General features: G+C 37.4%; 1 protein-coding gene across 3 annotated transcripts; it reads right to left on the bottom strand.

Annotated features, from left to right (window-relative positions):
* Positions 1–26,105: 26,105 nt before the first annotated feature.
* LOC111143215 (amylo-alpha-1, 6-glucosidase, 4-alpha-glucanotransferase) lies at positions 26,106–105,272 on the bottom strand. 3 transcript variants are annotated; one of them, XM_022496784.1, is made up of 34 exons: positions 105,228–105,272; positions 104,520–104,666; positions 90,079–90,289; positions 89,353–89,519; positions 88,280–88,483; positions 80,742–80,923; positions 80,464–80,575; positions 76,958–77,084; positions 76,504–76,606; positions 76,314–76,411; positions 75,529–75,668; positions 73,813–74,000; positions 72,060–72,183; positions 71,309–71,472; positions 70,639–70,740; positions 70,367–70,522; positions 70,120–70,270; positions 67,382–67,506; positions 67,180–67,292; positions 66,934–67,068; positions 64,452–64,582; positions 61,290–61,426; positions 60,188–60,321; positions 58,943–59,118; positions 55,185–55,287; positions 51,541–51,766; positions 50,231–50,342; positions 42,961–43,096; positions 41,443–41,555; positions 40,371–40,582; positions 39,127–39,224; positions 36,792–36,879; positions 36,544–36,677; positions 26,106–28,599 (listed from the first exon to the last, which is right to left on the bottom strand). In XM_022496784.1, the coding sequence occupies exons 2-34, from the start codon at positions 104,599–104,601 to the stop codon at positions 28,482–28,484; spliced, it is 4,602 nt and encodes a 1,533-aa protein (XP_022352492.1). In that variant the 5' UTR covers positions 104,602–104,666; positions 105,228–105,272; the 3' UTR covers positions 26,106–28,481. The 3 variants fall into 3 exon arrangements, with proteins under 3 accessions (XP_022352492.1, XP_022352491.1, XP_022352493.1); XM_022496783.1 differs by lacking the exon at positions 105,228–105,272 and adding an exon at positions 105,025–105,126; XM_022496785.1 differs by lacking the exon at positions 105,228–105,272 and adding an exon at positions 104,743–104,946.
* Between the last annotated feature and the right edge of the window lie 38,907 nt (positions 105,273–144,179).

The raw sequence follows: 144,179 nt of genomic DNA, 5'->3' as shown, positions 1-144,179 counted from the left end.
CCCTTTTACGTGGCATAGTTACCTGCCGAAACCACCAGAATCCTTTGTGGAGGAATGGGACAGAGTATGTACTTATACTTGTGCTATTAAAGCTGGTCAGGGGGCGCCTGGGTGGATCAGTGGGTTAAAGCCTCTACCTTCGGCTCAGGTCATGGTCTCAGGGTCCTTCTGGGATCGAGCCCTGCATCAGGCTCCCTGCTCAGCAGGGGCCTGCTTCCCCCTCTCTCTCTGCCTGCCTCTATGCTTACTAGTGATCTCTTTCTCTCTCTGTCAAATAAATAAATAAATAAAATCTTTTAAAAAGAAAAAGCTGGTGAGGAGCCTCTTAAGTCTGGAAATGGGTGAGGGGTTGCAAATCTAGTGAAGTTGGACCTCTACTCAGCAGTCGTTGAGTGCATTGATGATATAGAATTAATATGCAGTTGGATTATGCTGTTCACCAAATTTTGCTGCTCTCTACCTTCAGGGCATGTGATAAGTTGCACTTCCCGGCTCTCTTGTGGTTGTGTGAGACTACATGATTAGTCTGGTCAATCAGTTATAAATATATTATGTGTGTCATTCAGGGCCATAGCACTGAATTGTCGATTTGTGACCTTCCAAAACCTTGCTCTCAGCTTCTGAGTCTGGCAATGCTCACTTCATCAGTCTGTGTCCTAGAATGACAAGATGAAAAGTGAAAGCCCCAGCAACCTGCAGTAGACCCAGAGCATGAACCAGAAATAAATCTTTGTTATTATACTAAGATATTATGTTATATTATATTATATTATATTATAATTTCAACAAAATGTAACATATATTGATTGATACAAATATTGATGCCCTGAGATATGAAGTGTGGCGTGTGTTAACAAAACCAAACTTTTGCAGCATTGACTTAGAGTGAAATAAGCTTATTTTAGAAGATGGAGGAATGACAATCTTTGCTATGCACAGGAATATTTGATAAAACTGTCACCTACAATAACTTGATAGGTAAATAATGGACCTCGTACGTTTATAGCTCTAGAAGGGACTAGAAAACAAATGTCAGTAACACGTGTTGGTTAATGTTGGCTGTGTTTGACAAGATACTTCATAAAAGAGAAGTACTCAAAAAAATAATTGATTAATTTATAAGCAGAAATGGAAAGGAATAAAGAGAACATAAACATTTGGGAACTTGCTGTGTTGGGAGTTGTAAATGTCTTTTATCCCCAACTGGTAAACTATAAAATTGAGTAGGCTTTTAAACACACACAAAAAAAGCCATCAGAACTAGGCCTATAGGCAAGGATAAAAAATAGCATATCTCTGTCATGCCCATCTTTCAAATTTCTGAATGGATTGCAATGCCACTCAGTAAATCCTTTCTTTTCTTTCTTTCTTTCTTTCTTTCTTTCTTTCTTTCTTTCTTTCTTTCTTTCTTTCTTCCTTCCTTCCTTCCTTCCTTCCTTCCTTCCTTCCTTCCTTCCTTCCTTTCTTTCTTTCTTTTTAAATTATTTGACAGAAAGAGACACAGCAAGAGAGGGAACACAAGCAGGGGAGTGGGAGAGGCAGAAGCCCACGGAGCAGGGAGCCCGATGCGGAGCTCAATCCCAAGACCTGGGATCACCACCTGAGCCGAAGGCAGACGCTTGACAACTGAGCCACCCAGGCGCCCCTCAGTAAATCCTTTCAATGGGTGAAATGGCTCAGGAAGAAGGGAATAAAGGTGTTGCTTTCCCACTAAACTTGATGGACACAAAGAACCTAGAATTAAATAGATAAACAAATGGAGATGTGTCAAGAAAAGAACTGTGGTATGACTATTAACAAAAGAAAATCATGGGAATCAAATAGAAAAGAAGTCTGTTGTGTTGATGAAATAATTGTGCCGCCAAAGCAATCAAGAGCATGGACAAGACTTAAAATACCTTTTTGGGTGGGGGGTGGTGGCGGCTGCCTGTGGCTCAGTCAGTTAAGTATCGACTCTTGATACGGATTCAGGTCATGATCTCAGGGTCATGAGGTGGATCCCCGCTTCAGCTCCCTACTTGGCGAGGAATCTACTTGAGATTCTCTCTTTCTCCCTCTGCCCCTCCTCCTGCTCTCTAAAATTAATAAATAAATCTTTAAGGAAAAAAAAAAAAAACACCTCTTTGCCTCCAGTCTTCTATAACCAAGAAATGAGTTCAAAACACTGCTCAGCCTCCAAAGAGTGCGTACTCTCAAGACTACTTCAGATACGACCAAGGAAGATAATAGAAAAGGAAGGACCCTCCCCTATGTCAAAGGACATAGAAAACAATGAATTAGGCAGCCTCTTTCTGCAGAATTAGCATCAATTCAAGAAATAATCCCTACACCCATGGTGGCAGGACTTGATAACATTCTTATCATGAAACAGTGTCAGCTCTGTATTTCCATTGGTTCTCCTCCCCCATGTCTTTTTTTTCTAATGACTCTATCCCACCCCACCCTACCCCAACTCGTAAGGTACTTTCTGCACTCTGTGAATCTGCCTATTCTAAATACTTCAAAAAATGTTATAAAATATTTGTCCTTTTTTATTTGGCTTATTACACTTAGCATGATACTTTCAAAGGTCATTCATGTTGTCGCATGCATAAGAACTTCACTCTTTTTATTTTATTTATCCATTCATCCATTAAAAGATGTTTGGGTTATTTCTGCCTTTCAGCTATTGTAAATAACACTGCTGTGAACATTCATGTACAAGTATCTGTTTGAGTCTCTATTCTCAGTTCTTTTGAGTAGATACCTAGCAGTGAAATTGCAGGATCATATGGTAATACCATGTTTAATTACCCAAGGAACTGCCATATTGTTACAAAATAGCTGCACCATTTTACATTCCTACCAGAAATGTAGAAGAGTTGCAATTTCTGCACATCCTCATCTCACTTCTTTTCTGTTATTGATTTATAGCCATTCTACTAGGTGGGAAGTGGTATCTCATTATGCTTTGGATTTGCATTTCCCTAATGACTAATGATTTTGAGTATCCTTTCCGGTGCTCGTGGGACATTCATATACCTTCTTTGAAGAAATGTCCTTCACCCACTATTTTTATTTATTTATTTATTTGAGATAGAGATAGAATAAGAGAGAGAGTGAGATCATAAGTGGGGGCAGGAGGCAAGCAGAGGGGAGAGGGAGAAACAGTCTTCCCCCTGAGCAGGAAGCCCAATGAGGGGCTTGATCCCAGGACCTCAGGTACCCAGGATCATGACCTAAGCTGAAGGCAGACGCTTAACTAAGCTTAACTAAGCCACCTAGGTGCCCCAAAGCTAAGCAGCTTTCCATAAGACTTGTAAAATTTACATTGCCCATTAACACAAAAGATATTTACTTTTAAGTTAGGTAAATTCTGATTCAAATATGAATACTGCCTGTGGAAAACAAAACTTGTGAAAGTATATCTCAATAGGTCACACCAACATATCAAAGTTTCTTGAACTATTACAAAAGGTATAGGGTCCAACTCTGGTTAGATGGCATAAGCATATTCTATACTATTTCTTGTTTCAGTAAAACCTTGGAGAATATATGTAAAGCAACCAACTGAGGACTCTGAAAAATAAATAATAGCAGACAAATATGGAAAGAAATCAGTACTCAAAGACCAACAAATGGTGAATCCCATATTTTTTTTCCTTCTATCATTCCTTAGTTTAGTCTCAAGGCATCCCAAATTCTGGAACATTGCAATGGGCATGGCCAAGAGAAAATCTCTCTCTAATCAGAGGAAGGAGACGAGGTACCCCCGAAGAATGCAGAGAATGGGGGAAATATCCTGTTTTTCTTTCCCTCCGTGGCTTTGCAGGGCTCCAGTTCCAAAGCTGCTCTCTCCATGGGCGGTTGGTTGCATCAACAACTGAGCCTCCTGATGTGCCTTGAAGGGAGATCCAGTTGTGGGAGACGTCTGACAGCATAGGAAGACTGAAAGCCAGGCATTCTTGCCAGGAGGATCAGGAAAAGGAACCCTGGGAGCCAAAGAGTGTTGTAGAGATTTTGGACAGGAGAAAAGTAAGAAGGGAATTTTATGGATTTGTGTTTGAAGTTCTAGGATCACCTTGAGGGACTCATGTGTGAAACTAACCTGACATAGAAAACCAAAGGTTTTGAACACTACTCTATGGTGTAGACCACCACCCACGCCCCTTTAGCCCCTGAGAAAACACACACAGACCAGACCCAAATACTGCCAGGGTCCAAAAACTGAGATTATTTTGGAACCATGACCCACAGAAGGCAGGCCAAGACTTTTGGCCTGAACCTAACTAGGACAACTAGCTGCTAAAACAAGACAAAGAAAACTCTAACATTCCCCAGTGCATTTTGACAGGACTGAGTCTCATAACATAGCAATTAAAACATCCAGGAGACAGGGGCGTCCGGCTGGATCAGTCGGTAGAACACGTGACTCTTAATGTTGGTTTGTTAAGTTTAAGCCTCATGTTGGGTGTAGCAATTACTTAAAAACAAAATCTTAAAAAAATAAAATAAAACCACAATGAGATACTAGTATGTACCTATCAGAATGGGTAAACGAACCAACAGAAAAAATTGGCATTAGTGAGTGCTGACATGGACACAAACCAGCAAACTACCATACATTGTTGGTGGGAACACGATATCATAGAGCTACTCTGGAAAACGGTTTTGCAGTTTCTTCTAAAGTTAAACATACACTTATAGAACCCAGCAATCCTGCTCCTAGGTATTTATTTACAAAGAGAATTGAAAGATTATGTTCACACAAAATCTTGTGCGTGTATGTTTACAGTAATATGAGTCATAATTGCTCAAAACTAGAACTGACCTAAATGTTTTGGAAAGGGTACATCTCTATGATGGAATAATCTATAACCCTATTATATGACATCCAGGAAAAGGCAAAATTATAGGGACCAAGTAGTAGGAAATAGTGGTTGTCAAAGGTTAGAGGTGGGGAGAATTTTTTTTTTTTAGTAGTTATTTCTTTGGTTTTATTTAAATTCAAGATAATTAACATATAGTGTATTATGAATTTCAGGGTAGAATTTAGTGAGGCATCAGTTGCATATAAAACCCAGTGCTCATCACAACAAATGCCCTCCATTTATTTTTAATTTTATTTAAATTCAATTACTTAACATACAGCATGTTAGGAGTTTTGGAGGTAGAGTTCAGAGATTCATCAGTTGCATACTACACCCAGTGCTCATTCCATCACGTGCCCTCCTTAGTGCCCATCACCCCGTTACCCCTTCTCTCCACCCACCTCCCCTCCAGCAACCCTCATTTTGTTCTCTATAGTTAAGAGTCTCTTATGGTTTGCCTCCCTTTCTGTTTTTTTCCTATTTTATTTTTTCCTTCCCTTCACCATTCATCTGTTTTGTTTCTTAAATTTCAATTATGAGTGAAATCATGGTATATGTCTTTCTCCAACTGACTAATTTCATTTAGCATAATACACTCTAGTATATATATATATATACAACTATGTATACAACTCCATCCACGTCTTTGTAAATGGCAAGATCTCACTCTTTTTGATGGCTGAGTAATATTCCATCATATATGTATGTATGTGTGTGTGTGTGTGTGTGTCTATTTTCATATATGCCACATCTTCATTATCTATTCATCCATTGATAGATATCTGGGCTCTTTCCATAGTTTGACTATTGTGGACATCGCTGCTATGAACATTGGGGTGCATGTGCCCCTTCAATTGACTATTTTTAGTATCCTTTGGATAAATACCTAGTAGTGTAATTGCTGAGTCCTAGGGTAGTTTTATTTTTAACTTCTTGAGGAAACTCCATACTGTTTTCCAGAGTGGCTGCACCAATTTTCATTTGGGTGGGGAGAAATTCTGACTACAAAGGAGTGGCATAAGGGAATTTTGAGGGGAACAGAAGCTATTCTGTGTCCTAATTGCAATAGTAGTTACACAGATATATTCATGTGCTAAAAGGAACAGGACTGAATATCTTTTTTAAGAAAAGAGTTTTAGTGTTCCCTTATTTCCCGCAATAGTCACTTCAAACCATCACAGGTCTCCTCTACCTCCCCGCTCTTCTGTCAACCCTTCCCCTCACACATCTGAAAGAGAAAACTGACATTATTAGAGAACTTTCTCTTTCTTGGCACCTTTGTCAGCCTTTAGCACTCCCCCGTGGTAAGCAGAATTCTAAGAGGGGACCCATGGTCTCCACCCCTAGAGTCATGCCCATAACAACAACATCGAACGTTATTTAAGCCTGCAAAATAGTGATGCTTAAGAAATTTCCCAACCTTCTGTCTTCCAAAATTCCTTTACCCTTTTATGTTCTAAGAAATAGTTTGCCATAGAGAACCACTTTTTCCGACTTAAATAAGATTTGCTGTCCAACTTGTTCATGGTTCTCCTAAGACTTCCAGATGTCTCTGTTGTTTATCTATAATAAGCCCCTTTTCTATGAACCTGATGATGTGGGCAGACTCAGAACATCTAATTTCCATTCTCTGTCTCATGGTTGATTAGCTGAGATTAGAAGTATTTGTCTGCCTGAAACTAGCTGTCCACAGAGCAAAACATTTCGTTCAGTTGAGCAAGTGAGACCTCCCTCCACCTGTAAAACATTTCCAACTATAAAGCATGCCGTATGCTACTTGGTTAATCTAATTGTTTAATCAGTTCAGGCTGCTATGACAAAATAGTATAGCCCAGGTGGCTTATAAACAGGAGAAATTTATTACTCACAGTTTTGGAGGCTGGGAAGTAAAAGGTCAAAGAGCTGGCAGATTAGTTGTCTTTTGAAAGCCTGCTTTTTGATTCATAGATTGCACCTTCCAGCCCTATTATGGTTTGGGAGTACTGTGAAGTCTTTTTTGTAAAAGCCATGTGTATTCCATCTTCAGGACCTAAGCACCTTCCAAAGGCCCCAGCTCAACTGGGTATTAGGACTTCAGCATATGAATTGGGGGTGGGGAGGACCAAAATAGTCAGGCCAGGACAGCTCTCCTAGAAGCTTGAAGCCAAAACCACCTGATCTTTACTTAATAGAACTGTGATTGATCTTTACTTAATAGAACTGATCTGATCTTTACTTAATAAAACTGAAAGATTGTGTTCACATAAGATCCAGTGTGTGAATATTCGGTTCTTCCTAATATAGTCCCTCATTTTATTTTAATTAATTAATTAATCAATTTTATTTTCCTTGAATAAAATCAATATCCTCATCTGTCCAGGGTTTGATTTCAATGTGTGGTGCAATGAATCAGATAGGATTGCATCTCACCTTCAGTCCGTCTTTGTTCCCCCCAGGCGAGGAGGACTCCTCAAGCCTTTGTGGTCACTCCACTCTTCACGGGCAGTCCAGGGAACCCGATGGCAAGTTCCAGCTTTTGGTCCTGTGTCACAGACCCCTGTCCATCAATGTGGCACAGTGAAGATTTTATGGGCTTGATTCCAGGTGCTGGCTACTTTTGGGTTTATGGTCTCACCTTTTGATGAGCTCCAGAAGTGATTTAAATGATTTATGGAAATCTCACCACTGTGGGTGAAAAATAGCAGAGAATCTGGTTTATTACTCTTTTCTGTATCTATTTTGTCTATTTTAAACTCAAATCAATTAAGGATTTGTGCAATGGGCACAGAACCCCTCTTTTATATGAGCCAGTGAGTTTTGTATTTCTGCTTGGTTGAAATACAAAATTGGATGCAATTTTTTAAAAAAGGATTTTATTTAAGAGTGTCTAGGTGGCTTAGTCGTTAAGTGTCTGCCATCGGCTCAGGTCATGATCCCAGTGTCCTGGGATAGAGCCCCGCATCAGGCTCCCTGCTCCGAGGGAGACCTCCTTCTCCTCCTCCCACTCTCCCTCCTTGTGTTCCTACTTTCACTATTTCAATCTCTGTCAAATAAATAAATAAAATCTTTCTTTTTAAAGATTTTATTTATTTATTTGACAGAGAGAGAAAAAGCATGCCCATGAAGGGGGGAGGGGCAGAGGGAATCTCAAGACCACTCTGTGCCCATCATGGACCTGGACATGGGGCCCAATGTGGGAGCCTGATGGCGGTCAGTCCCAGGCCCCTAAGATCATGACTTGAGCCAAAATCAAGAGTCGGACGCTCAACCAACTGAGCCACTCAGGTGCCCCTGGATGCAATTTTTAAACTGAAGCTATAACCTCTCTATTTGCGTCTATATGTGTATTGATGTGTCTGTGAGTGTGTAGTATTTCCTTTCCTTCATGGTATTACCAGATTAGATTATAAAATCTCTTAGAAGAGTGCTTTTGAGATTGATTTAGAGGTAAGTAAGCCTTATATAATTTCTAGAATTCCCAGAAATGAAGGAAATTGATCCTTTAATAATTTCAATGTATGTATATACTAACTCAAATGGTTTAAAAATTCAAGTTCATATGATTTAGGTAAATTTTTGGCAAATGAGACTAGTTTAGTCCTATTGCTTTAATAAAAACACCTATATTTTTGAGTTATTAGCATTAATTATAAGACAAGCATATGCTTTTTTCTAATTGGGTATGCTTTTCCTGGACTTGTGCAAGTTTATTGATCAAATAAGCTAACATTACATCCGCTAGATGTTTAAGATTTTTAAAAATGCAAATTGCATTTAACCAAATTGAATCATCATTCTGACAAACTTCATCTCAACAGTATTGAGGTTTGTAGTATGTTTGTAGTATGAGGTTTGTAGTGTGTAGTATGTATATGAGGTTTGAAAATGATTTCCAAGATCTTTAGGTAACTTAAACTCTTGGACTGATGCTCAGTTGAGATAATGGATACTCATTAGATGACTAGATCATTTCTAAATAGGATAAGATACTGAAACATTCATTGCAAAGCAAAATTTTTAGCTTATGTAATCTTCATGTACTTTTTGCCTCTAATTTTTGTATGATACAGAGAGGTCATATATTTGGATCTGTTAATGAATGTGTGATTTTTGCAGCTTTGGGATGTGTATGGCTATGAAAATTTGTAAGATGGATATTCATAAGCTCTGTTGGCCTGCTAAAAATGCTAATGTATTGCAGTCAAAATTATCTAATGTCTTCATATTCTAAGTAAAATAGAAGTGACTGTAGGTTTTTTTTGTTTATATATTTTTATTTATTTTTTTTTGATCTGTGATTTTAATTATCTTAAGCCTTATCACATAATTTACAAATTTGTGCTGATGATATATCTCCTCTATTTTAACCCTTCTAACAAGTTGGCAAAAGGACCATTACCAATCATACATATATGGTATTTCCACAGATATTTTTATTTTTTAAAGATTTTCTTTATTTATGGCAAAGAGAGAGAGAGAGGGAACACAAGCATGAGGGAGCTGGAGAGAGAGAAGGAGGCTCCCCTCTGAGCAGGAAGCCCTAATATGGGGCTGATATGGGGCTCCATCCCAGGTCCCTGGGATCCCAGATGCTTAAGGACTGAGCTACCCAGGTGCCCAGGGACTGTGGTTTAAAGTCATAGTCAGGGGCACCTGGGTGGCTCAGTGGGTTAAAGCCTCTGCCTTCGGCTCAGGTCATGATCCCAGGGTCCTGGGATGGAGCCCCACATCAGGCTCTCTGCTCAGCGGGGAGCCTGCTTCCCCCCCTCTCTCTGCCTGTCTCTCTGCCTACTTGTGATCTCTGCGTGTCAAATAAATAAACAAAATCTTAAAAAAAAAATAAAGTCATAGTCAGTGTATGTGAATGAGTTTCTACTCAGCAATAGGGAGAGAGAGGAAAAAACTGTATGCAGGGCTTGCAGGATGAGTTTTGTTAAGCAAAATGAGAGTAGTTTTGTCCCAAGGTAATATGACTGTACCATTATGAGAAGGAAGGAAGTATAGGAAAAAATCTGGATAAAGTTTTATTTACAAGATTACCAGGGGCTGCTGGGTGGCTCAGTAGATTGGGTGTCTCATTTCAGCTCAGGTCATGATTTTGAGCTCCTTATCAAACCCCACGTAGAGTGCCCTGTACCCGCTCCCTGATTTCAGGCAGTCTGCTTGTCCCTCTGCCGCTCCCCGTGCTTGGGCTTTCTCTCTCTCTCTCAAACAAATAAATAAAATATTAAAAAAAAAAGATTATCTAAGTTTTAGAAATAAATACACTGATGTAAAACTAGAAACTGGTTTTCTCTCTGTTCAAATGATAGTCTTCTTGTATTATTTGCCTGATTTATTTAGTAAGAGATTGTCAGGGATTTTTCTTTTTCCTTTTTTTAGATTTATTTATTTATTTATTTGAGAGAGAGAGAGAGAGAGAGAGAGAGAAAGAGAGAACACAGGGGGAGAGGAAAAAGCAGGGAGCCCCACATGGCGCTTGATTCCAGGACTCTGGGATCATGACCTAAGCTGAAGGCAGTTGCCTAACGACTGTGTCACCCAGGCACCCCGAGATTTTTCTTTACCTTCTGAATACTTTGTCTATATAACAAAGATTCTATATCTTATTAGAATTTTTTCTTGTGCTGTATGTTGATTTTATCATGTTCTTGGTTATTTAAGAGAACAAAGTCTTCCTACTTTTGAAAGTGCTGAGGTTTTTTTTATAATCATTACTATGTCCTATGTATATCTTTTAAATCTTTTATTGCCATTTTGGTTGGATAGGTAGTCAAGCATTTCCCAGTAACCTATGATCAATCCTATTTTTTTTTAAAGATTTTATTTATTTATTTAACAGACAGAGATCACAAGTAGGCAGAGATAAAGTGAGAGGAAGGGAAGCAGGCTCCCTGCTGAGCAGAGAGCCCGATGAGGGTCTCCATGCGGGGCTCCATGCGGGGCTCCATGTGGGGCTCCATGCGGGGCTCCATGCGGGGCTCCATACGGGGCTCCACATGGGCTCGATCCCAGGACCTTGGGACCTTGACCTGAGCCGAAGGCAGAGGCTTTAATCCACTGAGCCACCCAGGTGCCCCTGATTGATCCTATTTAAACAAATGTTAAAACCTCCTGATAACTTTTGATATTCTGCCTTCCAAAATCAAATCCTAAATGATATGATTTGCACCTAAAATGCACTTCCTGGGGCGCTGGGTGGCTTAGTTGTTAAGCATCTGTCTTCAGCTCAGGTCATAATCCCAGGGTCCTGGGATCAAGCCCCGCATGGGGCTCCCTGCTCAGCGGGAAGCCTGCTTCCCCTTCTCTCTCTCCCCCTCCCCCTGCTCACGTTCCCTCTCTCGCTGTCTCCCTCTGTCAAATAAACAAAAAATTAACAACACCAACAACAAAACGCATTTCCCAAAGGACCTCTGAAAAAAATCACAAAGAATTTGTTCTTTTGTCTTATAAAAATAGAGGTTCTAGAAATACTTAGACTTACTTGATATGTTACTATTGATGAGTTGCATGGGAAGAGTTCTCAAATCAGAAGAAATGCTTAACCTTCCCTAGGCTATGATGGTAAATCCCTAGGCTATAGGTAAAATGTTATTAATATAAATATTTTAGAAATTGTATGTTTGGAGCTCCAGTCAGTAAAGCATGCAACTCTTGATATAGGGGTTGTAAGTTTGAGTCCCATGTTAGGTGTAGAGATTAATTAAAAATAAAATCTTTAAAAAATTGCTATTTGGAAGTTCCTAGAGATTTGCCAGTATCTCCATTGTCCATGGTATATGAATTATATATATATCCTGTTTATCAGAGCCCATGGCTGCTTTGCTTGATATTTAGCAACTAATGTACAATGAATACAATAATAATTTCAGTCATTTTTTGGAACATTAAATTGGTCATAACTTTATTTCTTTAATATGGCTCTAGCATCTTCTAGTCCAAAAGTTTTAATCTGGGAATTCGTATCATTTAGCTATGGAGTTTTATGAATATACAAATGTTCAGGATTTACTCCATTCTTTTTTTTTTTTTTTAAGGACTTACTACATTCCTACTGAATTTCTTTACTTGACAAATTTGATATATCCTTGGTATGATCTAACTATATACTTGGTATATCAATGGTATATTATGTCTCAGGATTATTACATGTTAAATCTGAAGAAAGTTTTTTCTCTATAAATATTTTCATTCATTTTCATAAAGTAAATGTAATATTCACTCCTTTTTTTTAAAGGTTATTTATTTATTTTTTTAAGTAATCTCTATATCCAACATGGGGCTTGAACTCACAACCCTGAGATCAAGAGTCCCATGCTCTTCCAGCTGAGCAGCCAGGTGCCCCACACTCTCCTTGAAAACAAAATTAATCATGATGTTTATAGACATTTTGTCTAAACCTTTTTTGGATTGACTTTATTTTGTTTTGCATGTCATAGAAACAGCCTTCTTTGCCAGTTTCGTTATTCTTATAATGAACATATCCAATCTTTTCCTTCTGAAAACCATCAGTAATAAGTTAACTGTAGCTATTTTTAATCTTCTGTCATCTATCTGTGATGTGGGAAACAAAAGCAGAAGAAAAATTATTAAATTTCCTTACTATCTACAGCCCACTGACAAGCCCTTGAAACAGGCAGAGTGACTTTCCTCTTGGTACTCAACTGCCTTGATGCTGATACTTTGTTAAGGGCAAAAGGCAACCTTAGCTGGACCCCCGGGACCCTGTAAGTCTACTTTAATATATACAAATTCTTTTGGAAACTTCCTTTATCTCTACCCCCCAAGGTACATGTTGGGGGCACCTGGAGGCTCCCGTCATGATCCAGCCCTGCCTTAAGTTCCCTGCTCAGCAGGGAGCCTGCTTTTCCCTCTCCCAGACCCCTGCTTTTGGGTTCTCTTCCTCTCTCCCTCTCTGTCAAATAAATAAATAAATAAAGTCTTTTAAAGAAAGATACATTTGATAATCCTCCTCCAAGTTATGACCCACTGATACACATCTGAAGGGTCTCATGGCTGAGGGTTTACTGAATAATAACAAATGACTTTTCCAATAATAGCTAACCCCCTCAGGATCCTGAAAACATTGTTTCCAAAATACCTGGGAGGCTTATGCTATCCTTAACCATCTCCCAACTGGAACGTATATAATGGGCCACTCATGACCCCAGTGCAGCTCTTTCTGCCCACAGGTCCTGTCCCTGTGCTTTAATAAGACCACCTTTTTGCCCTAAAGTTGTCTCAAGAATTCGCTCTTGGCATCAGCTTCGAACCCTAATGTCTTTCCTACATCAATCTACAGATAGTTTTTTGTTTTACCCTGATGCTTCCCAGGCCACAGGCCAGAGTGCATCACCAAAGATGGACAGTCTCAGAGCTCTGTGCCCAGATACTCTGGGGACAGACTTCTGATGGGGTTGCTTAAACTTGAGTCCATACCAGTGGGTTGAGCTAGGATTTCCAGAACTCCAGCTCAGAAGCAGGTGAGTTCCTGAGACTGTTAACCCAAGATGGAGTGGTATAAGAATAATTATATGGGACTGAATAAACTAATGAAGGGTAATCGTGGGTTTTGTTTAGAATATTGTTGATATTAACATTATATTTTCTGGGTATAAGGAACCCTTTTCTCTGTCCTCTTAAGCTATCTAAACTCAAAATAATTTAGTACACCCAGCTCTTGTAAACAGAAGCATTTATCTTTTTCTCCCTGCCTGACCCCTCCAAAATTTGAAAATTTATTGTGTATTCTTGTTTTCATGACAATATAGTACTTGCACAATTTCAGTAAGAGTTTGTCCTCTTCATTGATCAGACTTAATTGAAAACATTGGTTATGCAACCAAGGCCTTGTCTGGAATGTCCTATTTGAAAATAACGCACATTTAGTCAGATATAACCACTTTTAAGGAACTATGGGTAATTTCATGACACTAACCCTTACAAAACGTGCTTAGGAAAACTAGACTGGTATCTGGCTTACAGGGTGAGTAATGAAGGTCACTTCCTTGCAGGCTTAGGAGCCTTAGGATATTTTAGGGAATCTGAGACATTACCTGAATTGGTGGCCTGGCTCAAGAGGCTTTTATTTATTTTTTTTTAAAGATTTTTAAAAATTTTATTAATTTGTTTTTGAGAGAGAGGGAGAGAGAGGAAGAGAGAGCACAGGAGTGGGGGAGGGGCAGAGGGCACTGAGCAGGGAGCCTGATGTGGGACTCCATCCCGGGACCCCGGGGTTAACGACCTGAACTGAAGGCAGATGTTTAACCGACTGAGCCACCCAGGCGCCCCTCTTTGTGATTTTCTTTGATTAGAAGGAGAAAGATTGTAGAGAGAAATTTTGCGTTAGTGGAAAACTATAGCACACTCTCCCAACTGTAATCCCAAGTGAGCTGTAGTTGGAGTTACCAGACTCTAGCCCTGTTCATTGTCTTGGCACTACTGGCACACTTTCTAAACTGCATGTGATTGACAGATTTGCAGACTGTCTTCTCTGGTGGAGAGTTAAATGAATCCTCCCCACTCGTGGAAGAACCCTTTTGGGTACCCACCTGCAATTTGGACTGGATAGATCCTGTTGGCTTGCACAGAGATCATGAACCCTCCCCAACGGCTCAGTTCTTCCAGATTCCTTCACTATCTGGCTACGACTCTCTAAACGAAGTTTCCAAAATTTTCTGCCTCCTGCCTGACTCCGTGTACTCAAGAACTAAAACCTGACTGCCCGTAGCCCATTTTTGTGCTGCAAAGGCCTTTCCCTTCAGGATCCCAAGAAGCCCTATGGGTGGGCTGAAGCCCAAGTGGCTTCATTTAAACCTTGAAGGGCTCAAGGACTTATACGCGTAACAGACCAAGCAGGGTTGGATTTTTCCCTGGACGAGCCATTATCTGGGCCAATAAGGAAGCTTGGCAAGATACTGAGTTACACCCGCCCTTACGTAAGAGGTAAGCAAAACCGTGGACAACATGATCAAGATTATGAACACCTTCGCTTAGGGAACTCAGTAAGTGGTGCTCCACCAGCTTCATGGAACCCACTGAACTGGTCTACCCTTGGGTCCGGCTCCTGAGGCTATTTCCTTTGGTACAGATTTTCACCTTGTTTCCCTTTTTCATTCCAGGCATTCCTCTTTAAAAGATATCTGATGTCCAGGACTTTAAAACAACTGATCCTTTCCATGACCTCTACACCGATGGCTCAACTGATTTTACAGAAACATTACCAAATAGAGATTTTTAAAAGATTATTTCTTGGATCCTACTTGGCCTCACTTAGGAATTTCTTCACACTTCTGAGTTGTTGAGCAAAAACTGATATTCATTCATCTTGAACAAGAGACTGAGTAGGTTGAACTTCACCGGAGACTTGTGCCCTTGGAGAACAGCAAGCGTTAAGACCATCCCTCCTCCCCCAACACCGATCTTTTGTGTTCCAGGAAAGGGCTCACGGCAAAGAAATACCCTTTTCCATGTGACTTGGATAAGACTCAGAGTCCACACTTTCTCATGATCCCTATAAGACTTGAGTGTAACTCTACTATTTATCTGTGACAAGGCCGAATTCCTACCTTTCCCTTTTTTTCCCACAAACTTGCTGAGAAAGCCAAACTAGGTCTTCCTATGTCTTGTTCTTTGTCTCATGATTGATTGGCTGAGATTTGAATTGTTTACCCCTGCAAACAGCTATGCTGGTGAATTTCAGGTGTTACTCGGACTGGGCTGAAATGCTCAGAGAGCTGGTAAAGCATTTCTCTGTCTGTGAGGGCGTTTCTAGAAAAGATTAGTGTTTGAATTGGTGAACTGAGCAAAACGAGTGCGCTGGGTTGGTGGGAGTCACCTAATTCTTTGAGGGCACAATAGAACAAAAAGGAGAAAGGAGGGAATTAGCTCTCTGCTTGAGTTGAGAGATCCATCTCCTTCAGTCCTCTGACCTCACAGCTCCTCATTCTCACAGGCTTTTAGACTCAGGTCAGCTTTTACATCATCTCCATGGTTCTGAGGTCTTTGGACTCAGACTGAATTAGATCGCCAGCTTCCCTGGTTCTTCAGAGTGCAGATGGCAGACTGTGGGTCTTCTAGGCCTCTATAACTGTGTGAGCCAATTCCTTTTTTTTTTTTTTAAGATTTTATTTATTTATTTGACAGACAGAGATCACAAGTAGGCAGAGAGGCAGGCAGAGAGAGAGAGGAAGGGAAGCAGGCGCCCTGCTGAGCAGAGAGCCTGATGCCGGGCTTGATCCCAGGACCCTGGGATCATGACCTGAGCCGAAGGCAGAGGCTTTAACCCACTGAGCCACCCAGGCACCCCTAATTAACCTCCTCTTATCCTCTTCTTTCTTTCTCTCTCTCTCTCTCTCTCTCTCTTTTTCTCTCTCTATGTGCTATTGGTTCTGTTTTTCTGGAGAGCCTCCACTGATATACTGGCTACTCATAGGGAAATAAAATATCCTGTTCGGCTACCTGACTGAGACTTTCCCTGCTTGCAAAACCAGTTTAACCATAAATCGCTCCACCTACAACTTGTTTACTCTTCTTTAGGAAACTCTAAGGCAGGGGCGCCTGGATGGCTCAGGTGGTTAAGTATCCTTGTCGTAGAACTGCCTGAGGGTCCCTTGTGGCATGGAACTGCAGAAGGCCTCTAGTTGGCGGAGTAGCTCCAGCTGGTACCCAGCGGGAGAGTGGGGACTTCAGGCCTTCAGCTGCTAGGAACTGAATTGTGCCAACAAAGTGATAGTCTTGGAAAAGTTCCTCAAGCCCCAGGTGAGAACTGCAATCTCACCGACACCCTGATACCACCCTGGAGGCCAACCAGAGATCCCAACCACATCATGTCGGACTTCTGACCTACAGAATTGTGAGTGAAGAAATGTGTGTTGTTTTAAGTTGCTACATTTGTGGTAATTTATTACATAGCAATGGAAAACAAATACAACCTTTTAAAAACCATTCTTTGTCTTCATTGATCTACACCTCTTTTCCTTTCTCTGTGGTTATTACCTCTATGCTACGGTCCCTCCCCTTTCTGCACCCTCAGAAACGTCTTAATCTACTGATTGCTCATGTTGTTACTCTTCTATGGTTCATTCCTCTCAACGTTTAAATATGCTCAAATCTCTCCTGTAAAAGCAAAAAAACCCCTTCATTTGACCTCATCCTATAACAATTTCTTTTTTTTTTTTTTAAGACTTTATTTTATTTATTTGAGAGACTGAGAGAGCACAAGCCGATGGGGGTGGGGGGAGGCTTACCAACCCGATCTCATAGTGGGGCTTTTAACCAAACATACTACCAAAATTGTTCTCAGCCAGATCACCAGTGACCTCAATTTTGTTAAATTCCGTAAATGCTGATCACACCTGATCTCACTCTCTTTTTTTTCCCCTTGTGTGAGGGGCAGAGTTAGGTCTCAAGCAGGGGCCCAGAAACTGTCCGCTGAGTCACTTCCAGACCATGGCCTTGCCTGAGGTCCTTCAGCCCGCCAGGCAGTTGGAAAACCACCCCATGGAACTCGAGCTGCCAAGCTGGGCTGACACAGCCTGAATCAGGCCGGTTCTGGATTTGCATGTCCACTGGCCTTTCTCCTCTACAACTCTCTTCTGACGAGATCCCCGCCTTTCTGAGCCCCTCAGGCAGCTCAGTGTGGGCGTACGGGGGGAACAGAGGTGGGATGGACACAAGAAATTATCAGTCTAAACCTGACAATTAGCCAATATGAGCCACTCCTCATCTGCTGCTATTTGAATTAACCTGAAATCAAATTAGAAATCCACTCTCCTTAGTTACCCTGGCCACATTACAAGGGCTCAACGGCCACATGTAGCTAGTGGCTCTCATATTGGACAGCACGGTCTAGGGCAGATCCATCCCTGCTGAGAGTTCTACAGCACAGCGCTGGGCTAGAATTCCTGATCAAAATTCAATGGGCAGGGGCTGGAGTCTGAGAAGGGCACCATTTGGGCTCTGCCCCACTGCCTGCAGAAACAAGCCATTTTTTTTTTTTTTTAAAGTAGTCTCCATGCCCAGCATGGAGCCCCATGTGGGGCTTGAACTCATGACACTGAGCTCAAGATCAGCTGAAATCAAGAGTTGGACGCTCAAACCCAGGGGCCTCCAGACACAAGTCATCTTAAAGGAGGTTTCCACAGGTGAGGCCCTGGGGCCAGACTAGCTCTACGTACATTCCACTGGGTGAGGCACAGAGCTTGAGAGGTCAGGCTGAATCTCCATCTGTTCTAGCTCTTCACCATCCTGCTTATGCGTGGGCTGGGACAAGCCACAGACACCCCTTCTCCTCCTCTGCTGAATGTTCCTTTATCCATGCTCTCCTGGTTTCCACAACACCACTCTCTTATCTTTCCCCTTATTTCTCTGGTGATTCATTTGCTCCTTCTCATCGCCTCTAGGGGGAGCTCTCTTTCACCCACCTGCTCCACGTCTTAGGATAGCTCAGATGTTTAGGGGTTTTGCACTCCCTTGGGACTGCAAGCTTCGCAGACAGCTACATACCTCACACACACATTTGTGCCTGCACCCTGCCGCTGCACACACACACACACACACACACACACACACACACACACGCACACACACACACACACACACACACCCACCCTTGCAGCCTTGTCTCTCCCTAGGACTCAGACTTACAGTCCCATGGAGAAAAATGGAAATAGAGCCCATTGACGATCGCTGAAATGTTCTCAAAATGCTGCTCCCCTCTAATGGCAGAGGTTTTTCTCAATTCTTACTGAGTCAAGTTCATTAAACTAGTTCCTCAACTTTTAGGAAGAGTCTGTTCCTAGGGCCCTCCTAAGACCACGAAGGCAGAGAGCTGTTGGGCCTCTCCTACCATCACATTAGGTAAGTCCTGATACTTCCGAACCTCCTCTCTAGTGGAGACCAGGGAAGAGCTTCTCAGATGATCCCAAAGAAGGACCAGTCCCTTTCCCCCCAGATCATTTTGGACTGATGCTCTTGGTAAAATAAAATAAAAAGGAACTGCCAGAAAATGTGATGGAAATCCATCTGATTAGGGGCACCTGGGTGGCTCAGTTGGTTGAGTGTCAGACTCTTGATTTCAGGTCAGGTCTCCATCTCAGGGTCATGAGATTGAGCCCTGTGTTGGACTCCACACTCAGTGCAGAGATGGCTTGTCCCTTTCCCTCCTTGAATACACTCTTTGCCTCTCTCTCAAATAAATAAATAAATAAATAAATAAATAAATAAATAAAATCTTTTAAAAAAATCAATCTGATCAGGCAGTTTCAGACTGCTATGAAATCTTCTAAGTGTCTGTACTCAATTTTTGTATTTCTTTACTTGTAGACCTGTAATATACAGTTTGTTTCCCTACAATATAGTTTATGGAGCATTTTGAGTAGTCCTGGTCTCTGGAGAGAAGGAAGGCCAAGGGACAAATGTTGTCTGCCATTTTTTTAAAATTTATTTTTTTATTGTGTTATATTAGGCACCATACAATACATCATTAGTTTTTGATGTAGTGTTCAATGATTCATTATTTGCATATAACTCCCAGTGCTCATTACAACACATGCCCTCCTTAGTACCCATCACTAGGCTACCCCATCCCCTGCTCCAAAACTTTCAGATTGTTTCCTGGAGTCCAGTCTCTCATGGTTTATCTCTCCCTCTGAATTCCCCCTCTTCAGTTTTCCCTTCCTTTCCCTAATGTCCTGCATGCTATTCCTTATGTTCCAGATATGAGTGAAACCATACGGAAATTGTCTTTCTCTGTCTGACTTACTTCACTCAGCATAATCCCCTCCAGTTCTATACATGTCAATGCAAATGGTGGGTATTCATCCTTTCTGATGGCTGAGTAATATTCCATTGTATGTATGAACCACATTTTCTTCTTCTTTTTTTTTTAAGATTTTATTTATTTATTTGACAGACAGAGATCACAAGTAGGCAGAGAGGCAGGCAGAGAGAGAGGAGGAAGCAGGCTCCCTGCTGAGCAGAGAGCCCAATGCGGGGCTCGATCCCAGGACCCTGGGATCATGACCTGAGCCAAAGGCAGAGGCTTTAACCCACTAAGCCACCCAGGCACCCCGAACCACATCTTCTTTATCCATTCATCTGTTGAAAGACATCTTGGCTCCATCTTGGCTACTGTGGACATAGCTGCTATGAACACTGGGGTACATGTGCCCCTTCTTTTCATTATATCTGTATTTTTGTGGTAAATACCCAGTGTTGTCTGCCATCTTGAACTATATCCTGGTTACTGTTTTCCAGGATTTATTTTTTCTTCCAGCTTCTGGTGAGCTGGGAAGATGACTACCATCTTTCCTTCGTTTGAACTCTCGGCTCTCTGTGTGTGCCAAGCTTTCTACTTTCCAAATTATTTTTTGATCATAAGCGTTGCTCAAGGTCTCCACCCTTTAGTTGATTGCTCCTTGGTAATGTTAACATCTCCACTAGAGAGTATGAGAGGTATTTTGCAGGGAGTTAAATTGAATTGTCAGCATTTTTTTTTTAATAGCAGCGCTTGCTAGAAGTTAGGGTTAAACACAAGTTTGAACATAACTTGTGAATCTCATTTCACTTTAGAGATAATATTACTGTATACTTGATCTGAAGGATCATCCTTCAAAGCAAGACTCAGTTGAGGGAGGACAGAAATAGTCACCTAAGCAGGTAACAGATGCAGGGCTGGTGGACACTGGATCCCTACATCACCCTTTTCATTGACTCACCAAAGGTTCTCTTTCCTTTCCCAATTTTCTCCAAGTCTTTATTGTATACATCAGCTTAGCCTCTAGAGCTTCTCTTTTTGCCACGCTCTGGATTTTAAATCATAATGACATGAGATCCCCAATTCAGAAGAAATGACGAGGAGGGAAATGTCTGGAGAAGCCAAGCCATATTCACAATTGTTTTCTTTTACATATGAATCTCTGGGTCATGAGTGTGAAAGTAATGCTAGACCTGAAGCTTCTTCACTTTTACTATTCAAAAACACCAACTTTGACTAGAAACTAGAACACTCAAGAGGGATTTGTGATCATTTTGAGGAGAAAACAAATCAACAAGACCCCTTCAAATACATCCAGGATCTTTTTCTTCTCTTCCAATACCAAACAAATGGATGGTATCCAAATTCTCCCTGTACAACTTGTTTGAAGAGGTTTAAAATGCCAGTTTTAAGAATGCTTCCAGGAAAGAAAGGACCAGGGTTATGGATCTCTCTCCTTAATAATAAATTGTCATATTTTACGTATGGTCACGTCTCATATTAAAAAAAAAATTCTGTAGACACTTGTGCCCTGAAAGTCTCTGAGTTTAGTAGGAGAGGCTTTAATCAAAATTGGCTGAAAATGAAACAGGACATGATTGAATTACCTTGTCAACTAAAGGGAAAAGATTAGACTTGTAAGAGTCATCAAGATGCTGAGACATTTTAGAGTCTAGAGAAAACAGAACTTGCCTTTTAACCTCTCCAGCTTCCAACACTTTGCAATGAGGAAATGTCTCCCACGACTGTACTCGATTTCCTATAATTATAGGAAATAATTTGAAGGCAGTGGGAATCTCATCTTCCTGACCCAAACTGGCTACATAGAAATACCTCACCTCTTAATACTATAGTAGACATTGTTATCCGAAGAGGCTTTCCGCAAAGGTGTTCCTTGTTTCTCCCATACTATTACTAAAGTGAAATTAAAATCTCTTTACTGGTTGAAAAAGAAAAAAACTTCAATTTTCTCATGAATTAAAATGTCAACCTATCTATTGTTAAAATAGATAGTATTTAATTTTGGATTTGGGGCCTAGATTTCATTTTTTTCCCCAGCCTTATTCTGATATAATTTTTTAAAATTTTATTTATTCATTTGACAGAGAAACAGTGAGATGGGGAACACAAGCAGGGAGAGTGGGAGAGGGAGAAGCAGGCTCCCCACCGAGCAGGGAGCCCAATGTGGGCCTGGACCCCAGGAGCCTGGGATCATGACCTGAGCCAAAGGCAGACATTTAACAACTGAGCCCCCTCAGCAGCCCCTATTCTGATATAATTGACATATAACATTGTATAAGCTTAGGGTAGACATGTGATGCTTTGCTATACATATATATTGAGGAATGATTACCACAATAAGGGATTTCTTTTCTACAAAGATGCACTAATGAAAGTACTGATAAAGAGAGGACACAATTGCAGAAATTACTATGACATCATGAACGTAAACGTGAAGATTTTGTAATTTCAGAGCTTTCATAATTGGCCCTCTTACCGTGCTAAAAGAGTCATCTCATTTCCTTTAAAATCAGTTAACTCCTTTCCAGGGGTCCTGTCACCAATCACAATGGGGAAGTCTGATCGGGAGTGTTTGGAAAGGCTTATGTAAAGAGGGATAAGGCAGAGCAGAAATTACTATGCTCACTATTGATCCAAAAAATTCCCATCTTATCATTTATATTAAACTTACTATAAAGTTAGATTTATTATGTACTTTAAGGAAAGCATATATATACACCCCGATTTCGGCAAGCGAAGGTCCGAGTTAGGGTAATAGATGTGGTTTCTCCCGCCAGAAAGAACCGCTCAGACTTCGCAGCGCTGTCCAGGTGAGTCTGGCGGTGAACTGAGCACACACTGCCCTCTGGTGGCGAGAACTTGCCCAGCCTCCAGGGCAGCCTTCAGCAGTCCGCCGCAGTGATAGGCGCACTCCTGCATCGTGTACACTATTCCTGGCTCTTTTTTTTTTTTTTTTTTTTAAATTTTATTCATTTATTTGACTCCGGGAGAGAGAGATCACAAGTAGGCAGAGAGGCAGGCAGAAAGAGAGGAGGAAGCAGGCTCCCTGCTGAGCAAAGAGCCCGATATGGGGCTTGATCCCAGGACCCTGGGATCATGACCTGAGCCAAAGGCAGAGGCTTTAACTCACTGAGCCACCCAGGTGCCCCCTATTCCTGGCTCTTATGTGAGCTTGCAGAATGGACTTCGGAAGCCCTTTTTTTTTACAGTGAAATGTAAATTTAAGAATCTGGCAAAAAAAAATAAAAAAAAATAAAAAAATAAAAAAGGGAAAGCACCAGGGTATCTCAGTTAGTTGGTGTCTGCTTCAGCTCAGGTCATGATCTCTGCTCAGTGGGGAGCCTGTTTCTCCTCTGCCTGCTTTTCCCTCTGCCTGTGCTCTCTGACCAATAAATAAAATCTTAAAACAACAACAACAACAAAGTAAGTGAGTAGATTATTATATACGTCTGCTCACATCTAGGAGACAATGAGCTCACATTAAAAAAAATTATACCCGGGAAGTGGTAAGAATATTCTTTGTCCATTAGTAGCTCCCTTGGTTCCTGAAGACCATGGAACCAGTATCAGCCTTGGTTCACACACTTCTGCACAGTCTCACTTAGACCACTGTTCTTTGGGTTCTGTCACACGCCATCAAACTTAACCCTGATATACTATGGGTAAACTTCATGAATGTTTACTGCCCTGCAGCGTAGGTATTTATTATTATTCTTGTTTTTTACAGTTGAAGAAAGAGGCTCAAAGGGGCAAGGAATCAGCTTGGGAAAGAGTCAAGTGTCATCATACCAAGACTGGAGAGAGAATGGCCAGATTACAGGGGATCCCAAATGTCCTCTGAGTGGTGATGGGATAGAATCAGTGTTCAAGAGAGGTTTTTCTCATAGTTCTATGGGGGATGAAGTTGTGACCAACTAAGAAATCATTTTGTTAGTCTAATGACAAGACAAGAGTGTAAAGAGAAAGATGGGGAATAGGTGAGAACCTAGCCAGGTAAAAGTGAGACTTTGTGATCTTTCAAATGTGATGTGGTAGTCAAGATAAATAATTTTTTTAAAAAGATTTTATTTATTTATTTGACAGACAGAGATCACAAATAGGCAGAGAGGCAGGCAGAGAGGGCGGGGGGAAGCAGGCCCCCCACCGAGCAGAGAGCCCGATGCGGGGCTCCATCCCAGGTCCCTGGGATCATGACCTGAGCCGAAGGCAGAGGCTTTAACCCACTGAGCCACCCAGGCGCCCCAAGATAAATCATTCTTTTGAATGTTATGATTATGTCTAAGAAGACTTAGTGCTTAGTTTTGCACTTTCAAAAATCTGTCAGTTAACAATAAATGTTAACAGTAAACATTTGCAGAATGGAGTGCCATATGTTAGTGAAGCACTAACTGTAACTTGTTTCCTTTGGAATTCTCTATGCCTGGGGGTGAATCTTCTGTTTTTTTTTTTTGTTTTGTTTTGTTTTTGAATCTTAACTTCTTACTAAAGTTCTCATGTAGCAACTTTGACAGCTGGCCGTCTCTTAACATTCTTTTTTTTTTTTTTTTTTTTTAAGATTTTATTTATTCATGAGAGAGAGAGCACAAGCAGGAGGAGGGGAGAGGGAGAGGAAGAAGCAGGCTCCCTGAAGAGCAGGGAGCTCAGCACAGGGGCCCTGTTCCAGGACCCTGGGAGGATCCTGACCTGAGGTGAAGGCAGACACTTAACCAACCAACCCAGGTGCTCCTCTCTTAACCATTCTTATCCTTGTTGTCTCTGACTTTTTTCTGCCTCACCTTGATAAGACACATATATATGCGAACGTATTCAAGTTGTGTAACCTAACCCATGCTTGGCACTTGAAGTCTGAATATTTAGCCAAGAAATCGGTTAGCTACCTTATTAAGGCAGGTGGCTGCAGACACAGCATTTTGACCGGGTGATACAGGATTATGCTTAGACCCAAGCAGAACAAGATCTAATGTTCTCTGTAATCAGACGGCAACTACTAATAGCCATGCTTGACTTATGGATGGATGATGATAAGAAATTTGAGGACAAGGACAGAAAATTGCAATTTTGAGGGTCTTTGAGAGACGATTTCTAGTAAGAAGACGGTGTTGATTCTTGGTTCTGTAATTTATGTGTTGTGTGACTTAGGGCAAGACACTTCAGCAACGTGCTTGTTTATAAAATGGGTATAAAACATTTAGTGTAAAATTGACTGTTACATTGTAGGGGCTCATAAATGTTTAAGTCTGAATTTTTTATTCCAACTAATTGGCTATTAAATTGGACCAAAATGGATTACATACATAATAGCAACCAAAAACATAAGAGTTAGGAAGAATTTCAGCAAGCTAAAAACTGTTTTGAATAAATTGAGACAGCCTATGTTCCTAGATGAGATTAAATATGGTTAATGTCAATTCTTACACATTAACTTACAGTGTGAGTAAAAGTTTAGTAAAAACAGTTAAGGGAATACTTTTTGGATATGTAAAAGTACTTAAGAAGAACAAAGGGAGGATATATAAAACAGGATTCCAAAGAAGGAGAGTAGGAGATTGGTAAGAAATAGCTCTAAAAATACTAAAACAAAATATTATAATAGTTAAATGAGTAACTTCAATAGTATAGCACAGGAATTAGATAATTAAAAAATGTAATCACTATAAGTCATATTCAATTCATGAGTTTGGAATGTAATAGTTTGGAAAAAACCTAAGTAATGTCTCACCTCATTGTTGGATACTGTTATAAAAAACAATTATTAAATCAGAAAAAATTTTATTAAATTATTGAATGGGGTTGATTAAATTTTGAAGAGATAGAAGAGTACAAAGATAAACATGAAGGGATTTGATTGAAGAAAAATTAAAAGCTTTTGTAAGTTAAAAAAAAAGCCTCTGACCAAAATAACAAGGCAAATATTAGGGGAAAAACGGTAGCCAAAAGGATATAGTATCAGTATTAATAATTCAAGGCCTGTAGAAATGGAAAAAACAAACAACTTGCTTGACTTTATTATTTTGGCACATTGAGGATCTATATAAATAAGTTTGTCAAGTTTAACAAATAAAAACTCATAAAAACTGATAAAAGTTTAGATTTTTAGGTATTCTTATCTGAAGATAGAGATAATTATCTGCAGTAAAAATGAACCAACAGTAATTAAAGGCAAAGATAAAATGGATTAACTTTGGTCATTTGAGTTGATAAAAGGCAAATGAAAAATTTATGGAGGAGTACAAGGTTTCAAGAAATACAAGCGGAATGTATACTTGCTAACAGACCTAATAATATAGCAAAAGTTTATTTTGTTTCTAATTTCAATATTGCTATTAAATAAATTACCAAACAGCCTAAAATTCTTCCTTTTCTTTTTGCCCTCCCACATCCTGCAAAAAAAAAAAAATAAGTACCCCAAATAAGCAAGCCCTAAATAAATGGTAGTGGTCAACAGATTAATTAATTGTTAAATAATGGAATGAAATAAAATATGGTCCTTTAGAAAAGATTTTTATTTTCTTGGCACACAGACATAAAAATGACATTTTTAAACTAGATATAGCAGTTGAAGATATATTGGAAATGAATTACAATTCACTAGGTTATAATGTCCACAGATATGATGACAGGTCTCATGTTTCCTCAACTATCTTTGAAACTTATTAAATTATCACAGCATATTGGTTATACTGGTAAACTTACTTCTCATGTTAAAGAGTAAGGTTGATCTGGATTAGTGAAAAACCAAGGCACAGAACCATCACCAAAATGTAATATAATGGTACCTCATCCAACATCACTCAGGAATGAAGCATTTTATTTAGGTGTTTTTCAAATGACATTTATCCCTCTAAAGTCTAAAACTGTTATTTTAACTACTTTTGATGAAATAATATCTAACATGCTTTCTTAAACTTTAAAACAGACCATGCAGATAATCACAATGTTCTTTCCCTAATAGTCCTTATTGGAGTATCAACCACTTAATTTTCTAGTACAACATGATACCCTTAAAAATTACTGAGGTGGGTAATTGCCCTTCAACCCAATATGGCTATGTTTTAGAAATTGTCAACTTTTTATCTATCTGTCTATCTGTTTATCTATCTATCCATCCATCCATCCCATTTAACTATCAGCTATTATTTAATTTCATTAAATACATTGGTTTTCAGTTATTTTTCTTACCACATTTAATATAAGAGGTTAAGGTAGAGCAACATAACTGCAAAAAATCTTTGATGACTAATGGTTCACTCCCTCAAGGTAGGTCATTCCTTGTAACTGCAAAGGTTAGAAAATTTATACATTGAGCAATGAAGAAGGAAGGGACATTTGGATACCGATGCGTTTATAGATAGTGACCAGACGACTAAATTTGTAGGATTTAATCTGCTTTAGGTTGGGAAACCAAAAAAGTAAGCTGTTAAAACTATCTCTAAAGTAGGGTCAGCTTTGAAGAAGGGTGTGCAGGACACATTAAGTTGTAAGAGCTTTTGAATGTGGGAATCTGACATCTTAAAGTATTCATATATTTTTGCTACCTAGAAGTTTAAGTTACTTGCTTTTCTTATTTTTATTTCTTAGTCATACTGAAGATGGTTGGGTATGTGACCTTTAACCAAGAAAAGTGTTACAGTACCATTATTTTATTAACTATAAATATACAACTGAATAATATTAAATAGTAATGAAATAATTTTTGCAACTATTTTCTTTCAACTAAAAGTACAGTGGTCTTATTTAAGTGTTTTCTTGAGACAAGAACAGTAAGATGATAAAAATTCCATCTGGAGAATAAAGTATTATTCAAAAATATCAACTCATATAAATGTTAAAAACCTATTTCCTTTTATGACTTCAGAATTATCGTCATGAAAAACTTTTTAAATGATTCTACTGATTTCAAGATAACTACTAAATTCATATATTTTTACTATATTAAGATTGTTCTCAATGCTAAGCTTATGTAGCTTTCAGTTAATAGGAAACTAGCATCCACTCTGACCCATCAATACATTTTTACACATAAACCAAAAATAAGTTTTAGAAAAATTAATTTAGCATGTTTTTCTTCAAAGTTCTCATAAATATGACCAACAAATGCATTTTGAGAATGTAAACCATCTCATAGTAGGAAACAGGAACTCAAGATTAATTTTATAAAACTTTTTAGAAAATAAATTCTTAAATGCTTGTTTTTTTCCATACATCCTATGTATGCATCATTAACATAAAATTATGGCATTCATTATATTAAAAACATATTAATATATTAGTGAAATAAAAGCACACAGTGAACATCTGTGCTCCATTTCTGAACATAACATTGTAGATAGATACTCCCGTGATTCAATATTTGGTTACTATTTATCAAATGCAGTGTGGAAGGTGCTAGGAATAATACAGTAAAAGGTGAGAGAACATTAGTTAACTATAGCATATTCTGCATGTATTATTACTAAAGAAATATAATACCACAATTTGAAGATACTTTTCCATTTCTTTCATTATTACATTCTCATATTTCATTTTTACTTATGTACAGTAGGTTACATGATTTTTCTTTTTTCAAACTCAGGATCAAACTCTTTATTCCTAGGCATTTCAAGAATTCTTTCTGAATTCAAAAGAAAAACATCCTTTTGGTTATGATAGTTTTTGTTTCTGATTCAAATCAAAAGCTACCACTGTACAGTAATAAAAAAGAACAAAAGAAAGACCAATGCTTTTGAAGTCTTACCTAACTGGGTATCAATATCCTGTGAATAAGATTTTTTTTAAATGATTCAAGCCTGTGCATATAAAACATTTACATTATATTTTGACCTTGCACTCCATAACTTAAGTGACTGCATACTTAATACATATCCATCAATCAACTATAAGTCATAAAGTGTTTCAAGAACAGTAGCAATTGACCAGGCTTGTGTTTCACAGCTGAACGGACAGTACTGGCCATTCTCATTGGTCAGTTCAGGAAGTCCTTTCCAAGGGGATCTTAAAAAAAGAAAAGAACATTTCATGAGATATAACACATAAATTGTTTGTAGTAATGAAATAGGCAATACACTTGGTGCTTTTTTTTTCTAGTATAGTGAAACAATCATATGTAGTCATTTGCTACAAAATAAAACAGATATCCTTATGATCTATGTATAAACAATTTAGATTGAAATTATTCTTTCAGGGGTGCCTGGGTGGTTCAGTCATCTAAGCGTCTGCTTTTGGCTCAGGTCAAGATCCCAGGACTAACTCCCATATCAGGCTCCCTGCTCAGCAGGAAGTCTGCTTCTCCCTCTCCCTCTGCCTGTCGCTCCCCCTGCTTGTGATCTCTCTTTGGCTATCTCTCTCTCTGTGTCAGATAAATAAATTAAATTTAAAAAAAAAGATTTTTTTTTTTTTTTTTTTAAGTAATCTCAACCCCTTGGGCTTGGACTCAACCCCAAGACTAAGAGTCACATACTCTATGGACTGAGCCAGCCAACTGTCCCTGGATCTGGGCTTTTAAATAATATTCTTCATAAATACAACAAACAAACCAACCAACAAACAAAAAAGTAAACAAACCAGGGATAGAGAATTGCCCAACTAGACTGGGGCAGGGAAAGTAAAAGATGAGCTTAAAACATTTTATTGGGCCAGAAAGCAAAGGTCTTCCACTTCTGACAAACATCAAATAGCACAGACAGTATTTCCCTCCTGCCTGAAACAATCAAAATACTGGACAAGGAATATGAAGCAATAATCTTCAAGATACTGGATATTAGGCAACAAAGAACAGTGATCCCTAAGAAATGAGAAAAAAAATGAAGGAAGCCCTATGACTACCATACCTTACAGCCTGGAGGGAGTTTCCAGGACTTGGCACAGGGAAGGGAACACAGGTAGAGCCTGGCAGACTCCTTGAGAGTCCAGGAAAAACACTAGAATTTTCAGGACAGAGTACAAAAAAGGATAGAACTCTGGAGATATGCAGAGGGTCCCACTCAAGTATTCACCTACCAGTCAGTCAACACACACGAGGAAACTAATGAAAGACGGGGAAGGAAACGAACAAAAGATGGGGAAAGAACCTCCTGAAAGAATTAAAGTAGGACCTGACATTTACACAGGGTCAGCAACAGTGCTTATTTCCACCAGCCAGGTTTGAAAACTTAATAATTTTAGGGATATGGGATAGAGAACCTAGATGGGCCATGACTCATTAGTGGAGAATAATTAGCCCTCGACTAAATGCTGCTCTAGCCAGGCCTAACAAAGCTTAAAATCAGGGGCGCCTAGGTGGTTCAGTCAGTCATGCGTCTGCCCTCGGCTCAGGTCATGATCCCAGATTCCTGGGATAAGGCCCTGCATGGGGCTCTCTACTAAGCAGAGAGCTGCTTCCTCCTCTCCCTTTGCCACTGCCCCTGCTTGTGTGCTCTTTCTCTCCCTCTGTTGAATAAATGAAATTTAAAAAACTTTTTTTAAAAAAAGCTTAGAGGGGCGCCTGGGTGGCTCAGTGGGTTAAGCCGCTGCCTTCGGCTCAGGTCATGATCTCAGGGTCCTGGGATCGAGTCCCGCATCGGGCTCTCTGCTCGGCAGGGAGCCTGCTTCCCTCTCTCTCTCTCTCTCTCTGCCTGCCTCTCTGTCTACTTGTGATCTCTCTCTGTCAAATAAATAAATAAAATCTTAAAAAAAAAAAAAAAAAAAAGCTTAGAATCAAAACCTGAAAGGATCAAACGGCTTCCAAATAATTTAACTGCATTCCAAAACAAAGTTAAGATTATTTATAGAAATACCAAAAAATCTAATACCAAGCAAGGTAAAATTCATAGCTGGAATCCAATAAAACATCAGCAGGTGATAAGTAGGATAATACAACCCATAAGAAGAGAATAATCATAAGTGAAACTAACCCAGATATCAATTAGCAGCCAAAACATTAAAATAGTTATTGGAACTGTATTCTATATGTTAAAAATATTCAGCAGAGACATGGAAGATATAAAAAAGACTGAAATCAAACTTCAAAAGATAAAACTACAATGTATAAAATAAAAAATATACTTAATGGAAATAGTGGCAGATTAGATAGAAGGATGATAGCAGATTACCAGTCAAAATAATGCAAGACTTCAATGCACTGAAAGAAAAAAACTTGTCAACCTTTAATTCTAAGTACAACAAAAATATCTTTCAAAAATAAAGGCAAAGGGTGCCAGGGTGGTTCAGTGGGTTAAAGCCTCTGCCTTTGGCTTGGGTCATGATGTCAGGGTCCTGGGATCGAGCCCCACAACAGGCTCTCTGCTCGGCAGGGAGACTGCTTCCTCCTCTCTCTCTTTCTTTCTGCCTGCCTCTCTGTCTACTTGTGATCTCTATCTGTCGAATAAATAAATAAATAAATAATCTTTTTAAAAAAAGGCAAAATAAAGACTTTCCTGGCAATATAAGAGCTTAAAGAATTTATCATGAGCAGGCTTGCACTATAAGACATGAGAGAGGAATTCCTTAGGCAAAAGAAAATTATACCAGACGGAAACAGAGATATTCACAAACAGGTGAACACTGGAAACAGCAACTATATGAGTAGTTGTATAAGACCTTTTTCTGTATTATTTACATATCTTTAAAAAATAACTGATGGCATAAACAAAAAGTAGTAACATACTGTGGGGGAACTATAACATATGCAAAGCAAAATAGATTATAATAATAGCACAAAAGCCTGAAAGGAAGAAATGGAACTATACTATTTTAAGATTCTTATACTATATCTGAAGATAAACCATGATAAGTTAAAGATGTATATATAAACCTAAAGCAACCATTTTAAAAAGTAACAAATTAGCCAACAAAGGAGATAAAATGGAATAAATATATACTGAATAATAAGTATCCAGTACAAAAGAAGCAGAAAAGAGGAAAAAGCTAACAAAAACTAAAATAAACAGAAAAAAATAGATTTATACTTAACCATATAAATAATCACATTAAGTGTAAAGGGTCTAAACTTTCCAACTAAAAGTCAGAGATTATCAAGCTGCATTAAAAAAAGCAAGACTGCCATTATATGCTATTATGTACAAGAAACCTACCTTAAACATAAAGACACAAATAGGTCAAAAGTAAAGAATGAAAAAATATATACCATGGTAACAATCAAAAGAAATCTGAAGTGCTTATATTAATATAAAACAAAGTAAATTCTGAAGCAAAGATAGATTGCCTGTGATAAAAATGGTCATTTCAGGGCTCCTGGGTGGCTCAGTGGGTTAAGCCGCTGCCTTCGGCTCAGGTCATGATCTCAGAGTCCTGGGATCGAGCCCCGCATCGGGCTCCTTGCTCAGTGGGGAGCCTGCTTCTCTCTCTGCCTCTGCCTGCCTCTCTGCCTGCTTGTGCTCTCTCTCTCTCTCTCTCTCTGTCAAATAAATAAATAAATAAAATCTTTAAAAAAAAAAGGTCATTTCATAATAAGAGGGTCAATTCACGAAACGAACAAAATAATCCTAAACACTTATGCATCTAATAATAAGTTTTCAAAATACATGAAGCAAAATATGATACAGCTGCAAGGAGAAATAGACATCTGTAATTATAGTAGGAGATGTCAATACTATTCTCTAGGTAATTCATAGAACAAGTAGATGGAAATTCGTAAGTACATTGTACAACACTATCAAACAACTTGACCTAGTTGACATTTATAGAACATTCCACCCAAGGACACCAGAATACACATTCTCCCCCCACCCCGCCCACTGGAAAATGGATTAGTAACCTAGACAGAACATATTCTGAGCCTTAGAACAAGTATCAGTAAGTTTAGAAGGATTAGCATCATATAAAGTATATATTCTGACTACAATGGAATTAACTTTGAAACCAGTAACAGAAACACCTCTGGAAAATTCCTCAATATTTGAAAGCTAAATAACACCATTCTAAATAACCCATGGGTCAAAGAAGAATCAAAGGGTAAAGTAGAAAGTATTTTCAACTGAATGAAAATAAAAACACAACAAACCAGAATTTGTGGGATACTGTTGATTTAGTATTTAATGGGAAGTTTATAGCATTAAGTCCTTTATTAGATAAGAAGAAAGGTCTTTAAGTCAATGACCTCAACTTTTACCTTACATTAGAGAAAGACAAAAAATTAAACCTAAAGTAAGCAGAAGAAGAGAATAATAAAGACCAGGGTAGAAATCAATAAAACAAAACACAGAAACAATTGAAAAAAATCAATAAAGCCAAAAATTGGTTCTTTAAGAAGAGCAATAGAATGGATAAACTTTCTAGCCAGGCAGAACAGGAAAAAAAGAGAGAAAATACAACTTACCAGTATCAAGAATGAGAATGTTGATATTGCTACAGATTCCATAGATAATTAAAAGAGTAACAATTCACTTTAGATAAAACCATTTCTTAAATTGTAACAAGTATTTTTGAACTATCTTTTTGAACTATCTATTTAATCATGACAGAAAATAATGAGATATTACCATAATACAGAGGAAGAAATTTATTTCAGAGTGGTTAAGTAATTTGCTCCAAGTTACATGTAAAGTAAGTAACAAGGACAAATTTGAAATCCAGTCTGGACCCAAAGCTCACACCTGAAGCTAGTATGCTATCAAAAGTAGCTATTAGGAAATAGTAAGATATAAAAAAGCAAAGGTAGTTTGAGAAAAGAACTGTAGAAAGTAAGGAATTTGCATTTCATTTTGTAGGCAATAGGGAATTATTGAATAAACATAAGACTAAAATTGTGAGAGTTATATTTCAAGCAAATTAATCTTGTTTGAGGTAATATGACAAGATGGAGAGAGGGGAGACCGGAAGTATGGAGGCTATTGCCTAGTTCAGAGAAAAGGCTCTGAGTTACAAGTTAGGCAGCAGCAAGAGCAAAGAAGATGGGCTGTTAGAAGGCAGAATATAGCAGAATCAAGTCTTGGCCACTAACTGGATGTTCTGGAGAAGTAATGAGGTAAAATTCAAAAGTAACTGGGATGTTTGAGCTTGCAGATCATGCATAATGGTAATACTGTAACAGCAGTGGGAAGAAAATCATGTGTGTGGGAGAAGATGAGTGAGGGCAGAAAGACATCCAAGGTAAGAAGTTTATCAGGTAGTTTAAAAGTAGTAGTGACCCTTTGAGAGAATTCAAAATTTGCTAGAGAATGAAGACATGGGATAGATGAAATATAACAGGAGAAAATGTAGATTTAAAAAAAAGGAAGATTAAGGACAGATTTTTGGAGAGTGAACATAGGTGCCAGGAAGAAAAGCCAGAACAACAGTAAATCGAGATAATAGTGTAGTAGTTAAGAGCACAGCCTATGAAGCAGGTTGCTTAGAGTTTAGTAACAGCTCTAGCAGATTACTTGCCATTTGACTTTGTAGAAATTACTTAACTTTCTTGGCTTCATTTATAAAATGGAGATAACTAATAATAGCTCATAGCTAAGTTAGTATCCTGTCCACATGACATGTACTAACTAACATATTAATCCTCAAAACAATCATGGTACATCCAGTATATGAGGAATCAGGCCCAGAGAAGTCAAGTAACCTGCCCACGGTGACACACCTAGAGAGTGGAGAAGTGAATACTAATAATAATAATAGGATAATCATAATGATAATAGCTATTTTATATAGTTTCTGGATTAAATGAGTGGTGTCATATAAATGCATTTAGAACAATGCCTGGAACACAGTAAGTACTCAATAAGTATTATTTCCTATTATTATAATTGTTATTAGCGTGAGGTAAACAAGGGAAACCTAATACAGATGGCATAAGGTTTTTTATGAAAAGAAGAAAGCAACAACTTCAAATACTATAGGCAGGTCAAAGAAGAGAACTGAAAGGAAGTCATGGGATCCGGGAATGAGAAAGGATCTTGTTGAAGGTGTGCCTTCGTGACTCAGTCAGTTAAGCATCTAACTCTTGGTTTTGGCTCAGGTCAAGATCCCAGGGTTGTGAGATCAAGCCCTGCTTTGAGCTCTGGGGAGTCTGCTTGTCACTCTCTGACCCCCCGCTCCTTCCCTACTAATATAAATAGAATCTTTAAAAAAGAAGAAGAAAGAAGAAGAAGAAGAAGAAGAAGAAGAAGAAGAAGAAGAAGAAGAAGAAGGAGAAGAAAAGCAAAGGAAGGTTCTTGTTGAGTGGTCAGAAAGCAAAAGGAATGAGGCTACTCCTATAGGAAGTGTGCTGAGAAGAAAACAGAATGCTAAGACACAGCTAGAAGTAGGAACAGTATGAATGGACTTTATTTTAGGATGGGCTGAAAAATTTCTTTCTAGCTTAAGAAGAAAGAATCAAGTGGAATACCAAGAAAGGATAATTAGTAGAGCAAGATCATGGAACAGGTGGGAGGGATGGGATCATGGGTAAAGTAGGAGAGTGATCCCTGCAGTGCAAGATGTTTTTACTTCTCACGGACAAAAGAAAGAAAAATAAATAAATGCAAACAATGATAAATACTGTGGGGCAATAAAGATAGGATGTAAGAATGTTCACATCACATACAATCAGACTCAATTTCTAGATGAGGAACAAGAATTATGAAAGGGTTGGGTTTTCTGTGACTACATTCAAGTGAATAAAACCAAATTTTGAAAAAAATAGAAAACAATATTCATGGTGATAGATGGCAGCCCTTTGTGTTCATATAATCAAGGAGATAAAATTTATGCTGTTTATGCATAATTATTCTGAGCAACAAGCTGTACATATACAGGCATACCTTGTTTTATTGTGCTTTGCTTTACCGCACTTTGTAGACACTGTGTTTTTTACAAACTGAAGGTCTGTGGCAACCCAGCATCAAGCAAGTCTATTACAGGCACCATTTTTCCAACAGCATTTGCTCACTTTGTCTATGTAATATTTTGGTATTTCTCACAGTATTTCAAACTTCATTATTATTATATTTGTTATGGTGATCTGTGGTCAGTGATTATGGTTTGTTGAAAGCTCAGATGATAGCAGTTTTTAGCAATAAAACACTTTAAATTAAGGTATGTACACTGATTTCTTTAGACATAATGTTATGGCATATTAAATAGACCACAGTACAGTGTAAATGTAATTTTGACATGCACTGGGAAACCGAATAGTTTATTTGACTCACTTTACTGTGATTTTTGCTATAGTGCGGTGGTCTGGAACTGAACCCACACTATCTCCAAGGCATGCCTATATTTAGGTTTAATCTAGAATTTGGGAAATGAGGATAGCTTTTGACTATATATATATATATATATCTCATCTTACAAAGACACATAACTCTGACACTATCTCTAATAATTATGACAAAGGAGGTGACAAATGGATTTGAAGTAATAGTAAAAACCAACCCTGATATTTTAATTATAGTAAAACATTTCTGAAAATTATTCATTGATATATCTTTATTTTTAATTTATTTTTAAATTAGTCTAAATAAAAAATTAACATACAGTATTATATTAGTTTCAGTTATACAATAGAATAATCCAGCATTCTAAACATTACTCAGTGCTTATTAAAGTAAGTGTATTTCTAATCCTTTTCACCTATTTCACTCATCCTTCCCCTGCACCTCCCCGCTGACGACCACATATGTCTTTAAATCATTTAACTCAAAGGGCCCGGCCTGAAAACTTTTCGTTTTTGTATTTATTCTGTTTAAGTCCTACCCCCAAATATCCACTGTATTTAAAAAATCAGACTATTCCACATGTATAAATCATGCAATATCATCTTCAAATTAAAATAAATAGCAACCTAAAATAATTAAAGGAAGGTGACAATTATATCATTGAACTTGTCATACTAAATAAGAGTAAAACTTTCAAATTTCACTGGGATACCTAGAGTATACGGAAATGAATTTTAAGGAGTTGTTATTTACCTAATATCTAATAAACTGACTAAACACTAGTTATGGAAATTACATGACCCCGATGACTTACCTCTCAAGATGAACGTAGTGTCGGGAAAGAATGTTTTTAACCAAAAACACAGTCTTGGCATTAGCCTCAGGACCCATCAATTTGGAAAAATATAATTTTGCACGAAGAAAATACCCAACAGGCCACAGCCACTCCTAAAAAAGGGTGATTTAAAAGTAAAGAAAAAAAAAAAAGAGCTGTGAATAACTTTAAAGCTATTTGAAAAATAACTTCAACTGAAAACTCTGAAAAGAGAATGAAATTCTTACAGGTCCTTGGTGATAATTGAAACCTTTAGCAAGATTGTAGTTGTCATTGTCTAAGGCATTGTCATAAATTCCACAGTAAACCATATCACTGCAAAATGATTGAAATTTAGGTTAGAAAAAGATCAGCTATTACACAAGAAGCATTAGAAAGATTTTTCAATAGCAAAAGTAAGAGAAATAATAAAATTATTTTGTCTTCCAAATCTATAGAATAAGCTCATCATCTATCTAACCTTAAATTAGTATATACTGGGTTTAGAATACTTTGGGTTTTTTTTACAACCCATTTAAAAAATTAATTAATTAGCTAATTAACTAATTTCTAAGTAAACTCTACATCCAATGTGGGTCTTGAACTCATGACGCTGAAATCAGGAGTCACATGCCCTACTGACTGAGCCAGCCCAGCACCTCCAGAATACTTCAAGAATGTGTTAGGAGGGACGCCTGGGTGGCTCAGTTGGTTGGATGACTGCCTTCGGCTCAGGTCATGACCCCGGAGTCCCGGGATAGAGTCCCGCATCGGGATCCCAGCTCCATGGGGAGTCTGCTTCTCCCTCTGACCTTCTCCTTGCTCATGCTCTCTCTCACTGTCTCTCTCTCAAATAAATAAATAAAATCTTAAAAAAAAAAAAAGAATGTGTTAGGAAATGATTAACAAATAGTTACTGGCTAAAAAAAAAAAAGATAGATATATATAAAATAAAATAAAATAATATAAAATATATATAGTATTCAGGTATCTTGCCTTCAAGGAGTTAGTCTGACACTAAATATTGGTTAAAGTCAATTATTTCACTAAGCTTCTCATATACTGATGATGACTAAAATACAAAATAATTTGAATTAGTAAACATTAAAGATACAGTTTCATTAATTATTATATATGAGAAAGGTTTTTTTTTTTAAGATTTTATTTATTTATTTGACAGGCAGAGATCACATGTAGGCAGAGAGGCAGTCAGAGAGAGAGGGAAGCAGGCTCCCCACTGAGCAGAGAGCCTGATGCGGAACTCAATCCCAGGACCCTGAGATCACGACCTGAGCCGAAAGCAGAGGCTTAACCCACTGAGCCACCCAGACGCTCAGAAAGGTTGTTTTTTAAACTCGTCCATGAAGTTATTTTAATACTAACTAAAATTGGAAAAAGTTTTTTTTAAAAAAACCTAATTAAAATAGATACTTATCAAAATACAAATAGCAACCAAATAGACATAGAAAATTTCTATATTTACAAACTTAACAAAGTATTACAAACTTACAAAGACACATAATACAGATATATTTTTGTAGACATAAAGACAGATAATACAAGACAGTTATCTGTAGTCAGTTTAATAAATTATCACTTTTTTTCTTTTAGTGAGAGGCAGAACTTGCTACATGAGTAAGCTTTAACTGTGGGTTCCAGTGGTTCCTAACACCCCTGAAATTATGAAGAACACCTCAGAATATAGATACATACAAAAAGTCTGCATCTCAAGACTGAAATGAGTACATAGTAAATTAGGAAAATTCTACAAAGGTAAGGATACTATATAGAAAAGGGGCTCTGTCATATATTGATATAGAAAGCAAATTAATGTTGGGTATCAAGCTTTAAAGTAAAACAACAAAAGACAAACAGGAAGGTCATTAGAAACTCAAGAAAAAACAAAAGTTGGAAAAGAAAAGAAATATAAAATGGCATAAACACAATCAAAATAAAAACAAAGTCAATGGTTTAAATAAAAACAGTGGGGTAATTATATAGAAAGGATGGAAATGGTTGGTAGTAAGGTGAGGAGAGAGTTACTCTTTTATCTGTCATCATTAGAAGTAATCAGTTAATGTCTAATATTTTTAAGAAACTCAAGAAACATCTGTACACACATAGTATTTAGAAATATGGAGGGAACTACTGGGAGTTAACAACTTGGAAAATAAAGACTGTCTCTAAGGAGACAATATGTCTATACTTCCAATATCTGTAATAATCATGTATTACTTTTACAACCAGAAAACAATAGGCATTAGGAAATATTCATAATGTATTAGTTTTATAAGCTTAAAACTCTTACTGATTACTCAATATAGGACAAGCATTATGAACACTGATATTTAATGAAGATACAGCTGGTATTTTTAAAAACTCTGTTTGAATGCAATTTTAGAGAGTGTGCTGACAACCAAAAAAATTAGGGCTGATGCAATATAATAGCAACAACATTCTTAATACTTATACTCCAATTTACTCTGGGTCAAAAGTTTTCATGCCAAGATTAAATATAATTAAATATAATTATTTATTATATACCGTATGAACAACATTCTTAAGACTTATATTTTAACTTACTCTGGATCCAAAGTTTTCATGCCAAGGGGACCAAGCAATTTTTTTTCTGCAATCTCCAGAGCTTTCCATGCTTTTTCTGCAGTAAAGAGCTCAGGGGCCTAATGAATGTCAAAAACAAATATTCAAACTTTCGAAGCTCACGAAATAATTAGTTTTCACCCACAGTGGAACATAAACTATTCATAAACTTGGAAATGAAAACTATTTAAAAATTTAGTGTGGGTCGAATTGGTTTTGAGCACAGATGCCTAACCAGATCTAATGCTATGGGGCTGACTCAGAAGCACTGTTCTTGGCCTTAGAAGGTAGGAAAGCTGCTAGAGGTGATTATTTCCTTGTGTCATTTTAAGAACGTGTATGAGCTCCAGAAGGAAGTTGCCACAGCTACAATGAAGGCAGAGCACATTTAAACGCATCTAATTCATTTTTCAGAAGATTTATAATAGCTTCCTTTAAGTGTATCTGGTAATTGTTTTTTGCTTTTGGGGTTATAGCGAAATACAGAATGACTTGCATTCTAACAGCATGAGTAAATTTATTTGTGATACAGAGAAGGAGAGAAAGCATATTTAGTACTCTTTTCGATAAGGTAGAAACAGCTAAGCAGGCACAGAAGGGCACACACCTCCTCTGTTTTACTGTCCTTATAGTTTACTTTTAGACTAAGTAGAGATAAAATAAAGGGAGTCTAGAATTCCTGGCTAGATAGAACACATTACAGCAATACAATAAAGGAAACAGAGTACGAGTTGAAGCTACTCACATTAATTCACCAGTCTAAAGCTTCCCAACTAGGTGTTGAGGTACTACTGGTCATTGCACAGGTGTGCCGAAATACCCAGGCCTTCAGCTTTCCAGGCAGGGGGCAGGCCCGTGGCTAATTGAAGCAGTTGGACCTGGCACCACTGACCTAATCCATTTTGTCCAGTATTTGCTGTACAAATACCATTATTTTCTACATGTGCTATCATATGAAAAACATTGGGAAGTACTTTATTAGTTGTCATCTATTATTTTCTGTTTTTTGATGCCAGATGTTGTAGGTTAAGGGTGGTATGCACAACGCTTTATTAATTTAGAAAAACTGTATTAAACTAGCTAGTAAACAGTATGCTTTTTGGCAAGTAAATGAATTTGAAAACAAATGGGAATAAAAAACTAAATATACTCTAAATAAATAAATAAAATCTTTAAATATACTCTATCACAACATTTCTGAAATTTGAAAATAACAATTCACTTACTACAACCATTGCTATGGTAAAATTAGGCCTGAGTTGATAGTCACACCAAGGGCTTGAAGCTCCATAACTATCTTTGTATATTCCACGTTTGTGAACCAGATTAGGATGCTTTTCATTAGAATCTGAAGGGTCTTCTGATACATGAAACAACTTTTCGAAGTTGGCTTGTATTTTTCTGTCCCACTCCTCATAGGAGACTGTCACAACCTTTCCTGAAACATGAGAAAAGACTTGGCAGTTTTAAGCATTCAAAGAGAGCCATATATTTAGTTACAGCCAAAGTCATATTTAGGCAATAAATTATCCACTTTTTAAAAGTATCAGGGTCTTCTGAAGGACAACAGCCTGAAATTTAAAATTATCGTTCATTGTATTACCAGAAAGGATTAGACTCCATCAAATGATCCCTGATTTGTCTTTGTATCACTCTTAACATGTTTGATAAAGTTACACGTATGGTGCACTTGAAATGAGGCTAGTCTGAATTGAGAAGTGCCAGAAGCGTAAAATATATACCGGATTTCAAAGAAAATACTCCTCCCACAAAAGAATGCAAAGCAGCTCATGAATAATTTCATGCTGATTACATGCTGAAATAACATTTAGCATATACTGAATTAATAAAATATATTATCATAATCAATCTGCCCTATTTCTGTCTACTTTTTAAAATGAGAGTACTAGAAAATTTAAAATTATATATGTGGCTGAAAAAGATCATATATATGGCTCAAATTTTATTTCTTTTGCATAGCACAGTTGTAGAAAAAGAGATGTAAAGATTTCATAAGTGTTCACAAAAATGCAACTTGCTCACAGTCACATTAAGGACAAAAAAAAGCACAATAAGGCAGTAACTATGATGCTTTATGTCATATCTCAGGTCAAAGTTGCTGCAAAAATATGGTTAGTCACCAGGTTTGTTACAATTTTATACTAGGAAATTAACGTTTTTTCTTTCTTCTTAATCTTAAGGGTTTCTAATATTAGTTCATAGACTCAAATGATGATTACACAGATTAAGAGTACAGACAGTATATTCAAAGTTTCTTAAATAAAATAAACAGCTTACCATGCTTTTTTACTGTGACTTCATGAAAAGGGAAAATTCTTTTTTTGGATAATTCCAGCAACCAATGGACAGCAGATTTACTCAGGCCCACAATTTCCACAGCAGACCCATCTCTAAAATTAAAATAAATTTTGTTCTGTGAGTTGGAGTCATTTAAGCACTACTTAAAGGGCATTCAATAAAAAATTTTGATGAATTATATACTATAAAAATAATTATCTATAAAAACCCCTCACTTTATGGAAATGTATACTACATATATAAGAAATCACTCCTCTTACTATTTTGCCATTGCTTACCTTCTTAACAATTAAAAAAAGTTCTATGAAGTGGAATGGTGATTATGGAGTTAAAGGAGATGGCAGCTGGAAAAGGTAGGGGTGAGGAACCAGAGAATACTGAAATAGAGCACCAGAGAAAAGATAGCAAACATGGGATATAAGGCTGGATAAAGTCAGGGAAGAGACACATAATCTGAAAGCCCATTTTTAAGAAAAATGAAAGGGAAGTATAAGAAGATCTAATAATGTACCAAAATAAACATGTTTTAAAAACAATTTGCAAAGCATGTAACGACACATAAAATTAAATGATTTTTTTTCACAAGTCTGACTGAAGATAAAATTTGGAATAAGAAAATAGTTTCTCAGACTTGATACTTTTTTTTTTACTTAATTAATTTTTCATTTTTTTAAAGTAGATCCTGAGATCAAGACCTGAGCTAATATCAAGAGCCAAATGCTTAACCAACTGAGCCCTCTGGGCACCCCTAGTATGTAGTATTAAGCATTTAAAACCATAAAAAGAAATGATGGGATAAAAGATAAAAAAAAATTAGGGGGGGAAAAGGGTTCAGAAATTAAAAGTATTCCATAAAGAACAGGATTTGGGCATTTTCTACATTTATAAAAGATGGGCATAATGAAATATTTACAATGAAATCAGTTCAGGTTAAGATAAGATCTTAATGACAGGGATAATGAATCACAAAACTTTCCTTTGAGGTGCTTGTAGAGAATCACCCATGAGAACTTCCAGAAAAGAACAAAGAGCTTTACTTGATGACTTGTAACAAGAGAGTTATATTGTAGGAGAGAAAGGAGTGAGTGGAAGAGAAGTAGGAGGGAGGAAGGGAGCTTTTGACTGATTGACTTTTTATAAAGATCATTTATTTATTTATTTATTTGAGAGAGAGAGAGAGAGAGAGAGAGAGAGAGTGCACTCGTATGTGAGTCTGTGAGTGGTGGAGAGACAGAATCTCAAGCAGACTCTGCACTGAGTGCAGGGCCCAGTGTGGCGGTGGGGGGCGGGGCAATGTGGGGCTTGATCTCACAACCCATGAAATCATAACCTGAGCCGAAACCAAGAGTTGGACGTTTAACCTACTGAACAACTCAGGTGCCCCACATTTTGACTGATTTAATATGAAGACTTCATGGTTAATAGAATAAAAGACTCCACAAGTAAGTGGTTTTAAAAAGGGTATTATTATACAATTACCATATAAATAAATACTACCTTGGAGTGGCAGGGATGCCTCTGTTTCTAGCTCTGTCACTTTCTCCCATTTTATCCATCCAGGTGCCACAATTTAAGCGATTTCCTCCATAAACAAATCCTGTTTCTTCGTCAACCCCTGCGGTTATATTAAAGCCTGAAAAAGCAAAATAGAACATTTATAAAATCTGATAGGGATATAATAAACTAGGAAAACTACTCTGGAAAGCAATGTGGTAATACCTTAAAAGTTGAAGATGCGCATATTCTAAGTAATTTCATTTCTAGATATGTACTTTAGAGAAATCCTTACCTATGTGCATATGAAGGTATGTACATGGATATTCAATGCAATGTGTTTGTATTAGCAAGAAAATAGTCACTGAGCAGAGGAGTGAATAAACACAGTGGTTTATTCATATGTGGAAAACTCACTATATCATTTAAAATTAATGAGCTGGATTTACAGTGCATCATAACTGATAAGACCCCAAAACAAAATGATCAAGCAAACAAGTTGCAAAAGGATATGCATAATAATAAGATACCTTTTCTTAGAAGTTTAAGATATAGATAATACTTATACAACCAGGTATGTTGATATGACTATGTCTAATATGATAATACTTGATAAAATTTAAAAACATAAAAGTTATATGTATATATTATAGTGTATTTAAATATACTGGCTACATACTATATAATGTACTGAATAAATACTACATGATACAAATCATATGTAATTTACACATACTCAAACTCATAAAATACAAATACATACATGGCAAAAAAAAAAAACCCTGATTATAGCATAGTCATTAATTCTAGAGAGGGAGGGAAGAGAGAGAGATAAAGATGAAGCTTCAGATACATCTGTAATGGTTTATTTCTTTACGAAACAAAAAAGAAAGATCTGAAGAAAATATGACCAAATGTTAAATATCTGTCTAATTTTATTTCTAGGCTTAAAGGTGTAATTTATATTATTATTTTCTCTTACTGAAATGTTTCAGTAAAACCTACAATCTTATTTAAAAACTACAATTATTCACAGATATCACAAAAAATGTTCTTTTAAATATAAAATCAATTTCTATTTCGTTCCCTAAGTGAAGGATAAAAAAAGTATCAGTGATTCTTACTAGTTCAATCATGTATACAATTTGTACGTTACCACTACAAACACTAAATTAAATAAAGGAGGTTAACTACTGTTTAAAATATAATTTAGAACATGTAAGAAGGAATTTAAGTTTTTTTTTTTTTTTTTTTTTTTAAAGATTTTATTTATTTATTTGGGAGACAGAATGAGAGAGAGCATAAGCAGGGGGAAGAGGGAGAAGCAGGCTACTTGCTGAGCAGGGAGCCTGAAGCTGAGCTCAATCCCAGGACACCAGGATCATGACCTAAGCTGAAGGCAAATGATTAACCAACGGAGCCACCCAGGCGCCCTAGAATTTAAGTTCTTCAGTCTAACATCAAAATTTGCCAATGAGGGGCGCCTGGGTGGCTCAGTGGGTTAAAGCCTCTGCCTTCGGCTCAGGTCTTGATCCCAGTGTCCTGGGATCAAGCCCCGCATCGGGTTCTCTGCTCAGCAGGGAGCCTGCTTCCCCCTCTCTCTGCCTGCCTCTCTGCCTACTTGTGATCTCTGTCTGTCAAATAAATAAATAAAATCTTTAAAAAAAAAAAAAATTTGCCAATGAGTTAGTGAGTTATCTGAAATATCTGAAATAGATCACTTAAAATGATTATCATTTTACATTAAAAACAATCATGTTTACAAAAAAAAGTCCACAATCCTATTACCCTAACAAAACTATTACATTTATGTATTCCTTTCTAGTCTTTTCACATAATAATATTTTCATAAATATTTCATATCAACTATTTTTCATGTATTACATTCAACACCCATAAGTCCTTAATATTTTATAGTCCTTAATATTTACATTATATTAATATTAATATTATACAAATTATAAAAATTATGATTTGTAGGAATTACAGAATTTTTCATTCAAGTCAATGTAAACATTTCCTGTTAAACATAAAGACTGTTTCATCCTTTTATGTGATTGTAAGCAATGTTATGATCAATATTATGTAATATCACTTTTTTATGTGTTTTAGATTACTTCATGGACTAAAGTCCCAGGAGTGGAATAAATTCATGAACAAAAACATGAATATTTTATATCTCATAAAACATACTTGGGTATCTATCTATCTATCTATCTCCAAATTGCTTTCCAAGAAGAATGAGTCAATTTACAATGTCATCTGTAGTATCTGAATACCTCTCAAATCTAAAAACAGTTATTTGTTACTGTTTGTTATGGACTGAATTGTGTAAACACCCAAATTCATACGCTGAAGTCCTAAATCCAGTATATCAGCATGTGACTTTATTTGGAGATAGTAATCTAAAAAGTTAATCACATTAAAATAAGGTCATTAGCTTGGGCTCTAATCCAATTTGACTGGTATCCTTGTAAGATAAGGAAATTTGGGCACAGACAATGCACAAAAGGAAGCTGATGTGACAATACAGGGAGAACACCATGTAAACATGAACATGGCCATCTACCAGCCTAGGAGAGGGGCCTGGAAGAGATCTTTCTCTCACAGCCCTAGGGCCGAGTCAACCCTGCCAAGACTTTAATTTTGGACCCCTCACCTCCAGAACTGACAGACCATATTTCTGTCATTTAAACCACCCAGTGTGTGGTACTTTGTTACAGCAGTCCCAGCAAATGAATACATTGTTTTTTGCTAATAGCACTTATAGCACTATGTGCCATGCACTGTACTAAGTGCTTTAACATACATATATCACTGAATCCTCATATCAACCTTAGGAGGTAGGTGCTATTATTATCTTTCTTTTACAAATACAGATGAGTGAGGCAAAGAGAAGTTAAAACTTATGCAACAGAACACAGCTAGAAAATGAGTAGAGGGGAATTTTAAGATAGCAAGTCTGCATATGTTGGTTAAAAAAAAAAAGATAGCAAGTCTGCTTCTGGCATTGGTGCTTTCATTTACGCTATGCTCTCTCATGATAATTTAGTGGGGAAAATTGGTGACCCACTTTAATATTAATTTGTTTGAGTACTGGTAAGACTGAATGCTTCTCTTGTGTTTACCCCAGGACCCTGGGATCATGGCCTGAGCTGGAGGCAGATGCTTAATGACTGAGCCACCCAGGCACCCCAGGTCTAAGTTTTTTAGTAGCTGAAATAAAGAAAACAATAAAGTGACTAAATAGTAGATGGATATGGCTGAAGAATGAATTAGTGAGATGGAAGATCAGACTAAAAAATTTCCAGAGGCAGCAGGAATGGAGAAGAAAAAAATAGATAAGAGAAAAAAATATATATTTTTTTTCTTAAAAATATAAGAAAGGAGCTAAAAGCTGTGTGGGTAGACACAAACAAGAAGATATCCAAATAATAGTACTCCCAGAAAGCATAAAGAGAAGAAATACCTGAAGAAATAAAATGACAAATATTCCAGAAATAAGAGAAGATATCAGATTGAAAGGGCTCATAGAATGCCAAATGAAACAGATAAGAAAAGTTAGAATAAAATCCTGAATGAAAACAAAGAGATGGTTCTGAAAGCTTCAAGAAAGAAAGAGTAGATCACTACTAATGGAACAAGATAAAGGTCAACAGAAAATAATTGGATGCAAGAAGGCAATGGAATAATACTTTTTAAAATATTGAAGGAAAAGAACTTAAACTCAGATGCATTATGTCATTTAAATGTGAGAACATAATAAAAAAATTTCCAGTCATACAAGGCCTCAGAAGGTCTGACACATAAATTCCAACTTTAAAAACACTTGGGATGCCTGGGTGGGTCAGTTGTTAGGTGTCTGCCTTCGGCTCAGATCACGATCCCAGTGTCCTGGGATGGAGTCCTCCATCGGGCTCCCACCCACTCCCACTGCTTGTGTTCCCTCTCTCACTGTCTCTCTCTCTCTGTGAAATAAATAGATAAAATCTTTAAAAAAAGTAAAAATAAAAACCCTCTTGAAGATAGTGCTCGTAACACAACAATGGAAACAACTATAGCACCTTAGAGATCACATGCTTTTTTACTGGGCACTGTTCTGAGAGGTTTCATAAGTAACAAATAAATGAGATTAATTTATTGAATTAACTCAAATAAATAAATCTTGGGGGATGTTTTAAGAGAGATGGACAGAAAAGATCAAAGTACACATAAAAGCTTATTGCTACCTAAAAAAAGAAATAACCAAAGAAAAGAGAAAGAAAAAGTCGAGTCAAAATAATTCATTAAAATACAGATGGGGCACATGCTAAATTTCTTGTTTTGTTAGGAATCAGTCGGTATAGTTATATAGATATAGGTCTTAGGAACAAAAATCATAAGGACAAGATGAGTGGATTAAAACGGAATGTGTTGGTTCTTCTTTATTTGTAAAAGGCAAGCCTATAAAGTTAATAAATGTGAGACATTATCTTTGTGACATGAGGGTGGGGTAGGATTTCTGAAATAAACTATGGTGAAGGACATCATAGATAAGGTTAATTTGGCTTTTAGAGGGAATATAGACTAGTGTAATCATTACAGAAAGAAATTTGGTAGTGTTTAATCAAAGAGCATATGAGTATAGTGTATGAGCTCTGATACAGTAATACCAAGAGAAAGAAGCCAAGCACAAAGTACAAATACTGTATGATTCCATGTATATGAGGTACATAGAACAGTTAAATATTTAGATGCAGAAAATAGAATAGTGGTTACTAGGGGTTAGGGGATGAGAGAATGGGAGTTATTGTTTACTGGGTACAGAATTTCAGTGTGGGATGATGAAAAATTTTGGAGATGGATAGCAATGATGGTTACACAACAATGTACTTAAAGCTCCTGTGTACTTAAAATGGTTAAAATGGAGGCGCCTGGGTGGCTCAGTGGGTTAAGCCACTGCCTTCGGCTCAAGTCATGATCCCAGGGTCCTAGGATCGAGCTCGGCATCAGGCTCTCTGCTCAGCGGGGAGCCTGCTTTTCTCTCTCTCTCTCTGCCTCCCTCTCTGCCTACTTGTGATCTTTCTGTCAAATAAATAAATAAAATCTTTGGGGAAAAAATGGTTAAAATGATATATTTTATGGTAAAATGATAAATGTGCATTTTGCCTCACACACAAAAAACATCAATAGTAAAAAAAGAAAAAAACCAATAATCCAATTAGAAAATGGGCAAAAGACACAGACATTTCATCAAAAAGAGATACAGATGACAAATAAGCACATGAATAGATAAATGTCCAATACCATTAGTCATTAGGGAAATGCAACTTAAAACCACAACGTATAGTGGTGTACCCAACCACCAGAACAGCTTAAAAAATGATTAACATCAAATGCTGCTGTGGATGTGGAGAAGGTGGGTCTCTTCAGTTTGTTCGGGGGAATGTAAAAAGATAGAGCTACTTTGGAAAAAAGTTCAGCAGTTTCTTATAAAACAAAATCCATACTTACCATATGACCCAATCACATTCTTGGGCATTTGCCCCAGAGAAATAAAAATTTATGTTCACACAAACACCTGTATATAAATGTTTATATTAGCCTTATTTATATTAACCAAAAAATGGAAAAAAACAAAATGTCCAATAGATGGAATGTTACATCCACGAAAGAGCATACTGTGGAGCGATACAATGGAATAAACCATTGACACATGGAACAGCTTGGAGGCATCTCAAAGGGAATTATGCTTAGTGAAAGAATCAATATCAAAAGGTTGCATACTATATAATTCCATTGATATATATTCCTTTTTTTTTTTTTTAAGATTTATTTATTTATTTATTTGACAGGGACAGAAATCACAGGGAGAGAGGCAGGCAGAGAAAGATGGGGACAGGCTCCCTGCTGAGCAGAGAGCCTGAGCGGGCCTCCATCCTAGGACCCTGAGACCATGACCTGAGCTGAAGGCAGAGGCTTAACCCACTGAGCTACCCAGGCGCCCCTCATTTATATATATTCTTAAAATGATAAAATTATAGAGATGCAGAACAGACTAGCAGTTGCCGGAGACCAGAGGTTGTTGGTGTGACTCTAAAGGGGTAGCACGAGGAAGACCTCTGGGCTGATGGAACAGTTTGGTATCTTGACTGTGCTAGTGATTACATGAAGCTATACACAGGGCAAAATTACACAGAACCATATACACATATGCTCACACACAAATGAGTAATATAAAAATAGTTAAAACTGAATATGGTCTAAAGTCTAGTTAACTAATGTCAGTTTCCTGATTTTGAAATTGTACTACAGTAAGATATACAGTAAGGTAAGATATCCTCATTGGGGAAGCTGGATGAAGGCTTCAGAATACTCTTATCTATAATTTTTGCAACTTTTTTTTTCTTTTCTTTCTTTTTTTCTAACTAGGCTCCACACCCAACCTGGAGCCCATACTCATGACCTTGAGATGAAGACCTGAACTGAGATCAAGAGTCAGGCACTTAACTGACTGAGCCACCCAGGCGCCCCATTTTTTGCAACTTTCTATCAGTCTCCAATTCTTTCAACATTAAGAAGTTAAAAAAATCTACATGCACATAAAACAGTGTATGTTTTGCAGAACATGAGTAAATACATAAAAATGTATATGTACTGTATGCTCCGCATATGTCTGTGCTTTACTTCCTGTTTCTAAAGGGTAATAAAATAAATTACCATTAGTCTTGCACTGGCTGGTGATGATAGTATGCCACAAAAATAAGAATATGATGAACTTCTAAGAGGTTAAAAAAGTGTATCTATTTTAACTCTGTAGATGAAACTTTTTACAAAAAGAATTTTCTAACAGCCCAAATTAGAGACAGATTGTAGATGAAATCTTAGCTCTGCCACTTAGTAGCTGTGTGACTCTAGGCAAGCTACTCTGCTTCAGTCATCTCATCAGTACAAATGGGAACACTACAACTCACCCCCCAATGTTCCTGGGAGTGTAAATGGGAGTAACATAGGTAAAGAGGTTATGCTAATGCCTAGCACATAATAAGTACTTATTATTATAATTATAAATGCAACCGCCAAAATTACCTTTCAAATTAGCTGACAAAATATATTAAATTTTATTTTTCCTCCAGAAGCTCAAACTAAACTCGTGAGATCGGGACTGTGTTAATCTTTCTCACTGTTATATTCTGAAGTTTTATACACAAATAAAATATTAGTCAAATATACGAACAATTAGAGGGTTTAATTCTACCTCATCAGTAAATCTTTACTATGTAAAGTTATGTACCTTCATCCTTCATGTTTCGATCTATCTGTGGACCAGCATTCCTTTCTCGGAATTGTATGCCCTGCATGTGTCTCTGCATTACTTCCTGTATTACTTCAAACAATGGTTGATCCTGTTTGAGACATAATGGATATTAATTCTGTTAGAAATCACATTTTTCTTACCTTCTCTCAAATCCCACAACTGATTTTCTGAAACATATATTGTCCTTTGGGGAAGAAATGGGGATCACGGGTGAGACTGGGGAAAGAAGGAGCTCTTATACACCAAATCGTAGAATCAGCCTTTGGCATATGAATATTTAACATATTGTAGTTTTGACTATTCATGTCTGTGACATGAAATAGTTTGTAATTTTGCTGACACAAAAATGATTCTTGTGAATTTGTGTAATTTCTATTAGAGAGAATTGTGTAGCTAATAAATGTATCTATCTTATACAGAGATCTAAACTTTAAATCAGCATTGCTGTTCTTACTCATTCACATATATAGTAATGGGGACAAATTACACACTAAAGTGATACTTTAGGTAAAAACTTTTTTTGAAAAATGTTCTTTGAATATTTCATGATAGAAACATCATGGGGACATAGACCTCTGCTAACTCTAAGGTGGTTTAGAAATCCTCCGCAGTCACATACCAAACAAACTATAATATAAAGGTAGATCAGAAGTGGCAAAAGTACAGTATCAGTGTACATTATTGACTGGGAAGAAAACCACTCAAAATGTTTTTTTTTATCCTGCACTGTTCATAACATAACCTCTGGACTCCCTGGATTGGTGATCAGGCTTTCCACAATTTGGTTCACCCTTTCCCACCTACTCTTACTACCCAGCAGGCACCCTCCATAAAAAGCCAAATCAGACCAAGCAGTATATCCTAAACTGTGCTTCGGTCCACCCTGCACTTTATTTTTCCTTTCATCTCTGAAGTCTTCCCACACCTTCCCTCATTTCTGCTGAAATCCCACTTACCTTTTAAGGTTCAGTTTAGGTGAAATTTTAGCTACTTAATGAAGTCCTCCCTAAGAACCACCTACTAGATTATCTCTCTCCCTTTTATGCACAGCATTTCCCATGCACTTCCTTTTACAATGGCCATATTAGGTACATATCATATCTTCTGTCATGTTGCAAGTTCTTTAAGCAAGAAGCAAGTCTTATCTGCTCAGAGAACTAGCAGGAGCTAAACATATACCAATGCTTGAAGAATTTTTCAGATTTGGCTTCTTTATTACATACATTTTTATATTAGAGGCTAAGTTATTTTTCAGGAAAAAAAAATTGTTTGAAGAGGATTTTTACCAGTGTGCCGGCAGACAAAGGAACAGAATCATCTGTAGGATACATTCTGGAAACTGGGCACTTGAGAATGTCTAGGCCATTTGGAACCATTTTACAGTAATCCTGAATACACTGTAGCCACCACCACACAGCATCCCGGCAATTGTATCTGGCATAAGTTCCTTCACCCAGGAGATTAGGAATGAGACCGTGTCTCAGAGTACCAGCAAATGCTAAAATAATATTCCTAAAACAACAGAATTAAGTGGATCATTTGACATGAAAACAATCACTTAAAAGATTTAAGTCCCTTTTTGTGACTATTATTTCAGATGCATTTTCTCTCTTGTCCCTATTTCTTTGAATTTTCATGTAGAAAGCGGTCATAATATGAGAGATTAAGCACTGAATTAAAAGCCTGAAACCTTGATCCTAGCTCTGGCTTTTTCCCTGACAATCTGTGTGACTTACCCTCTCTGGGATAGTTTTTTCATCTGCGGATTTAGGTATTGGACTGGGTGGCTTTTAGGGTCCATTATAGCTCTAGAGTCTACTTCTGAAATCTGCGGTATTTCAAAATGAAGTAAATGTGACATGAACTGTATTATTTTAAATACTGCAGCAAATACATAAGAAAATAAATGGGTAAAAGCTGACCTTGGAAACCATGATTTATTTTCAAAAACTGGTAGATAATACTTAATCTTTTAAAGTATTATTGTACCATCGTATACCAAATGACAACTTCGTAAGATGGAACAGCATTTTTAAAAGGGGCATGAAAGTAAGATAGGGTTTAAAACCTAGCATTGCCATCTGTATGATCTAGGAAAAGTCATTTAAAATGTCCAGGCTTCAGTGCTTTTTGGTTAAACCATTTAGAAATTTAATTAATTTTGTGTCTCAGTTTAATGCCCGCCTCTTCAGTAACAGTGCAGTCATTTGTATTCTGCGGCACAAGTGTTAATAGGGACAGTGACACTTCAACTGAGAAAAGGTCAGAATGCAGCAATCGTAACCATCCAGAACAATGTCATACACTTGAAATTTGAATAAAAAGACCTCTGTCCATGAATATCTCTGCAGAAGGAGGAAGTAGAACTCTCTGTGGTACAGATAGCCCTGTGCCCACCAAAAATTGCTTTCCTACATGCTTCAACCTACTTTTTAGGTGGCTGTGTCCAGATTACTAGATTCTAAGGCAAGAAGGTGAATGGAACTGATGTATGATAAGTGCATGAAACAGGTGTACTTTCCCCACTCTCTTTCCCTCTCTGCAAGCTGGCTGGAGAGTAGTAATCAGAAGCCCTAGGAGATGTTTGATTCTCAAGAAGAAGGAGCCTATATCCTTGAATCATTATGTGGGAAGCTGGCTCCTGAACACCCACATTGAACCAGAAGCAAGAAATAAATTTCATTTGTGAAAAACCATTGAAATGTAAGAATTTATAATTTATAGCACATAGCACTACCTTAACAAATACATTATCCTCTCAGAATCATCCAAGTCAGTGTTGGCAAACTTTTTCTGCAAAGGACCAGACAGTAAATATTTTAGGCTTTGTTGGCCATATATACGGTCCCAGTCATGCATCCTTCTTCTTTTTTAAATGACTCTTTAAAATGTTAAAAACCGGGGCACCTGGGTGGCTCAGTGGGTTAAAGCCTCTGCCTTTGGCTCAGGTCATGATCCCAGGGTCCTGGGATCGAGCCCCGCACCGGGCTCTCTGCTCGGCAGGGAGCCTGCCTCCCCCTCTCTCTGTGCCTGCCTCTCTGCCTACTTGTGATTTCTGTCTGTCAAATAAATAAATAAAATCTTTAAAAAAAAATGTTAAAAACCGTTCTTTGCTCCCAGGTCATACAAAACAGGTGATAGGCCACATTTCTCTGACCCCTGATCTAGATAGTTATATGTAAAATTAAAAAGCAGAAATTGTTGATGGTATACAGAAACGATAATTGGGAGCCAAGATAACAAGGAAAATAATAATAATGATTTACATTATTATGATTTACATTTATATATGATGATTTATATATAATGATTTGCATTTATGTAATGCTTAGCATGTGACAGATGTTCTAGACACTATAACTGTATTAGTTCATTTAATCCTCACTAGGGACGCCTGGCTGACTCAGTTGGTGGAGCATGTGACTCTTGATCTCAGAGATGTAGATTTGAGCCCCATGTTGGGTGAAGAGATTACTTAAAATCTTTTCTTAGAAAAAGATTTTATTTATTTGAGAGAGATAGCACATGCACACTTGTGAGTGAGCATGAACAGGGGAGGGGCAGAGGGATGAGAAAACTCCCCACTGAGCATGCAGCCCTACACAGGGCTTGATTCCAGGACACTGAGATCATGACCTGAACCGAAGTCAGATGCTAAATGGACTGAGCCACCCAGGCATCACCCAAAAATAAAATCTTAAAAAGAAATCCTTAGAAAAACCCTGTAATTTAAGTACTATCACCATTTTACAGAGTACAAAGAGGATAAATAATGTATTAGTTGGTAGTTTGGAACCAGGATTAGAATGTGGCATCTGGCCCAAACCCAAGTTCTTAACCACTATACTGTGCTGAATCCTAATGTTCCATGTTCTACTTCTTAATCATAGTTATTTAGGAACATATAAGGAAGAAGCAAACAGCCTCCCAAATTTCTATAACCCCACAATGGTATCTTAAGTGAATAAGAAAAGGTCTTCTTATATTAGGTAATAGGGAAGAATGTAATACATTTCAGATGTCCACTTAGAAATCTTTAATCTAAAAAAGAAATTTTCAATTTTAAAAAGACCCAAACCAGAACTTTTGTCATTTGAAGAGGGAAACTTCAAGTTTTTCAAATGACATCAAAACAAGTACCATTTAAATGCTTTTTCTGCTGAAAGTTTTAACTTGCAGAGCAGTGCTGTCAAACTTTTGCCTTGGGCTGCTGAAGATCACCTGGAGCCCTTGTAGAAACACAAATTTCCATCCGCTATTCTACCCTCCCCACCCCACATTCAGAGCTCCAGCATAAGGACCAAGAATTTGCATTTCTACCAAGTTCTCAGGTGATGGTGACTGCTGATCTGTGGTACTGATTTGTGCTGGTTTGAGTGGCACTGCTGTACAGCCTCTCTTTTCTACCTTTGACAATTTCATTCATATTGCTGTGCCATAAGAAAACATTATTTTAAGACTAAAAGACATAACTGGAGGTTACAAGGCCTGACAACACATAGAGGAAAACCTGATACTATAATTCTTTCTACACAACTCAGCCTTCATTATAGAAGGGAAAAAAATGATAGAATTCAAATTTTACCCAAAAGTTCATCTGAGTTCTTATACTTAATTCGGGCATAGAAATTTTACTCTTTAGTGAGTGATGTTAGTAACATGATTACACATTTTTTGTTTTTACTGAGATCAATTAGCAAATGCTGAAGATAATTTGACCTATAAATGAAGGACTAGAACTTAATAACATCAAAGATATCCACTCCTTTGAAATTCTACGATCTTATTAAATAAACATGTTAAAAAAAACTATTTAAGGAAAACATAACCTCCTAAGTGTTATGAATAGATGGCAAGAAGGAAAGTTTGAAGAGCATGTGAAAAACGTTTACACATAAACTTGCATTGCAACTCTTTAGAGGTCTCCTACCTGGCCTCTACGTAGCGTCCAGTAATCAGCAGTAGACCTCTCAGTGCAATAAAAGTATCCCTTCCCCAGCAGCGGAAAATACCAGAAGAAAAATGAGGTAAGCCTAATAGAAAATACAACAAAGTAATACATTAATCTTAATAATACACACAGGCTTATGAACTCCAGTACTGTAGGCCAGTTCCCCTAAGGCAGGGGGACAAGAATGAGGGAGTCTGCAAACCCTCTAAAATTATCTGTAAAATCTATGACTATACCTATGTCAACATTTCTGTGATGAGTTTCCATGTTTTTTTTTTTTTTTTTTTTAAGATTTTATGTCTTTATTTTTGAGAGAGAGGGAGAGCAAGAGCAGAGGGGATGGGCAGAGGGAGAGGGAAAAGCAGACTCCCTGTTGAGCAGGAAGCCAGGCAGGGCTTGATCGAGGACCCCCCAGGATCATGACCTGAGCAGAAGCAAGATGCTGAGCCCACTGAGCCACCCAGGCGTCCAGAGGTTCCTTATTCTTATTTTTTTTTCTTTTTATTCTTATTACATTCTTAAAGGAATCTGTGACCTCAAAGAAATTAAGAGTCAGGGGCAGAGAAGGGTGCTTATCTACATGGATTAGAATGTGAATCTAAACACAGATAAACTTTCTTTTGATAAATTGAGGGTTGAAATCAGAGATCTAATATTTAACATATAAACAAACACTTACTACAATATTAATAGTATATATATTTTCAGTGACACAAGTGGGAACGGTTACTAAAGCATAAAGTACACTCTTCAGATATGAGAGTGGAAGAGCTCAGGAGAGAGAGAGCTGTGCCATGTAACACTAATGATATATTTGAAAAGATTCTACCTGCAATTAGAGGCAACAAATTAATGTTGATCTTAATGATACATAACTGAACATGTTTATTAATTTATTAGTCTAGATTCAAACTTTAATACCAAATTTCTCATTAATTCAAAACTACTTAAAAGTGTTACAGGGGTGCCTGCGTGGTTCAGTCAGTAAAGCATCTGCCTTTGGCTCAGGTCATAATCTTGGGGTCTGGGACTGGGCCCCCATCAGGCTCCTTACTCAGCACAGCATCTGTTTCTCCCTCTCCCTCTACCCCTCCCCCTACTTGTGCTCACGCTCTCTCCCTCTCTCTCAAATAAATTTAAAAAAAAAGTGTTACAGTTTGTTGGCAAGGTTTTACAAAAGAAAATAGAGATTTCAGGTACCAAATAACTTGAACATTCTACGTAAATGTAGCCACTATGCACAAGATAAAATAGGGTGATTGATGGATAAAATCTAAAATTTTTTTATTAACATATACTGTATTATTTGCTTCAGGGCTACAAGTCTGTGAATCATCAGTCTTACACAATTCATAGCACTCACCATAGCATATACCCTCCCCAATGTCCATAACCCAGCCACCCTATCCTTTTCCTTCCATCCCTCAGCAACCCTCAGTTTGTTTCCTGAGATTAAGAGTCTCTTATGGTTGTCTCCCTCCCCAGTCCCATCTTGTTTCATAAAATCTAAAATTTTACTTCTATACTGAGTTTAGTTTCTTATAAAACATGTCAAGAATACACTGTTACCTTTATTTGTACTAAAAACAATAATCAGTAGGAAAGTAAAGGAAATCAGCATTCTACTCAAAAAAGAAATACGCTAAGGCAAAAATATAACACATATTTCAGGAAGGGAAAACGAAGGTCTTAAGTAAAAGGTATACAGTATCCATTCATAAATATCTTCTAAGCATTTAACACTATCTGACATTATCTTGTTTTCTTGTTTTCTGGTTTGTTGCATGAGTAACTGTCTTTCCCTAGAAGAAAATAGGATTCACAGTTATAGAAACCTTATCTGGCTTGTTTACTAATCTATCACTGACAATTGTTAACTGGTATATAATATATATATAAATTTACTAAATGAATGAAATAAAAGGCTAATTATAAAAGGTAAATTGAGAGGCAAAAGAATTTGACTACAACAAAAGAAAATTTTGGCCATTTAAGTTTCTACTAATTGGGTCTTTACCTTTTTTGGAGCAGACATTTTTTCTAAGAAGGATCAGAATTAAAGGTAACATCAGACACTTCTTTCCTAAACTGTCTCCAAAATAATGGTATAAAATTTCCCTAAATACTTTGTGTATTATTTACACATAGCTGATTATTGATAAATGGTTTATATATGGTTGATGGTTATAACTTTGATGACGATGAGGACAGCAGTTGACATATACATGACTCTATGCCATGCAGACTTCCTGGTACTTTAACCCATTTAACACCTTGTATGAAATATGAGTATAGATAGATTCAAGGGCAATTTTGAGTTGATATATCCCAAAGTACAGTCAGTTCGTCTTTGTTAAGATTTCAAAACTATAAACTCTAGCACTGATATGTGGAAATGTTTGCATTAACTTTTGACCTCTAAGAGTATATGACTTACAGATCACAAATTTTGTGAGTGATTTCTACCTTGTCATTTATTATACAATTTTATAATTATACTTTTTATTTTACTATTACCAAAGGCTTGGTATTCATCTTAAAATGAACCCCCCAAAACCTGTCTGCAAATATGTGCAGTTCTATTCTTTGTTGGTATGGAGAGTACAGAACATTCCCTTGGGATACAGGAAGAAAATATAAAAACTTCTATTTATATTTATCAGTTTATCTTTATAGTTTATATTTTTGTTTTATACTGTACCTGATTATAAGTATATTGAGTATCATCTTCTATCAATATATCATTTATGATCTCGGTATATCAGTATACTTATTTTGGGAGTGCTTAACAATAGCAGTGAATAATCAAGAATGTTGAGATCACTATTTTGTGTAATAGGCTTCTAAGCAGCAGGCTTTAAAACCAAATTCTGCACATCAATTTATTTCCCACAATGATCCAGTTCAGTTTCATGAGAATCTTCATGGATTCATAGGGGAAATATAAGTACCAGGAGAAGATGAAATAGTTGAATGAAAATCTAAAACATAATTATGTAATGAAATATAATCATTCTAAATGAAAAGTTAATTTCTTTTTTAATTATCAGATCTAAGTCTTTTTTCTTGATATGGATAGATGCAAATTTAAGAGGAAATCACATAAATACTATTACTTTCATCTTGCAATTTGGTAATTTTCAGCTTAGTTTGGAAAGTTCTAAATTCAGTGGCCTTAAATGTCAAGGAATCTATGAAATCTAAGGAATGCTAAGAAATCTATTCTTAGATTTGTTACCTGATTCAAGTTTTAACATTACTTGCAGGAAAGGATGCCAAAAAATATAGTTGAAAGCATTTGACTGCAATTAGACACATAATAAAAAATTATTTGACACTTGTTTTGTGTTTTGTAACTTGTAGAGGATCTTTCTCTTATCTCTTGGTAATTTACAAGATTGAGTTCATTTTTTAAATTGGGAAAAAAGTATAATATAAAAGGGTAGTAAAACAAATCTGATAAAAAAATACAAAATGTCAAGAGTCAGGAAAAAAAAAAGTGCAGAAGGATTGACCAGCCACAATGAAAACCCCACATAAGTAAATGCCTGTTGTACAGTAGTAATTAAATAGTAAGCACAAATATTAGTTCTACAAGTAGATATGAAATTTTATTAAGCAGTCACATAAAATCTTGGATAACATCATGTCTTTTTCTAAAAATACTGATTTCCCCATAACTCTTCCTCCTTGAATAATATGGACTGACACATTTTAACCTGTATGTAATTTCTTACCTGCAGCTAGAGACACACAACACTGCTCCTTTTCTTTTGTGATCTCATTTAGCCTGTATGGTACATCCATAAGTGAAGGTGAAAGAAGTGGCAGAGAAGGGCACTTTCCTACTCCACACATCTGCACTGATCCCAGGGAAAGGTGTTTCACAAAGGTAGAGCCATTCTGAACAAAGCTGTAACAAAGTGGCTGAATTTAAAATACAATTTGTAGAAATACAAAATTTTTTATTATTTATTTACTTAAAAAGTTTTATTGTGGTAAGAACACTTAACTTGAAATCTACTCTCTTAATAGATTTTTAATTGTACAATTCAATAATGATACTGTTATTTACAAGCACAATGTTACACAGCAGATCTCTAGAACTTACTCATCTTGCACACCCATTGTTTCATAAATTTTTAGTAGTATCATTTTAATTTATTCTTTCCTTCAACTAGCCTCTCTACCAGATGTGTAACAATGGTAACACTGGCTGAAAATATTTCAGTTTGGTTAGATTTCAGAACTGCTTTCATTTCACCCAATATTATGGCTGGTTTTAAGTTCAAGGCCTATTGTGCAACAACTGGAAGGGCTGAAACTTTTTTTCAAATATTTTATTTATTTATTTGAGAGAGAAAGAAAACACAAGCTTGGTGAGGGGCAGAGGAAGAAGCAGACTTCCTGCCAAACAGGGAGCCCAATTTGGCGCTAGATCCTGGGACTTGGGGATCATGACCTGAGCCAAAGGCAGACGTTTAACTGACTGAGCCACCCAGGCACCCTTGAAGTCTTGTTCTTTCTGAAATTATTCCCAAATCAGTTTGGTGGCTCTTCAGTGGTACATTCAGATCTGTAATTTCATTTTAGGGAAATTTATCACTAAAGGCAAATTTCACTCATAGTAATAGCAGAATAATTTTTCTCTTAATGAAAAATTAGGAAAAAAACTGTACGCATATTCTAAAAATTATATCTGTTAACAAGTCAAAGAATAAGTAGAAGCAAATAATATGAAAAAATTAAATTTTCCCATGAACATGAGTTCTTAGCTTTACTGAACAGATTTTAATACCTATGTTTGTTTTTGTATGCTCCAAATAAAAGGATGCAAATACACTTACTATCCACTTACAAACTTTCTCAACTCTATGAATCTATGACAGTTCTTTACGTTTTGGTCTTTAAAGAGTATATAAACTGACTATATATGGTTTCTACACAAACATGCCTATTTACTCAAGCTTTGCTGGATATACCTTGACATCTGCTTCCATGCTATATCCAGAAGAGTGGTGTATGCACCAATTAATATAGCATCGAAGTAACATGGGATGAGATAACGTGGGATCTGCTTCAGGTAGAAGAACATAGCCTGCAACCATTTACCAACCTATTATAAAAATAATTTTAAAAGTTATTTTGGTGTGAATAGCCAAACTATGGAAAGAACCTAGATGTCCATGAACAGGAGAATGGATAAAGAAGATGTAGTATATATACACAATGGAATACTATGCAGCCATCAAAACCCCCGAAATCTTGCCATTTGCAATGACATGACAGAACTAGAGGGTATTATGCTAAGCGAAATAAGTCAATCAGAGAAAGACAATTATCATATGACCTCTCTGGTATGAGGAATTTGCGAGGCAGGGTTGGGGGGTCGTTGGGGGCAGGGAGGGAAAAAATGAAACAAGATGAGATTGGGAGAGAGATAAACCATAAGAGACTCTTTATCTCAGGAAACAAACTGAGGGTTGCTGGGGGGTTGGTGGAGAGGGATAGGGTGGCTGGGTTATGGACATTGGGGAGGGTATGTGCTATGGTGAGTGCTGTGAATTGTGTAAGACTGATGATTCACAGACCTGTAGCCCTGAAGCAAATAATACACTACATGTTAATTTTTAAAAAAAGTTAATTTGGTGTGTTTACAGGCTAGGTGCATTTTTTTTTTAAAGATTTTATTTATTTGACAGAGAGAGATCACAAGTGGGCAGAGAGGCAGGCAGAGAGAGAGAGAGAGAGAGGAGGAAGCAGGCTCCCTGCAGAGCAGAGAGCCCGATGCGGGACTCGATCCCAGGACCCTGAGATCATGACCTGAGCTGAAGGCAGAGGCTTAAGCACTGAGCCACCCAGGTGCCCCAGGATAGGTGCATTTTAAGAAGTAAATCCAAACATGTAGCTCTACTATCTAGTAATCTATCAACCAGATTTCCATTTGTTAAAATGGGAAGATGATGAAGAAGGGAGGAAAGGAGAAGTTTTCAGGTTAGAAAACTATGTTAATTTTATATACACCATAGTAATATAGTTTTTATTGTTTCCTTGTTTTATGAACTAGAATAGACTTTTACTTACTTCAGCAATAGTTCCTGATCGTGAAATAAGTCGGTTACTGACATAATCAATCATCCAATCTCCAGATCTCAAATTATCACAAAAGGGATGTCCCAAGTCATTCTTTGGTCTTATTTCTGCCAAGACGGACATTAATCCTGAAAATTCATAGAAATATCATGCTGTTATTGGCAGAGGCAATTTGTTCCCATAGCCTGGGCTACTGCTGTCTCTTAGTGATACGGGGTGAACACATACAGAGGTAGACACAAGGGCTGTTAAGACCACAGTCGCACTTCCCATGGTTGGAGATATGTGTGGCCACACTGGCTTGCCCTGAGATACAAAGAGATACTGAAGGAGACTACTGACGCAGGAGCTATGTAGAGCTTTCCAAGATTCCTAACTTCTGAGTCTTGTCTTGTTCTTCTGAATTTAAATATTATAATATTCAAAGGCAACTAACTGGCATAGTTTCCCAGGCTTAAGGCATTGGGGGGGAAATTGATTAAGTCTGTATCTTCTCATGTTAAAAAGTGGCGGAATCATTAATATTCAGGCAATTGCAGGAGTGGTTTCAGAGAGAGCAAGAGCATCTCTGGTGATAACAGGCCTGCTTTGGAAAGGATCTTTGAATTATAACAAGAGGGAGTTGGAACTAAACAAGCTACCAAGGTGAAGTATATGAGCATATTCTTAAATAATACTCAAGCAGAAACATTAGAATTTCTATGCATACACAGCAGTTTCTGTTATTTCAATGATGGAACAATAGTACTTCTTTCATTACCCAATAATGTAATAATTTCCACATTAAAAATATTATATTAATAGCCTCACCAAGTTCATTTTGACTAAATTTATTTATATATTTAGGATTTAATTTTACTTTATATATAGCATGTCTTGAGAAATAATAAATATATAAATTTAAGATGTACTTCTTTCTCTCAAGGGGCTTACAACCTTCTTTGGGAAACAAAGCATAAAACATAAAAAAACTAGAAAACAAGACAGTATAAAAAATAATGCTCCACTTTTGCTCTAACATTTTTTTTCTAACTTTTTAAAAAATTATTTATTTATTTATTTGACAGACAGAGATCACAAGTAGGAGATCACAAGTAGACAGATGAAGATCAGAAGCAGGCAGAGAGAGGTGGAAGCAGGCTCCCTGCTGAGCAGGACCCGGGGATCATGACCTGAGCCAAAGGCAGAGGCTTTAACCAACTGAGCCATCCAGATACCCCTGCTCTAGCATTTTTGAAGAAGGCAAATATTGCTCAGTAAATATAAGTTTCACTTGTTGAATAACGGTGACATGATGAAGCAGCATTTTAGAAAAAGAGATCTGATCAATGGAATGGAATGTTCTGTGGAAGAGGTAACAAGAAATTTGAAAACTGGTTACTTGGTTTTGCAGACAGGAATAGGGTGTTAACTACGAAATAAAAGAATATGGTATACTATAGAAAACACTGAAAAAATTCAGTCACAATCACTGATTGAATACAGAAGATAAAAGGGACAGATCCAAAAACTGATTCCTGGATTCCAACATGACTTATTATTATTATAAAAAGTAAAGAAGAAGAGAAGGGGGATTTTGTTTAGGGAAGAGAAAGTTAATGAAGTTGTTAAGTCTGACTTAATTGGATGTTGCTATTAAGAGTCTGCTAGTAATATCCAGTGGAATACTGGAAATACTAAACTGTCAGAGAAAAAAAGGGATTGATACAAAATAAAAAGTAAATCAGGAGAGAGTTAGTAAAGAACTAGACTTAACTTTAAGAAAGAAAAGGCCAGAAAAGAAGTTCAGAACAGTGCGGTTTTTTCAGTCAGGGAGCAGAAGGAATTCAACAGCTCAGGGTGAAAATGGAGTAAGCAGCTGTCTAGGACTGGTAACATATACATTTCTCTATTTTGCACACCACAAAACATTTTTTGTTGAAAATGAGACTGTTTTAGAAAAAAAAAAAGTCAAAAGCACCAAAGTCTAGAAGGAAGTTACTGGGAGCTTTGTTATGTGCTTGGTTTTGTAGAAAGTACAAAAGCTAAAAAACAAGAATGCAAAAAAGGCAAACATTGTTCTTTCTCAAGGTGTAATCTAGTTAGTGGGGTCTTAAGGCTAACAATTATCAAGTATTAACTATGAACTGAGCATTGTCTAAGTGCTTTGCCTGTATTAAGTCACTTAGTCCTTGTGGTAGGCACTATTACTGTTTTCATTTTACAGATGAGAAAATTGGGCCATGCAGAGTTTACTCCAAGGTTATAAAGCTAGTGAGTGTAATGCAGGGAATCTAGAGCCCATTCTTAACCACAACAATAAATATTCACAAAACACTGTACTAGTTAGTAAAATATCTTCCAAGTAAGATGGTATGGCAAGTAAGAGGCATAGTAAATTAATGCAATGGGTATCCAGGGGGACTAAGATCTTACTGTGAAAAATAATAGTTAAAGGAATGTTTTGTGGAAGATGTAAGAGTCAAACTCATCCTTAAAGATGGGTTAGATGCACAGAGAAAATGAGTTGCAAAGGAGGCATGATATGTGGAATACTACATGAACTAGGAATACATGTATGATCAGCCACATTTCCTAGATAAAAATCCAAGAAAATATTTCCAACCAGGTGGGTTAAACTGATAATTAAATATTTAGATCCTATGTCCTGCCTCACAACTACTCTAACTACATAATGTTTTACTATAAGTTCTCTTTTTGGATAAAACAAATATGCAATGAAACAAAGTTTTTGATTAGATGAAAAAGGAAGATGAATGTATTATATTTACAACCTATACCATTTGGGGCCCAAATAAATTTTCTCATTTAGTCTTCAAAAAAGCCTATGTGAGATTCATTTTGTATTTCATTACTGAATACAAATCAACAAATTCACTATTTGTATAAACCAAATAAAAATACATCTTTTAAGCCTAAAAAAAAAAAAGCCTATCAATTACACAATACTATTCACATCTTATAAAGGCAGAAATGGGCACAGAGAGGTTAAGTTACTGGCTGGAGGTCAATGAATGAGTGGGTGACAGGGCCACAATCTGAACCCAAGCAGTTGGATTCTAAGCCCACACTTTAATTCTATAAAGAAGATAACATATGACCCTAAAAAACTCCCCAAAACCCAAAAGCTTTACTATTCTTGTATTTGCTTACCTTGAAGACCTGCATATTTAAGAGATGACCAGTTTGGTATGTCATAACAGCCTCCACCATCCTCTTTTTCTTCAGCTTCACATCGGTAAAGTACCTGATTCAGCTCAGCCAAAGTTAATTTTGAGGCAATGCTAAGAAATGGAAAATAAAGAGAACTGGTAAATACAGTAAAATGCTGTCAATAAAGAAGAAAATCTGAATCATAACCATAAAATACCTTAACAATATATGTTTTAGTACCTCAGCACTATAATATACATTACAAACAATATGTTATAAATAATAATTAAAGGATAAAACATGCTAAAGATTCAGTTAGAAGTAACATTTCTTCCAAGCCAAGAAAAACAAATCAATTGCCAAATTTTATTACTTGGAAGTATCCTAGAAAAATATTTTGGTTGCTACAACCTTTTTCTCATAAATTTGCTTTTTTGTTTTTCTTTTTTTAAAGATTTTATTTATTTATTTGACAGAGAGAGAGACCACAAGTAGGCAGAGAGGCAGGCAGAGAGAGAGGGGGAAGCAGGCTCCCTACTGAGCAGAGAGCCCGATGTGGGGCTCGATCCCAGGACCCTGAGATCATGACCTGAACTGAAGGCAGAGGCTTAACACACTGAGCCACCCAGGCGCCCCACAAATTTGCTTTTTTAATCTTTTTTGATGGGCTTGGTTTTTTTCTCTTCTTTATATTCTTTTAAGTAGGACATCAATAACATTTTTATGCTAATTATCCTAAAATTGAAATACTTGTCAAGGACCAGCAAAGGGATAATCAAAATTCATAGTTAACTACCTTAGAAATCATGTAGTATTTCTCTCCTCTCCTAAGATGGCACTGCCCTTTAGCTGGGTTATTCAAGAAACCAAGATTTTCTTAGCTAAGGATGCTTCTTGATAATAGTCAGAAGGAGGTGTCTGTCATGGCCTTGGTTTCCCCTTGGTCCGGGTAGCAGTGAAACTGTATAACTGACCACACTTGAATACAACAAAACCTTACCTTTTTTAAAAAATAATTCTAGTCATTTCATTCTACAGAACTGGATACATATCCTCTTGAATTTTATGTGAAAATATAACCTCTTAAATGTACTTCCTTCTTTCTCTTTTAGTTCTGTCTCAACTGAGAAAATTATGGTTGGCTGGGCTTTGTTCCCTGTTTCTGCCAGACTCTGTCCTCATAGTTGGGACAGACTCTTCCTTCCTCCACTATTTGTGAGTCAAGTTTGATCAAATCAATCAGCAGTCTCAGTACCAACTCCATTCTAGGCAAATGCTTTCTGACACATAGCCAGTGAACTTGCATACGAATTACCTGGGGAGCTTATTAAGATACAGATTTCTTGGCCTTACCCCGATAATCTGAGTAGGTCTGAGGATGAATATGCATTTTATAAGCATGCCACAGAAACACAAAACAGCTTCATCACAGATATTTTAATTTTCATTTCAATGCATTTTATTTTTTTGAAGATTTTATTTATTGATTTGACGGAGAGAGACACAGCAAGAGAGGGAACACAAGCAGGGGGAGTGGGAGTGGGAGAAGTAGACTCCCTCCTGAGCAGGACCTGATGTGGGGCTTGATCCCAGGACCCTGGGATCAGGGCTTGAGCCAAAGGCAGACGCTTAATGACTGAGCCACCCAGGTGCCCCACCACAGATATTTTTAGAATGCAAATACTTTTCTAATAGTTTGAGTTGAGCAGATCTCCTTAATGATAAAAGCTCTTATGAAAACAAAAAGTTGAACACAATCAAAAAAATGGGTTAGTACATAAAATGCTATTTCACTGGTTAAATACACAGCCAATGAACAACAAAAAATTTAGCTCGGGGCACCTGGCTGGCTCAGTGGGAAGAACATGTGACTCTTGACTTCAGAGTCATGAGTTTAGGTCCCATGTTGGGTGTGGAGCTTACTTCAAAAAGTTAAATATTTTAGGGACGCCTGGGTGGCTCAGTTGGTTAAGCGGCTGCCTTCAGCTCAGGTCATGATCCCAGCATCTTGGGGCTCCTTGCTCTGCAGGGATCCTGCTTCTCCCTCTGACACTTTGTCTGCCTGTGCTCTCTCTCTCTCTGACAAATAAATAAATAAAATCTTTAAAAAAAAAAAAAGTTAAATATTTTAAAAAATGATGTGGAAGGAATATGGTGTATGCAACTTAGCCTCAGGTAGTTCAAAAAAATTGTGTGCACGTGTGTGTGTATAGAGATGCATGTGTGTGTGTGTGTGTGTGTTTGCTCGTATCTATAGCTACATATAGAGAGTGCATGAGTGTGAGAGTGCACATGCAAGCACACATACAAATGATAAAGCAACAGGACATGTGAACAACAGATGATGCTATATGACTACTGGTTCTTGGACCACTGTCTGAGTAGCATGGACATAGAGGACCCTTGAAACTGCTTAAATCAGACTTGCAGTAACTTACCAGTTATTAAAGTGGCAAATCTCCATAAACTAAGGTGTACTTACAAAGCAAAAGGAGTTTTTAATATAGGATCTGAGTTGTCAACAGCAAGGCTCCCAGATTTAAAGTGAGGACTGAACTGAGTCAGATGATTTCGAAGAATTCCAACAGCAACTTGTGCATGTGGATCAAGACTAACTCTGAAAACGTTTATTTAAAAAATGGTTACTTTTTAGGAATCACTTATTCAAAATTAACAGAATATGTCATCTATTTTACAAGCAAAGTCAACAGTTTGAACTCCAACATACCTGAATATAATAACACTTCCTGGAGACAAATTTTCAAATTCTATTTCTTGAATATATTCATTGGGTCCTTTTGTGGCAACTCCAGCTTGTTTAACAATTTTACTTTCACTAAGCTTGAAAAAAATTGTAAAAAACTATTCAATCAATAATTCTAATGTCCTTAAGTTGTTAAACATGGTAGTAAGATGAGAGTCCCAAATACCTGAATATGTTCTCTAATTTCTACTGTGATGTTTGGCATTCCATTGATCGCATGCTCATCCTTCTGATAAGGTTTTGTATTTCTCTCAACAGTTCTGGCTTCAAGAACTACTTCTTCAATTTTGCCTATGAATAAATAAAAATATTAATGAAATTTCATATTAAACCATCTGGAATTAGGAAGTGCTAATTCAATTTAATTCATTAAACTTAGAGTTGAATATGAAATAGCAGTCTGAGAGTAGATCATTCTACTCAAGATGCATTTTTCACTCAATGCTTTGTTTTTAAAATTATAAATTAACAAAGACCTATCTGAAAAAAGATCTTATCAAGTAATAATGGCTTAGCTCTTGGGAACGATATATAACCTTCCTAATTTTGAGCAGAGAGTAAATAAATCCCTTGAAAAATTTATTTAAAAAAATGAAAAATACATTTTTCATAGAAATACAAAAAGTAGGGAAAAATTTTAAAAAGCCAGATCCTACTTCCTAGCTGAAGAAAACATTACAAATGTGTACCCTTTCTTTCCCTTCAGAGGTAACTGTCACCTGCAATTTGGCATTCCTAAATCCTGTGTATTTTACTACATATATCTGTTTCCCAAAACAACATATATTATTTTCCATATTTCCAACCTTTATTAGAGTAGATCCAAATTATATATATATATATTTCTGCAACTTGCTTTCTATTAAACAACACTATTTTTTAGATTTGTTCACATTGCTACATAAGCTGCAGCTCATGCTGCAGCTCATTTGTTTCAAATGCCAAAGAGTATTCCATTTTGTGAATACACCAAATATATTCTTGTTTGCCTGTCTTCTAATGGAACATATGAGAGTTTTTCAGAGATATACCTAGGAGTAGAACTGCTGAGTCAAAGGATATGTAAAACTTGAATTTCACTATTTAAGTAATTTGAGCCATTAATCTGACAATAAGTAACAGTACCTTTTGATCTAGAAATTCTACTTCTCGAAATAATTACTAAGAAATTATTCAAAAGAAAAAATATTCCTAGTGTATATTCACTGTTAAACATACTAAAGAATATTAAAGATGGAATACTAATATAATAAGACATGAAATATTTAACATAATGAAAATCACAATTTTGTTACAAAATGGAAATGTTTTAATGAAGACCAACAACCAAAACAAAACCCAAGATAATATTGTTCACACTGATGGCAACCATGTGAAACTGTACACGTACATTAGCAATAATCAGACAAGATTACTGACTATACACTTGCAAGCAGTTAAAAATAACTAATGAACATTTAACCCTAAAACTATTCAAGTTGAGGGGCGCCTGGGTGGCTCAGTGGGTTAAAGCCTCTACCTTCGGCTCAGGTCATGGTCTCAGGGTCCTGGGATTGAGCCGCATTGGGCTCTCTGCTCAGCAGGGAGCCTGCTTCCTCCTCTCTCTCTGCCTTCCTCTCTGCCTACTTGTAGTCTCTGTCTGTCAAATAAATAAAATCTTAAAAAAAAAACAAACCCAATTATTCAAGTTGATAATCTTTAAAAACTGGAGTTTATATATTTAATAACTAGCAACCAATATAGAATATGATGATTTTTATGGGAATCTTCATCCCCTCAATTAATTGCCAGACTTGGACAGTTGCTATATGCACAGGAGAACGTTTTGCTATAAAATATAACAGTAAGGAAGAAATAAAATACACACATCTAGAAAAAAAATCTAGCAATAATAAGGATATGATTTAGGGGTATGTTTTTATTTATTTATTTAAAGATTTTATTTATTTATTTGAGACAGAGACAGAGATAATGAGAGAGAGCAGAGAGGGAGCACAAGCAAGGAGGAGAGGGAGAAGCAGACTCCCCACTGAGCTGGAAGCCTGATGCGGGGCTTCCCAGGACCATGGGAAATTAATTTGGGGTAACTTACATTTTTACTACATGGACAATACCTGTTATGGAAATATTCTCAAATATTAACATTTTCTGAGTTGTGAAATAGCTTTATTTTCCTCTTAATTTATTCCCTATTTCTCATTTTGTATAAAACAAACATGTATTTCCTTTATACCCAGGAAATATTCATGTGTTTATATATATGTATATGTATGTATATTTATAGTGTGTCTAACTGTGTACTTGTGTATGAGCATGTACACACACACACACACACACACACGCACACATATAGACCAAAGTGGAAAATAGTTTAATATTTAAGGCTTTTCATAATCCATCTTCAATTACCTTCCTAGCCCTCTGTCACTCCACTATTTTAAACAAATAGATATTTTCACTAGTCCCCAGATAGTCTTACTAACACCTATTAATATGAATTTTCTTTTTTACATCTTTCAAAAACTAAAGTTCCACCTCCCTTGAGAAGCCTTTTCTAAATACTCAGTGATTTCTCTCTTTTGTGAACATATAGCAATTATAGTCTCTCCATATCTCTTCTTTGACAATTATAAAACACATCCCAGGGTGCCTGGCTGGCTCAGTTGCTTGAGTGTCTGCCTTCAGCTCAGGTTGTGATCCCAGTCTTAATTTCTTTCTTTCTTTAAAGTACACTCTATAACCAACATGGGGCTTGAACTCATGACCCCAAGATCAAGAGTCACATGCTCTACCAACTGAGCCAGCTGGGTGCCCCAAGTTATGCAAAATTTTGAACTCTTTTTCTCAACTACAACCACACCAGTACTGTGTTATAATCATAGTAACATTTTTAGGTTGCATTACCAGGGATGCACATTTGAGGCACTTCTTTGCTGTAAAATGAAGTCTTAGGATTCCTGAAAGCAGTTCTAGACACAGATACAACAGACTGATGAATGCTGGGTGAATGTCTTGTTACTGCCACTATGTCTTCATCAACCTGATCCACATATACCTGAGAAACAGAAAGAGAAAACATGTTAGTGTTCAAACTGGAAAAACTTACTCTGAAACTGAACCTTAAGAAACTTACAAAAAGTTAGTTTCTTGCCTGAATGAAACCCTTGGCCCCAAGCTCTTGATGAAGTTTATTGATAGCACATCTGGCTGCAATAATTCCACTTTGGAAACTAACTTCACCTTTATCTGATGGAGATGCTCCAGGATTCCACTTCGTATAAAATCGTTCTTCAGAAACCACTGAAATCTGAACAAAGTTAAAACTCAGCCATGTGTACATTTTAATTATAATAAGATCTTTTAGTAAAAATGCTCAAAGTTGTTGGCCATGTGGATTTAAAAAAAAACACCACCAAGACATACCTGATGAGGCACTAATTCATCATAGCCTTTAGTACTTCCACTAGCACAACACGCCATGGAAACAATCGTGGTACTTGGCAGAGCATCATATTCTGACCTATGCTAGAAAACAATAAAATAAAAACACCAGGGTTTATTTTCTTTCAAATGCAAAGTGCCATCCTATTGCATAATGAAGTAAAGGACAGTTACATAGTTATATACTGTAAGATATTAATTGGCTTTATTTTATTATTTTTTGACATTAATTTGCTTTAGAATTTAACAAAACATTCAAACACTATGTACCACAATCACGTATAAATCTAAGACATGATTCTGGAGCATGTGGATATTGCCACTAAATATCAGATCAAAAAATTTATTTTTTTCAAGTTTTATTTAAATTCCAGTCAGTTAACATAGAGCATAATATTAGTTTCCGGTATAGAACTGAGTGATTCATCACTTACATACCACACCTAGTGCTCACAAGTGCCCTCCTTAATCCGCCTCACTCATTTAGCCCATCCCCTGCCCTCCTCCCCTCCAGCAACCCTCAGTTTGTTCTCTTTAGTTGAGTCTGTTTTAATTGTTTTTTTTCTTCACTATGTTCATCTGTTATATTTCTTAAATTCCACATACGAGTTTAGCAAAATAAGTAAATACAAGAAACAGAATAGATGCTTACCACAATGGGACACTCGTTATCGTGGGTAATATCCATAAACAGGGCATGTGCAATAGCTGGCATTAACGGCCTCAAACAGGGCTGAACAAAGGATCCAACAGGTTCTCCTCCGTATCTGTAAACCAGTCTGCCCTCTTCATGGCTATTATATGCACTCATTGCCTCTGCAAAGCATTACAGAATATTTTAACTACCTTCATTATTACTGGTAAAGAAGAGGTTAGGTTTCTTATCATGACTGAGTTTCCAAAAAAAAGACCATAGAATATTATCAAAAATAAAACTGCTTTAAACATTTAAACAAATGTCTATTAGTTTAAGTGACCAAAAAGTCTTCTCTATAATTGGCCACAGAAATGGCTCATGTAGGTAAAAGGGAACATACGTTGTTTATTAGGATGTTAGCTATATAGGATCTATGGGAAAAAATCTAAGATTCGATCATCTATCCAAGCAGGAGATGAAAACTGGATTTGTATATTTTCAAAAACAAAGAGATGCTGTTGTTCATGAGTTATCAATTCATTCTACTCATCTTTCAGTTGAAGAGGAGATGTTTTACCCCAGGAAAAGTGGAAACTTTTCCTGATAAAAACAGACTGAGATAGAGAAAAGTTGGTGTAGAGTATTTAAGAGAACATTAACTATGTTGAAAATTATTAAACATTGTATATAATGCTATTAAATGCCTTTTAATCTACTTAAACAACAACTAAAGTTTTAGATGGGAAATACGCATCAACAAGCCTACCTCTTATTAGGGAACTAATGCCCAGTCTAGTAACGAAGATATTGTCCAGGTCTTCGCTTCCTGTGAACAGTTCGGCTACTACATACAAATTGGGTTGCAATTTCCTAGCAGCATCCAACATGTACTGCAAAAAGCACAGTCACAAATGTAACATAAAGAGAAAAGCAAGTGGGCGGTAGGAAAGGAGACAAGACTAGGCAGGGATTTGACATAGGAAAATGTCATGGAACAAGACAAAATGGAAATCCAAGAAGAATTTCCAAATAAATTTAATTGTGCATATGTAAGAAAACAGGAAACACAGGAACACAGGAAACAAGAAAATTTATAAAGAGATTAAAATAGTTAAAAAGGAAGATTAGATTTTGCAAAGATACAGAGACACAAAGGGGGAAAAAGGAAGAAGAAAAATGTTAGTGTCACATTAAAAAATGTAAACCATAACACTGTGATTATGCTAGGCTTTCACCCTGTTTTATGTGTGTTTGTTTTTAATACCTCCAACCGACTATTAATTTGCAGGCTTTCGACTAGGCCATTATTGGTAAATTTTCTGCTGGTGAGTCATTTAGCTATTGCAAAGATTAGGTCTAACTACACTAAAAGCCAGATTTTCCTACAAATGGTAATCAGCTCTTAATCACAAACCAAATTGGTTCCAATTCTCTTAATATAATGTTTGCACAAAGGTTAATAAAATAATTGAAATTCTGTCAGCTAACAAGTAGGGTCCTAGGAGATTTTATAACTTAAAAATTAACAAATTGAGTTTTAATTTTCTGTTTTGCCATAATGTTGCAATAATCATATATCTACCTATCTATCTATCTATCTATCTATATATATATATAGCAACAGCTATATATATATAGCTGTTTCTAAAAGCACAATAAGGAAAAACCTCTGCTAGTTTTTGGAACTAAAAAATATTCTACCACCTTAACTAATGTTCACTAAATTCTTCCATATCAAATCAATTTTTCATCATTGGACTCAAATCATATTCATTATAATACTGTATTAAAATAACAGAAATAGATATTTTCCAGTAAGTATACATTCTCAAAGAACACTAAGTTGTCATTAGGAAGCTATCAAAGATCTTATAAACAGGATGAAAATTGTGTTTATAAAGCTGTATTAGATAGAAGATACTGCTATAAATTTTGGCACTGCCTCAGTTTCTATAAAAAGCCCAAAGAGGGATAAATAACCTTTATGTTTACAATTACATTTTTATAAATAATCAATAAAGATGGAATCAATGAGGCTGAAACAAGCTTCGATATACTGTAATGTTAGTGCTTAAATAATAACATGTAACAAGTGACTTCATTGTCTATTAATATATCAAGAGCAATCAGAAAATAACAAGAATAAGATAGATAATTGCATATTATTAAAATGTTAATATTAATCCTTTAAAAGTTAATAATAAAATATTAGAAATATTTTAATAATATACATGGCGATATGGGTATGTATATATCATCAGAGACAATATAATCTATTTCCCTAAATTGAAATAAAAATATTAATGCATTAAACATTTTATAGCCCAGATATCCATAATTACTGCATCAAAAGATTTTGTTAGAATTGTGAAGTTATGCGTAAGTATTAAATACTACCACCAAATCAATGCTGGCGTCCAACTAGAAAAGAAAACACATACTTGCATATTTTATTTAAGGAAAGCAAGGAAAGAGTACTACATTTCTTTGCTTAATGCAGATGAATTGTTTTTCTGTACCTCAGCTACATGAAGAGGAGTTGAGTGGCAGTTATCAAGACGCACTCCTTGGAAGTAAGTTGCAGTTATTTCAGTGTATTTTTTCATGTGTGCCCAGAGAAAAGGACAGTCCTCTGGTTTATTCCCATAGCGTAATTTAACACTGTCTCCCCAGCAAATAAGTTCTCTCCTTAGATAAACTTCTGAGCCTGTTAAGAAAGGAGCTTGCTTTCAACAGTTCAAGAAATAACATGAAAACATTTACTTCAAGGAAACATTGTTTTTTTTAAAAATCATATTGACTAAAAAAAAAAATAAAAAATAAAAAATAAAAAAAAAATAAAAATCATATTGACTATTTCTATCACAAACCATACACTGGTTAAAATTATGTCTAAAATGGTATGGTTATTTAAATATATAAAGTTAAAAAATTAGTATTAATTTATCTCATACTGATTTTGTTAAAATTTGACCTAGAGTCCCTTCTAAAAATGTGTACTTAGTGTAAAAAAAAACAAGTTGCTTCTTTTTTTTTTTTTTTTTTTTAAAGATTTTTTTATTTGACAGAGAGAGATCACAAGTGGGCAGAGAGGCAAGCAGAGAGAGAGGAGGAAGCAGGCTCCCTGCAGAGCAGAGAGCCCGATGTGGGACTCGATCCCAGGACCCTGAGATCATGACCCGAGCTGAAGGCAGCGGCTTAACCACTGAGCCACCCAGGTGCCCCCAAGTTGCTTCTTTTAAAGAAAATCAATAATAGTAATATCACAGGCCCTTTGAAGACAGCATTCTACCAAAAACATTTCTTCTTCAAAGATTTATTTATTTATTTGAGAGAGAGATAGTCAGCATGAGCAAGAGAGGCAGAGGGAGAGAATCTCAAGCAGACTCCCTGCTGAGAGCAGAGCCTGATGTGGAGCTCAATCCCACAACCCCGAGATCAGGACCCACACTGAAGTCAATGGTTGGACACCTAACCAACTGAGCCACCGAGGTGCACCTCTACCAAAACCATTTAAAGCTGTGTTTCTACCTTGTTACTCATTTTGGCAATAGGTTACATTAAATCCACGGCATGCAGTAGAATGCCTTTTTGCATTTAGAATGACTACAAAGGAGAAGGCAGAGATACTTAAACCCAAAGTACATTCTTTAAGAAAAATGAGATTTTGAATTAGAAAAAGCCTTCTCATTCAAAAAGACTTCTAAATGTTGAAAAACATATTGATGGGTGTCCAGCAAAATTCTGTCTGGCAAAGAAACAGCTGTAGAAAAATAAAATGCTGGGAGTGAAAGGGAAACCTAAAATTAGTTTTTAGTGTAATTGCTATTCAAATGCCTTAATACCCCTCTGGCTAATGAATGAAAATATCTCTTATGGCAATATAATCGTATTAGCATGGTCTCATATGCATTTTTAAAAATGCAATAGATTAAATTTTTAACCATATAAAATCTTATTTAGAACCATAATATAAAATAGATAGATAAAAGCCATTCTGGTTGAGCATATAAAGACAGGAGGGGAAAAGGGGGGAAAGGAAAAAATGAATCCCACTCTTCCTGTCCATACCTTCTCTTCTCTCTCAAACTGTATGCACTCTGACATCTCTGTGATGAAACAGTTTAAGAACTATTACCTTGGTGGGGAAAAAATTCAATGAAACAGTTTGTATTTTGAGTTTGCTGTAAACTTTTCTCTCCCTATCCACAGAGAAGTTAACAAAAATGACATACCCGGTTCAGCAAAGTTTCGAAGGGGATCATCTCCCATTACCCATCCATTATGCACCATCAGAAAACAAGCTTTATTTGGGTTATGAATCATAGATTCTTCTGCGGAGAGGGTCATTTCTTCATATGGGAACGTAAAATACCTATGGAGATACAATTAAATATTAAATCCATACAGAGAGATTCTTTGGAGAGAATTTAAATTAGTAATATTAAAATTAAAACTCCTCCTTAACAAATAGAATAAAGATTAGTCTTACACTATAGGAAATAAACTTTTTTATAGGACAAAAATCTTCAGAAGACTTTCTGAGTAGATCTACTAAGATATGAGAAATGGGAAGTCAACATTATAGCATTATCTGGTTAACATTTTAAATAATAAATTAAAAATTTAATAAAATTACTAAGAAAATCATTGAAATATTGGTGTTACTTTTGCAAAAGCTTTTACTACACCTTAGTTGCCTAATCTGTGCTGCACATTACCTACAAGATAAGGATCTAAATGCTGGCTCAATTTGATTAACTTTGAATTTACTAGTAAGTATATAGTTCTCCAGAAACATTAATGTAATGTTTATAAACTGATTCATACTGATGATAGTTTCTTTAAGGACTGGCCTAACAAAGTTAATATTAACCCTAGTTACCAAATCAAAACTTCTATTTCAGTTAAAAAATGTACTGAAGTCACACATGGAAGGAAAACATTCAGATTAATTTAAAAAGTTAAATGCAATTTTCAATTTTTAACCTTTAATGAGAAGAAAATGAAAATAAAATACCTGGTAACTAGAGGATGTTTTCTAGTGACAGGTCCTAATTTAGGGCCATGGCCAGCCAGTCGTTCATAAAACACATTTCCCAAAAGGCAATTAACCACCTGAAACACATTAAATTATGTATCTCAGTAAAAACAGTAACAAACAGTATTAAGACTCAAAGAAAAAAACAGCAGTTCAAAGTAGGTGAAACCTGTTCCTGATGATAGTTCATGAGTTGATGCTTCTCTGAATTTAACTCCTCAATTCTCTTACGGAACCAATTACAGCATTCATCAATTGCAGCTGGGCCCTTGCTAGAGCAGAGAGAGCAATACACGCTGAATATTTAATGGTTTTAAAATTCTACATTTAAAAATTTTCTAACAAGGGTCACAGGAACTTTATTTACTTATTTGAAACTTTAAACATATTCATCAGGATCTTAACTAATGGCTGAAGAAGTTTTCCAACTGTAAAAAATATTATATACACATATAGGAACATGGTCCACTACACAGAAAAAAGAGGAAAACATCATGCATTTGAACTAGCAGAATTATGGTGAATTACTTTTTTTTATTTTCTATTCAGGATTTTAATACTAGCTGTAAAGATCTGTAGGTAATATTATCCTTTATCTCATAGGAAAAAAATTCATAACATACTCATGTGGTATGAAAGTTGCTAGTGCAATGTTCATATCTACAGTACAGCCAAGCCTTCTGTATTCAGGATCCTGAATAATCTTAAGGTGTTCCTTTGGATCAGGCTGGGTTGTTATTTTCCTATTTCCTAAAAGAAAGAAGAGATTATATCTTAAATGCAAATATCCACAGGGAGATTTTAACTGTTACTGATATTCAAATTTTTAGTATACAATATTTTTTTACAGAAAATAAAACAAATGTTTATTTATTTCACAAACATTCTTCCTACCTCCCCCCATCTTCTTGCACACCACCTAACACACACACACACACACACACACACAGACAAGTATACACATAGGGAAGGAGGGGAAGAGAGAGATTGGAAGGGAGAAGAATATTATAGAAGAAAAACACAGGGATTCCTATCACTTCAAACCCTGCCCCATTTCTCTGCCTTAGTCAGCTTTCTCTTACTACAATTTTTAGGGCATTAAGGATGTTGGTAGTACAAATTTTCCTTCTAGGTGTTACCAAATACACTAATATCAGGAGTTCCTTTTCTTCAAAGATTGCTTTCTATTCAGAAGTCAGTCTTATTAATGACTTTCTTTGCATTCTCTGAAAGAAACACACTGGCTAGTTTTTATACTTTTTTTCTTTTTTACCAATAAGCATATTCCTTATATAATAATAAAAAATGCAAATGTAAATAAATGTTTTGTGGGAAGAATTTTTATCCCTTTGCTGGAACTTGTTCCTGATAAATTAGATGTTGTGCAGGATTGCCTCCACTGGGTTTGATTTTATTAATTTTTTATTATTATTATTTTTAATGTTTCTTTTTAAATTTCAAATCAATTAATTAACATATAGTGTATTATTAGTTTCAGAGGTAGAGTTTGGTGATTCACCAGTTGTACGTTAACACCCAGTGCTCATGACTTTAAGTGCACTCCTTACCTGGGCTTGCTTTTATATTAACTAACATCTGACTTACTCTAAAGAGACCTTGAAGTAGCTTATAAAAGCACAAACAAAATAAATAAAATATAAATAGATTCTCAAGATTTAGTTTCCGAGGTTCATTTGGAAGAGTATATATATTACACCTACCAGTGGAGCACCTAGGTTGCTCAGTGGGTTAAGCGTCTGCCTTTAGCTCAGGTCATGATCCCAGGGTCCTGGGACTCAGCCCTGCACTGGGCTCCCTGGTTGGCAGGGAGTCTATCTCTCCCTTTGCCCCTCCTCCTGCTCATTTTCTCTCTCAAATAAATAAATAAAATCATTTAAAAAAGCAAAGAAAAAGGAAAAAAAAAACTGCCAGGAAGTGTTTGAAAAAAAAGAGAAGCTTATACAATCAGTGTAAGGGATAAAACAGTCTTTAGTATTGATAGACTGGAATAGTACACATAACAAATCCACATACATTTAGTATATGACTACACTATGAAGTCTTTATGGTGTACCACAAATCAGTATAAAAGGATGGATTATCAACAATGCCATTTTTTGAATAAAAATATTTATATAATACACAAAAATAAATTCTAGGTGTGTTGAACATTTCTTTATTTATTTTTAAAGATTTATTTATTTGAGAGAGAAAGTGTGTGTTTGTGGTAGGGAGGTGCAGATGGAGAGGGAGAGAGAGAATCCTCAAGCAGACTCCCTGCTGAGTGTTGAGCCCGATGCTGGGCTTGATCCCATGACCCTGAGATCACGACATGAGCCAAAATCAAGAGTCAGATGCTTAACTGACTGAGCTACCCAGGTACCCCTTGAACACTTAAATATAAAAAATAAATAAGTAAGATTATTAGAAGACAGAATTTTTTTAAGAAAACAGAATGTTGATGGAAGATTTTTTGTAAGCGTGATGTGAAATTAGAAGCTATAAAAGACTAACATTTTTGAGTATGCTGAAAAAAAAAAACATAATCAAGAATTAAAAGATCAACAGTGGGGCACCTGGGTGGCTCAGTGGGTTAAAGCCTCTGCCTTTGGCTCAGGTCATGATCCCAGGGTCCTGGGATCGAGCCCCACATCGGGCTCTCTGCTCTGTGGGGAGCCTGCTTCCCCCTCTCTCTCTCTGCCTGCCTCTCTGCCTACTTCTGATCTCTGTCAAATTAATAAATAAAATCTTTAAAAAAAATAAAAATAAAAGATCAACATCATATTAGAAGGACATATTTGAGGCCAGCATAACAAGGAATTACTAATATAATAGTCAATGTGAAAAAGTCAAGCAGCCCAATAAAAAATAGGGAAATAGGGAAAGAACATTAATAGACAATTAACTAAAGATCTATAAGTGGCGCAACACGTGAAAATGTAATTCACTAATGAGCAAAGAACTACAAATTAAAATAATGTTTTGCCTGATTGACAAATGTTATAAAGATTAATGGTGTCTAATGCTAATGAGGGTATAGTAAATGACAATGTAAACTGGTACAACTCATTTTGAAAAGCAACTGGACAATACTTCGTGTAAATTTATCATTAAATTTGTATACTCTTTGACCGGGAAATTCTACATCTAACAATTTATCTTAATTTATGCTGCAGATTTATTCACCTAAGTAAAGATAACACATATAAGGATATATAGGAAGATATATCCTTATAAGGATAACACATATAAGGATATATATAATACAGTTTATAAGGATATAACTTCTACAAAAGTAAGGGCTTGCTATGTTCACCACTGAATCCCCATGCCTGGAAGACTGCCTAATATGTACTAGGTGGTTCAAAAGGTATGTATTGAATGAATGAAAGAATGAATGATGAAAAAAACTGGAAATAATCTATCAAGAGGGCTAAAGAGAGATGCCTGATTGGCTTGGTTAGTAGAGCATGTGTCAGGGTTGTGAGTTTGGGCCCCACCCTGGGTGCATGGATTATTTAAAAATAAAATCTTAAAAATAAAAAAAAAAAGGTTAAGGGCACCTGGGTGGCTCAGTCAGTTGAGCGTCCGACTATTGCTTTCGGCTTGGGTCATGATCTCTGGGTCATGGAATCAAGCCCCACATCATGCTCTATATTAAACAGGAAGTCTGCTTGACATTCTCTCTCTCCCCCTTTCCCTTTCCCTCTGCCTCTCCCCCTGCCCCAATGCTCCCCATCTCTCTCTATTTTCTTAAAGAAAATAAAAACAGTGTATTGCTTTCTAGAGGTTAAAAACTGCCTTTGGCAGCTGTAGTAATCTGCTCACTTACCTTGCACCATGCACTTAACAAACATATATTGAGCTCTACTATATTCTGAGTATTGTGCTAAGGAACCAATAGTAAGAAACAGTCCCCGAGAGAAATAATTATGTATTATTATGACATGCCCTTTAGATATCTCGGCTAACTCTCAGATAGCTTCCAAGACTACAGTTTATAATAACACAAATATATAATAATAACAGATTTAATAATGTCTTAGCCAGAGAAAAGAAGGGTTATCCCTTTAAGAGTAATAATAAATTTCTTAAAATTGCTAGAAACATTCTAATGTATATCCTTTACCTTGTGTAAGAAGTCCTCTAAATTGCTCAACTGCTTTGTAAACATCTACTTGGAAAAATTCCCAGAGCTGAGTCTTTGGAAAAATATCTTCCCAAATTACTTTTCGAATGCACTGAAAAATTTCAATAGTTAAAAAAAGATATATTTAAAATATTTCCACTAAATATTATTTTTCAAATTAAATATAAACTCTAAATAATTTTCAACCATACATTTACTTTGTATTTTAGAAATTTTGTTATTCTGTTTTAGTGTGGTACTCCTCTATACATACTGACATTCATTTGATGATCATTTTCAATCAAAGCCGGTACTCCTTTTTCTTTGTATTTCCCTTCTGCAACGTCACAGGATAAATGCCACAGTGCTCTGTCTAAGACCCAGGCAGGCTTTAAGTGTGGAGAATTTACAAGATTATATGCACATTCTGGATGTTCTTGGATCCATCTACTATTAGCAGCTTAAATAAAAAGGAAAAATAAAGGAATATCTTGTAATTAAAGTGAAGTTAGTATCTATATTAAGTTTAAAGATGAAATAAAATATTAACATCCACCACTCATTGTCTTATATATTAGACAATATTTAAATGTCATAGTATATTATAGAAACTATATATTACATTTCTTCATCAAATATTTAATATTCGTTTAAATTGTTACTATAATTTATGATATTGTAATGTGAAAAACACTTTTTTGGTTGTGGTATCCTGTCATCCACTTCACCATACCTTTTTCCGTTCTGTTGTAGGAATTTTTAATTGTTGTAAGATGCAATTCTGACTTATTAACACTCCTGTAAGAACAAGTTTATTATTGTGGGAGTTAAGAATGGCCTTGTCCTTGGCCCATTTTGATGGTCCTTGAGTCAACTACATTTTGGAACATTCCTTCTAAGCCTGAAAAACATCTTTCCCTAAAAGCCAGACTAAGGCTTCTGCCCCAATCTTCAGAACTCCAAATGTCATTTACACATTTTTTCCTACGTAATCATTTCTTCCTGTATTTTTGGGGCGGGGAGGAAGGTGAGGTTCTTTCCTCTGGATCTTTAAATACCATTATATCTCCCTAAGGCTAAGAATACAAACAAATATACATCCCATTGAAACACAGTTATTTCTCTTCCTTCTATAGTCTGTTAGTTTCAAGACCAAATGTCTAGAAAATCCAACCTGTATCTGCGGTTTCCATTTTCTCCCCACAGTCTTGTTCCTTTTCCACTGCAATCTGCTGCTGCATCCAGCACTCCACTGAGGTTACTCTAATCATGAGATTTAGTGCGACTTTCTCAACTTTATCCATTTAACCTCTATCACATTTGCCATTACTGATTACTCCCTCACTGATGTATAAAATACTTCTTCCTTGATGTACAAAAGGTATCATTATCTTGGTGGGTTTTTTATTTTTCCTTCTCTCTTTTGGTCCTTCCTTTCTCATTTCCGCTAAAACTTTGAGGAAGGTTTGGTACATCTTAGTCTTTCTCTTTCTTTGAACATGTCCGTTTTCATCTCACCGCCTCTTCTAGTACCCACATCTCAAACCAGTTCCAGCTCCAACAAGGCCCAGGCACATCTACCCAAGCATTTGATGGGTAGCACTGCCTGAGGACACTATATTAACTCGAAATCCATTCACATGTTTACATATATCTACACTCAGAATGTGATCTATTCCAGGCACTGTTCTGGGAGATGGATATTCTGTAGCAAAAGTGAACAAGGCTCCTGTCTTCATGGAGCTTTTTCATTCTAGAGAGGTGAGTTGGTTGGCTTTGTTTTGTTGTGCTTAGACAATTCTGATGGAAGAAAACTCTCTCACAGGCAACTTCTTTGTATAGCTAAATTTGAATGGTTAATGAGATACATTGTTTTAGTAAGACTGATAAAAGTGAGGCCAAGAAATTGCTCTGTTTCTTTTAAAAGGGTGTAGCTTACATCTTATCCATTTATATCAGTAAGTTCAGAATCAGAATCAGAGGAGTTCTGCAAGGTATTCCAACTATTTACAATATTAAAGAATATTTGTTTTAATTTTTAAATAAACAAAAGTTATACATATTCTGTTTCATCTTTAAAATAGAATAATGGGGGCGCCTGGGTGGCTCAGTCATTAAGCGTCTGCCGTAGGCTCAGGTCATGATCCCAGGGTCCTGGGATTAAGCCCCACATGGGGCTCCCTGCTCAGCGGGAAGCCTGCCTTTCCTCTCCCACTCCCCCTGCTTGTGTTCCTGTTCTTGCTGTCTCTCACTCTCTGTCAAATAAATAAATAAAATCTTAAGACAAATAATAAAATAGAATAGAATAATGCCCCTGAATTCATATTGAGGAGCATGAGTGGTTAATGTACATGAAACAAAAAGTAATAACAACTATCGAATACCTACCATATGCCAGGTAAATATACTACTTTATCAATCCTCATGTCCTACCACATGATGTAGGACTTACTGTTATGTTCCTTTAACAGATGAGGAACTGAAGCACAGAGGGATAAGTAACTCAGCCAAAGTCATATAGCTAGGAATGAATTTAGGAAAGTTTCTTCAGAAAGTTTCTTCAGATTCATCTGCAATCTTAACCAGATGAATGTGTTCATGCCTCAGTCAGCTGAGCACCATTACAAAGCTTATAGAGTTTAAAAATCATTATTATTTTTAGTTTCATTTAGTAAGTAATATAGTACATAAGTTATTTTTTATTATTTATTTATATCCATAATAAACACTTGAAGACAGGATATATAAGAAACAGAGATGTTGTAATAACAGTTAAATTAATAATTCTCAAAAATCAATTTAAGCTGGTTTTTCCTAGATTCATCATCAGTTATTAGAATTCAAGATGTAAGAGAAAAATGTAATGATAATTATATTGTTTGGATTTTCATTTATTAAGAACACTAAAGCTATCCTAATTTTTAAATGGTAAAATCCTGAAACTTTGTTACTTATTTTTTTGAAAGAACATCAAGTATAAAATGAAGGAATTCTAAACCTTAGCTAACAAAGTATTATTTCTAATTCTGCAATAAAGAGAAGCCAACCCAAACTATATCTTAATATACACCAAAATTAAAAATGAAACACAGATTTCTAAAGTGGTGCTGTGAGGAACTCAGCAGACATTCTCCCCAGCACAACCACAATTTAAATAGCAAAAATTTTAAATATAATCATTTAAAGTATCTGGAAATTGTCTTAAGGGCATTCAGCATATGGAGAAACACTTCAAGAAAATCTACTAACTTCCAGCAAGAAAGCAAGAAAGCAGCGGCACAGGTGTTCTGCTCAGGGAGAAAGGCCATGAAGATGAAGGGCTCTGCCTGAAAGGAGTGAATTTGTTTGGAAGAGTGAGTGAAGAACTCCGTGCATAAGGGCATTACTGAAAATTATGAAGACCTTGGTGGGGAGCAGTTGAAAGAATGCTGGTAGCTCCATGATATAAGAAAAACATCAGAGCAAATAAACAAATTTAACAGCACTAGGGAAAGAGAAAGCAGAGGACAGCTCTCCTGGGGCTGCATCCACTCAGAAGCAATTCTAATAGGACATGGGAAAGACTTGAAAAACATTCCTCATATCCTATACAGACACATCATCAGAGAACAACTCACTAGCAAAGGGGCTTAAAGACAACCTCTACCCAAACATTAAATGAACACTAACCTACAGTGACCCAGGGTGAATCCTAGGAAGCCAGGCTTAAAAATAAAATCACATTTACTTCTGGCAGTCTGGAAGACCATATGTATACCCAAGGCTGTGTGATCTCCAGAACAACCAGAGAGCGAACCTCCAGGGTTCTGGTCCTTGGTAAATCTTTATCCATCCTTTTACTGTGAACCTATTGGTATCTTTGAATGTAGAGTGTGTTGCCTGTAGACAGCATATAGTTGGCTCTTGTTTTTCCAATTAACTCTGACAGCCTCTGCCCTTCAAGACACAGGCACATCTTGGAGATATTGTGGATTTGGATCCAGACCATTGCAATAAAATGAAAATTGCAATAAAGCAAGCCAAACAATTTTTTTGGTTTCCCGGTGTATATAAAAGTTATGTTGATATTATACTGTAGTCTATTAAGTATGCAATAGCATTATATCTAAAAAACAATGTATATACCTTAAATAAAAAATACTTTAATGTTTAAAAGTGCTGTTATCTGAGCTTTCAGCAAGTCATAACCACAAATCCCTGACCACCATAACAAATATAATGATGAAAAGTCTGAATGATGAAAAGTTTGGCAAAAGTTACCAAAATGTGACACAGAGACATGAGGTCATGAGGTCAGCAAATGCTGTTGGAAAATGGCATCATTAGACTTGTTTGATGCAGGTTGCCACAAACCCTCAATTTGTTAAAAAAAAAAAAAATCAAGCAGTAACTGAGAAGTGCAAAAAAAATGAAGCACAATCAAACAAGGTATGCATTACTTTACAAATTCCCTGGATCTTTGGCTTACTAATTTTTTATTATGCTGAGTGAGGCTATCTTTGTTAAGTTACTTAAAATACACTGAGCTTTAGAACACGTAGATTTTTTTTTTAATCAAATTTTAAAGGTTGGGAAGTTTTTAGCCATTACTTCTTCAAGTGTTTTTTCTGTTCTTTCCTCTCCTCTCCTTCAGATATTTCCATGATGCATGTTGGTATGCTTCAAGGTGTCCCACCTTTCATTGGAACTCTATTCATTTTTATCTTCTTTCTTCTGCTCTTCAAAATGTATAATCTCTGTTCACTGATCCTTTATTCTGTCAACTCAAATATACTGCTGAATACCTCTAGTGAATTTTTAATTTTGGTTATTTACTTTTCAACTCTAGAATTCTCATTTGGTTATTTTTTAAGATTTCCATTTACTGATACTCTCTGTTTGAGGAGATAGAATGATCATATCCTCCCCTTTACTGCTATAACCTGTTTTCTTTTAATTCTTTAAATATATTTATAACAGTTGCTTTGAAGTCTATATTGGCTAAGTATGACATCTAGGACTTATTAAAGGCAATTTCTGTCACCTGCTTTTTTCTTGTGTATATGGGTCACACTTGCTCTTTCTTTGCATTTCTCAATTTTTTGTTGCAAATTGGGCAATTTAGATAGCATACTGTAGCAACTCTGGATATTGAGCCCATTCCTTCCAGGAATTGGAAGGAATTGGCTGCCTGTTTGTAACTTGGTTAGACTGTTTCAGTGAAGTCTATTTCCCCTACAGTGTGCAGCCACTGATGTTGCCACTCAGAACGCAGCTGGGGCCAAGGGCAGTCAGCCTGGGATGACAGTGGTTTTTAGCACGGTTGTCTTAACTGTCTCTTTGCCTGAACTTTGTTAAGCTGCTTGCCTCTGCTGGAATCACACTTAGCTGTTACACTTTTGTGCTATTATTTTTGATAATAGGCTGGAGCATAAATTGCTCCACAATCTTATCCAATTAAATTTGGACCCTTTGGCAGGGATAATCCCTGAGGCCAGTCTTTTGAGATTTGTCTGACCCCAGGAAGGCTGTTCTCAGCTGTCTCTTTCCCTGGTTCTTTTGGTTAAACTACTGGCTGGCCTATGATTTAGTATGTTGCTCTCACGGTGATACCAGCCTCCCCTTGTTTACCACCGAAGTCTCCACTATTTCCAAAAGTGTCCCATGACAGGTACCAAATAACATCAATTTCATTCTTAGTCTGTTCTTACTGCACATCTCCTCCTCTGGGCAGAATGTTTATGTAGCTGCTCTATAGCTGGTGGCAGGGACTGAAGCCCATGGATGGAACCTCCATCCCATGAGCAAGCTGAGGCAAGGGCGACTAGGGCCCAGTATTCTTGCCCTGCCATGCACGGGGTAAAGATTTTCCCTTCTGAGTGGAGTGGGGTTGGATGAAGGAAGGGAGCCCAAGACCTCTCAGCTGTTCTTGCCCAGAATAGAGTTTATGCAACAGAGTGCTGGAGTTGGGAGGGGCATGAGAAATGCTGGAAGCCTGCCCATTTCAACTGTAGCCCTATGCTGGGAGTTGAAGAGAAAAGGAGCCTTGTGTTCCCAGCTGTACCTCTCAGGAGCAGACCTATCATCATTCTGAGCTGGGGCAGGGAGAAGCAGGTCCTGGTTCAAATGTCACAGACTAGGGCACCTGGGTGGCTCAGCTGGTTGAGTGACTGCCTTTGGCTCAGGTCACGATTCCAGACTTCCAGGATCGAGTCCCGCATCGGGCTCCCAGCTCCTTGGGGAGCTTCTCCCTCTGACCTTCTCCTCTCTCATGCTCTCTCTCACTCATTCTCTCTCAAATAAATAAATAAAATCTTAAAAAAAAATGTCATGGACTATCACTGCTCTTACTGAGAGTTAGTAGATTTTCTTATATGCTTCTCCACATGCTGAATCCCGTTAGAACAATTTCCAAAGACTTTAAACAGTTTTTTAAAAAATAATTTTTATCAGTTGTTTTGCTGGGTAGAGGGTCTGTGAAGCCCTCACATTGCCAATCTGGAAGTTGACTCCCCCGGATAAAACTTTACAATAAAAACCTGTTTTCACAGAAATGACATTATGATTTGTAACACTTTCCAATTTAAGGCTGAAGCAAAGTTCACTTTTTTATATTACACAGACTCTCTCAAATGCCTTAGAAATACAGTCTCCGATACAGACTGCTACTGTACCCCAATTTTTTTCTCCCCTTGTTTCTTTAGTAACAGAATTCCCAAAGTTCAGCTGTGTGTGTATGTGTGTGCATATATATATATATCATATATGATACATATATATTAATATAATATATATATATCAGATAATGCCCTTAAAAGGTATGACTTCTCTTCCTCATTTCCATTGGTTGAGGGTGATATCGGGAACTGAACGGCCATATTTGATTAAGAGTTGGAAGCAAAGTGTTGGAGATAGAGCAATGTGAGAGAAAGAACCTCGTTCCCTATTACCATTGAGCTACTATATCAGTCTTGGGATGCCTAGCTCATTTTTTATAAGAAATAAATACAGTTTCCGTCTTATATCAGTATATTTTTGTCTCTTTGTTAAAGCTGCCTATGCCATATCCTAACTACATATAATGCCATTATGTAGCTTGCTAAGAATAATATTATAGATGTTAAACTAATTATCAAAATGTCAACCTTTCAAGTGAAGAACACTGAGTTCTTACATATTAGGAAGTTTTCATTGGGGCATTGAGAGAAGATAATATTTGCAAGGCATGATGGGTTAAACTGAAAGCTGATCATGGCCAGAGGCTTCTCCAGGCCCAGTTGTTCTGACAGGTTATTGGACCAATCATCTCCCTGAGGATCACCAGTTGGGAGGCTCTGATACATTTTATAGAACTGTATATTGGTAAAGAATCTTGGGATCCAAATGAGTTAACTTTAATAAGCCCTTTTAGCATGTAAGGGGTATAATTTTTAGATTTAACTTCTAAGAGTTTACCAATAACTTTCTGTTTGAATAACAGTCATTCAGTTTTTTCAAATATATACGATAGTACCAGAGCTGTTGTTATATGGGATTCACATGTTGGTCTGCAAAGTATTAATACTGCAAGTTGAAATATGTGATCCTATGTCTCTTCTACGATCACTCTCTTATTCTTTAATTATCACATTGAAAATCCATGCTGACTTTATCTTCAGTAACACTGTTTTCTTTGAAAGAAAAAAAGTGGTACTACATAAAGTGATTTTTTAATTGAAGGACACCTGCGCATCATTTGTGTTTTCAAAATTTATGTTATATAAAACCATAAGAAATAAAATAACCAGACTATAATATTTCCATCAAAATTAATGGAAGTAGTTAATGAAGCTCATACCAGTATGGTTGTAGACAACATCAGTAATACAAAGAATATTCCATTCCTTTTTCAATTTTTCCACTAGTTGTCCAACATCATTCCAGGTATACTTTTTATTAGGTCTTGAAAAGTCAGGATTTAATTCTAACTGGTTGGCAAGGGAGTAGCATGATCTAGATAGTCCAAGAGTCTGTAATGGGGTAAAATGAATCATGTTGTAACCTGCAACACAAGAAAATAAACAAAGACCACTGTAAGAAAAAAAAAAAAAAGACAAACTAAAACTAAGCAATATATAAGTTTAAACTTCCTTACGTAATTCTACCTAGCAAGGCAATCATGAAACTAGAAAAGGAGTCAAAGACTAGGGTTCAAATCCTACCTGTACCCCAAGTGACTTCAAGCAAGTCTACTTAAATCTTTCAGAATACCAGTGTCCTCATATATAAGACAAAGATAGTGAGAAAATGCATTTGAAAAAAATCATGGTACACAGTGCCTACTTATTATTAGGGGTTCGATTTATATTTGTTGGATGTATATATAATACATGTAGAAAATATATTTTATATAAGTATATCAGCATGTCTTGCTCCTACTTTTAATCCTCCACTGTACTTGTGTTCTGTTTCAATTATGTCAGTGAATGTATCTCTTTCCTCATATTATATTCAACTTGAAAGTAGAAAATTAATATTACCCTTTGCATATACCCTTTGTATATGGGGTAGCACATACCTTCTATATGGAAGATAGTTACTCAATGTTGAATTAAAGTTATATACAATAATAATACATTTTCCAAAACATTTTAATAATTTACTACTAATTTTTATATGTCAAAGTAAAGTCTTATAGACAATAATGATCTCATTTTATTATTAGAGCTCCTTAGTTTACTGAGTTGAACCATATAATGTACTATTTTTGTAGGTTAAAAGTGGTTGTCTTAAGAACTTTATATGATTCTATTTACATTACTAAATAAACTAAGAAACAAAATTAAAAGGAGAATCAAAGCTTTTGAAATCTGTATCACAGAGGATAATTATATCTATTTTAAAAAAGAAAAGAAAGATAGCTGACATTACCTGATTCTTTTGCAACCCTAAGTCTGCTTTCCCATTCATCAAAAGGTCCCAGACATTTGGCTAAAAATGTCTGGAGCGTAACACAGTCCAAGGGTAACACATGATTATCAGCACCAACATGTAAAACAGGATCCACAACTATGTAACCGCCACCACTTTTCTCATTTCTAAAGAGAAAACAAAACAAAAACTTCTCAATTAATGATAGAAAAAAAAATCCTCATCTGATAGTCTTATTTTTCTAATGAGAAGTGGAATTGTCCCATTTAAAAATATATTTCTAAGAACATAAAATCATTTACAAAGTTGCAATGAAACTCAATGGAAAAGCCTCATTTTATCTTCTAATCTCTACATAATAATATAATACATATAACATCTAATAATGCTCTTTAAGGAAAAATAAGTGTACTAAAATCTGTCAGTAATATCAACAGCACTCAAGCAAATAGCATCATATAATGAAGTTATATGAAAAGACTAGAATATTCAAGTGTTTACTTAAAAAAAAATACTCTGAATCTGCAATAAGTCTTATAATTACTTCCTAGGAATCAAAAAATCATATTCTACTTGCATCTCAAAAAATCCTGTAAAAATTGCACTGCCATGGTTTATATAGTAACTTTTTACAAGCTGGATAATTTAATTAGGTAAAATAAATTAACTTTTATCCCACATTCCCCACATTAACTTTTATACCCACATACAGAACACCTGACTTACCCTTGAAGAAAGTAATACTGAAATGATCCAGCTTGCTGAAGATTAAGTTTACAGTATTTATCAGAATCATCTTCTCTCTCTGTTGGATTTTCCCATTCCAGGGAACGGAATTTTTCTCGATTAAATGCTTCTCCAGGAAATGGGTAATTTGTATACACAGTAACTGCTTTTCCCTGTAAAGTGGGGCCTAATCGGAACTGTAGTTCGAACCCTAAACAAAAAGCACATTTCAATAAACTCGTTGTAGGAACTTAAATTACCACATTAAAAAAACAGATGTTTTATTTAAAGTATTACATAAACTGATTTCTCAACTATGTTTAAATAACTCCTAGGGACGCCTGTGTGGCTCCTTCACTTAAGTATCTGCCTTTGGCTCAGGTCGTGATCCTGGGGTCCTGGGATAGGGTTTCGAATTGGGCTCCCTGCTCAGTGGGGAGCCTGCTTCTCCCTTTGTCTGCTGTGTGCGGCGTTTGCTCTCTCGCTCTCTCTCTGACAAATAAGTAAATAAATAAAATCTTTTATTAAAAGATTTTATATATTTATTTGAGAGAGAGCGAGAGAGCAAGCATGAGCAGGGAAGAGGCAAAGGGAGGGGAAAGGGAGAAGCAGGCTCCCCACTGAGCAGGGAACCCGACAAGGGGCTTGATCCCAGGACCCTGGGATCATGACCTGAGCTGAAGACATATGGGTAACCAACTGAGCCATACAGGAGCCCCACATAAATAAAATCTTTAAAAAAATAAAACAACTCCTAATAAATAATGCTGATTTGAAACTAATTTGGCTGAATTTTATATTTTAACAGACACTTTACATCATGGAACTGCTGTTTGCTCTATACTGTCCTTGTCTTCTCCTGGAAACTGATTACTATTTGCAGGGCTACTTTGGAATATGCAAATTCTTTTTCTTCTTCTTCTTCTTCTTTTTTTTTTTTCAAAGATTTTTTTTTATTTATTTGACACAGAGAGAGAGAGAGAGAGAGACTGCACAAGCAGGAAGATCAGCAGGCAGAGGGAGAAGCAAGCTCCCCCTGAGCAGGCAGCCCAATGTGGGGATCAATTCCAGGACCCTGGAATCATGACCTGAGCTGAAAGCAGACGTTTAATTGGCTGAGCCACCCAGGCACCCCTCTTTTTTCTTTAATAATATGTCTTCAAGTTTATTGAGAGTACTTTTAGAAAACTAGGATAACACTAAAATAAAAAAACAAAATGAAATTTTACTGAACTTGAAGTCTTTCTTTTTTAATTTTAATTTCAGTATAATTAACATATAGTGTTATATTATTTCCAGGTATAAAATATAGTGTTCAATAATTCTATATATTACTCAATGTGTGTACTCTTTTTTTTTTTTTTTTTTTTTTTAAACCTATTTAACCCATCCCTCCACCTGCCTCCTCTCTGGTAACCATCAGTTTGTTCTTTGTACTTAAGAGTATTTTTTGGTTTGTCTCTTTTTTCTTCGTTTGTTTCTTAAATGCCACATATGAGTGAAATCATATGGCATTTGTCTTTCTCTGACTGACTTATTTCATTTGGGATTCATTCTCTATATCCATCCATGTTGTTGCAAATGGCAAGATTTTGTTCTTTTTTATGGTTAACACCACATCTTCCTTATCAATTCATCTATGGATGGACACTTGGGTTTCTTTCATTTGGTTATTGTAGATAATGTTGCAATGAACATATGGGTGCATTTATCTTTTCAAGCTAGTGGGTTTGTTTTTTTTTAAGACTTTTATTTATTTATTTGACAGACAGAGATCACAAGTAGGCAGAGAGGCAGGCAGAGAGAGAGGAGGAAGCAGGCTCCCTGTGGAGCAGAGGGCCTGATGCGGCTTGATCCCAGGACCCTGGGATCATGACCTGAGCTGAAGGCAGAGGCTTTAACCCACTGAGCCACCCAGGCGCCCCTCAAGCTAGTGTTTTGATGTTCTTTGGGTAAATACTTAGTATAGGAATTACTGGATCATATAGTAGTTCTATTTCTAACTTTTGAGGAATCTCCATAATGTTTTCCTCAATGGCTATCCTAGTTTACATTCCCACCAACAGTACACATGGGTTTCTTTTTCTCCAGGATGTGCAAAGTTCTTATATTACCTCATTTCCCATAACCCCTCAACCTTTCCAACCCCTTGCCCCCACCTCTGAATTGACTGCCCAAGGTGGGCAAATAAGTACTTAGAGACCTTTTCTAGTCTTTTTCCAAACAGCAACAGAGAAAGTGAGTTTCTCTCTGGTGTCAGTGTGTGATAGTATGCAAAACTTGGGAAGTACCACGGAACAACCATCTCACCACAGAGAGAAAGCCAGTCTTTCTAAGAGAAGACAACCTTTAGAAAGGCAGTTTTCAGATTTCTAACAGGAGTTCCAGAGGCATTTGAGCTCCTAATACTGTTCTGGATGTCTGCTTAAATCCACAAGTGTGGTAATAAAGGGTTAACAAGTGGCTGTGTAAGGCTGGGGTTGGGGGTTGGGAGTGCTGAGCCCTGACTGAGCAGTGTTTGCTGACTTTCTAGGGGAAACAATCTTGCTGTGGTCAACCTTAAGCTACCAATGTGATATCACTGAGCATGGAACTGGGAAGACATACGCACAATCAGCTCCTGTGAGTCAACACAAGTGATTCCAGCAAACTACTGCCTCTATCCCTACTTCTCATGGTTTAGTATTTAATATTTAAGCTTTTCTTCAAATTCTTTGGGCCAAAACATTGCTCTTTTACCTGTTAGGCTATTTCTATTAAAATATATCTGAGACTTCTATAATGTGTTACAAGTATTTTGCCATGGGATGAAAAAAATCAACACATTATAGTTATAATTTTACTGTGAAATAAAAAATTGTGGTTGGTTCAGGGCAGTTTTAAATCTTGAATATAATTATTAGAATGTGAAAATTCTGACTAAAAGTCAGAAAAAAGTCTGTTAAAAATATAAGGAATGTAAGAGTATATTTATCATGATGAGCACTGAGTAATGTACAGAATTGTTGAATCACTATATGTACACCTGAAACTAATATAACACCGTTATATTAGTTAACAATGTTAACTATACTGGAATTAAAACAAAAGCCTAATAAAAAAGAAATATAAGGCTTGTAAATTTTAATCATGAATGTAACATTTCAATTAGTAAAGGGTAATAACCAATGAAAGCAGGAAAATTTAGTTTTGCTGATTATAATCTTTAAGCTTAAGGGAAAAAAATTTTTTTAAAGATTTTATTTATTTATTTGACAGACAGAGATCACAAGTAGGCAGAGAGGCAGGCAGAGAGAGAGAGGAGGAAGCAGGCTCCCCACTGAGCAGACAGCCCAATGTGGGGCTCGATCCCAGGACCCGGGGATCATGACCTGAGCTTAAGGCAGATGCTTAACCCACTGAGCCACTCAGGTGCCCCAAGTTTAAGGAAATTTAAAAAATTTATTTATTTTTTTTATTATTGAAACATACTTGATGTTATATTACTTTCAAGTGTATAACATAGTGATTCAACAATTCTACACACTACACAATGCTCCCCGCAATAAGGGTAGTCATCATACCAAGTTATCACAATATTATTGACTATATTCCCTATGCTATACTTTTCATCTCTGGGACTTACTTATTTTATAACTGGAAATGTCTACTTCTGAAGAAACTTTTTGGGAAGAAAGAAGCATACTAATACCTATACTTTTAATGTTCAATTTATTAAACATCTAACAAAGTATAGAAAATTATGTAAGGAGTGCCCACCATATATTGGAAACAAAATAGACAATGATCTCTGCCCTGGTGGACCTTGCGTTCTAAAGGGGGAAGGCAGTCATTAAACAATGAACATGACGAATAAGTAAGAAAAAACAGTATGCCAGGGAAGGATAAATGCTAAGAGAAAAAAGAAAAAAATCAGAGCACTGTAAGGAAAATGGGGGAAAAGAAGAGATGGCAGGGAGGCGGTAGCAATTTTAAATAGATTGGTTGTTAAGAAGTTGAAAAGCTTGAGAGAAGCAAGGGAGTTAGCCTCATGGCGATTCATGGCTATCTATGGAAAGTATTGACCAAGCAAAGGAAACAGAGAGGACTTAGGATGGAAGCATGCCTGGTGGTTTCCAGAAATAACAAGAAGCTCAGTATGTCTGGATTGGAATAAGCTAGGAGAGAAGTAGTAGGATATAAGGAAAGAAAGATAACAGAGAAGTCAGATCATGAGTTTGTAGGTCATTGGAAGTATTTTGGCTTCTTCTCTGACCAAATGAGAAGCCAATGAACAGTTTTGAGCAGAGACATCACATGACCTAACTTGTGTATTAAATCACTCTGTATATCCCTCTGAGTATGTCTGTTTCTGGCCTTAATGGAGTAACTGGTATTAGATTTGCCCTCTGCTGAGAAACTAGAAGAAATATATAAGACAACTGTTTTCAGAAATAAGTAGTGAAGCACTGTGATACCCGAGAGAAGGGTGATTCCTATGAACCCTCTACATTTCAGACTGGGTAAACTTTCTGGGCTGTGACACAGGGAGCAGGAACAGTAGTCTAAGTTGAGGAGACAGAGATTAGAGTTTGGAGAGGATGAAGAAACGTCAATTTTCAGAGCAGAGTATGGCACAGAAGAAAGCTATGCAAAGAAAGAGCTCCAGAAAATTACTTAGGGTCATCTTGAATCTGCCTGAATACCAGGCTGACATGGGAAGTGTTTGACTACAGGAGGCTGGGCAAAGAATAACTACTAGAAACTATCAACTGACCAGTTCCCAGCTTACTCAGGCCTGGAAAACATTGCAACTTTCAAGCAGCCAGAGTTAAGAGACGTTGTTGAACACCTGTTGTATTCAAGAGTCGCTTCTATGTAAAAGGGCTAACATAGCCCTAGAGTAAGAACTACTATACACTTACCCTGTCAAAGCTTAAAATAGCCTCAAAAGGATAAGCTGACCCACAGATAATGTATATGGCTGCTAAAATAAAAGGCATCACTTCTTTAATGGAAGACAAAAAAATCCAGAGATACAATAACAGAACATTCACAATGTCTACCATCCAATAAAAAAACTGCTAAACAGAAAGAGGAGGTGAGAGTGTCAATGACACAGATATCTGGGGGTAGGGCATTCCACACAGAGGCAACAGAATATGTAAAGGACCTGAGACTCCTGCTTCTGGCAAAGACGGATTGAATAACAGGGATTGGATTTACGCTCTTCCCTGAAACTTAAAGGAAAGAAACCAGGAAAAAAACAGACAAAATATATGAAATGATAGTTTTCAAGTCTGGACATCAGGCAACAAAGGGCAGTGATCCCTAAGAGACAGAAAATAAGCAAAGTGAACCTTACAAATGCCCCTTCTTACTACCTTGGAAGAAGTTCCAGGTTGAGGCACAAGGAGGAGAATGAGGCAGAGCTGAACTAACTTTCTGAGCTGAGAAGATGGAGCTAAGAATCTGTAGAGACCAAAGCAGCTAGTTTGCAGAAGAGAACAGTTAGTGAGGAGGAGAAAGCTGCACAGAGACAGAACTCCAGAGATTTGCTGAAGGCCTCCTTTCAGTATTCAGCAGAGTACTGATCAGTGCATGTCTGAGACCAGGAAGAGCACTAGTTTGCACCAGCCAGACTGGAAAAATTAATAATTCATGAAGCACTGGGGAGACAGTTCAGAGGCTCTTGTTCCAGTGGTGGAGAATAATGAGCCCTAGACCAGGCACAGACTAGACTAACTTCACAAATCATAAGAGTAAAGCTCAAAAGTATTAAAATATTTCCAAGTAACTTAACTTCATTACAAAACAAAGACAAAAAAACATTAATAAGAATCCAAAACTACCCAGCATCCAACAAAGTAAAATTCGTAATGTCTGGCATCCAAACAACCCAGGAATGACATAGATGTTGAACTAGAAGATAACGAAGGACATCAGTTATCATAACTGTATTCCATATGTTTAAAAAGTTATTTCAAGACATGGAAAATATTAAAACACAGAACAAAAGATCCAAATAAAACTTTATTTCATTTTTTTAAAGATTTTATTTATTTATTTGACAGAGAGAGATCACAAGTAGGCAGAGAGGCAGGCAGAGAGAGAGGAAGGGAAGCAGGCTCCCTGCTGAGCAGAGAACCCGATGTGGGACTCGATCCCAGGACCCTGAGATCATGACCTGAGCCGAAGGCAGTGGCTTAACCCACTGAGCCACCCAGGCGCCCCAAATAAAACTTTAAAAATGAAAACTATAAGGTCTGAGATGAAAAATCTGCAACATGGAATTAATGGATGGTGAGACATGGCAGAAAAAAAAATTATCGACTTTCAAGACACGGGAATAGAAATACGCAAAACAAAACAGAGAAAAAAGAAGCCAAAAATTGAAAAAGCATCAGTGATCTGTGGAACAAGTCAAGTGGCCTAATATACAAGTAATTAGAGTCCTAAAAGAAGAGGAAAGAGAGGGGGGATATCAAGTGTTTAAAGAAATAATGGGTAGAAAAATCCCCAAATTTGATAAAAACAACAGATTAACAGATCAAAGAAGTTCAAAAAACTCTGTCAAGAAACACGAAGGAAATCACACCAAGAAACATCAGAAGCAAATTTCTCAAAACCAGTGATAAAGAGAATATCTTACAAGTAGCCAGAGGGAGGGAAAATGTCACAGTAAGTTCAGAGGAAGAATGATAAAGATGACAGAGTCTCCTGGGACACAGTAAAAGCAAGAAGACAGTGGCACAGTATCTTTAAAGGTACAGTAGATTCTTGGACGATATGGGTTTGAACTGTCCAGGTCTGCTTACATATTTTTTTTTTAACAGTACACTACTATAAATATATTTTCTTTTCCTCATGATTTTTTTTTAAAGATTTTTATTTATTTATTTGACAGAGAGAGATCACAAGCAGGCAGAGAGGCAGAGAGGCAGGCAGAGAGAGAGGAAAGGAAGCAGGCTCCCTGCTGAGCAGAGAGCCCGATGCGGGGCTCCATCCCAGGATCCCGGGATCATGACCTGAGCCGAAGGCAGAGGCTTAACCCACTGAGCCACCCAGGTGCCCCCTCATGATTTTTTTAAAAATATTTTATTTATTTGAGAGAAAGAGAATGAGTGATGGTGAGGCACAGAGGGAGGGGGAGAAGCAGACTCCCCACTGAGCAGAGAGCTCTAATTGGGGCTAGATCCTAGGACCTGGAGATGATGACCTCAGCTGAAGGCAGAGGCTTAACCAACTGAGCCACCCGGATGCCCCTCCTTATGACTGTCTTAATAACATTATCTTTTCTATAGCTTACTCACTATTAGATTGCAGCATATAATATATATAACATACAAAATATGTGTTACCTGTAAGGCTTCTGGTCAACAGTATGCTATTAGTAAAGTTTTGGGGGAGTCTAAAGTTGCACTTGGATTTCTGGCTACGTGGGGAGGTGGGTCAGTGCCCCTAACCTCTGCACTGTTTAAGGTCAATTGTACTGAAAGATTAAAACTGTCAGCCTGTAATTCTATACCTGGTGAAAATATCTTTCAACAATAAAGGTGATTTTTCAATGTCAGAAAAGATGTTACAAGGGCGCCTGGGTGGCTCAGTGGGTTAAAGCCTCTGCCTTTGGCTCAGGTCATGATTCCAGGGTCCTGGGATTGAGCCCCGCATCAGGCACTCTGCTCAGCGGGGAGTCAGCTTCCCTTCCTCTCTCTCTTTCTCTGCCTGCCTTTCTGCCTGCTTGTGATCTCTGTCTGTCAAATAAATAAAATCTTAAAAAAAAAAAAAAAAGAAAAGAAAAGATGTTACAAATAAGCAAGGCTGAAACTACAATGAACCCTACTGTGGTGGATATGAATCAGAGACAGCAGTGTCCGTATCAGCATCGGTTTGATTCAAAGCAAATCCTGAAATGCAGAACATGTAGATGTTTCAGTCATGTTTAAAATAGCTCTTTGGTAGAAGTAAACCCTTCCCAATAATGTTTGACAGATGGTAAATTCTACATCACAACATTAAATACCAGGTAAGCTGTTCTTTGTGAACACAAGATTTCAATAAAAGACATTAAGAGAATGCTGGACTCTTTCAATTTACTGTAATCCAATCAAATACCTCTATTTTGCCTAAAGAAATACAGATACTGTGTTTTGCATAATGCAGACAATGTGAGGAATGAAGTTCTAGGCATTCCTTGCAAAAAGGTATAATTTAGTGATAAGTACTGCTAACCATACTCTTGGATTGCACTAAATTATGAATATAATTTTTTTATAGCAAATGGCTTTAGCAAGTAAGAAACAAATTACCCAAATGGCATTATTAAGTAACTGCAAAACTCTAGGGACTTGCGTTTACTTCTTACATTGTACAGGGAAACTTACAATTTCTTTTCCAAGTAGCTATATACACAAATTTTTCTATATGTAATTTGGCATAAATATACTAAGTGTTAATAAGGCTTATGTTTGACTCAATAATTTCATATACATATATATTTTGTGAGGAATTAATCAATGATGTAAACACAGTATATTCATAACAGCTTTATTTAATACAATTAAGTAAACTGACAACAAACTAAATATCTAATGATTGGGAATGATTAAATAAATTATGGTACGAATTATGGTCTTATCCAAGCTAGAATATTATAAGCCTTTATAAGTCATGTCATCTAAAGATATTTAATAACATGGCTATTTTTATTCTGTTTTGTTCATTTTACGCATCTACATAGATCTTTTGAAATCCTTTCTGGATAAAAGCATGGCTGAAATGTGTAAACCAGGAGGTGGAATTCACACACCATTATACTTTAAGCAGGTTTCAACTTGCTTGTATAGTATAAACCCAATTTTGTTTTGAAACAATGACCATAGAGAAAAGGCTTTTTATATGCTGTATAATTTTATAATTGGGGAAACATCATTTTAAAGTTAGAGGCACAATTATGAAGAGATAGTTTGAGAAATAATTGCTGAAGGAATTAAAACACAAAATTTTAATGCTCAGTGACTGTGAGAATCATAAATATCTACATCTTTACAATAATGATTACATTTATTACAGAATAAGTGGTATCATTTTGAACAGGTACAAACATCAGAGATTAGTTGTCTGAGCATATTTAAACAACCTGTCTCCTGTTCAGTTTATACAAATATTGTTTTTATCATTACACAAGGATTCAGAGAACTTGTAGTACAAAGGTTAAAACTCATCCAAAATCTCAAAACAGTATTTGGATCAGCGGTATACCCTCAGAAAAAAACTGATAGCATTCTCTAAATATGAATATTTATTTATAGAATACACATGTATGAGATTTAATTGATTATATAAATTACAAAATAAAATTGGGATAAGATCTAAATAAAATAAGCAATACTTTAAGTAACTAATTCTATTTATTAATGGACAGAAAAAATTTTTTTAGCTCTCAAATATTGATAATATCTGTCAGTGACAGCAATGTGATTAAATAAATTTCATTAATTTTAAGTCGTGGTTTAATATTTTATGATAAAGTAATTTAAAGATTTCAACATCTGTTATATTGATATTTGGCTTAGTGTCCTCAGACTTGAAAAAACACCACAAAAAGATACTCAAATTCAAATGGAAGAAGCTCTTGGTGGCTATGTTTACTAATCCATGACATTAACTTTTCAATCTCATTCACCAATTATGTAAAGATTTTTGTTGAAATGTCAGCAAACTATATGCAGCCTGTTTCTGTAAATAAAGTTTTATTGGAACACAGCCACACCCATTCACTTATGTATTGTTTATGGTTGCTTTCGTGATACAATGGCAGAGTTGAGTAGTTGCAACAGAAAGTATATGGCCTGCAAAGCTGACATATTTGCTATATTTGCTATCTGAAGCTTTACAGGAAAAAATGTGCTCGACTCTCTTCTATAGTATTAATTTTCATCAAAAAGCAGTTAACTTTCTCACTCATGTTTACCTCACAAATTGTGTTTATTTTTTCAGAAGTTTTTTTTTTAGAAAATATTTTCTAAGTATTGCACTATTGAAAGCTACATGTCATCCCTGAAAAAGACAAATCTCAAACAATAAATATCAAATACTTTCTAGCTCATCTTCAAGTTTGACAACCTCTTGAGGTAAAAGAGGCATTTATGGTTATCCTACCTTTTTTTTACGAAGTATTGTACAGACTCTACTATTTAAGATAATATTATTTGTATATGTACTTAAACTGGTTTAGCTAAGCATGTAACCCGTGACAACATACCGCAAGCAAACCAGATGTGGTGTGATTGTAAAACCCTTCCAGACCTACAACCTCTACTCTTTTCTCAGAAAATGTCCTTTTTGTTTATAACTTATCTGACACACAAACAAAAAGCACCGATGTCAATTTATGGATTACCAAAATATAACTGCTTTTTTAAAAGTCTTTAAAAAACTCATTTATTTTTTAGTGATCTCTATACCCAACGTGGGGCTCGAAATCATGACCCTGAGATCGAGTTGCATGCTCTGCCTGAACCAGGCAGGTGCCCCCAGATTTAATAACTTTTTTAAAAACAAAAACAGATGAAACAAAAAAGGGAAAAGAAAGGAAAAATCATGTACTTTTTTCATATATTCCAGTAGATAGATCAGTACTTTACCCTCAAGGGCACATAGCCATTCTGTAGACCTCTAGTACAACTCCCTGAAACTAAAATTTTTATATACAGTACATGAAACATTAGAATACCTAGAGTACGTCAGATTCCATAATTACTCAGTTTACTAAAATTAGCTTAGGTCATAGCAGTACATGGTGTGGCTATCTTATGCCTCATAGAACACTAGGAATACTTTACTCAGATTACCCATTCCCTCCTGTAGGCAACTAGTAAAGTGAGTGATTAAACTATTAATATAAACTAAATTTTTCCATCTTGTTCCCTCCACTAAATTTATATAAGCTCAAGCTCCCAATCAAGAAACCTTTATAAATATTTTCTTTAAAAAAATTGTAAGTTGAAATTTGAGCAACCAATATAAAAATGGAAGAACTCCAGGTTTGGGGAAAACTGATTTTGTTCATTATTCTGCCACTGAATGAAATAGGAAATATAGGGGAAGGCTATGATTTGGCTAGAAAAAAATCATTATTTGGTCTTGTACTTGTTGAATTAGAAGAATCTATAGAGATACTAGCCTTGAAAATGAGGAGGAATCCTTTCTTAGGGAAAAGTGAAAAGAAAAGAAAAAATGAAGAAAGACTTGGTGACCAATTAAATATGAAAGAACCAAAAACTGGCAATTTCTTCACACCTAATTGGTCACCAAGTCCTATGAATTTAAAAATGTCTCATACTCTCTTCCCTTTTTTCTGTAGTTAAACCCTTATCTTTAACCAGACATCTTTTCAAAATAGCTTTCTTGATGATTTTTTGTCTCCAACGTCCCTTCATCTTTCACATTATAATTACCTTTTATAACAACATGATCACCTTATTACTGTACCCAAAAAACTGACATGTTCCCATTTATATCATTTGGTTGAATTTACTGGTTTGAACTAGAGCTACAGACTGAACCACGTTATTCTTATTTTATAAACCCTTCATAGTTCCCTCTTCAAATAAATTGGCTGAATTTACACTTTTTGCTTGCTTTGACTTGTGTTTTGGTAATCAATTAGCAAGGATTTACTGACTGTTGTACATTGTACTAGGTTTATAATACTTTCCGTATCCTCACAGATCTTAAACTCTAGGTGGACCGAAAAGCTTTTAGAAACTGCTACATTGTTCAAGACTTAATTGTTCTGTGACTACTGTGTGATTGGAAATCAAAGAAAGGAGATAACAAAAAGTTAAGGAAAGATCTCATGGAGGAGGCAGAATTTTAGCTGAAAGTTGAGAGGCAGGGGACACACAGAATGATAGGAAAGGGATTTAATAGATATAGAGGAATCTGAAAAGGTGAGGGTGTCAGGAAAGCTATGAGAAAAGCCAGGGGTAAAGAATTAAGAAGGGAGGGGCGCCTGGGTGGCTCAGTGGGTTAAGCCGCTGCCTTCCGCTCAGGTCATGATCCCAGGGTCCTGGGATCGAGTCCCACATCGGGCTCTCTGCTCTGCAGGGAGCCTGCTTCCCTTCCTCTCTCTCTGCCTGACTCTCTGCCTACTTGTGATCTCTGTCTGTCAAATAAATAAATAAATAAATAAAAAAGAATTAAGAAGGGAACTATAAAGATGTAGAACACTAGTAATGGGGAGCAATGAGATAATCATCTTGGCTGGGGAAGATGGATTCCATTACAGAATGTCTTGGAAGCCAGCCAGAGGCATTTAAATTTGACTTTGTACATACAAACATCAATAAATGAAAAGGGAAGAGATGGCATAAGAAGATTATTCTTTTTTTCCTTTTTAAGATTTTATTTATTGGTTAGAGAGAGAGAGCGTGTGTATAAGAATTGGGAGTGGCAGGCAGAAGGAGAAGCAGGTTCCCCACTGAGCAAGGACCCTGATGCAGGGCTCGATATGGGGGCCCTGGGATCATGGTCTGAGACAAAAGCAGCCACTTAACCAACTGAGCCACGCAGGGCCCCAAGAAGATTATTCTAGAATCCATATTCAGGCATATGAAAGATAGAGACAGGCAAAGAGAGACATTTGGGAAGAAATTAATAGTACTTAAAGAGACTGCAGTTAAAGAGTAGAAATTGTCAAAGAAGAGTACAAAGTTTCAAAGGCCTTGAAACTATGAAAATGGAGATATCACTAAAATGAACAGGATGGGAAATAAACAAGGTTTGAGAATGGGGAGGAGATGATTTTGGATGCTAGACTTAAGCATCTCCAAGTGGAGCTATCCTGAGTCTATTCTATAGTGTAATACCTGGATGAAGCCAAGAAACCAGGGCAAAATAGATAGGTATAGTGATCTATCAATGCTTTTTACCAATTTAGGACTTTAAAACCATATATTAGGGGCGCCTGGATGGCTCAGTTGGTTGGGAGGCTGCCTTCAGCTCGCTCATGATCCTGGAGTCCTGGGATCTAGTACTGCATCGGGTTCCCAGTTCCACAGGGAGTCTGCTTCTCCCTCTGACCTTCTCCCCTCTTGTGTTCTCTCTCTCTCACTCTCTTTCTCTCTCAATTAGAAGAATGCAATCTTGAAAAAAAAAAACCATATATTATTAATTTTGAGGTTCAAAATCCAGGAAGATAGAGGAGCAGAAATTAACATCTTCACTTCACAAATAAGTGTTAATAATTCATGGATTTTCCCAAAGTCAAAAAAGCTGTTAGCAGCAGAGCCAAGAAAATTCTAATTTTGTACTCTTGCTATTATACTCCTGGCTTTCAAGAAGCAAGCAAAATTCAAGGCTCTTCTTCCAAAAAGAGCCGTCAGCATAAAAGCAACAAATGAGGCTATGAGAATGTGTAATTCTTTAGGGGCATTAGAAGAGAAAAAGAAAGGATTTCTTGCAGATAGACAGAATTAATTAAAATGTGGAAGGAAAAGAGTTCAACAAGAGACACCAAGAGATTGACAAGAGTACTCAAGAGGGTGGGAAAAAAAATCAAAACCAGGAAAGTGCAGAGTCAGGAAAACCAAAAATGGAGTAGGTACTCGGTGATCTGAAATGCCAAAGTTGGAAGAAGGTGATTTGGCATGGAAATAACGCATTTGATGGTTGAATTTTTTTTTTCTTCAAATATTTAACTCAATATAATGGGGGAAAAATCCCTCAATGTTTACTATCAATGTCTGTTATACTATTAAAGGGACTTCATTTTATATTTCATACATTAAATTTCTACTTCACAACTTATATTAACATAAATGAGTGCGGAATGTTTTTCAATCTTGAAAAAGTATAAAGTCTAAAAAAAAAAAAAAGAGCTCAAATATATTTCAACGTAACCTGATCAATTTTTTCACTTTTTATTTGGCAAAAAACATTTTCAGCTTTTTCTTCGCCATTATTTGAGAGGCTTTTGAGAAACCTAAGTAATAGTTTGCCTTTTGCTGTGATCCATTTTACTAAGTCAAAGTTCCAGTAAAGGAAAAGAATGAGGGCTATAAAAAGCAAAACTATACATATGCTCCAAGTAAAATTATAGATGAAGTAATTTACCAAGTTTTTATAATAATTGTTAATAGAAATAATATAGTGAATGTCTTGATCCTATATGCAACTTCTGTTGTAAGTGGAAATTACCATGGAAAGAAAGTGAGCTACTTTATCCTTGTTCTAACATGACGAACACAAAATATTTTCAATTTTATAACTAAAATTAACTCTCATTAGTGATATTTTTAGAATACAGCACCATCTTTGCACTGATCAAACTTAGAAAGGTCCTTGGCAATTATATCTAAAAGTTTAAAAAAATTTAATATGACATTTATTTAAAAATTTAAAAGACACATTAAAAAAATGTAAAAGGCACAGAGCTAACTAAATAACTTGCTACTGACCTTGTTCAAGTCTGAAGAGGGTCTTTTCCAGCTTTTCCATTTCGTTCAGAAGTAGAATTCTAACCTGTTTACTGTGTCCCATTTTGGCTTCTAGAAGACTTCAAATCTTTCAGAATTAAAAGAACTCCGAAATCGAATGAGTTACCCCTATGAAACAAAAAGGAATTAAGATAAAGAAAATAACTACCATCTTAAATTCTTTAAGGCTGACAGCCGCACTTACATGTTCTAAATGTGTTTTAACCCTAGCAGAGCCAAGAGAAAGAATGAATTTTATAAATAAGACCTGAGAAGGCAAATTAATAGTTGTTTCCACCCTTCGAGCACAATAGGAACGAAGCAAAACTACTGTATTATAGATTCTTACAATTAAAACAAAACACAAAACTAAATCATTCTCAGAGGAAAGCAATACGTTTTGGAAAGCCTGGATTTGGGCTGGGGGGGAAAATTCCCGGTCCCAAGCCAAAAGGCTCTGAAGACCACAAATGGCACTTCAGCTTACAAGAGATTAGTCTGCTCAAAGATAACAGGTGGGAGAGTTCCCCATTCCCAAATTCGGGTTGGAAGCCACCAATGGGGAGATGAGAACAGAGGGAAGCAGTTGTTGCCCCTGGAATAGCTGCTGCAGACATAGGATGTACAGACAGAGCTATAGATAGAAAGAACGCATTTCCCAGAGAGGCCAGCGGCATTCCTAGCACTTACACTGAGCAAGTTATACGTGCAGCTTCTGGGACACTGCAGGACCCGCCACTCTGCTGTTGGAGTCGGGGGAGGAGACGTGAAGGAAAGCAAAAAGGGAAAGGCAGGCTGCCCAGGCGCAGAAAGCAGCCCCAGACTAGTAGGGCCGGGCGCCGTGAAGGGCAAAGGGCGGGGCGGCGGCCGCGGGGACAGGGCCGAGGCCGCTGTGTGAATGGCAGAGAGCTTCTCCGTGACTCCGCCTCGCGTTGGTCCCTCTGGAGACCCTCGATCCCACCCGGCCTCGAGTGCAAACGCCGGGGTGGGAACTGTCAGATACCCTCGCCCACTTCCGGGAGGCTCCGCACCCGCTCGTCGCTACCGCTAGTCTCGCGAGACTGTGGTCAGCCGGGTCGGGGTCCGGGAGGCGGCTGCGGCCCAGGCAGGGAGCTTTTTTTTTTTTTTTTTTCTTGCCGCTAGGGAGGTGCGAGGTCCCGCTCCTGTACTTCCTTTACCCGCCCGGGAGCTCGTGTTTGAACCTCAAAATGGTGCGGTAGAAGGCTGCCGCTAGGTTGAGCTGCACAACTGGGTCGTTTTGTGGAACGGCTCAATGGTGGGAGGCAAGCGACCTGGCTTCTGGTGATGCTTCTCTTCTACCACTATGTGTTTTGTGTTTTTTTTTTCATTTTTAAAATTTTAAAAGTGTTTGTTTATTTATTTATTTATTTTTTTAAATGTGGCCCAAGTTTGCTTGGCCCCAGTTCTCTCAATCTTGATTTCCCCATGTCTAAAATAAGGGGCCTGGCTACCGTCTCTGACATTACATCCTTCAAGTGTCTACCAACTCTAGTGCTAACACAGGGCTCATCTTGAATGCAGACACGCAACTACTAGGTAGGTGAAGTGTGGCCAGTTTACAAACACTTGAGGGTGTAAATACCACTTGTACAATGTCTGGTTGTATCTGATGTACATTGCATAGACCTGAAGGTTGTATGGGATTAAGGATAAGGAGGGCACCTGTGGAGATGAACGCTGGGTGTTACACACAACTAACGAATCCTTGAACACTACATCAAAAACTACTGATGTACATATGATGGCTAATTGAACGTGATAATTAAAAAAAAAGAAGACAGGGGAGCAATTGTTATACAGTATGGGCTCAATAAATATAACTACGATTGCTTAAAGAAAAGATCTATACTGGCTATTGCTGCACGTATTTTAGACAAGAAATTTAAGATGTGGTACAAATGCCTATGGAGATTTAATGCAAAAACCTGTCTTCTAGAGTGTTTTGAGGACACCTAAGGATCATGAGAAAACGGACAAAGGTTTCGAGTGTGGAGAAAAATCTTGCTTCCCTTATTGTGGAAATACTGTAGGTCTAAAAACAATAATGGGTTAAAAACTAAAGATCCTGAAGTGCTTGTTTCAGTAGATTTCTGAGAATGGTTAGTTGCAAGTGGTCCAAAACGGAGTTTGGGAACCTGTAGTTCACTTATTCATTTGACTAGTATTTATTGAGCACCTATGATTTGCCAGGCGTGGAAGTGAAACAAATTCACTGCCCGCATGGAACTCCTACATTTTATTTGTGGGAGACTGATAAACAAATTAAATAAGTCAATTATATAAGATAATGAAAGGTTGTAAGAAAAAGATAAGTGGGAAGTGTGGAAGAGTCAGGAGAGGGAGGTTTGCAATTGTAAATACAACAGTCAGTAAAGGACTTGCTGGTAAATTGACATTTGATCCCCACAGAGTAAGAGGAAGGAGGATATGCAGGGTAGAGGGTTACACACAGAGATACCGAAGTGGAAAGGCCATGAGGTAGGAGCATATTTGCTGGAATCAAGGAGTCCGCCATAACTGATTGGAGAGAGTTGTAAAAAATTACGACGGATAATGGGGGTGGGGGAGGTGGGCAGCCATATCTTATAAGACTTTGTAGGCTATGGCAAGGGTTTGGGCTTTTAATCTGGGCAAAAGAGACATTGGAGGATTTTGAACAGAGGAGTAACATAATCCAATAGAACTTTTAAAAGGATTACTCTGCAACTTTATAGAGAATAGCTAAATAAACTGGAGGGTGTGGTGAGGAAGGAAGCAAGACCAGTTATTTCAGTTAACCAAGAGAGCAGTGTGTTTGTGTAAAAAGAAAGTCAGCAGTGAAGGAGATGGAAGTCATTAAATTACAGATCTATTTTGAAAGTACAGTTTATACTGATGGAGAGAAGAGTCATGTGTGATTTTAAGGTTTTTAGCCTGAGCAAGCAGAAGATTATTGTCCAATAGAAATATAATGAAAAAAGAAAAGGAAAGAAATATAATGTGCCATATAGGTTAAAAAAAAATCTTTCAAGTAGCCCCCCAAAAGTAAAAAGAAACAAGTGAAAATAATTTTAATAATATATTTTAATACAGTGATTAACATAACATAATTTAAAAAAAGAAAAAAAGAAAATATTTTAATATATTTATATTCAATTTAATATATAAATTTATATATATAGACATATTTAAATTTAATAATATATTTTTTCATACCAAGTCTTCCAAATTTGGTGTGTATTTTGCAGTTCTTGCATGTCTCAATTACAATAGTTACATCTCAAGCACTCCATATATTTGTGGCTAGTGGCTACCATATGGACAGTGCAGAAGGAGCTGCCATTTAATGAGAGAGGAGTAAAAGGGAAGGAGCAGAACTGGAGGATGAAATTCAGGAGTTTGGTTGAAGACTGTCAGTAACCAAGTGAAGGTAACTATTCATTTGTTTGACATAACCGTCAAACATCCAAGTGGAGATATTGAATGATCACTCGTAGCCCTGGTCTCTGCAGTAGTGTTTTTCAAATTGTAAATAATAATCCACTGAAGGTTGTAAAAGGTATTTAACAGTTGCAACCAATGATTTTTTAAAAATAAAATTGGAAAGATCTGAATGCAATGCACCTGGTAAGTCTATTATTTCAAAAAACTTCTGTTTCTATTATGTTTTGTTGTACTGGGTCATGTATTCCTCCTGGGAGTCATGGTCAAAAACATGTTTGAGAGCCACTGCTCTAGGATGAATGCTGTATAAAAGCATAATAATTCATGATTATGAAATGTTCCTGGGTTTTCATCCCAGCTCTGCCACTAACTAGCTGTGAAGCTTTGGAAGATACTCAACCTTTTTGTGCTTTGGTTTTTACAACTATAATATAGGGATAAAAATAAAAGCTACTATTGATTAAATGAGGACTTAGAACTGTGCCTGAGACATACTAAGTACTGTGGAAGTACAGATATTAGATTGGGACCCTAATTGATGGGAAACACAGTTCATGTTCATGTTTGTGTCAGGCTTTCCCACCCATACCTCCTTCTCCTTTCAGTCTGTCCCATGACCCTCTCATTGCACTGCCCTCCTGTTCATCACTCTTCTCCAGGGCTCCAAAATTAGCCTTTCTTGCTGTCCCCCAGCAAAACTGTTGCATTAGTGCCCATTATTTCAGCGAGAAATAAGGAGTAAAACAGACTGACAAAATGAATTCCTTTAGCAAGGAATTATTCTGACACAAATGTTTGAATTTTAGAAGATCTGTCAATCCAAATGATCTTGATTTTGGAGTTTTCATATTGTGAAAGAAAGAGGAATGTTAAGTAATGAAAACCTTATGATTCAAAGTGCTGTGTCTCCAAGATAACATTTACAAGCCACATAGTGCCCTTTTTAAAAAAGAAGAGTCATGCTAATGTGCTATTTGTGACCTTGGAATGCCAGTGAATTTACATTCTAGGGCTTCAGTGGTGCCATGTGCTGCTTTCATTCTGGCGAACATCTGTTGTGAGCCTATCCTGTGCATAGCAGCGATCTGTATATACACAATAATCTCATGCTGGAGTTGTCAGGAGAAGAATGTCCTTGAGGAAAATCTGATGGATAATCTCAGCTATTTGGCAGTGACTCTAGTGTTTTCTAAAACACTCATATTAACATATTTGGGGAGTGGGAGAAGGGCTGTGGTCAGAAGGGTCCGAAAACACTACAGTGTTTCTTAAGGTCTGTGTATGTGTCTGTCTGTTTTTAGAAAAGAAAGGAGTTCTTTGGGTATTATGTATGGTATGGTCCCAATCCTGTAATAATTTGTGTCTGAAGTGGACAAGTCTGCCTCATTTGGTTTTTATATCCATCAGCATTTTCTGGTGTATTTTATTTTATAGCAATAATATAGTGACATTATTAATAATTTTATTTTGCAAAATTTGGAATTGTGTTTCCAAAATCTCTTCTAAATTGAATAATTTATTCTGCACTTTTTTGAAATATCCAGAATTAGCCAGTGAAGAGAAGAGAGGAAGATAAGAAAGGAAATAGAGTTGACGTCAGACAAATAGAAAGACTTAATATAATGATATAGAGATATGGAAGCCGGAGAGAGATTTTTTGAAAAGGGGATGGTACGATATAAAGAAAAAGGACTCTGGAAACAAACCAGGGCTTAGTTTTAATCTCTCTGAATTACAGTTGATTCATCTGTAAAATGGAGAGAATAACATTTCACTTGAAGGGTCATTATGAGAATTAAATGAAATAATGAAAGCATTTATCAAAAATCAGGCTTTTAATAAATGGTAATCTAAAAAGAGAAGGGCTGATGGCTAATTGTCTTTGCTGGGTGAGGGATGGCAGTTAGACAAAGCAGATGAAGAAGAGGCTCCCAGAGCGTGGGAATCAAAGGACATAATAAAAAGGTATCTTGTTCAGTGAAGATATTCATAAAGTGAAGTCAGAGCCCAATGTTTTAGACTAAATTATAGAAAAGAGAGGAAGGATATTAAGAATGAAATAAGGTTTAGTTGCTGTATAATTAGTATTTGTTAGAAAAATTATTGAGATGCATATATACAGAGGTATAGTTGTATTTTACTTATTTTTATTTTTTATTTATATTTTAAAGTGATTACATACAACTCTTTTTTTTTTTTTCTAAGATTTTATTTATTTATTTGTCAGAGAGAAAGAGAGCACAAGCAAGGGAAGTGGCAGGCAGAGGGAGAAACTGGCTCTCCACTGAGCAAGGAGCCTGATGCGGGACTCAATCCCAAGACCCTGGGATCGTGACCTGAGCCAAAGGCAGACACTTAACTGACTGAACCACAACTGAGCCCTGATAGTTGTATTTTACTTAAAAACAAAACAAAACAAAAATAGAAATTAAAACTTGGGATCTTAGAGCTTGCATAGGAAAAGGCATTTAAAACGTCCTAAGCATTAGGGCACCTGGGTGGCTGAGTTGGTTAAGTGCCTGCCTTTGGCTTGGGTCATGATCCCAGGGTCTTGGGATGGAGCCTTGCATGGGTTTTGAGGCAGGGATTGTGTTTTCTGCTCTGGATGATAGAGTTGTAAAATTATTTACACTTCTTAGATTATACTATGAAAATGATCTTCTTTCAAAATAAATAAGCACTCTATTTTAGAATAGTTTTAGAGTTAAGATAATAGTTGCAAAGGGAGTATAGAGCGATTCCTATTTCTTCAAGCCCAGGTTTCCCTATTGTTAACATCTTAAATAGTATGATGCGTTTATTATGATTAGTGAACTGATATTGACATATTATTACAGTCCCTAGTTTATTCAGATTTCCTCAGTTTTTACCTACTATCTTTTTCCTGTTCTGGGTTCCTATCAAGATACCTTGTTACTTTTAGTTGTCATGTTTCCTTAAACAGATTTTGGCTGTGACAGTTTCTTATACTTTCCTTTTTTAATTTTTATTTTGTATATTTATTTATATATATTTTAGATGATTTATTTATTTGAGAGACAGAGAGAGCATGAGCAGAGGGGAATAGGGGTGGAGAGATAGGGAGAAACAGACTCCCTGCAGAGCATGGAGTCCGATGCAGGGCTTGATCCCAGGACCCTGAAATCATGACCTGAGCTGAAGGCAAATGCTTAACTGACTGAGCAACCGAGGCACCCCAGACTTTCCTTTAAAAAAAAATTTTTTTTATTGATATATGCCATTGTGTAAGTTCAAGATGTAGGATGTGTTGATTTGATACATTTATATATTGAAATATGATTGCCACGGTGGAGTTAGATTGCCACATCACATAATTATTTTTTGGCGGGGGATGAAAACCTTTAAGACCTAGTCTCTTTGAAGTTTGTAACACAGTATTGTTGTCTATTAACACTGTGCTGTACATTAGATTTCCAGGACTTACTTATCTACTGGTTATAAGTTTGTAATCTAAACAACATCTCCCTAGTTATCCAATCCTCTAGTTCCCCTTTCCCCTATATCCTCTTTATCCATTCATTCACTGATGGACACTTAGGTTGTTGCCATATGTATTTTATTCTTAAAAGCTGTTCTCATCTCCTTTACTGCTCCTCATCTGCTAGATAGGCGTGGGAAAACAGAAGGAACTTTAGTCTACTCTATTTGAAAACTAAATCAGATCCAATTATTTAAATAATCTCTTTAGCCCTATTTCTATGAAATAATTGTTTTACTGCTTTCATCCCCATTCCTCTCCCTACTTCTAAATTGTGTCTCACATGAAATCATCACGTTGGAAGAGTTGAACTCTGTGATCTTGGACTGGGCATTGTGCAGAGGTTGATGTTCCCTAAAGTACATCTGTGTAGTCCTGTTCCTGGCTATCCTGTTGATGATGGCTACTGATGTCTACAGCTGATAACTTCCTGGTCCTTCTTTCTTGGTGTGGCCAGAGTATAGAAGCCCTCCCTGCTGTCTCAGACTTCCTTGATGTCCTACTTTCACCGCAGACCCATCCAAGTATCGGGAGTGTTCTCAGCCTGGTCCAAGGCACAAGGCATCCATTTCATAAGCCTTTGTTGGAGCCACCTCCCCTCTGCTGTGGTGGATCCATGTACTATGTGCTGGGGATGAATACTGGGTCCTGTCTCTAACTGATATCCTTGCTTTACCCTCCTAATCATGCTGGGACTCCCCTTTTTGGACCCCTGCTCTACTATTTTTTTTTCCCTGAGCATAGCACTCTTCATCCAGAGCTCAAAACAGAGCAGAACAAAAAGTCCTCTATGCATTTGACAAATACTGTACCTACTGTGTGCTAAGCACTGTTGTAGGCACTGGAGGTGTGGTAATGAACACAGCAGACAGAATACTTGACCATCTGGAGTTTTTTTTCTAATAATGCCCTGAACCTCTCTGACCTGTTTCCATCAGGACATATCAAACTAATTGTCTCACCTACCTCTCTCTTTAGATGGTCTCATTTTCACAATTACTCAAACCCAGAAGGAATGGATTTCCCTTTTTTTTCCTATCAGGAGCTAGCCCATTAGTCTCCACCTCTAATGTGTTAAATGAGAGATAAGAGAAATTAGAGGGACTTCTAGGTGGCTCAGTCGATTAAGCGTCTACCTTTGGCTCAGGTCGTGAGCCTATCGGGCTCCTTGCTCACTGGGGAGCCTGCTTCTCCCTCTACCTGCTGCTCTCCCTGCTTGTATTCTCTCTCTCTCTGTCTCTAATAAAGAATTTTTCTCTATAAAAAATGCCTGTAGTCTTGCTGCAAAATCCTGTTTTGGATATCAGGTGTTTAACATTAGCTTATCTTTTTCTTTGCATTAACTCTTTAACAATCCAAGTCCCCTACTGAGGCAGGTGGGTGTGTTAGGCCTAATGGGAGAAAGTCTTGTATGTGGCAAAGGCAAATGAGAAAGGCACAATGATATCTTTGATTAATTCAAAATGGATCAAAGACTTAAAACATAAAACTAAATAACTATAAATATGTATATATATAATCTATAAATATAGTTTATGGGGCTATAAACTACAGAACCATAAAACCCTTAGAAGAAAACATAGGGCAAAAGTCATGATACTGGATTTGGAAATGATTTCTTGGATATGACATAAAGGCATGGACAATAAAAGAAAAAGTAAGCATATTGCACTTCATGAAAATTAAAAACACTTGTGCAAGAAAAGACACAATCAACAGAGTGAAAATGCAGCCCACGGAATTGGAGAAAATATTTGCATAACTGTATTTGATAAAGGACTAATATCCAGAATATATGGAGGAAATCAACAACAAAAAACTGAACAACTCAATTCAATAATTGGCAAAGGACTTGAATAGACAGTTCTCCAAAGAAGATACACAAATGGTCAACAAGGACATGAAAAGATGTTCAGTATCACTAATCATTAGGAAAATGCAAATCAAAACCACTGCGAGGTACCACCTCATACCCACAGATGGCTACTATAAGAAAGAAAGGTTTTCTACTATAAGATAATATACTCTGTGAACAGAGATAAATTTACTTCCTTTTAAATTTGGATGTTCGTTCATTCTTTTCTTTTCCCTTCCTCCCTTCCTTCCTTCCTTCCTTCCTTTCCATAATTGCTCTAGCTAGGACTTCTAGACTCTATTGAATAAAAGTGGTGAAAATGGGCACTTATGCCTGTTCTTTTTTTTTTTTTTCTTTTTTTCTGTTCTTCATCTTAGAGGAAAAACTTCCAGGCTTTCACCATTGAGTATAATGTTTGCTGTGGATTTCCCAAACAAATATTTTGTTAAGGTTGTTTCTTTTTTTTTTTTTTTTTTACAATTTAATATAATTTTATTTAGATTCAATTACATAACATATAATGTATTATTAGTTTCAGAAGTATAGTTGAGTGATTCATCTGTTGTATATAACACTTAGTGCTCATTATATCACATGCCTTCCTTAATGCCCATTACCCAGTTACCTGAGCTCCCCCTCCATCAACCCTGCTTGTTTCCCATAGTTAGGAGTCTCTTAAGGTTTATCTCACTCTCTGATTTTGTCTTATTTTATTTTCCCCTCCCTTCCCTTATGAGTTCCTGTTTTACTTCTTAAATTCCGCATATGAATGTTGAGTGTTTTTTCATAAAAGGGGGTTAAATTTTGCCAAATGCTTTTTTTCTGCATCTACTGAGATGATATTTTATTTCTTTGAAAAAACATGCATTCCCCCCACCAAATAAATAAAAACATGCATTTCCTTTTCTTTTTGAAATGTCACAGGGTTTGAATTTGTAGTATCTCATGATAGTATGATAAGTCCATAACTAGCATGGTGCTAACAATGTTGCATTTGATGCCTTTTCAAAAGTAGCACTCTTATTAATTTTGGTTAGGTTTTTAAATTTTCTCAGAAATGAATAGGAGAGCTGGTTTTGTGGGTCTTTTGCCTAACTCGAAAGGGTGGAAAACAAACAAACCTCTTAAAACAAAGTTTTCAAAATGGAAGAATGCATACGATATCCTGACAATAACAGTTATAGGTCCATCTCTCCAGAGATGTTATAACCTATAACGGTTATATGTCCTCCTCCAGAGAGGAGGGTGGGAAGTATCCTTTTTCCTAACTCTCAGTGCCCAGAATTGGAGATTGTTGCCTGAGGTATATAAAAAAACTCTTCATAAAATATCCTGGGAGGAAATCAAAGAACAATGGTATATCCCTTGCCCTTTCTCCATCTCCTTTCCCCAACAGAGATCACATCAAACTCAGAAACTTTCATGTAGTTAATCTACTGTGAAGTATAATCCACGTTCTGTATATGGGACTAAAGTGAGCAGTTATGCCATTTGAGTCAGTATTGTTGAATTGAAATGTTTAGATTTGGTATTAAGAGAGAACTGTACTCCTTTTGTCATGTTATTATTGATTGTTTTCTCATTTTAAAGCTCTATAGACTCATGCATTATTCAATTCTCAAAGGTTAAGTTGATAGACTATCTAAGGGTAGATGGCCCAATAGTAATGTCAAGTCGGAACTGGAAAATAGAGGCACTTCGACTGACCCATCAACGTAGGTCTTTATTTAATACGGAGCATCACGTAATACATTGGGTAAAAATAAAATTAGGTGAAGTATAAGCTGTGAGTGATACCTGCTATATAGATTCTCAGTTTGTTGGCCAACACAACCTAATTTACCAGAACACTCAACCTTAGTATTTCACTGCCAATCAAGTAAACTCAGAGGAAAGGTCAACAGTATAAGACAGAGGGCAATCTATTTTAACTGCCTAAGGGTTTAAAAAAAGCCCTCTTCTCAATTTACAGTGACTGGGGGAGTCGTTTTCCTGCTTACACAGTGATTACAGGCGTTGTATATCATGAATGCTGCACAGTGGATAATCAGCAAAACTTTAAAGTTAAATTAAATTGATTAGCACTTTGGAAAGTTGATTGCATGACCATAGGTTACATGTCCTGTTGACGCAAGTGATTGCTTCTTTGAAAAATACTAATAAACTTTCATTTTCTGTTTTTTTAAAAGTGTTTTATCAGGAAGAATTTATTTAGAGATTCAAACATAGTGAAGTTATGTTTTAAAAATATATGTGGCTTAAATTTGACAATAATAGTATTTTTGAAGTATAAATATATGTGATGTACACTAAATTTAAAGCAGATTCGGTATTTTAGTCTGAACTGATTTTGCAAATCATGCCGTATTCAGTTAACATATTCTCTGGGATCCATCTTGACTTCTTTTTCTCTCCTTCTCAGGGTTTATTGAATCTTTGATATTTTAAAATAAGTTTTCAAAAAGTAATGAAAATTTGAGGTGATTTCTAATTCCTTTATGTTATATCTTAATAATGATTTTTGTTTAAGATTTTGTATATTGATTTGACAGAGAGAGACACAGCAAGAGAGGGAACACAAGGAGGGGGAGTGGGAGAGGGAGAAGGAGGCTTCCCTCTGAGCAGGGAGCCCAATGTAGGGCTTGATCCCAAGACCCTGGGATCATGACCCAAGTCGAAGGCAGACGCTTAACAACTGAGCCACCCAGGCACCCCCCAGTAGTGATCTTAAAATCAAGATGCCAAACAGTATTCTTATGTTCATAATTCTAGACTTTTTAGGGGACAAGTTGACATAAAAGTGATTTGTAAGCATATTCAAGTTTGAGAAGTGCCAGTCATATCTTTGTGCTTCAAGTTCATGTCTTCCTAAACTCCATTTTCAAAGACCCTCCACCTACTACTTTTCTGAAATCTGTAGGCCATCAACTAGCCAATTCAGCTGGGTGAGCTTGGACTAAAAGAATTTCTCAGAAATACTGAGAAATATTTAGAGAAATAAGGGATGATTTTCTATGTAAATACTGTGGAATCAATGTATGCTTTTTTTTGGTATTTTTTTAAAGATTCATTCACTTATTTGAGAGAGAGAAAGAAAGAACATTTGGGGGAGGGAGGGGCGATGGAGAGGGAGAGTCAGACTGTGCTGAGCATGTAACTTGACTCAGCGCTTGATCCCATGACTGCAAGACCATGACCCAAGCCGGAACCCAGAGTCAGATGCTTAATGGACTACACCACTCAGGCACCCCTTTTATTTGTATTTTAAAATTTTTCTATGTTGAGAAATGAATATAGACTATATGAATAATTTATAGCTAGTTTTACTATAGGTCGCGTCATCTCTGGGTTATAAAGTTCTTTGGCACTTTAATTATTTAGTATAATATGTATCATGTAGCTACAGTGCATTGTCTTGCAATATATTGATCTAATTGGTTTATGATATCAAAAATAGAAAAAAATCAAAATTACATTAGTATAGAATTAGTTTTCCCACAAAGAATAAGTGAACCACAGAATGTTGTGACAACAAGCTCAGTAGTCAACGTTTTGTTAGCTGGTGCCTAGAGGAGTACTTAAACCTAAGCAAGATAGTTGCATTTTATTTGGTAGCATAACCACAGATAAAGTTGTCTGCTTAATCCCTGAGGTTAGTTTAAGAGGCAGAATGTGATGTTACTTGTCATTTCATTACTCTAGGTTTGGAGAATTTGCTTCTAAAAGTTGTTTATTCATCTGCTAAACTAAACTTGCAACATCAGTGATAATATTTGATGCTTATGTAGTACTTTACAGATTTTCAAAGTGTTACAATATTCTATTAAATTTTCACAATAAGTTTGTGAAGAAGGCAAGATAGTTACTAACTCCACATCCCTGAGTTAGATAAGAAAAATGAGGTCCTAGTTGATAAAGTGATTTCAGTAATAGAATCTGGCTAGTGTGTGGTTTCTAGGGGTTTTTTTAATTTCTAAGGGTGGCCGCAAGGTATTAGTGGTTCCACGGAGACAAAGTAAACAGATTAGTCATACAAATAATTCGGTGTTTTTTATTTTTGTTTTTGTTTTGTAAAATAAAACAGCACAGTTTCAGAAATGACATGGATTCTATCCAGGCTGGTGTAAGTAGGAAAGGATTCAGTCTGATTGGGTGAGATATGGTAACAATCGTTTCATTAATACTTTTAGTCAAATAACAAGGTCTTCATTCTTGGGAATGGAATTGGACCACAGGTTGTAGAGGACTACTAGGACTGAGCATAATACCAGGGCTCCAGAAGCCATATTGTCCAGGATTCTTTGCTAAGCTCCAGTCTTAATTGCAGAAGTGGAATGTAAATCAGGACAGGGTAGCTGCTCAGTCTAAAAGATTGGGGAAACACAGTGAGAATTGGGTGAGGAGTTTGGGGGGGAGACTTGGGCTACTTAACAGGCTGAAGAATGTCACCCCGGAAGTGAAACATAAGGAAAGCTGGCTAATTCTAGACCATTTGACATATTCCAGGCATGGTTCTCGTTGGCCAGGCTCAGTCTGCTGATTAGGTGTCATTAGTCCTCTCTGCTGGGCAGAGCACAAGTGGGCAGGGGCAAGAAACCCTGCTCTTTGGGCACTTCAGCACGTGGTTCAACTTCTAGGGCATGTGCTTACCCAAGGCTTACATGAGCTGCTTTGCTCATTGAAGGCCACAGAGTTAAAACTTTGAAGTTTGCATATATCACCTGTGTAAAATGGGTGCCACTGGAATTTTCTAGTAATCTTCCTATGTATTCATGGAATGCTCCCCGGGTGAGTATATATGGCCTTATCAGTGCTTCTGGAACTGTCTGAAAAATAGCACAGTTTTTTTTTTTTTAAGATTTATTTATTTTAGAGAGAGAGAGAATGAGAGCAGGGGGAGGGGCAGAGGGAGAGAGAGAGAGAGAGAGAGAGAGAGAGAGAGAAATCTTAAGCAGACTCTCTGCTGAGTGGGGCTGGACACGGGTCTGATCTCATGACCCCGAGATCATGACCTGAGCCAAAACCAAGAGTCAGTCCCACAACTGACTGAGCCATCCAGGTGCCCCAGAACAGGCATTTTTGTGATAGAGTTATGTTCATAAGTTTGATTAGTATAAAGTAAAAATTAATTCAGTGACTCAAAGGTAAAAGGGAATAAACCCTGTTTCCCCATGTCACCAATTTCCTTATTTTGTGATTAGGCCACCACAAAAGGACCAACCTCTGTGCATTTCTATGACTGAACGAATATTTGGAGAATTTTTATTTGGGTTTCTTGGATGCTATGTTAAGTTGGGAGTCATTAGTACTCTGCTGTTCGGAGTGTGAGCTCAGGACCAGCAGCATTCATTGGGAGCTTATTAGAAATGCACTATTCCAGGCTGAATACCAGACCAATGATATCAGAGTGTATTTGAACGAGTTCTCCAGGTAATTTGTAAGCCCATTCAAGTTTGAGAAGCACCAGTTATGCCTTTGTGTCTCAAGTGCATACTTTCCCAAACCTCCACTTTTAACTTTCCTGAAATGTGAAAGTCATCAGGTAGCCAATTCATTTGGATGCTTTTTAAATTTTAAAACCTATAATTTTGTGTGCTCTAAGTTGTTCTTCCCTTATTTGTCAGAAAAGGTGCACTTTTTTCCTTTTGCATTCTTTACATTTTTTCCTTCTTTCCTCTTGATGATTTTTGCTTTGGAGGCAAAGTGTCACCTCTGGCTTTTAGGAAATATTTTCTTGCTGATCAGCTTGAAGATTTTTGTCCATGGCATTTCCCTCAACAACACTGAGGTACTGTTTCTGTTTAATATGGAATTTTATCAGAAAGGTGAGCTGCCATGAATTCCAATATTGTGTATTTCTAAGTAGCTTTAGAGCCCTTTAAAAATAAAACTGCCAAAAAATAAAAAAATAAAACTGCCGAGGAGACTACTTGGCGACTTTCTCTGCCATGTTCAGCTTTTTTTGTTTGTTTTGTTTGCTTTTTCACCACATTACAGATATCTTTTATGATCCAGTAATTCCGCTATTAGGTATTTACACAGGGAAAATGAAAATACTAACTTAAAAAGACATATGTACCCCTATTTTTTGCAACATTATTTACAATAGCAAAGACATGGATGGAAGCAACCAAGTGTCCATCAATAGATGAATGGATAAGGAAAGTGTGGGGGATATCTATATCTATATATCATGGAACATTACACAGCTATAAAAAAGGTTGAGAATGTGCCATTTGAGACAACATGGATGAACCTAAAAGGGATTATGCTAAGTGAAATAAGTCAGACTGAAAAAGACAAATACTGTATGATTCCACTCATAAATGGAATCTGAAAAAATGAATAAACAAGAAGCAGAATCAGAAGTATGAATGCAGAGAAAAAAACCGATGCCAGTGGGGAGTGGGACAAAATTAGTGAAGGGGAGAGGGAGACACAGACCTCCAGTTATGGAATTAGTAGGTCATGGGAATAAAAAGCAGAACATAAAGAATATAGTCAGTGGTATTGTAATAGGGATGCAGTGGGTATACTTGTGGTGAACATAGCATAATATATAAACTTGTCAAATCACTAAGTTGTACACCTGAAACTAATGTAACATTGTGTGCCAACTATACTCAAAGAAAAAAAAAAAAAAGAAAAGAAAAATAAAAATCTTGGACCTGATAAATTTCATCTCTCCCAGTAGTAGTTATATTTTGTGTATCTTAGCTATAAGTCTTCTATTATTTTATTCCAGAATTTAAAACCAATTAAGGGAAAATTTGTATTGGACATTTTCTCCTCTCTGGTCTCTTAGCTTTGTTTTCTTTTTTCTCCCCATCTTTGTTATAAAAGGAAAAAAAATCCTCATGAGACATGTTGCCATTTTGAAGTTATATATGTATGTATATACTATTTTTGTGTGTGTATCAGAAGTCAAATACAGAAATATTCTCTGTAAGTTACACTTAAACCTCTTTAGTTGGTAAATGCCAACAACATTGTTTCATAAGACTGCTCTTTACTTTGAAACCATATCCTCTGTTTCTTCATTTTTCTCTAAAAACCACACAGGATGATGAGGAAATAAAGTGAGAAAAGTATGCTGAATTATACATACAACAAACCATGCTAATATAATTTATTAAATGATATATAGAATTTCATGGTACAAATTATAGGGTTTTCTGAATTTGACCCTGAGAGTTCATTCTTGGTTACCTGAACTACTGGGCCATTTGGAACCAGGAATACCTTTCAGTCAGTGTGAGAAGCCACACTTGAACCCAGTGTCCTCGAAGTCTACAGCATTATTTTACCTTCTTGCAAGAATTACAACTTTGTATGGTCTCTGCTGTTGTTGGATGCTGAGCAACTAGCATTCACAGTCACTTCCTCTAAATAGATAGCATGCAATCCAGACTGCCTAACATTTAAGTTCTCTGCTTATGTCTTCTGAGAAGGTTGCTATCATGCTTGCCCTATAAGAAAGAAGAACAGCAGTGGGGAGGGGTCTATTTCCTGGAGTACTGGACTGAGTGTCCTTCAGATGGTTTGGGGCCCACATATTTCTTCATGGGAAAAGTGATAGGATCAAAGCACCTGTGACTTTTGTTGCTGATTGCTTGAGTTTTCTCAATAAAACCTATTTTTTAAACCTTTACAGTATGATATTGTAAAATTTACCCTGACCTCTGGTGAACTTCAGGTGGCCATCACAAAAGGACCCAGCACATCAAAGCTTTGCTCTGCATACCTTGCTTTGGGCAATTCCTATCTCAGTTTGCATATTTGTAACAGGGATTGAAGTCACTGGCCCCATTCATATTTTGCCTTGGACAAAATGTCCTCTTATTTGTGTCTGTTAACTCATGCATTTTCTTCTCAGCCATTTACCTCCCTTATTCACGTGTCTCCTTGCCCAGCTAAGATACCATAATGTACTGTTCAGTAATACTTCTGCTAGTTCCCTACATTCCCTTCCCCTTCTGTCTTTTTTGTGGCATCTGCCAAGGCTGCAATCATCGATAAACCAACTGCTTTCTCTACATCTGTGCCTGAGCAGCCAAGCGCTGCTTGAGAGAGTTACACAATAGAGCATGTTGATTTTACAGAAAATTAATTAAAATCACTTCGAACTGTATACTAACCCTGAAATGTTCTCAGTCAACCTCTCTCCCACTTTCCATAAGGATTATTTCAAGCCTGCTCAAACCTTCTTCCTCTCATCTGCTATGATTCTCAGAATGTGGTCTTGACTTTCATTTTATAGAGATGATAGAAGCCATTAAATGGGAACTCCATCACCAGTCCCACACAGGGACACCTGTGTGTCCCATTTCCAGGACACACAACCCTGACTGCCTCTCTATTCATACTATTCCATTCCCCTTCTTTTGTAATATGGGTATAATTATTTCTCTCAGGCTAAATCCTCCTCTCCTGCTTTTATTTTACCTCCTCTCACCTTCCAAGGTATCTGAAGTTATAAATTATCTTTTCTCTAATCTGAATATTCATACTCGCTCTCAGTTGACGGTTTTAAAAAGGCTCAAGTTTTTTCCCAACTAAGAGAAAGAGAGATGCAACCATAAAAAAAAAAAAAAAAAAAAAAAAAAGGAAGGAAGGAAGAAAGAAAGAAAGAAAGAAACCTTGCCTTTTGCAATGACATGGATGGAACTAGAGGGTATTATGCTAAGTGAAATAAGTCAATCAGAGAAAGACAATTATCATATGATCTCACTGATACGAGGAATTTGAGAAAAAAGACAGAGGATCATAGGGGAAGGGAGCGAAAATAAAACAAGATGAAACCAGAGAGGGAGACAAACCATAAGAGACTCTTAATCTCAGGAAACAAACTGAGGGTTGCTGGAGTGCCTGCGGGTAGGAGGGATGGGGTGGCTGGGTGATGGACACTGGGGAGGGTATGTGCTACGGTGAACGCTGTGAATTGTGTAAGACTGATAAGTCACAGATCTGTACCCCTGAAACAAACAATATATGTTAATAAAAAAAAAAGAAAAAAATTTTTTTAAATCTTAAGAAAAAGAAAAAGGAAGAGAAAGAGAAAGAGACCAAAGAAAGAAAATCCTCACTTGATTCCTTCATTCTCTTTGAGCTACTGCCCTAGTTCCTCTTTCCAGACAAATATTTGAAAAATTGTCTCTATGGACTATTTCTGTTCCTCTCCCACCAGCAATCTCTAAACCATCTTCAAGCTAATTTTGTCCTATGTTACTTTATCTCAGGATTTCTTAACCTTGGCACTATTGGCATCTCAGTCTGAGTCATTCCTTTATGGCACCATCCTGTACATTCAGGATGTTTAGTTACCAGCATCCCTGTCTTCATTCACTAGATGCCAGGAGCAGCCCTGTCCCTCCAGCTGTAACAACCAAAAATGTCTGTCGACATTGCCAACTGACTTCTGTGGGCCAAAATCACCTCTGGTTAGGAATCAGTACTCTAGCCCCATGGCACCTGTAAAGGTTACTGATGACTTTCATGATGCTACCTTTCATTTTTTTTCTGACTTGAAATTGCAATGGCATCGGACACTGTTAACCTCTCTCTTCTTGAGACAACGTTCTTCTCTCACCTCCAATGACTTAGTATTTTCTTGATTTTCTTTTTACCTCTCAAATTGTTTGTTCATTCTCTGTCTCTCTCTTTCTGTCTCTCTCCCCCCTCCTCCTTTCTCTCTTTCTTTAAATCTCCTTTGCAGTTCATCCTTTGCCAATTGATAATTAAATGTTGGCATTCTCTTCTTACTCAGCTCTCTTCCTGGGGAATCTCATCCCCATCCAAGGCTTTAGTTTTCGTATTTATACTTCTGCTTCCACCTGCAAGGAACTAGCTTCCGTGTGGCGAACAGGCCAGCCTTCCCACCAAAGCAACAAAAAAGCTGGGTACAATAGTTTATCCATAGCTTGTGAGTCTTATCTCTGTGTGGTAGCCTTGCCCTCTAGAGAAAAAAAAAATCTCCTAGGTCTACCTTTTGAAAGGTAAGAAAATTACTTCTTTTTTTAAAAAAGGGATTTTATTTATTTACTTATTTGAGAGAATGAGAGCAAGAGAGAGAAAGAGAGAGAACAAAGGGAGAGGGAGAAGCAGGCTCTCTCCTGAGCAGAGAACCCAACATGGGGCTCATTCCCAGGACTCCAAGATCACCACCTGAGCTGAAGGCAGACACCTAACCAACTGAGCCACCCAGGTGCCCCAAAACATTATTAGTTCTTAATGAAAATAATACGGATAAAGATGGAAGTGCTATTTCTTAAACTGGCCTAGAAGGGCTTACATAATCTGCCTCCGCCCCTGCCTCTCACCCCTGTACCCTCCCTAACCTCATCCTCCATCACTGTCCCTCTTGTGTTCCTACTCCTGGCAGCTGGCCATTGTTCAGTCCTTTGCTGATGCTCCAGCACAGGACTTGTTTGCCTAGAATGCTCCTCTTGTCCACCTCTGCCTACTTAACTCATCCTTTGGGTCTTGCCTCAAGCAGACTTCCTCAGGCAGCCTACTCTGACCTTCTTGACCAGTGCTAGGCCCCCACGATGGAGGCTTTTAATGGTCCGTCTCCAGACATTTCCTCATGGCATGGCACAGGAGCAGTTTTCTGTTTACTTGTGTGGTTAATGAAGCAGCAGAATACAATTTAGTGGTTAAAAGCAAGGATTTTGGGACCAAGAGTTTGCTCATCTTTAAAATGGGGATAGTAAAAGAACCTACCTGTAGGGTTATTGTGAGTCTTGAATGATTTAGTGTGTGTACAATGCTTAGAATGATGCCTGGAGCATAGTAAGCATATGTAAATGTCTGCTGTAGTTTTAAAAAACTTAGAATTTTCATCTGTCTCTTCCACTATTTTTGCTCATCATTTTTTACTCAGTGCCAACATAGTTTATGACACATGGCAGGCATGTGGTAACTGCCAGAGTAATGTGTAAATTAAAGTTTGGGAAAAAAAATGCTATATAAATGCATAGCAAGTTTGTAGAGATGAAAAAATAGAGATTCTGCATTGTCTTTTAAAAAATGATTCTACTATTGTCATTCATTGTCTTCATTTGCACAATCTAAGCTAAGAGGAAAATTCATGATTTCTTAATTTTAGGAGAATTTAAATAATATTTTGTGCTTGTTGAGTTCATTATAACAAAATCAGTGAAGTCAAAGTCTTTGAATTAAAATATAAATTTGTTGAGGTGCCTGGGTGGCTCAGTCGTGGATAGAGCTAAGGGTATTATGATAAGCAAAGTAATAGCTCTTCTCCTAGTTTTTAGGCAGCCACCTTCTCAACTGTGTCATCACATGGCAGAGAGAGGGCAAGCTCAGGGCTTTCTTCTTGTAAGGGTACCAGTCCATCAAATTAGGGCCCTACCCATATGACTTTATTTAACTTTTACCACCTTCTCACAGGCCTTCTCCCTAAGTACAGTCACATTGGGGGTTAGGGTTCAGCATATGAATTTTGAGGCGACACAAACATTTAGTCCATAACACCATTCAAAAGAAGGATAGAATATGATTTTGGTGACTATGCCAAAAACTTTTAGAGAAATAGGCTTTTAGGACTGAATTCAAAGGATTTGGACTTGTAGAGTTGGAAATGAAATTATACCATGATCTAAATATTATTTGTGGAAAGCAGAAGGAATATAAGATTTGTGTGTGGCTAGTGAGAAGGTGTTTGATTGGTCTCCTAGTGTGTGAGAGGGAAATGAATGGAAAGTAGGTGAATTTTAAGTCATTGAAAAATTCAAATGATGAGCTGTGGAGTTTGTACTTTAATTCATGAGCAATAGGAACCCATACTTTTAAAAAGGAGTGATATGATCAGAGTTGTTCTCCCAGAATATTAATCTGAGAGAGACTTTAAGGGCTGAAATTGATAGCTTAGTACTGGTCCGGTTAGGGAATTGTATTAATAGGAAGGAGGTAGTGAGAGCCGAATCTGTAATAGTGGTATCAGGTACTCACCCGTGAGTCAAACATTGACTCTTCCTCAATAAGGCAGCTTTGAAGTGGAAAAACATACAAAGAAACTAATAATTAAAATATAATGGGATAAGTGCTAGGATAAGATTCAATCCACTAGTAATATTTAACAATTCTAAACTTGTATATACCTAATTAAAATACTCAATACTTACGAAGCAAAAATGGATAGAACTACAAGGAGTGATTGACAAGTCCTCAATGAAATATTCACGGTGGAATATTTCAACTCGTATCTCAAAATTAATGATAGGCTGAGCAGACAAAATGGTAATAAAGACACAGAAACAGTAACTATATTGACATTGGCCCAAATCAGAAAATAGTATAGGGCCAGAGAATAATGTATGCAACAAATAGAGAATATATCTTGATGCTGTTTCTCCTTTCCCCAAATTCTCTTTTCACCATCACCATTTTTCTGCTTTTCAAAAGAAGGGAACACCTCTTGTCCATCCCAGGTTTCCCATGATGTATCATCTCGGGACATAAAAACTTCAGAGGTCCAATGTTGGTGTTGGAAAATTCTCTTTTAATCATAAACCTTTCATAGGTGATTGTCTTTTCCTGTCTTATATGAATGTCTGTTAAGGGTGAGTCATGTCTTTAGGAAAGCAGTAATTTGACCGGTGTTGGGATATTCCAGATTCAGTAGGATGGCACTGTGGGAGCCATGACCATTTTTCTTTAACCGCCTCACATCTTGCATATTCATATTTTGTCAAATAGTGAGCTACTGCTGAGGGAGTCACATCAGAGGGACGGACTCATTCTGGTGGGTCAGAGAGGCAAGCAGCAAGACCAGGAGTGCTCTAGCCCCAGTGCTGTGCCTGTCGCCTTGTCAGTCAGAGGGCTGGAGTCTCCAAGGGCTTCGCTTGGTGAGAAGCACCTCCTGAACTACAAACTTGGAGGAAATGATAGATACCAATTATTACCAATAATGAAACAGAAAGAAATTTTTCTGAACTATTAATAATAAAAAGAAAATGTATCAACTATGTTGAAGAAAAGTCTCAGTTATCTTTCTGTTTTCCCTAGGGAAAATGATACAGAAAGGCATTGCCATTTGAAGGGGTGATTCAGAGTATTAGCCCAAAACTGTAGAAAAAGTGTTACAGAGCTGTGTTAAGAATGACATTTTCTGGGGCACCTGGGTGGCTCAGTGGTTTAAGCCTCTGCCTTCGGCTCAGGTCATGATCTCAGGGTCCTGGGATCGAGCCCCGCATCGGGCTCTCCGCTCAGCAGGGAGTCTGCTTCCCCCTCTCTCTCTGCCTGCTTCTCTGCCTACTTGTGATCTCTGTCAAATAAATAAATAAAATTAAAAAAAAAAAGAATGACATTTTCTGTTCTTCTAGGTCATATGATGTTTGTGGACTTCAACATCCTTTTAAAATTTATAATTTGTTGTGATTTCATTCTTGTATTACATAAATATTTACTTTTATACCTATTTTTTAAAGAAATAATACTGTATTCTTTTTTTTTAAGAGGTCTGCACCTTAAGTTATATTTGAACAAAACCTGAATCTATCCCTAGAACTGGTATTTTTCCTCTTTCTCTTTCTGTATCTGTTTCTCTCATATTGCTTTTCATGTTCTTAAAAGCAGGACCAGGGGTGCCTGGGTGACTCAGTGGGTTAAAAGCCTCTGCCTTCAGCTCAGGTCATGATCTCAGGGTCCTGGATCGAGACCCGCATCGGGCTCTCTGCTCAGCAGGGAGCCTGCTTCCCTCTCTCTCTCTGCCTGCCTCTCTGCCTATTTGTGATCTGTCTGTCAAATAAATAAATAAAAACTTAAAAAAAAAAAAAAAAAGCAGGACCTACACTGATATATATGGGATGCAGAGTAAAGTATTCCAAAAGTATCACCTAGGATATAGTGCCCTAAATTTTAGAGAAATGGCTTTATTAAGTTAAGATTAATTCCTCCCTTTCCAATGTTAATATATTGTTCTAATTATTAGATACAAAATAAATACTTCATATATTTTAAGTTTTGCAAACAGAACTTCTATTCTCATCTACTTGTGTATAAGAACAAATTTTTTTTAACTACAAGAGGTTTAGATAAAAAATAGGAATAGTTAAATCCTGACTTATACTAGCAATAAAATACTATTAACCCATGGATAAATAAACCTTCAAACACATTTAAAAATATTAGGTGGTCAGCTTAAACATCCATGTAGGATACCCAGCCTTTCGTGTTACTTTTAAGGGCATGCAAGCACAAATGTTTGGAGACAACTGATCTGGACAGATAACTATGGAAGGCTATATAAATCAATCATGCAACTCCTTAAAGGGAGCCACCATCTATTTTTAACTGTCCTGTTGGCAGATTTCAGCAGACAGCTGTATCTGATGGAGTGAGGCTGCCTGACAGTGTGGAGGGACGCTGTGTTGGCCCACCTATTTTAAGCTGTGAAACCTTCTTTCCAAATCCCAATATTTAAAAGATGCCTTTGAGACTAACTTTTTTTGTAGTTTGGGAAGTGGAAATATCTCCCATTAATGTTATTTAATAGATAGCATGGGAATTTATGGGAGACAGCAGTTCTGGTCAATTTCCTCAAGGCCCTCCCTCCTTTGACCTGTCCGGGAATCCTGTGTACTTATTATTATCACTAGTTGGTTGCAAGTGACCATGAGGATGGATTGATCCAGATCGCTCTGAGGCTGTATCGTTGAGAAGTCCACACTGGAGGGTGGTTTTCAGTTCAGAATTTTCGCTGGATAACTGGGGCTAAGTCTCCAGCTTCGGGGTGCCCTGGGGGACCAGAGCACTTAGCAATAGCTGACTTTGGAGGATAGGCAATCTCACTTCCCTCGTGTTATTCTTAGAGGGAAAGGGTCCATGTAAACCGACCGTCACTCCAGAACCTTCACTCTTTTATTTCTTCTGCAACTACCCTCCCAGGGTTCGAATTGATCAGTTCTATATGGAGAGCAGGTTCAGTATGGATTCTGCTACTTCATGAACTTTCTGTTGCAGTAAGCCTGGGTCCCTAATATTAGACTTTAGTAACAAGATCTTTGAAATACCCACAGTCATGTTTCGTGAGTGCTTATGTGCCCCCAGGTGGGCTGGATTAAGGCATAGACTGCCTCATGGACACATAAAAATCACCATTTTCCCTTTCTTGGCCCAGCGCTGTGCACTGGTCCTTCCTTTATGTTTTTATGATAACTTTATTTCATAAAACTCATTGAGTTTGTCTGTGACTGCCTTGATTCCATACAATCCAGGTTCCCTATCTCAGGGAAAAGGCAGTAGGTGCAGGATTATCCCTTATCGGAAGGTCACATTATACCACTTTGCTTTTGCAGAAGACTTAACACTAGTATCTGTTTTTGATAAGTGGAAGAAATTCAAAGAGAATTTTTGCTTTTATGAAAGAAAGCAAAAAATAAATATAGCATTTGCTGTTTGTTTTGCAGCAAACCATTATACAGAGGCAGTGTGCACCCCCAAAGCAATGAGAGTGACCCGCCAACCTCCTTCCTTGGGAAGTAAAGTCAGCATCTCAATGTCAAGCTGCTGGAGCTTTGAACTGTGTGAGCAACTGTGCTTTATCTCCATTTGTTTTGTGCTTTCATCAGCAAGATGTATCCTAAGGCATCAGAAAATCCGAAGAGAAATTATTTTTGGGTCTGGGAATACTTAAAACATTTTCCACATAAATGAATGATAATTGCTTCTTTGCTTCATGCCATTCTGGCTTATAAAAGGTTTCATAGGAATACTCTACTTTTGAATAGCAGAGGAAGCCTGTAGAAGGTCTCAAGTTACCTTAAGCAAAATTTCCCTCCCTATGGGTTTGCTAAGAGGATAATGAATTCTCACATACCTGTTGTCCAAAGCTGAGGGTGTGTTGGCCTTACAGGTGTGTAAGTAAAAAGGGATATTCAGTTGACTTTGCAGAGCAAAACCAACCATCCCCTCCCCAAAAATTCCAGTTATGTTCTGTTTTTTCCTATTCTGAGATCAGAGGGCAGCCAAAATAATAATGCTAGTGGTAATAAAACTGAGCTATCCATAGCACAGTGCTCCCTTATCCAGATAAAACTGGAAACACTCTGAGGGAGGAATGAAAGGCTTGAGTTCCACCTGCATATTTGGCCTCTCCCTTTGCTTACCAAAGCCCCCTCTCTCCCCATCGTATCTGATGGCATATTTCTTTTTTCTTTTTTTTTTTTTAAGATTTTATTTATTTAATTTGACAGACAGAGATCACAAGCAGGCAGAGAGGCAGGCAGAGAGAGAGGAGGAAGCAGGCTCCCCGCTGAGCAGAGAGCCCGATGCGGGGCTCGATCCCAGGACTCTGAGATCATGACCTGAGCTGATGGCAGCGGCCTAACCCACTGAGCCACCCAAGAGCCCCGGCATATTTCTTTTTGAAAGTTTGTAGAGTCAGGCACCTGGGTGGCTCAGTCAGTCAGGCATCTGCCTTCTGCTCGGGTCCTGATCCCGGGGTCCTGGGATCCAGCCATGCGTCAGGCTCCCTGCTCAGTGGGAAGCCTGCTTCTGCCTCTGCCTCTGCCTACTACTCCCTGTGCTTGTGCTCTCTTTCTGTGTCAAGTAAATAAATAAAATCTTAAAAAAAAAAAAAAAGAAAAAGTTTGTAGGGTCAGTTTCAAACATGTATTTCTCTGCCCCCCAAATATGCTGCATCATATTCGACAAACTTATCCTGAAATAATTCCAGCACCTCACCTGTTACCGTTTTGTTCCCAAAGAGCTCCCTCCCAGAACTCTCTTTCCTCTACGCCCTTCAGGGTGGATCACTGTCTAGGCTGCTGAGGGGGTCATGGTCATGGGGGCTCATGGGCATCTTCACCTGCCTAGTCTCCTAGAGGGTCTAAATTCAGCATGACAGGATATCAGGTGTAACAAGATATTAAGTGAGATTTTTTTTCCCCCTCTTGTCCCAGAATTCTAAAGCACACATGTGAGGAACAGAGACATTTAGCTTTCCACATTCTGAAAAGAAACACCAACTAAGCCTCATACCCCTTTCCAGGGCTTGAGGAAGACTGGAGGGGTAGAATTTTGTCAGAGACAAAAATCCAGCTGAGATAATGGTACATTTGATTGAGCTAGTGACAGTAGAAGTGGTGAGAAGGGGTCAAATTCTGGTTATATTTTGAAGGGAGAGTCAATTGGATTGGATGTGAGAAAGAGAGGAATCAAGCACACCTTCACATTTTTAGACTACTGAAAATTGAAATTGAAAGTATGAAGTTGCTGTTAAATGAAGTGAGGAAAATTATGGGTGAAGCAGGTCTGGAGAGGAAGACTGCGAGTTTAGTTTTGGACTTGTTGAATTTAAAATCTATATTCGAAATCCAAGTGGGGATGTCAAAAGGCAGTTGGTATAGGTATAGGAATCTGGTGTTCAGTGTGGAGATCTGGGGCACTGCTATCATCTTGGGAGACCTGATTTTATAAATGGTGGTAAAATCCACGAGATTGGGTGTGAGCTCCACTGACATGCAGATAGAAAAGAGAAAAGGTTCATAATGTCAGCCCCAGGGGCACTCTGACATTGAGAGGTGGGGATTAAAAACAAAACAAAACAAAACAAAACAAAACAAAACAAAACAAAACAAAACAAAACAAAAAACCGGAGAAGGGAACAGGGAGTTTGGAGGTAACACAGGAGAGCACAGTATGCTGGATGAGAAGCAAAGGAAGGGTTTCTGGGAGGAGAGTGAGGGAGGTGCTGCTGGTGGGTGCGCAAGAACAGAGATATACCTGGTGACCAAATGAGCCCAGTTCGTGGGGCTGAGTGTCTGATAGGTGGAGGAAGAGAGGAATGGAGGAAGCCAGTAAGACAGCCTTTTCAAGGAGGTTTGCCCTAAGAAGGAGCAGAAAAAAGATGTGGTAGCTGGAGGAGGAGTGTGACATTAGGACCGTCTTTCTTGTTTTTAATATCAGAGGAAGAACAGCATATCTATTTACCATCCATGGGACTCAGTGGAGAGGTAAAAACTGATGATTGTAGGAGAGAAAAGGGGGATGTATCAGTCTAGATTGGAGAAAAAAGCAGATGGTGTGCACAAGATGGGTAATTTGAAGTCTTAAAAGGGATTATTTACAGGGTGCCTGGGTGGCTCAGTGGGTTAAGCCTCTGCCTTAGGCTCAGATCATGATTTCAGGGTCCTGAGATCGATGGAGCCCGTCATCCGGCTCTCTGCTCAGCAGGGAGCCTGCTTCCCCCCACACACACACCTGCCTCTCTGCCTACTTGTGATCTCTATCAAATAAATAAATAAAATCTTTAAAAAAAAAAAGGGGATTATTTACTATACAAAATTATGGACAGAGTATAAGGAAAACAAAGGGATGCAGTACCCTGGGGTAAGTTACAGATTGGTATTAATACCAACTGGGGGAGGGGAAAAGTTACTGAAATCCGGAAAAAGGGAGCTGTGGAGCCAGACCTATTTGAACATTTTGGTGGATGGACTGAGCCAGCTCATGGAGAGAGAGCCAGAAAAATAAATGCCCCATCTCCACCTTCCTCCCTCTATACATTCCAAATTCTTTCCTGGGCACCCCCATCCTTCTCACTGGATAGAAAAGTCTGGAAGCTGGAGGGCAGGGGAACCTGTTGATTCAGGGTAGACTGGCAGAGAGTAGGACAAGGGAAGGAGGAAAATGCATCTGAAGGGCCCAACAAAAAGTTCTGCACAGGAAGAATTACAGAATTGAAATGGTGACCTTGAGTGAGAGAAGAAGAATCTGGTGTACAAGTGGAGGGATTAGCCATAGAGTGGGACACCTGCCGTTTATGCTCAAGACGGGCGAGAAGGCAGAGGGCCAGGATGCAAATGCTGGTAGGTTGTGTGATGTGATGGTAGGAGGTTAAAATGCTTTTCTGCTTTGATTCCTCCAGCTTTCTCAGGGAGATAAGAAGCAAGGTCATCGGCTTCAGCATGAAGTCTTTGTAGGTGTGTGGTATTAAAGCAGGTGGGGAATGCTTCTAGTTATCAGTTGATTGCTAGCTGGGAACTGCTTATACTTCTGCTCTTCTGCCATTTATTTTTATTTTTTATAAAAGACTATGAAAGAGAGAGTGCGTGTGCACATGCACATGTGCACAAGCATAGGTGGGGGTGGGGGAGAGAGACAAGACTCCCTGCTGCAACAAGCATGACCTGCAGCTCAATCCAAGGACCCTGAGATCATGACCTGAGCCACTCCATCCCACACAGTCATTTCTCTTCAGTGTACACTACTTTAACCTCCAATGAATGTCACATACTTCTGGCTTTGTTTTCAAGTTGTTTCCTGTTGTTCTTGGACTCTGAACTTGATCATAAAACCATGTATGGCAAGAATAATTTCCTTTTTGTCATCCTCCCACGGTGATGAGTATGGACTTGTAACAATTGCTCATTGAATAGTTATTATACTCAGTTCCTACTCAGAGCCTGCTGCAAATGTGTGGTTTCTATGTTGACAGTGAGTTTAATATAATATTTGTTTTTTAGCTATGTAATCCAAATGACATTGTGATGACCTCTTGAAAGGAAAAAAAATGTCTTTTCTAATGGCATTTTAAAAAATTTAAAATAAGAAATTTTAGCTGAATATGAACCAGGTGCATTTGCTCAACGAATTATAATTATTGCAGGAAAATAGTTTAAGTTTGTTACAATCTTGTAAACCAGAGATTCTCAATCCTGGTTGTATTGGTTGTGAACCTGAAGGCATTAGAAATTGAGCATCTGGAGCCAAACACAGGCAGCTTAAGAGACATTTGACTGAGTATGGTTCCTGTCCTGGCTATGGCTTCCCTTCTTGCTAATTCCAGCGCAATTAGTCACCAAGTTCTGGTTCTAGGTCTAGACTCTTAATTCTCTGGGCATCTGACATTCAACCTGTCCCAAACCAAACCGTCATATTCTCCCTAACATGCCCCACTGTCTTCTCATCTTCTTACACTTTGAAATAATTCAGGATTCTGTCTCTCTTCTGCACGATCGATCCATTCAATTCTGTCAGCTCAACCTCCAAAACACATTGTCATTCAGACCTCATCTTTGTCTCACTATCATGCTATTCCAGCCCTCTAGATAACTATGAGTCATAGATTTCATGTGTATGAATTATATTTAACAGAAAACATCTTAGAGCAATCATTTAAAACCATGAATTGTATTGTTTCCCTACTCACAATCCTCCACTGGCTTTCCATCACACCCAAAGTAAAATCCGTAGCCCTCTCCTTGGCTTGCGAGGCTGGGTTCTCCCTCTGACCTCACCGCCCACCACTTCTTCCCTTTCTCATCTCCCTCCAATTTTCCTTGAAAACACCGAGAGTGCTCTCACGGCTTTCTCATGCTGGAGTAAGCTTTTCTCCATATTTCTGTGGGGCTCACCTCTTCAGTTAACTGAAATCTTTGCTCACATTATTAACTCCTCAAACGATTGCACGTGATTGTGGTTTGTGTGGGCATAAAACTGGCAGAGGACAATATTAGCATCATTCCTCCAAGATTAGCTAACTATTTGTCATCTCCATGACTGTTCAGGTTTCATAAGGCACTTTCAACTTTCTACCTCTTCGGCTGTTTTTTTTTTTTTTTTTGTTTTTTTTTTTTTTTTATTTGACAGACAGAGATCACAAGTAGGCAGAGAGGCAGGCAGAGAGAGAGAGAGAGAGAGAGAGAGGAGGAAGTAGGCTCCCCGCTGAGCAGAGAGCCCCAGGACCCTGGGATCATGACCTGAGCCGAAGGCAGAGGCTTTAACGCACTGAGCCACCCAGGCACCCCTTGGCTGTTCTTTTGACACAAAGAAATGTTATATTACCTGGGGAAAAACCCCTAAAGATAGGAGGCATTTTTTTTGCAAAACCAAACTGCCCTGTGGGATATCCCAAGATCGAATAACTCTTAACAATGCCAGCTATTAGCCTCTCTGGGTGCGGACTGTTAAGATGTAGGACAATCAGAATGAGTCTTATTTAGGTTTTTTAATTTATACATATATTCAGGTAATAAAAATCCTCTGATAATAACACTGTTTTGGAACATCTATACAGTTATTTCTGTTTTGTTAGTGCCAGATCTATCTACTCTTACTGGATAATGCTATGAATTTCTGTACAGTATGTGTGTAAATATATGGGTATGTTTGTGGGCATGTCTATATAGCACTAATTCTTTCTCGTTAATGTCTCTCATTTATAGAAATAATATTCCCCATTTTATTTGATACTTTTCTTTCCTGGGATTTCTCAATAGTGTCAGTTCTGAGCTAATCTGGCTTTACATCAGACCAAGTATGATACTTTTAATTAATGTTGTGCTGACTCATTGGGCTGTTAGTACTTGAGAAGAGAAGTCTTCATAAGTGTGTATCTCAGGACACCCTATTCCTTCTCCCTGAGACCCTTACCACTGTTCTAGGAACTGTGGGAAGAATACAATGAACTGTGTGGGTCCTTACTCTTCAGGGTTAGTGCTTTATGGATAGTGCTTTGAGGGTGGGTGGATAGAAAGATACTAGTTACCTCCTTCTCCTTCCAATGATCAGGCAGAAAGGAAAACATGGGTTGTCACTGAGAGAGAGAAATGTGCTTTTCTGTCCTCTCAGGTGCTGAGAATATTTCAAATTTCCTAGCATCTACTGCCACCATGTGGGTATTTATAATTACTGCATTTAAACTTGAGTGTTGCCCTGTTTAAGGCTGGTCCTAAGCTGAAATACACAGAATTTAAGTTTGTTTTAGTGTCCTTTGGTGTCAGACTGACTTCTGAGTCCCCTCTAGCTTCCCTGTACTCTCAGACTCATGATGAGTTTCCATTATTACTTTTCTCTTCCCTTACGCTGCACTCTGTTAAAGCAGTGCTAAAGTCAGGCTGCTCATATTCTGAGGACTTCTAATTTTTGATACTCCAGTTTGAGACAGAGAGACCCCAAGATGGTCCCCAGTGATCTCTGTTTCCTGATATTCATGCCTGTGTATCTCTTTCATCTTGAGTGTGCATGGGCCCTGTGACAGAAGTGATGGGACTGGTCCTTCCACAATGACATTACATGGCATTGCAACTTCCGTATTGCTAGCGGACTCTAGAGTGCCCTCAGCGCTCGCGTGCATGAAGCAAGACGCCATGTTGCGGGGGGGTACTCAGTGAAAATGGACTCGAGACCACTACTGGCTGTCAGCAGGTAAGAATTGGAGGCTCCAATCCCACAGACATAGCCAGTTGAATCCTGCCAATGACCACATGAACCTGGGAGCAGATGGCTCACCGGTGGAGCTTTTGGATGAGATGCTAGCCCTGGGTGACACCTTGGTTGCAGCTTCAGGGGAGATCCTGAAGCAGAGGACAAGGTTAAGCTGTGCCCAGATCCTATGTGATAATAGATGTGTGTTGTTTTTAGTTCCTAAATGTGTGGCTATTTGTTCTGCAGCAGTAGCTAATAAATACATAGTTCTTTGGTTTTACTTATGTGACTCCCCTCTTCACAGGACTGCAGTATAGGTCTTTAGAGACCATTCTTGGAAATAAATGGAATTGACAAACACCAAACTGTGGTATAATTGCCCATCCCCTCCTACCAAGGTGCTGTTACTGCATCAGCTTGTGCCTGATTCCTTTAAGGTAAGTTTTCACTCAGAAAATACCTCAGCGATTCATACAGAGAGAGTGCTGTTGGGAGTGCATATACAATTCCCCAAATAATCTTGGGCAGGCTTAAATCCAGCAATGGGTACAACTTAGCCAAAATCTAAGATCACATACCTTGTCGGATAATTTATCCCCTTCCAGGTGCAGCTACAGTGATGATGACTGATATTAAACTTTATTCTTAACTTTAAAAAATGCTTCATGTCAGGGCTTAGCCATGAAACACTCGACTAAGAGGATGAAACACTTGACAGAGAGTGCTGAAGGGCAAAGTTGGGGACAGGGAGTGACTCCCTTTATCACAGACCATCAACTAGATCCTAGAATACAACCAGGACTTTTTTTATAAGGGCACAGAATTTCATGTATGTTATGGGGGAGGCAGTTATGTTTTGTCAATGACGTGCTTCTAATGAACTGGTCTGAAAGATGTAAAGGACGTTCACCTGTAGTAACTGGTAATTTATTAGCCTTAGCTGCTCCTCGAGATCAGTATCACCTTTTCTCATAAAACGTAGTTTTGGGGGGGCTTGCCATCAGGATCTGCAGTTTCTAGAATTTAATTTATTCTTTGTGAAAACCAGCGCAGCATTTACTGCTGTACTCTGTACCTGGTACGGAGGCTTAAATACGTTTAAACTCAAAAAGTGCTCATAAATTATTTTTTTGGCATAACTGAAGTGAGCTTGGCTGTCAGGCATGCTCAGTTTCAGCCAAAGGGCGGGGGATGTCAGCAATCCCTCTTGCTCAGCTGTAGACAACAAGAGTTAAAACCAAAAACAGACAAGACCCCACTCCCCTTAACTCATGCTCTAACTGAAACCCATTGTTCTTATTTCTTATGGCACTTTCTTGAGGCATTGATGAAGATGTTTTGCAATGACTGGAACATTCCAACAGCGAGACCAGAAAAGCCCTGAAAGCAAGAGAATGTCTAGAACACCTCCTATATCCGTTCCTCTGCCCACGATTACATGCTGAACACACATCATCCCTCACCTATGATTGTGTACCCTCTGCCTGCGCTCTTGCCTGTACCCCACCCCAGCCTCGCCCTATGAAACTCTAGGTGTCCATCTTGTGGGTGGAGAGGTCAGTTGTTGAGCTTTGAGCCTGTCACTTGCCTGGGCTGCCAGCACCTGAAATAAGTTTCTCCCTTTCTCTTTTCCAAACCCTCATCTCTTGAGTTACTGGCTTCTCTTGCAACAAATTTATCTGAGTTTGCTCAGCAACAGTTGACAATCCCAGCCAGGAGCTATGCTTTCCATTTGTCCAGAGACCCTTCTGGATTTCCTGGAATGGAGCCGTTGGCCAGGGTAATGCGCCAGGAGTCACACATTGGTTTCCTGAGTCAGCAGCTGGGATGGATCCATCAGCAACGGAAAAGAGGAGGTTGGTAGTTCTGGACAGTTCGGGGCAGACTTGATCCGTCTGTAAACTGATCCTCTTGATGAGTGACTTCCTGTTCAAAGCAGAGCCCTGCGCTAGATTCTTCCTGAACATAAGCTTGCTCATGCTGTGTCCTCTGATAGATGAGTCTTTATTTGCCCCCTCTCACTGCTATCCCTGTCTAGGCATCTCGAAACAAAACAATCTCCATTGTCCAAAAACGTGTAGAAAACTTAGGCCATAGGCAATATTTATATTTCGAGGAGGTGTCATGATGATTCCAAAGGATTATTTTGGTGCAGTAGAGAGGGAGACACAGACAAAAGCAGATGCACAAACTGGGCCAACATAACAGAGACAGAGGTGGGTACAGGTGCATTATTTATGGAAACATATATGCCTGGTGTAGGAGTGATGATAATGCCGATCTCATCTTGTTCATGTTTGGTCCATGCCCTCTCTTGGGGCTACATGTTCTGGGACCTTTGGAGATTAATACACATACTACTTTAGAAATGCCTACCAAGGCCGGGATTGAGGGAGGCTTGTTGTGGCCTCCTGTGAATTTGTTAGAGATAACATAGTCTTTTCCCTTCCTGCTGCACAAGTGGTACCATGAGATCTAATGAAAGGTTAGCTGCTAGTTAGGTGCATATGAGCCCTTTGAGGTGTGTGTGAACCCTTTGATTTCATGAGAGTGCCCCTCCCCAAATGTCCCCTTGCTCTATATAATTTGTGGACTGAGGTCTGGACTTCGCAGAGAATAACTATGCAGCTGCCATGAATCATCCTCCACCCGATCCCCTCCACTGTTAGTTGCCCTGAATAAAACTGTGGAAACCACCTGGAGTTGCCTGCTTCCTGTTCCAGTCTCAAAGAGCCTTCTCAGTTTGGGGGATACTTTACTGTCTCTCCCCCACCTTCCAATACCTGGGACACCCAAAACTGAGTCCCCCTCTTGGTGGCTGTCCAACCAAAAGACATAACTGAGCCAAAGAATTGGGAAAGGAAGAATTTTACTTGTAACAAGTAAAGGAGAACACCAGGGATGGGGGATAGTTCCCAAGGCAGTGTTTCCTCAAACAACAAAACCTGGGAAGTTTTAAGTTAAGGATGAATAAGTATATTCATGAAGGTAGGCATGTTCAAGGGGTAATTCAGCATGGGATTGGGGCAAAAGTCATCTTAAGGTGGACTTAAGAGTCCAGGTCTTAGTTGATTGAAATCACAAGGGCTGGCAAGGGTTGACATTATCAATTCTCTGGCTCCACTTGGTCCAGTATCTGAGTTTAAATCCTGCAAAGATAAATCAAGAGTATGTGTCAGGTCAGTTTTTACTTTTGAACCAGCTTTGGGAGTTTCATTGCTGATTTTTTGTTCCTGAGCTGATAGTGGCTGTTCATTGTTGCAATCTTATGTTCCTTTAAAATCATTATCTACTGGGTTCTATTTTGCAATTTCAACATATCCCAGGAAGTTCTGCAAAAAAAAAAAAAAAAAAAAAATGTGCTTCGTCAAGTAGTGCTGGGCAGCCATAGATCACAAGATGGCTGGGAGCCCAAGGTGACTTTTCTTCTTTTTCAAGATTTTATTTATTTATTTGAGAGAGCACAAGAGAGGGTGCACGAGCAGGACCGAGGGTCAGGGGAGAAGCAGGCTCTTCGCTGAGCAGGGAGCCCAATGTGGGGCTCAATCCCAGGACTCTGGGATCATGACCTGTGTTAAAGGCAGATGCTTAACTGACTGAGGCACCCAGGTGCCCCTAAAATGAAATTTCTTATGTCAAGAAAGCTAAGTCTCATCTTTCTTTCTCCAAGAACTGTCAAGGAACTTTCTTCTTCAAGTTTAACAAACTATTAAAACCAAAAATAGACAAAACACTTAACTCACGCTCTAACTGAAGCCCATTGTTCTTTTTTTTTTCTAATTTTTTTTTTAAAAGATTTTATTTATTTATTTAACACACAGAGATCACAAGTAGGCAGAGAGGCAGGCAGAGAGAGAGGAAGGGAAGCAGACTCCCTGCTGAGCAGAGAGCCCAATGTGGGGGCTCAATTCCAGGACCCTGGGATCATGACCTGAGCCAAAGGCAGAAGCTTTAACCCACTGAGCCACCCAGGCTCCGCCAAAGCCCATTATTCTTATTGCTTATGGCACTTTCTCAATGCATTGATGAAGATGTTTGGCAAAGGCCAGAAAATTCCAATTGCCAAGCCAGAAAAGCCCAGATAGCAACAGAATGGTTAGAAGAGGTCTCATTCTCTGCTAAATACATACCAACCCCCACCCATGATCACACACCCTCTGCCTACTCTCTTGCACATACCCAACCCAACCTCTCCCTGTAAGACTCTAGGTATCCATCTTGCGGGTACAGAGATTCAGTTGCTAAGGCCTGAAACTGCCACCTTTCCTGGCTATCAGCACCCAAAATAAATTTCTCCCTTTCTCTTTTCCAAACCCTGATCTCTTGAGTTACTGCCTTCTCCTGTGATGAGTTTATCTGAGTCCGTTCAGCAGGAGTGTTGGCAAACTCAGGAGCTATTTTTTTTATTTGTCCCACCTCCTGGGGAATCCCCATGATGGAGCAGGTGGTCATGGCAGTGCGCCTGGGCTTACCTTTCATTTCCTGAGTTAGTGGCTAGGATAGACCAGCTGTGATCGATCTGTTGGTAACGGGACCCCTAATTCTTTCTGCTTACAATAGCGAGCTGGAAGTTGGGTCAGTTTTTAGAGCACTAAGACAGAAGTGTGAAGCCAAAGTTGGTGGTCGAGGGGTACAAAGACTGACCTATCAGAAGACCCAGCATGTGCAAATTTATGTGCGGGAGTAGTTGGGCTTAAGGGTAGGAAATTGGAGGAAGTGTATAGATTATTAATTAGTCATTTTATTAATCAATTAATTAAACAACATTTTTGTTTTAGTTGTTTGCTAAGCAGAGGAGTCATAAGGTCTAGTAAGATATAGATCAAGCCTGCCATGATTTTATAGTCTGCTATGGAAAAAAGATGAGCATAATAAGTTAACTGAAGGTAAAAAAAAAAAAAAGTATGTTAACTGAAGGGATAGTAGGAGGGCAGGAAGGAGGTGGTTAGAGGAAAATGAGGGGGGCCGGTGTTTGGAGGTTGGGTAAATGGGTGAAGGGGATGTTGGGGAGAAAAAATTTTTCTCTGTCCTTCAAAGTTTTTTTTAACTGGTCTAGGAATTAAATTGACGGGAGACACGTTAACAGGAGAAGGTCAAATTTAATTACAAATGTACCCATTATTAGGTGGGACTACACAAGAATATGAGACCCAAAGGCAGTCAGGTACTTGAAGCTTATGTGCCATCCAGAACTAAGGAGAGAAGGGTGGGGGTATGGGACCTCAAAGGGAAAGAAAGCAATTCACAGGAAGATGAAAATGAATAAATGTGTGACAAACAAATATCTGCTGGGCCTACAAAAACAATGGGATACAGAGAGGAATTTTAACAAACGGACTTTGCTAGGTTCCTTGCAGTCTGCCACACCAAGTTTGCAACATACTGTATCTATCTATGATGATAGTTCCTTTCCTAGAACAGTTCTAACTAAATTTTTTCAGTCAGTGATAGGGAAGTACAAAGGTTTTTCCTGATCCTTTTGTTTCTTGGGAAAAAATCAGTTAAAAAATAATCCATATGGCGGGGTGCCTAGGTGGCTCAGTCAGTTAGGTATCTGCCTTCAGCTCAGGTCATGATCTCTGGGTCCTGGGATAGAGCCCCGTGTTGGGCTCCTTGCTCAGCAGGGAGTCTGCCTCTCCCCCTGCTCATGTGCTTTCTCTCTGCCTCAAATAAATAAAATCTTTAAAAAAAAAATAATCCACATGCCAAAAAGATATATTTTGGGGTGGCAAATTCTGCTCCCCTAGGGTCAAAAGGTACAAACTTAATAAATAATAAATGTCATTGGGATATAATGTGTGGCATGGTGACTACAGCTAATTTGGAGGTTGCTAAGGGAGATCTTAAAAGTTCTCATTACAAGAAAATAAATTCTATAACTTTGTGTGGTAATAGATGTTAATTAGACTGATTGTGCTGATCCTTTCACACTATATACAAATATCAGATTATGTTGTATAGCTGAAATTTACATGTTATATGTCAGTTACATTTCAAAAAAAAATAATAGCATTGTTACTCAACAGAGAGTTTTTTATTTTATTATAAATTTATTTTATTTAAATTCAATTAATTAACATACAGTATATTATTAGTTTCAGAGGTAGAGGTCAGTGATTCATCAGTTCTGTATAACACCCAGTGCTCATTACATCATGTGCCCTCCTTAAGGCCCATTATCCAGTGACCCCATCCTCCCACCCTCCTCCCCTCCAGCAACCCTCAGTTTGTTTCCTATAGTTAAGCGTCTTTTATGGATTGTCTCTCTTTCTGATTTTGTCTTATTATATTTTTCCCTCCCTTCCTCTATGATCTTCTGTTTTGTTTCTTAAATTCTACATATGAGTGAAATCCTACGATAATTGTCTTTCTCTGATTGACTTATTTCACTTAGCATGATACTCTCTAGTTCTATCCATGTCATTGCAAATGGAAGATTTCATTTTTTTGATGACTGAGTACTATTCCATTGTGTATGTACACACACCCCCACATCCTTTTTTTTTTAAATTTTAATTTATTCATTTGAAAGAGAGAGAGAGTGCACAGGAAAGCTTGAGCAGTAGGGAGGGTCAGAAGGAGAAGAAGAAGCACGCCTCTCACTGAGCAGGGACACCACCACCCCTCTCCCTCCCCCACCCCAGATGCCGGGCTCAATCCCAGGACCTCAGGATCATGACCTGAGCCAAAGGCAGATGCTTAACTGACCAAGCCACCCAGGTGCCCCCATACCTTCTTTATCCATTAATCTGTTGATGGACATTCGTGCTCTTTCCACAGTTTGGCTACTGTAGACATTGCTCTTATAAATATTGGGGTGCAGGTGCCCCTTCAGATCACTAGATTTGTATCTTTGGGGTAAATAACTAGTAGTGCAATTGCTGAGAAATAAGGTAGCTCCATTTTCAACTTTCTGAGGAACCTCCATAGTGTTTTCCAAAGTGGCTGCACCAGCTTGCATTCCCACCAACAGTGTAGGAGGGTCCCCCTTTCTCTGCATCCTCGCCAGCATCTGTCATTTCCTGACTATTTAATTTTAGCCATCTGTCAGGTGTGAAGTGGTATCTCTTTGTGGTTTTGATTTCTATTTCCAGAGTGATGTTGAACATTTTTTCATGTGTATGTTGGCCATTTATTTCCCTGTCTTCTTTGGAGAAATGTCTGTTCATGTCTTCTGCCCATTTCTTGATTGGGTTATTTTTTCTTTGGGTATTGAGTTTGGTAAATTCTTTACAGATTTTGGCCCTTTATCTGATAAGACACTTGCAAATATCTTCTCCCATTCACCCAACAGGTTGTCTTTAGGTTTTGTCTACTGTTTCCTTTGCTGTGCAAAGGTCTTTATCTTGATGAAGTCTCAATAGTTCCTTTTTGCCTTTGTTTCCCTTGCCTTTAGAGATGGTTTTAGCAAGAAGTTGCTGCAGCTGTTCAAGGTCAGAGAGGTTGCTGCCTGTGTTCTCTGCTAGGATTTTGATGGATTCCTGTCTCACATTTAAGTGTTTCATACATTTTGAGTTTATTTTTGTCTATGGTGTAAGGAAAAAGTCCAGTTTCATTCTTTTGCATGTAGTTGTCCAATTTTCCCAGGACCATTTGTTGAAGAGATTGTCTTTTCTCCATTGGGTATTTTTTCCTGCTTTGTCAAAGGTTAGTCGACCACAGAGTTGCGGGTCCATTTCTGGGTTCTCTGTTCTGTTCCATTGATCTATGTGTCTGTTTTTAATGCCAGTACCATAGTGTCTTGATGTTTACAGCTTTGTAATAGAGCTTGAAGTCCAGAACTGTGATGTCACCACTTTGGGTTTTTTTTTTTTTCAACCTTCATTTGGCTACTCAGGGTCTTTTTTGATTCCATACAAAATTTTTTTTAAAGATTTTATTTATTTATTTGACAGATAGAGATCACAAGTAGGCAGAGAAGGAGAGAGAAGAGGAAGAAGGCTTCCTGCTGAGCAGAGAGCCCGACATGGGGCTCAATCCCAGGACTCTGGGATCATGACCCAAGCCGAAGGCAGAGACTTTAACCCACTGAGCCACCCAAGTGCCACTCCATGCAAATTTTAGGGTTATTTGTTCCAGCTCTGTGAAAAATGTTGATGGTATTTTGATAGGGATTACACTGAATGTATAGATTCCTCCGGGTAGCAGAGACATTTTTACAATATTTGCTCTTCCAATTCACGCAATAGAAATTTTTGAGTTCAAGTATTTTTACTTAATTTTTTCCTTTGTGTTGCCTCACTTTATTAATTTTTTAAAAATTTATTTATTTGAGAGAGAGTGGGGGAACGAGCAGGAGGGGCAGAGGAGAAGGAGAGAGAATCCCAATGGACTCCACACTGAGTGTGGAGCCCAGTGTGGGGCTTGATCTCAGGACCCTAAGATCACAACCTGAGCTGAAACCAAAAGTCAGATGCCCAAGTCCTTTGTCTTGTCTTATTGAGTTTGATTTCAACTTGATATTGACAGAGGAAAATAAGTACAAAAACAAAGAATATGTAACTTTGGCTAAGAGAAATATCTGTATTTATAATTAAGCTGTTTTACCAAAACTAAAAATATGTAAAGATGTTCTTTATAGAGCTTAAAATCTGAGGAGAGGCATTTAGGTTATACGTTAACTATAGGTTAACTATAATAGTTATCAACCTAACTTTTAAGTTGAAACTTT

Source organism: Enhydra lutris, unplaced genomic scaffold, assembly GCF_002288905.1.
Source record: "Enhydra lutris kenyoni isolate GAN:26980312 unplaced genomic scaffold, ASM228890v2 scaffoldscaffold9, whole genome shotgun sequence".
Classification (NCBI taxonomy): domain Eukaryota; kingdom Metazoa; phylum Chordata; class Mammalia; order Carnivora; family Mustelidae; genus Enhydra; species Enhydra lutris.
The sequence above is the reverse complement of the archived record's forward strand: the minus strand, read 5'-3'. Positions and strand labels throughout refer to the sequence as shown.

Coding starts and splice junctions, on each gene's coding strand:
- LOC111143215 (XM_022496784.1), bottom strand. CDS start 104,601: ATGGGACACAGTAAACAGGTTAGAATTCTACTTCTGAACGAAATGGAA. Junction 59,119..60,187: donor GCATGGAAGCAGATGTCAAG/GTATATCCAGCA, acceptor ACTTTGTTACAG/CTTTGTTCAGAATGGCTCTA. Junction 50,343..51,540: donor CTTTGTCTGCCGGCACACTG/GTAAAAATCCTC, acceptor TGTCTCAAACAG/GATCAACCATTGTTTGAAGT.